Source organism: Moschus berezovskii, chromosome 9, assembly GCF_049115385.1.
Source record: "Moschus berezovskii isolate FMDL1 chromosome 9, NW_MosBer_1.0, whole genome shotgun sequence".
Classification (NCBI taxonomy): domain Eukaryota; kingdom Metazoa; phylum Chordata; class Mammalia; order Artiodactyla; family Moschidae; genus Moschus; species Moschus berezovskii.
Genome location: NC_142468.1, coordinates 22,701,426 through 22,844,405, shown reverse-complemented (window position 1 = coordinate 22,844,405; position 142,980 = coordinate 22,701,426). Strand labels below are relative to the sequence as shown.

Sequence of the window (142,980 nt, the reverse complement as noted above, 5' to 3'; positions counted from 1 at the left end):
GACAGCTCTTGGAGGGTCGCCACAGAGGCAGCCGGCAGAGGAGAGCATGGACCTTTGCCACAGCCTGTGACTTCTTTACAGTTGAGTTTCTCCCGCCAACTGCACCCTCCACCCCGGAGGGGGCCCGCAAGGCCCCCAAACCAGGGCCTGCCCTTGTCTGACCAAAGGCAACCAGATCTGCTGCAGCTGTTCAGTAAGAGAACAAGCTCTCCCAGAGACCGGGGAAGCAGCTGGAGAAAGATTCCTGCCAGCCCGGGGGTGTAAATATTTATACAACGTGGTGCGTGGGAAGGGGGAAAGCAGAGGGCGGTGGCAGGAGCGGGGCGGCACTGAGGCCGCAGATTGAAGGCGAGCGTGTGCTTTGGGCTCAGGTGGGAAGGGCAAGAGGTTGCCGGATCCTAATCCCCACCCAAATTCCTACATCAGAGAGGCCGGGTCCTCCCCCAGAGTGGAAGGGAGAACTTGGAAGAAAATTCATCATCTGTCCCCTCATCAACCCTCCTGTCTAGGCTGACCCTCTATGCCGGGGAGGAGGAAGGCTCTGCCTTGAACCAGAGATGAACCAAGTCCATGGGGCCCAGGAGTCAGGGCCTTGGGGTAGGGGGAGTTGGTGGGCAGCTCCTGGGACTCATGGTTCCAGGGTCTTGAGGGATGCGAGCTAGACCCAAGAGTTGGACTCTAGGACTGGAGGCTTAGAAAACATAAGCAAAGGATAAGCAAAACATAAAACAAGTGAACATTTCTCTCAAGCTTCCATGTGATCAACAGTCTTTCCTAAAGTGCACTGGTAAGGGAGGAGGATAGGTGGGACCTGGCAGGCGAGCAGAGGGAGGAGGCGAGGGCCCCTTGACGGCACTTCCAGGGAAGCAAGTGGCCGCCATCCCCACAGGGGCTCGGAGCAGGGAGCGCACCAGAGCACCTGGTGCTCTTGGGCCCCTTCACCCCAGGGTGCAACCCAGCTGCTGCGGTGCCCCAGGCAGAACACTGATGCGTCTGCCCCTCCACGGAGGATTCAGCCGGCACCCAGCGGCACTGATGGCCCAGGGTGGGACGCCAGCCTGGGCCAGGGAGGACAGCCAGATGGACTCCAGTTGATTCGCTTCAGACAGCTGGGGAGCAGGGGCCAGCCGCTCCTCACCCCCACTCCCCACCCCCAACTCCAGACAAGGAGGGGTGCGGCTGCAACTTCTAGGATTTCTCTGCCACCTCACCCATCGAGAAGTGCCACCTGCTTCTCTCGGTACCAGACCTGACCCTCAGGGCCTCCCACAGATGGGCTCTGTGTGGCTCCCAGTGGCCAAGAGCCTTTAAAGACACCTCACAGTTATCAGCCTCTTCGTGCATTCTTCTTGGGCCCTCAAAACGCCCACTGGCCGGGGTGGGGGGTGGGAAGGAAGGACTTTCCACTGGAGAACTGCCTCAGTCTCCCCGCAGGCAGCTCCAGATGCTCAGGCCAGCTTTGGCCAGGGACCCAGGGTCACAGGATACCTAGACTCCTCCTGAGAGGCAGCCCCCACGCAGCAGGTCCTCCCACCCACAGCACAGAGCTTTGCAAGTGATACATTCCCCTCCGGGGCACCTCCCCCGAGCCTCAGCCTTTCTGGGTGGAACCTGATGAGTCTTCCACCTGTCCACCGAGAAGGGCTGATTCCATTGCTGCCCTGTGAGATGGGGCCCTGGCCCACACACCGTGGAGGAAACACCATCTGCCCCCAACCTTCAGCCGGGGCCTGGCAGGCGACGTCCAGCCTCACAGGGGGAGAGCAGCAGAGGCCCAGCCCCCTCTCCAGAAGGAAGCCCTTCTTCCAAGGACACCGGAGCTGGGGGAGAATCTTCAGACTCCCAGGTCCTCTTCTGCCACCATGGCCCTGCCTGCCGGCTGTGGCCTCATCCTTGCCAGCACGGCTTAAACAGATGAACAAGAATAAAAGCCTGTGTGGCCCAAGGAAAGCTTTAGGGGAAAGAACTGAAGCTGAAGGAAGAGAAATAAGAACACCAACAACAACAAAACTGTAAAAAATGGGAGAGGAGGGAAATTCAGGAAACAGACAAAATAAACCATCCGGGAATCCAGATGTAGAACAAGGAAGGCCAAAAGAAAAGAAAAATTACGTGAAGAAGGCAGAGTGGGGTGGGAAGGGGAATTGAGAATGAAAAAGAAGGGGGTGGGGTGGGGGAGATGTGAATATTCTGAAGAGAGAAGAATGTGAAAGCAAACAACACCAGAAAAACAAGAAACACAGACCCAGGAGAGAAAAAGAGGCAGCAGTGGATTTAAAACAACTGTTTTGACCCTCAACCAACCACACTCAGGAATGTTCTGAGCCTTAATGTTTTTTATGGATTACAGACTCTTCCAAACACTGAACAAGGACAGTCCTAGAAAAGCAAGCTTTCCTTCTTGCCCTTGTTTTTCCTGCAGTTCTCCCAACTCACTCCCACTGTTGGTCTCTCGCAGAGTGAGGGCTGATCTTCCTGGAGCAAGGCTGAAAGCCAGTCTCGTTCACTGCAAATTCTGGTGGCTTCCACTGTGGTGCCTCCATGGAGGACTCAGCAGAGAATCTGAGCAGGAGAAGCATATGATGGAGCTGGGTTATAGCTTCGCATCTTCCAGGCACCTCTCTGCACACCGGGACAAACCAACCCCCCAGCACACCGTTCCTAGAAGAGCAGGAGTTCATGGAAGATTGGCATACCCAACTGAGGCAAAAGCTGGAGGAGCCCCCGCAAACGCAACTTTTGGAAACAATGTAGATGATCAGATTCCTCTCTAGACATTCCCAAGGAGACCTAATGATAACCGCAGCTTTCTCATTGCCATGGTGGGCAGACAGCTTCCGGAAGTTCAGCCGCACTGCCTAGCGTCCATAAACCCCGTGAACACGTCCAGCAAACACTGCCTCCTCTCCTTTTGTCTGTTTGGCCTCGTGATTCAGCTTGCGGTTGCTTCTCTTCCTTCTGTGAGTCCACCAGTGCACCTCTCCTCTGGGTCTGCTTTCATTGTTCCATTTCCCTTAATTAATCAAACCCACCTCTGCCCGCTCTTCCATTTCTCTAGAGCAGCAGGAGTTGCGAAAAAGCTTAAGCAAGCTAAGGCAAAATCAAGGATGTGAGTGAATTTAGTTTAGTGCCCAGCTTTCATGCCCACCGCGGGGTGGGTGAGACAGGCTCGCAATGGATTGGAACTGAGCCTCATCAGGCCACCTAAAACTGCTCCTGCAAAGTTCAGCCAAGGGGAAGCCACACAGGCTGAACTCTGATTGCCTGGGGTAAAGGACACTGTGCCGGCCCCAGCCCTTCTCCCTCCAATAATTCTTAAGTATTCAACCCTGATTCTGTACGTTCCCAACGTTGCATTTTTCAGACTATCAAACACTGAGAGATGTGACAAAATGTACAGAAAGGATAATGTCTAGGTTGTAGCCTTACTCAACTCAGCTTCTTCCCATCCCTCCTAACCTTCACACCTGTCACAGTCCTGTAATCTATGACTCAAACTATTATTTAACCATGAAAAAGACAAACCAGGAAATTAGAAGCTGAATGACCTAAAATGTATTCCATTCAACTGAGCTAATCTCCTAATAAGGGCGTGTATAATAATACATTATGCTATATCTGTTCTGGAAGATGTGAACATTGCAAGGAAAAGTGCATGGTGACTGCAGATCCCAACTTGTCGAGATTTGTCCTCAGACGGGTAAGAGTCTCATCCTAGGCCAAGTTGCCTAGAAGTCTGCTAAACGAGGCTTAACGTTTGAGAACCAGTGTTGCGATGGTGAGCGCTCAACGTTCAGAGGGACCATGTTCAAATCCCGGCACAGCCACTTCCTCGGCCAGCAAGGCACTTACCTGCCCTCCCCTAGTCTTATCTGCTGTGAAATGGCAGTGACAGCAATACCCATCTTCTGGCGCTGCCATGAGGACAGATGAGCAAAGCACTTGGCATGAAACCACCCTGTCAACTGTTGCTGTATGTTAAGCAGCAAATTGGCAAAACCAAGACGGCTGGAGGCCCCACAAAGTGGGGTTCCACGGAGTCACTGGAAAATAGTCAAGTATCTGGAGCGAGAGAGAGAAGAGCGTCCCCTAGGAGGCCCCGGCAGCTGGCGGGTGGAGCACTGCATGGAAAGCCAAGGACAGCCACTCAGAGTGTGGGTGGGAGGACACAGGGGGCTGCTCTCCAGTCCCCCTGCATTAGCTCAACGCACCACATCCCCACCCTCCCTGTGTTCATCTTTAACTGAAGCTCACACTGACCCGGCCCCCACTTACGTGCACAGCCCTGGCCAGGCAGAGGGCAGTAGTGGGAACAAGCTTTAGAAATGATCGCTGGCCTCAGAGAATTAATAACTGGGCGTTTCTGCCCAGATTCAGAAATCTATGCTTTTAGGAGACATCGACAGGATATGACCCAATGCTGAGAAATTCATGTTTCATTTTTTTTTCTTTAAGTAGAAAGGCAAAAGCTTCAAAAAATGTTCTAGAAAGGTGAAGAGCAGATGAATCTTGCTAAGATTTAGGCAGTTATTATTAATTTTTAAATGAAGTAAAAACAACGTAAGTGTAATGATTTTTTTTTAAGAGATACATACTGAAATACTAAAAGATGAAGTGATACGACCTGATACATTGGACTTATTTTTAAATTATATGGGATGTGGGGAGACAGATGGTGACATAAATGGACAGACTTGGCCAGGAGTTGGTGATGCTGGTGATGGGTATGTGGGTGTTCAGCATACCACTCTGCTCCTTATATGTTTGAAATTTTGCGTAATGTTTTAAGTTCATAAAAGCTGGAAAAAATGTGCAATGAGGGATTCTCATCTTACTGGTTCTTGCAACACGATATTTACTTCCTAAGGACATGTGCTCTTGGACAAGAGATAAGGCTGTCGGGAGGCCTGCCAGGAGCTGGGAAGGGCTGGAGAACAGACAGGGAGACCACCGCCCGGGGATGAGGAAAGTGCCCCAAACATGCTGAAGACAGAGTGCTGTCCTGCCCCTCAAGGGCCTCCGAGCCTGGAGAAAAAAACATTCCTTATTGTCCCTTTGCACTGCTTTTGAACTCAGTGAAAATTATTTTTTAGCAGACAGCCATGATAGCAGAGTGGACAAGTATTCCGACCTCACTTTCTTCAACTGGAAAGTGGGAAGAATCACACGTTCCCCATTTCCCAGGGTGTGGGGTAAATTAGATGAATGGTCCCAAAGTGCCCTAGCACTGATAAAGACTGGGTCTGATTGAGGGGGTTTTGGCAAAATTGACCTTCAGCCTGTCAGGACCAAGGGGGCGCCATCCCGTCTTGGGCGTGCTGATACGTAGGTGCCCCTCTTAAACATGTAAGTTAAATGTGAGTCAAGGCACACATTCTCTGAGACCACTTGGGGCCGGGGATCCTGCCGAATGTTGGCCCCTTTAGTTGTCACACAGGAGCCACTGCTGGCCTCCTACCTCCCCAGAGGAGCCACTCCTGCTCTGCACCCCTGGGAAGAATAGGAACGGAGCCCCCAAAGTTTTCTCTCTAGATGAAGAATGAGTTAGAAAATGAAAAATAGGGCATTACCCACTCTGGGCTGTGGCTTTGAATGGAGAAACGCATCCTAAGAAAACAGATCTTTGGCAGATCAGATCACTCTCAAAGAGGGGGACCAGAGGTGCGGGTGCATAGACCGACACCTGCTCTGTGCTCAGTGGCACCCCCACAGGGAGCTTCTGGAGCTCTAAGCAGGCATGACGGCCTCCAGACACCAGGGGGCAGCCTAACACACCCTCCAGGGGTCGGAGGGACCCACCAAAGGAGACCTGGCAACAGACACACTTCCAGGACAAATCTAAGTAGCCTGGGCATGCAGAGGAGGAAATCCCAGGGAGGCAAGATGGCCCACACCGCCAGGTCATGAGTCTTTGCCACTTGCCCCCAGGCACCTGGTGAGTAGCTTCCTGCAAGACAAGCTTCAGCCAGAAGAGGGTGTTGGTGAGGGACCTAAGGCTACAGAACTGGCAGGGACATGGGAGGCAGTAAAAGCAGAAGGCAGACTGGGGGCTGAGAGATCAGCCGCACCAAGTCTTTGGATTCTTGCTCTAGAACCTCCTGCCGAGCAGATGAAAGGCCTGTCCCTCCCTAACCTGCTCCACATCCTCTCCTCCTGCTGCCCACAGGACCCCACCGCGTGTTCACTGTGCCTTCATCCCAATAAGGAAACAAAAAGGAGACCCAAGGAAAGTTTGAATGTTTTCCAAAGCTCCTTGGAGTTTGAGATCTTTGAAACGCATTCATGGGATTACTGTCTCAGAAAGCCCCCTGGCTCCAGAGAAGAAAGCAGCCTCTGTTGTGAGCCCTTCAGAGCTACAGTGCCTGGGTTCAAACCCTGCCTCTGCTGTTTACCAGCTCTGTAACGATGGGCAAGGTACTTAGCCTCTGCGCCTTTGTCTCCCGCTCTGTGAAAAGAGTAACAGTGACTCTCTTGGGTCATTGCCTACAACAATGTCTGGCCACAACAAGGGAAGTCATTTGAAGAAAGCCCGAAGTTTTCATAGAAAATAACTCAGAGACACGCACAGCACTGCACTCTGCACAAGCCAGAAGCCCCAAAGGTCTGTGCTTCTTCCTAGCAGGATGCAGTTCACAGAGACCTCCAAGCAGTGGAGGCACAGGCCCTAAGTCCGGAGCAGGAGTGGGTTTAGTGTCTTCTTAAGAGAGGGAAGCTCCTCTCACAGGGAGCTTCTGGAGCTCTGAGCACCTGAGCTCAGTGCAGCCAGCTGACCCAGTGCAGCCCGCCTGTGCCCACTTTGGGTTTTGTGCAGGACAAGCAGAACACATCACTCACATTGAATCTGGGCTTGTTAAACTCATCAGCCAGAGGCTAAAAGGCAGGCTGCAGCCCTCTGGAGGACGGGCCCACGTGGGCAAGCCTGGGGAGAGCCAGCCTTGTGGAAGCCAGGCCTGCACAGAGGGTGTGAGGAACCTACCAGCCTCAGAGCAGGGTCGGCTTCCCTGGGATGGAGACTAAAGAGTTAAGTCGACTCTGGGCTCCAGAGGGCGGCTCTGCGGCTATAAACAGTGAGCCAAGGGAGGGAGGGAGCTGACACAGGATGTGGCCAGGGCTCGAGCTGTCTGATTATTAACTTCACTTTTATTTGGAGGGGGATTCGATTCTCTGTTTTACTTCCCATCAAGGAAGTGAAAGCCCAGGTCTCGGAGGGGCCTGGTTTCAAATTGTTTTGTCACAGCTCATTTATTTTTCCTCTTAAATAAATAAACAAAACCACCTCTTTGTTTTCCCCTGAATGAATGTTCAGCAAATTATCTGTGGGTGAGGCATGAAAGGGGTTTTCTAGAGTCTTTCGTGGGGGCACTTGGGCTTTTTCTTTCAAAAGGAAAAAGAAAAGATTCTTCCTTTAGCTTCGATCTTCTCCAAGACTGTCAAGGCACTTTCTTTTCTGTCCTATCCTGAGATGGCAGCCTGAAATCACAGCCTCAAGCCCAGTCAGACACACAGACATTCCTTCTCTGGTCCTTGGAGCCAGCCTTCACATGTCACAGGTTCCAACCCCAAGGTCACACAGAGGAAGCAACAAGAACACTTGGAGCTCAGTGGTTAGTTAGTCCTCTTGATCAGCTAGGACCCATGGTTTTTGTTCCTATGGCACTTTGACGTTTCCACTAAAAATAATAAAGCAATTAAACACAAAAGGATTCCATCACAGGGCTTAATAAAACCCCATTACATGTTCCTTCGCTCAAGGTTCAAAATATTTGGAAAATTTGTTTACAACACCAAAACCATTCCATAATTTTTTGACTCTTGCAATAACCCTTTCCTGTATGGGAGGGACCAAGGGGGATGCAAAGACCACCGTCACACAGTCCCTACCCTCCCGGTGCCCACAGTTCAGAGAGGAGAAACCACAGGTGGGCAGGGAGGGAAAAGACAGGCTCTGCTGGAAATGAAGCGGGGAAGTGGAGGATGGTTTCCTGATGGAGCTTACATTTAAGCTGGATCTGGAAGAACTGATGCTAAGAAGAAGAAAGTGAGATGTGCAAAGAGCTGAAAAGTACTCAAATGACAGACAGTATCAATGTGTGAACCAGGTCAGATACAAGACCATGGGACTGGCGGAGCCTGGAGGGCCTATGGTTCCTCAAATGGCATTCAGAGAGGGGGCTAAAGTCCTCCCGGTGGCGAGGAGCTGAAAGGAGCAGGCCACTTCAATTCCGCTTCAGCTGCCAGTCCCTGGCTTGGCTTGGAGACGGGCCTAAGCGTGAAGAAGCTGCTGTTTATGCTGTGAGATACACTTGTCTGGCGGGGAGCAGACGCTGGGCTAGTCCCAGACACCTGAAGACGACCACCGGGAGCAACGTTTGCTGCCTGTTCGCTGCCTCTAGCTTTCTGATCCAAGAATAAGGGGCAAAGAAGGAAGGAGTGCCTGGAACAAATCCAATTCACTTACAAAGGCTCGGGCTCCTAATGCTATATGGGATACGGGATGGGGTTTCCAAACACCACCACCACCACCACCCCGGGGGCAGTTGCCAGGATGCCAGGTTTTCTTCCAGGTCTTGGAAACTCTGCTCCGGCCCCCGTGGCATCGCAGTTTCCAACCCTCACGGTGCCCTCGCCGCCGGGCCGGGCCGGGCCGGGCGCCGCGGCCACGAGGGGGTTAAGGCGCTGCCGAGATGGCCGCCCTGTTTTGCTCTCCGACGGGGTCACGCGGGAGGCTGCCCTTTGCCTCTGGGGAGGCAGTCCAGGTCCCGCCGCCCTCCCCGGGAGGCGCTCTGCCCTCAGCGCCGGACGGCGCCTCCTCCCCTGCGCGTCCCGCGCTTTCGGGGCCGCTGAACTTTCCAGGCGCCAAGCGAGCCAAGCTCCAGCCTTGCAGGCAGCAGGCCTGGCCTTGGAGGGGGCGAGGCAGGGAGGTGCCCGCACCCACCCTCGGCGACGCCCGGGCCGGGGTGCGCTCCAGCCGGGCCCCTTCGGCCTCCGAGTACGTCCAGGGGACCTGTGAGCCGAGGCCGCAGCCTGGGCCGCGATCCCGACTTCTTGTCTCTTGCCTGAAGCCGCCCTGCGTCTCCCGGAAGGCCTCCGAGGGCTGCTCCCGCCTGCAGCCGGGCAGGGGCGCGATGCACGTGGTCGCACTGCCCTCCAGTGGCCGGTGTGCCGAACAGCACGGCGGCCCGGGGCAGGGGTCCCGTGATGACCCAGCATCCCGTACCCTCGCCGGCCGGCCCTCCTTAGAAAAGGGCTGCCCTTTGCTGCTTTTGAAGACGTGGCCTTGCTCATCCGCAGTGCCTTTTATAGGCGGCCCTTTGCCGCGGTGGCCACTGATCCAACAGCAGGGCATTTGCTTCCACCAATGGTCTTTGAACGCCTGTGGGCCCCCTGAATCTGGGTGCCCAGTTGTTTCAAACCCAGATTGCTAGGTCCTACACCCAAAGTCAGGGAATCTGCATTTCCTTGCTAACAAGTTCCCAGGAGCGGCTCCTGGGGAGACCTTTATAGAACCACTGGCCCAGGGGCTCCTCCTGTCCTGAGGATCCTGTTATTCACTCATTGGGTGTGTAATCTGCCCTGCTGGGCACTGAAGACCAGAAGTGGCCGTCACCATGTTCCCATCTCACGAGGCCCCTTCTAACAGAAGAGGCAGATTCGTTTAGACAGATAATCTCATAAATAAATACGGTTCCATTTGAAAAAGTGTTCAAATTCCTCTGAAGGAAAAGAATAAGCTGCTCAAAGAACTTGTATGCATGGAAAACTATTTCCGAGTTGGGATGAGGAGGCTGTTGTTCCCTTTCTGAGGAAGCTCTAAGTTGAGACGGACAAGAGGAGGGAAGAGATATCAGGGAGGTGGGAGAGGGTCTGAGGCAGCAGGTAAAGCAGGTGAGACGCTGTAGACAGCGAGAAGCGATGCAGAGACTGGAAGGATGGAACTGGATGGTGGAGGGGGAGGGGATGTAGAGGGTCAGAGGCCCCAGGTCTACGCATCTGGTACCCAAAGACCCCACTTCAAAAGGGGCAACATGCAGAGAAAGCTGGACAATTAGCCACCCTCCTCAGCACCCAGGAATTGTGCCCCACCAGCAGAAACCTCAGCCAAGTGCCCTTGGCTCATGAACTTGCAGCTCCCTGAACCAGATTTGTGCGGGCTTCTCCCCAAAACCTGAAGTAGAGCCACATTTGCTGGATCTAGGTGAGCAATGGTAAGAAAACGTGCTGTGCTATCTATCCACCTGCACATTGGGCATTTCAGCTCCTCCCTACTGTGGGTACAGGATACAGCCATTTCTCCAGTGAGCCTTTTTAATTATCTATGTGCCTGCTCTGGAGTCACTACAGTGTCACGTCAGGTGTGCCACAAGGGGCATGGCCTGCCCCCTGGACTGTCCTGCAGAGCAGGGAGATGGAGGGCCCCGTCCCTGATCCCAGCCCCAGTTCCTGGCCAGCTGCCTGAACCCACATCCCACCCACATATCCTTGGAGCAGCTCCTGGAGGGGAAGAGGGGCAGGAACAAGATGCAAAGGGAGGCTGGGAACTCTGCTGTGAGGACGTTGTGTGTGTATAGCTCAGTCACTCACTCATGTCCAACTCTTTGTGGCCCCTTGGACAGTAACCCTCCAGGCTGCTTTATCCATGGGATTCTCCAGGCAAGAATACTGGAGTGGGTTGCCATTTCCTTCTCCAGGGGATCTTCCCAACCCAGGGATCAAACCCACATCTCTTGTGTCTCCTGCATTTGCCGGTGGATTCTTTACCACTGCACCATTTACTTGGTATCAATGCCAGTTTGATGGCAGGGGTGAGGTGACCGCCAGCCACTCCACTGCCTCTATTCCTCAAGCTTAATCTCTAGGTATCTTCTCATTAGGACTGTCACCTTGCACAGTCACTTTCCTCTCCAGTTTTCTCATCAGAAAAATGGGGGTGGAGATAAGTTGTATTAGTTGATCTCCAGGGTGTTTTGATCCAGGCCTAGCCCATCAGCCCACAGCTGGAAGGATGGATGAAGAGAAGTTTTCTGCTCAGTGACACTACAACTGTGCCAAGTCAGGCCTTGGGGCTAATCACCTCCAGGTTGTGGGGAGGGAGAGAGGAGCATCTGGAAATCTGTTGCAGCTTCAGAGTCAAACCAGCCCAGTTTGAATATTGGCTCTGCTCCTGATTCGCTGTGTGATCTCCAGCAAGTGGCTCAGCCTCTCTGAGCCTCAGCTTCCTTACTTGAGAAATGAGGATAACATAGGACCTTACCTCATCAGGTTGTTCTGCAGATGAACAGTGATAACTAACCACTTATCAAGCACTTATTCCATGTGAGATGGTACACTAAGGGCTTCTCAGGAATGCCATGAGGTCACGCACGGAGTCCTGGATCGCTGCCGGGAGGAGTGAGGTTTGATAATGAGAGCCCCAGTTGTTATCATTTCACAATCGCCCCCTGGTGCTTTGCACAGGCGGGTGCGTTCAGTAGACAGGAGGGGCTTAGCAAGCCCTCGGCACACAGGAAGCACTCAATAAAAGATGGCCTTTATTATTAAGACAGAAGGGACCCTTGTGAAGAGTTCCTGCAGCAAGGAGAAGTGGGGGAGGGTGTGCTGAAGCACGGCGCACCCACTTCTCCCCAGGCGGACCAGGCCCCGTGCTGCCTAGTTAGCCATTGCCCGGGCTGCGACGTCAGCTCTTACTCACCCTTCCCAGAGAGCCGCTAATTAGCCTCCTAACAGCCAGGAGCTCCCCAGATGAAAGGTGCCTAACACACATGCAAGGCGTGACCCCCATATTTATAACCAAGGTTCCCTTGGGTGAGGAAGGCCCGGGGGCGGGGAGACAGGCCAGATCAGGGCCTCACCTTCTTTATGACAGAGGTTCTCAGGGAAGGGAGCTGCGCTGGGGTGGCTGCGAGCCTGAGAAAAAGGCTTTGGGGCAGTGGGTGTGGGACACTCAGGTCCTGGGAGTGGGAGGAGCTGGGTGGCTGAGGGGGAGGAAGGCTCCAGGCCTCAGGCTGCATCTCGGACCAGGAGCTCAAGGTGGGGATGGTGGTAGCCCTGACCTCACAGCACTTAGGATAGTAGGCCTGCCCCGCTCTACCCTTTGTTCCTTCCGTAGACATTTATTAAGCACCTACTGTGTGCCAGGCCCTGGGTGTGCTGGGAATAAACACATGGACACACCAGATCGAGCAGACCTCCCCACCGTGGACTCACCGTGGACTCTGGTCTGTGTGGAAGACAGACAAGAAACGCAAGAACCGCGCGATCCCTGGTACTCTCCCTGGGAGTGGCCTGCACGGTGAAGACAGAACTGAGGGACAGGGATTTATGACAGGGGTGATGCGTCAGATGCAGCGGCCACATGCACTTGCCAAGGCAGGTCTGGGCAGATTAAAAAACGGACCGAGGTTGAAGGACCAGCCCAAAGCTGCCCAGCAAACCCAAGGCTGGAGCCTGGGTCCGCAGCACGGGAACCTTGGTCACAGCTGTTGAAGCAGCCGCAGAAGTCCCCTTTACCTCTGGCTAAAGGATGCGCTCACCGCCTGGCCTCATCTGTGAGGCCTCATCTGTGGCCTTTGCACTGGCCACAGTCTGGAGTCGCCGGGGCGGAGCAGGGGTGCAGGGGGGTAGCAAGGGTTGCGGCTGCTAGGCCTCACATTGGCCTCACATCTCTCCGTCATCCCAACCTCCCAGTGAGGTCAGTAGCAACCCCATAATGTTCACTCAGGTGAGGTTCACATACCAGAAAATGAACCCTCTTAGAGTGAACAGCTCAGTGTGCAATCCCCATCTCTACGGAGCTGCAGCTCATTTTCTCCAGCCCAGAAGACAACTCGTGTCCATTAAGCAGTTGCTCTCCATGACCTCTCCCCTCAGCCCTTGGAAACCACCAGTCTACTTTCCACCTCTATGGATTTGCCTGTTCAGGATGCATCCTCTACCCAGATTTTTAGGCCTGGCTTTGGTCACAGGACCTGTGTGCAAGGTTCACCCACACTATGCTAAGTCACTTCAGTCGTGTCCGACTCTGTGTGACCCCATAGGTGGAAGCCCACCAGGCTCCCCCATCCCTGGGATTCTCCAAGCAAGAACACTGGAGTGGGTTGCCATTTCCTTCTCCAATGTGTGAAAGTGAAGTCTCTCAGTCGTGTCCGACCCTTAGCGACCCCACGGACTGCAGCCTACCAGGCTGCTCCATCCATGGGATTTTCTAGGCAAGAGTACTGGAGTGGCTTGCCATTGCCTTCTCTCACCCACACTATAGTATTCTGCTTTTCGGCTGTGTACTGGTCCATTGTATGTAAGCATCTCTGTAAGCAGTTTACAGACAAGGAAGCACTCCAACCAGCAACGCCCAAAGGTCACAGCCAGTCCACACAGGATTGGATCCCAGCCTGAGTCCACACAGTGGAAACATGGCCATTTCCACAAGTGGGCCTGCTCCCCAGAGCCTGGGTCTGAGTCCCAGGGTGGGAGACGGCTGCCTCTGGGAGTGGACTCCGGCTCTTCTCAGCACAGGCTCTCAGGTGTGGGCGAGGTGGCCTCCCAGTCACCCTGCTCCAGGCTGCCCCAGAGCGTGGTGGAAGAGGCTGCCTCTTTGAGTGGAATTCCAGGTCCCTGCCAACCTCAGGGCACTCCTGGGCCCCAAACCCTCCCTCTCAGCTGGGTCACGAGGCTGGCGGGCACCTCAGTCCAGGGGCAGCCTGGTGGGCCGGCCAGTTCAGCAGCGTTGTCCCCAGCTGGCTGGTGGCCCTGGTCAGAGTTGCTGGCCCACCCAGCAAGTAGATACCTCGACCCACAAGCATTTATTAAGCACCCATTCTTTGCTAGGTGGCATGTGGCTCCTGCCTTTACAGTAGCTCCCTCGCTGAGGAAGGCACCAACCCCTGCACCGAAAGGGGGTTCTGGGACCCAGTAATGGAATGGGGTGGGGGCGTCCCTGACCTTGATCAAGAAGGCCGCACATGTGCCAGCCCTCCCAGCCTCCCTCTACAGGGCAGGTGGAGGGCACAAGGCAGGCTAGACACAGACCACTGGATGCCCACCCAGGATGCCCACCTGGCTCCTCGATGCCCAGGCAGGATGCAATATTCACTGTCCACGTACCCTGACCTGACCGCTCGCCCACCTAGCATCCATCCATCCATTCATTCATCCCATTGTGTCGGCCAGTGCCCATCTAGGGTGTGTGTGTGCGTTAAGTCACTTCAGTTGTGTCTGACTCTGCAGCTGTATGGACTATAGCCCCCCAGGCTCCTCTGTTCATGGGATTCTCCAGGCAAGAATACTGGAGTGGGTTGCCATGCCCTCCTCCAGGGGATCTTCCCGACCCAGGGATCGAACCTGGGTCTCTTACATCTCCTGCACTGACCTGGGAAGAGGATACAATTTCACCACCTGGGAAGAGGATACAATGTTTTTTTTAAATGTCAGATAGTCCTTGTCTTTTGGGAGTTTGAAACCGGGCTGACTGCAAACTAACAGTGACCATGTGGCCTGGTACACGGAGCCCAGAGCCGGGGCCCCCGCTCCACAGGCAGCCACCGCTCGAGCATGAGTGTGAGCTGCTCCCACGCGTCTCACAGCTGAGCCCGTTTCTAGACGATAAGCTCCTCGCCCCAGACACGTACACTCCCCCCATCCACACACACGATAGGTTCACTCGGCAAATCGGGCTGAAAACATGGGCCTGGGGGCTTTGGGTCCCTTAGCTACTACCCCTACCTGCACTCCCATCTAGGATCCAGAAGAATTTCTCCAGCCAGGAAGTGTCCCCTGACAGTTCCCCTGAGGACTCGCAGAGGGGAGGGAAGGACCCCCCAGAACCCCCAAAGGGCACCATCGCATGGCTCCTGAAGGCTGCCCTGGGGGGTACTGGGCTGAGCTGAATGACTCAGCAACTCCCCTGGGCTGGTACACGGCCACTGCCCACAGTGGCCTCCCCTTGGTGCCAGGCACATGCTCAGCATGGCACATGCATTTCTTAAACCACTAAGATTTTTATCAGTGACCAGCCCCAGGTGCCAGGACAGCGGAGAGTTTGCACTGTGGTGTGATCCACCCTGAAGTCCACACCCACAGTTCTACACATTATCCCCGAGACAAGGCTGATTTCCAACACTCCTCCACGTACCGGGCAGCCTCCTGACTGTCTGTGGGAGAGGGAAGTGACCCCCTTTAGCATCAGGTCCCACCCCAGCCTGCTCCTGCCCGCTCCCCTCGCCCACCCCGACTGACTCTTCCTGCAGTCAGGAAGCACCTTCCGCTCCCAAGGAGCCCCCAGAGGGCCTATGGAAGGAAGAGAATGAGGTTGGGATGGACAGGTCCATGTATAGGCCTCAGAGGGGAGGGGAAATGACCCTTTGAAGGGTCAGATGCTCTAGGCCTCCCCACTCTCCACAGCTGTCATGCAGACCTTGCAGCAAAAGGGGAGGGAGCAAGCTGGTTCTTCCAGGTGTCTTGGCTGACCTGATGCAACCCCAGAGTGCCCTGCGGGCCAGAAGGCAGAAGAAGGGGTGCGTGGGAAGGTGGTGATTATCGACCTCCATTTCAGGGCTGGGTGTGAGGGCCACCTGCCCAGGGAGCACAGCCTGGCCAAGAGGCAGGGATGAGCCCCTGCCTGTCCCGGATGTAGCCTGAGGCACAGGGCAGCCATGGGAAACAGGCCAAGTGGAGTCCCCACAGCCAGGACATGGCCACTGAGAGGTCCAGTGACCACAACCACATTCCCTGGACTCTGGTTACAGCACCTTAATTAATCCTGAAGCCAATCTTTATGCCCACCGTGGGAGGAAGAGGGTCCCCATTTTACAGATGAGGAGACTGAGGCTTGGAGATTTGAGAAATGTTCCCATTGCCACGCGGCCTGGAAAAAGTACAGTCAGGATTCACATCTGGTCTCTCTGACCCCAAAAGCTTTGCCGTCGGTCACTTAGAGCTTCCGTAATGGCTGGGTTCAGTGCCAAGACCGGCAACTGAGCTGTTCGGACACTCTCTGGATGAGAGGGTGAGCAGACAAGGGAGTGGACAAATGGACAGTGGTCAGCATGAGTGAGGGCAGAAGTATCTCCACTTCCACGGCCACCGAGCCATTGAGCAAGTAGGCAGGTAGGCTAGGACACAAACGGTAGGACAGCTGAAGGGCTCAGAAGGGAAAAGTCACCACTGCTCCATCAAATGGCCTCTGGAGGACAGGAAGGGACCAGGTTTCTGGGAAGCTGGGTGGCCCACCTAGTGCTGGCTGACCATGAAGAATACCCTCTAGATCTCCCTCCTGAGACAGCAAGTCTCCAGAACAAGGGGCCCGGCCTGCCAGGTACACACGCTCCATGACCAAGTACCGGGCCGGCCTGGTCAGTCGTCGACCGGCCACTGCTTGATTGCGTAAGAGGACCCCAGGCCAGGTGTTGACCTGCCAACCCCTGCTGGGAGGAAAAGAGGAACAAGAGATCCATTGGCCCTTCCCGAGGTGGAGGTGGGGGTGGTGGCCGAGAGGGCCTTGCTGCTGCCTCCTGCAGGGAGGTAGGCCTGGCCAGGACAGCAGCTCTGCCCTGCAGCCACCGGGCCCTGGGGTCAGTGTCCAGGCCTGTTTGCCTAAGGGATTGGGTGCAAGCTGGCATGGAAGTAGCTCACCAAGGGGTCACTGCCAAGGGCTGGGGGAGTAGGGGATGGGGGGAGACCTGAGGTCCAAGGAGGTAACAGGTCTGTGAAGGGTGGGGGTAGGCTGCACCGTTTGACAGCGTGGTTCCCTCCCCTGTGCCCACCGGCCTGTGTGAACCCCCTGTGCCAAGGAAATCTTTAAGGGGACAAAACCAGCACTGCCCTCCTTGGCCTTCCCATGCAGGGTTCCTCAGGCTTTTTAGCCCCTTATCCCCAAATGAGGACCTTCTGGAAACTATACTCCATTGGAAAATGCCACAGAGGTCAGTTTGGACCCTGAGCTGGGCAGCAGTGGGAGGCAGGGTTGGGGGCAGGGAATGGGCCAGCCTCAACACAAGCCCTGAAGAGGAGGCGTGCGCCACCTGGTGGCTCTGTGTGGAACAGACGTATGGAACCACACTCCCCAGACAGGACTCCTAGGAGAGCAGCCTCCACGCAGCCTCCTACAGGCTCTGCTGCTGCTGCTGCTAAGTCGCTTCAGTCGTGTCCGACTCTGTGCGACCCCATAGATGGCAGCCTACCAGGCTCCCCCCGTCCCTTGGATTCTCCAGGCAAGAATACTGGAGTGGATTGCCATTTCCCTCTCCAATGCTCCAGGAGCATCTAAATAACTCATAATTTCCTAAGAGGGGCAGGAGAGTGATACAACTTACACAAAAGGTCATTGTGAGGACTGCACAATATGCGCAGTCCTCTCAGCGTGACATTCTGCACATAATAATAATGACACAGTGACTCGGGAGGTAGGTGTTTATTGTTTCCAGTTTTCATGAAATGGGGGCTTGCTCAGAAGCACTCAAATAGTAACTGGCAGAACCCAGATTTGAACCTAGGTGGGATGCCACGCTTGTACCGTGGTTTAGGCACTTTAACCACTCAGATCTTAATGGGGGACCGTTTCCAGCCAGTGGGTAGCTTTTTCTCTCCTGTCTCCTGCTTCCAAGAGACTACATTAATGGGGAGAAGACAGAGAAATGAACCTTCCTCTTCGCATATTCAAAGGGGCAGTGTTAAACCTTTGCGTGTCCTGCACTTTACAAAGGACTTTCCCCTGTGTTACTTCACTTGCACTTCACACCAGCCCTGTGAAGGAGGGGGCTGTGGCCCTCTACAACATGCAACCCTAAAGTCGGTGGCTCACAGAACTTCCAGCCCTGCACCCACATAAGCCCCACCTGGGGCCAAATCCAATACCCAATAATCCTGTGAAAATCCACTCACAGAAAATATTTACAAAACATATGTGATGAGGGACCAGTATTCAGGATATAGAAAGAATTCATATAACTCAGTAGTAAAAAGACAACCCCACCTAAAGATAGACAGAAGATTTGAACAAACACTTCTCAAAAGAAGACATGTGAATGGCCGATGAGCACATAAAAGAAGATAGTCAACATCATTAGTCATCATTAGGAAGTATAAAACAACACATTATACACCCACCACCATGGCGGAAATTGAAAAGCCTGACAAAGCCACATGCTAATGAGATTGTTAACGGGAACACTCATGCATTGTTGGTAAATGTATAAAATTGTACAACCACCCTGGAAAAAAGTCTAGTGATTTCTTATAAAAATGAAACCTATACCTCCTCCATGACCCAGCAATTACACTTCTTGGGTATTTACCAAGAGAAATGAGGATATATGTTCACAAAAAAAGACTCATAGGGGAATGTTCCTAGTAGCCTTATTCATAATAACCAAAAACCCAGAAACAGGCCAGCAGATGTACAGACTGTGGCATACCTACATGAGAGCACACTCCTCAGCAATAAACAGGGAGGAATTTCTGATACACACGACACAAAATCAAAATCATTATGTGAGTGACAAAAGTATTACATAAGATAACCTATTGTCTGATCCTATTTATATGGAGTTCTAAAACTGGCAGAATAATCTATGGTGGGAAAATAATCACAATGGCAGTTGCCTCTAGGGTCTAGGGTAGGGATTGACTGGGGAGAGAACTTTCTAGTGGCCAGTAATGTTTTATATCTTGATTGGAGTCTAGTTTCATTATTAGATGCATTCGTTGAAAATTCGAAGAGACAGTTGTTATGAACATTTCATGGTATATAAACCCTTTTTTTTTTTTTTTTCTTTCCTGGTGGCTCAGCAGTATGGAATCTGACTGCCAATGCAGGAGACACAGGTTCGATCCCTGGATCGGGAAGATCCCTGGAGAAGGAAATGGCAACCCTCTCCAGTATTCTTGCCTAGGAAATCTCATGGACAGAGAAGCCTGGCAGGCTACAGTCCATGGGATCGCAAAGAGTAGGACATAACTTATTGACTAAACAACAATGACAACAACAAACCTTCTTTTACCCCAAAGGAAAAAAAATTATAAACAAACAGTGAGTTCTAGTCAACAACTTGCACATGGAAACATTGAGGAGGAAGTGTGCCCCAACCCATCTCTCCAGTCCTTCTACTTGCCCCACCAAACTGGTTACTGCTGAGAGCTGGGCTTCTCCAGCACCAACAAGCAAACAGATCACCAGGAGAGCCTCATAAGAAGCTCCTTCTAAGTGAGCGCACCTCGGCTGGGGCCCGAGAGTCTGCATCTCTAACAAGCTCCAGGTGATGCTGCTGCTGGTTCTCGGACCACACCTTGAGTAGCAAAGACTTTGAATGTTACCTTCTGACAAAGATAATTCCTATATCGGGATCCATCATATGAAGGTCACCCCAGTGGCCTGGCCCACGTCCCAAATCTAAACAAACCTCAGTCAGGCCTTAGTTATTGACACACCTCACTGAGGAAACCTAACATGCACCAGTGGCAATCCTCCAAGAAGCTGGAGTTGGCTTACCTGGCCCTAGAAAAGAGGATCCTCTGGCATTATAAGGAAACCACCTCATAGCCAGTCATGCTCGGTATCCTTATTACTGCTTCTAATGCTCAATGAAACCCTTGCCCCAGAATCCTCAGGAAGGGTGCTCCACCCCTTGTGAGGCCATATACACCCCCAACCCAAGGATTGTCTTCCCTTGAATAAAGGACACTAAAGTTCATTAGGAAATTGTTTTATTTTCATCACCTGACACTTCCTGCCTCTTCTCTTTTGCTCCCACTGTTCCCCTTCCTGTTTGCCTTGCCTTGACCACCCTGTGATTGGTCCTCTGAGTGCCCATCCATTTCCCACCTCTCCCCACCTTCCTCTCCCAGTAGGTGACAAGTACTATTAATGATGATGATGAATGATAGCAACAACAACCATGTGTGACACTTACTAGGTGCTTGGAGTGTGCTGCACACTTTACAAGCATCGCTTTGTGATTAATCCTTTTAACAGCCCTATGAAGTTGATACTAATATTGTTCCCATTTTAGAGATGAGGAAACTGAGGTACAGAGAGGTTACACATTTGCCCAAGGTCCCAAAGTCTTGGTCATCTGTGTTTCCTCTGGCTCCAAGTACTACCAGCCTCATGGTAACAACTGTTGTGTCTGCATGCGCATACTCACACACCTGTTTTCTCTCTCCACTGACATCATGTTGTCTGTGAAAATAGGGACAATAATGCTCTCTCTCTCCCTCCTCCCCAGCCCCTCACCCTCATCAGCACGCAGGCATGCTAAGCCGTTTCAGTCGTGCCTGACTCTTTGCGACCCTATGGACTGTAGCCCACAAGGCTCCTCTGTCCATGAGATTCTCCAGGCAGCAATACTGGAGTGGGTTGCCAAGCCCTCCTCCAAGGGATCTTCCCAATCCAGGGATCGAAGCCACATCTCTTACGTCACCTGCGTTGGCAGGTGGGTTCTTTACCACTAGAGCCTTTGCCACATCAGGGTCTCTTGTTCAAAATGGGACATGACACAAGTCTCAGCCCCACCTGTCATGGGGGCCACAGATGCCACACTAGTCCTCTCACAGGGTGCTGGCATGGGCGCCCTCCAGCTTGGAGCGACCCCTGCTGATTGGGCCTCCCAGGCCACCCCTTCTGGTTCAGCGCGTCTCCACTCCTAGCTCCTTTCAGTCTTCCCTCCCATCCCAGGGTGTCCAGAGCCCAAAGCAGACAGCCTGGGCCCCCCTCCACCTGCCCTCTGAAAGAGACCCCACCAAAGTCTCCTCTGCTGCCACCCCACACACTACCCCTGCACCACAGGCCCTGTGAGAGCAGGGAGGGACCGGGCCCCTCCGTCACAGCTGTGTCCCCAGTGGCATTGAGTCACAGTAGGTAGAAGGGTCTCCCGGGCTGGCCTGAGGTCGGAGCAGAGCTCAGGTTGGAGGTTCCCCCCCACCCCTCGAGTAACCTTGCCGGCTGCTCGGTGTCTCCATCACCTTCCAGCCTAGGCTGGCGGCATCTCCCACATGGAGCCCTAACCATGTCCCGCAGTTCCGAGTCCTCCCCAGCACCCCCTCCATCCTCCCGCAAGGCCCTGCCTATGCCTGGTTTCTCTCCTTCCCTCTAAGAGGAGGGAGGAGATTTTACTTCCCCAGACAAGCTCTGCGATGCAGTGTCTCCTCCTAAGAGGTTAAGGCTAATTGCTCTTCCCAGAAGAAAATCCTCCGAGGTTTTCCTTGTGGTGAAGTAGGAGGTTTGAAAATTACATGTTCGAGGCAACACCGGGTGACTATATTAAGTCCACTTCACAGACGGACGGCTACTGGGCAGCGCAAGCGCCACCTGCTGACCCAAAGCAGAACACCGGCGCGGTCCTGGGCGGGGAGGCCAGCACCGCTGCTCCGCGGGGGTGGAGGCCTGACTAAGGCTCGACGCACACCCGGCTCGGCCTTCCCTGACTGTTCTCATTTTAAAAGCCCCATCGCAACAGTGACGTCTAATTTACTGTGTCCCACATACACTAATTTTGTGATTTCCAGGAATGGAAAGACTTAAAAACTGCCAGTTACGAGCATATCAAGTTGTATACATTAAATATCTACAGGTTTTTCTTTATCAATCAGACCTCAATGAAGCAGTTTCTTTTTTTAAAGGTACCAGACACACTATACACATTAGGCAATGAAAAGACTGTATTTCTGTCCCCCAAGATTGTGATCCAGTGGATCTAAGAGGAGCAAAGACAACTGGGAATCTATCCCTGGCACATTATGGGTAGAATCCAATAAGTAGTCCAAGCAGGGTGACGGGCCACACTTTGGAACGCATTAGATTAAGACCACATCATTAATAGGAGGAAGAGTTTGTTAGGATATGAGAAAGAACTTTGTAATAGTCCTATACTCTGATTCGGCTAATGTTTACACGTCAAGCATGTAGGTGCACACAATCTCCTTTCCCCTCCTTGGTGACCCTTGGAGGTCGATGGTCCCAGTTTACAGATGAGGATGCCAGGGTGTGACCCTCCAAGAGATAAGAAATTCCTCCTCTCCTTTCTTCTATCTTGAGGCTCCTGTCATTGGCAGTCCATCACGGTGGGTAGCCCCTGATGACACTCCAAAATATACCACTTCAGCACAAGGATTATTTTGAACTGAAGGCTGTTGAGAAGCAGATACAAAAAACCTCTCTTCCTTTCTCCTATTTGCCTAAAAGCAGGACATAAATTTATAAACTGATGTATCATTTGTAAATTCTGCTCTCTACCAAGAAGTCCAGAAATTAATTTCTAGCGACAGCTCTAAACCCTCTCCAGCCCAGAGACAACATCAGAAGAATCTAAACACAAGTCTTGCTAAAACTAGCCCTTAGCTACCACTGGCTTCCCCATATATTTGCCTTCCCATAACTTTCTACCCTATACCCTCCAAGTTCCTTTTCCTGTGTCTTATCATTTCTCTAAAAGTTTATTGTTCTTTTGTTAAGATACTATACAAGCCCAAGTTCTCACCACTCTTGTGAGTTACTTAATGCTGAGAGCTCCTATGTACATGCAGGATACACATGTTAATAGACTTCTGTTTGTTTTCCTCTTGTTATTTTTTTCTTTAAGGTTTATTTACTTTTATTGCCTCTGTTGGGGCTTCACTGTTGCATGTAGGCTTTCTCTGATTGTGGTGAGTGGGGGCAATTCTTCACTGAGGTGCACAGGCTTCTCTAGTTGCCTGGACTCTAGGCACACAGGCTTTCATAGTTGCAGCTCAAGGGCTCTAGAGCATGGGCCCAGTAGTTATGATACAAGGGCTTAGTCACTCCGCGTCATGAGATTTTCCTGGAGAAGGTATCCCCTGAACCCCTGTCTCCTGCATTGGTAGGCAGTTTCTTTTCATCAGACGTGACTGAAGCGACTTAGAACGCACAGCATCCTTATTGAACTCAAGTTTGTGTGCCCAGCATTCAGTGAGGCTGATCTCGGCCTGTAAGGGCTTGAAGCTTGGCTTTGGTTCCCGTGTGCCCAGCATTCAGTGAGGCTGATCTCGGCCTGTAAGGGCTTGAAGCTTGGCTTTGGTTCCCGGCCAGAGATTGAGGCTGGGTTGTGGCGGTGAGAACACCGAATTCTATAGCCACTAGACCAGCGGTCAGTGACGAGACCCTGGTTCTTCGGCTTTGCATGGAAAAGAATTCCCACAAAGGTGGAAAGTAGGTAAACAAGTAAACATTCGTTCGGAGGAAAAAGAGTGCCAGCAGTGTGGATAGACACACAGCGGCTGGGTTGCCCCCTTGTGGCGGCTTGAAGCACTTTTACAGGGCATTTCTTTGGGGTTTCCTCTGACAAGTCATTCTGATTTGCCTCTTCTGAGTCGGTGTTTGGCAGAGCTCACACACATAAGCTCCTGTGTGCGTGCTTATGTCTTAATCATCTCTTAGCTTAGGGAAGAGGCTGATGCGTAGTTGACGCCACTTACTGTGAGGTGACGCCCCCTCCCTTTTGGACCTCCAAGGAGCCTTTCTGCACATGTGTAGTTGGTGAGGTCTCCTTGACTTCGAGAATGAAGAATGTGTGGTCTTTTGTCTCATATCTACCTGGGCAGAAGCCAGCCTCCTCCACCATCCTGCTTTTATGGACTTTCTGTCCACAGGGGGAGAACTCTTCAGCCTGGGGTCTACCTATCTCCTGCCTCAAGGCCAAACTGAAATGTCAGAATTTAGAGCAGAGAAAATTTGAGTGCAAGGGCTAAGTAAGGAGATCGGGCAGCTAGTGTTCAAAAGATCCAAAGTCCCTGAGGATTTTCAGGGTAAAGTTTTTAAAGGCAACATTTGGGGTGAGGGCTTCAGTGTGTGAATATCTTCTGATTGAGTGGTGGTAAGGTAATAGGGTGGTGTTCCAGGAATCTCAATCATCAGCCTTCTGGTTCTAGCCAGTCCAGGGTCTGAGCATGTAGTGCCATCCCCTCTCTTGGGTGGGGCCTTAGTTCCTGCAGAGCAACTCAGAAATCTGTTCAGTTCAGTCGCTCGGTCGTGTCTGACTCTTTGCGATCCCATGGACTGCAGCACGCCAGGCTTCCCTGTCCATCACCAACTCCTGGAGCTTGAGCAAACTCATGTCCATTGAGTCAGTGATGCCATCCAACTGTCTCATCCTCTGTTGTCCCCTTCTCCTCCTGCCTCCAATCTTTCCCAGCATCAGGGTATTTTCCAGTAAGTCAGTTCTTCATAGCAGGTGGCCAAAACATTGGAGTTTCAGCTTCAGCATCAGTCCTTCCAATGAATATCCAGGACTGATTTCCTTTAGGATGGACTGGTTTGATCTCCTTGCAGTCCGAGGGACTCTCAAGAGTCTTCTCCAACACCACAGTTCAAAAGCATCAATTCTTTGGCACTCAGGTTGCTTTCTTAGCTTAGATGTCATAGAGTGGCCTCAACCCTGGGGTTGGAGCAGCCCTCTGGGGTACTCAGGCCACGAGCCTGATGGCTCCCCGGGCTCAAGGCCTCCAGGGCCTTGGGGTCTCTGCCTAGACCTTCAGTTATTTGGGCAGAAAACAGGCCCCGTGAGTCCTCCGACTCTGCTCTGTGGACAGGGCTGTGTGGGGACGGGGTCGGCTCTGTGGCTGGGCCCTGAGGGGCTGAAAGGGCAGAGTGCTGCAGACCCCTCCCCGGCACCCTAGGGGCTCAGGCCCTCCAGCCAGAGAGGGCCCAGGAGTTTCTGCAAGTTTGTGTGCAGGGTGGGGAGGCCTATGGAAGGACAGAGCCAAGAGCAGGAACATGACTTCTCAGCTTCTGCTTTACCTCCTGTATGGCCTCCGGCAGTTGCCAGAATGCGTATGTGATTTACATGTGACCTGAGCTTGGTTTGGTAACAGTGGGAGCCAAGGGTGAATTCTGGGGCCACCTGGCCTTGGGGGACAAGGGACTGTGCAGGTGGCCAAACTAGCTACTCCTGCCCAGGCTCTGGGGCTCTAAGTAGGGGTCTGCCTGCAAGAGGGTTCCCTCCCCACACCCCCTGGCTCTATTTCCATAAACCAGTAGGATTTCCGTCCCACCCTCACCCACCCCAGGACCACCAGGGCTCCCCCTCACTCCCCACCCCCACCCACCCCCGCCCTAGTGCTGCTTTCTTTAGTGTTTGCCTCCTCACAACTTCCTCCTTATACCATATGTATTATCTGATTTTTTTTTAACCTGAAGCAAGTACTACTCTTACAATTATTATATATAAAAAAAAAACTTTTCATTTGGGGAAAACTACAGATTGGACAGTTTTCAGGAAAACAGGCTAACTCACCGAGAGCAATAATTTCATTTAAAAGGAACATGTTTTCACAGATTTTAAAGAAAACCTCCCAGGACTCAGTTTGAGAAATTCCGACTCAAAAATTTAAAGTCTAATTTGATGTTGTCTTTCAGTTGTGAAATACCAATATAAAAACCTCACCTTTAAAACTTGTATCTTTCAAAACAAAAAAGTGAGAAGATCAGTACTTTTTTCTACATTTTTACAAATCACTTTAATGTTTGGCTTAAAAAAACAGCTTGGACTCTTGTATTTGCTTCTGCATGCAAACTACTGTAATATTACATGCCATGTAGCCTCTGGAAAACTGAACTGCAGACTCGTGAGAGAATGAGAGGGCAAAATACTAATGTCTTAGTGTTGTTGTAGAAATATGAAAGTGTTAGTCGCTCATTTGTGTCCGACTCTTTGTAACCCCAAGGACTGTTGCCCGCCAGGCTCCTCTGTCCATGAGATTTCCCAGGCAAGAATACTGGAGTTGGTTGCCATTTCTTTCTCCAGGGGATCTTTGTGACTTGGATCCCCTGGAGAAAGAAATGGGATCGAACCTAGGTCTCCTGCATTGTCAGGCAGATTCTTTACCATCAGGGAAGCCAGTTATAGAAATAGTTTTGATCTAATGGCTTTCCTGAATGGGTCTCAAGGACCTCAGTAGACAGAATAGCAGAGTCTCAATCCCAGGGGATTTATAGTCTCAGGGAGACAGGAGCATGTGGGGTCCAAGAATCTAGGGAGTGAAGGCCTCTAAAGACTCACAGGGGTGGATAAATGCCCCGGCTTCCTCGACCCTCAGTGGCTGACTAAGGTTCTGCTCCTCACTGTCTGCCATCCCCAGATTGAGCGCTGGTTGACCATGTTTGAAAATGTAATACCTCCTTAAACAAGTTCCTTCCCTTCCTTGCCTCGCCACTGTTGTCCCCTGAGATTACCTTCCAAGGAAACCACTCGTTGCGAAGTCCTTGTCTCAGGGTCTGTTTTTAGGGGAAACCCAAACCAGTGGCTCTCCCCAGACCCACAGACCTCATCATGCTCCTCCCACAGTGGCCTGCCTGTCCATCTTAAAAAAAAAAAAAAAAAACTATTTATTTTTGGCTGTGCTGGGTCTTCATTGCTGCATGGATTTTTCTCTAGTTATGGAGAATGGTGGTGGTGGGGCTACTCTCTGGCAGTGAATGGGCTTCTCATTGTAGTGGCTTCTCTTGTTGCAGAGCACAGGGCTCTAGGGCACCCCAGCTTCAGTAGTTGTGGCATGTGGCCCCAGAGTTGTGGCACAGGGGCTTGTTGTTCTGTGGCACGTGGGATCTTCCCAGATCAGAGATTTAACCTGGATCTCCTGCCTTGGCAGGTGGATTCTTTAGCACTGAGCCACCAGGGAAGCCCACTAGTTCATCTTTAATAAATTACTATTTAGGAAAAGACAAGTCCTGGTTTTCAGATTTCTGTGGTATAAATCTTCCCAGCAGGACCAATTTCCAATGCCAAGTTGATGTCCCTGAGACCACAGAATAGAAAGGAGATGCCCACTGCCCTCTCCCAGGAGCCAGCTCTCATGAGGGGCTGCTGCTGTAACACTTGCTGCCCTCCACTGTGTTTGATTCTACTCCATGTCCCCTCTGCGGTGTCTTGTCACTCTAGCACTAAGGACGGTGTCCATCTATTGTAGGTACAACTATTTGTTAGCTGAAAAAATGCACAAACTAAAAGTTGGGAATTATGTGTGTTTTTTTTTGTTTGTTTTGTTTTTAGAATTATGTTTTACTCAGGGACCTTCCTGAGAACTATAGCCTGGGAGACAGACTCTCAGATAGTTGGCCCTGAGGGGCTATTCTGACGAGGTAAGGGAGGAGCCAGGATGTATAGTTTTTGCTGGAAAACAAACATATAGTTGAATATCACAAAATTATTGCTCATCACAAAAACAGGCATTTCAACTTTATGATTTTAATGATTTTTTGTGTATGGGAAGATGCAAGAGTCTGCGCTTATTGAAATCATTCCTTTGATAAGCACCTTAACTCTCTAGGACCAGTATCTTGTTTCCATCCTGAATTCCCCTCTGCGTACATTGTTGGGGGCGGCTGCAGGGACTGAGGGCGTGGTGGTGGGCAGTATGTTTACTGAAATGGCAGGCAGCATTTTTGGTCCGCAAGCCAAGGAGAGTAACCAAGCCACACGGTGGTATAATTGAGAACTCCTCAGGGAGGGGTGTCCTGGCAGAGGGGAGCAGGACCAGTGGGGCTGGGAGGGCTGAAGACTGCCTGGAGGCAGCTGAGTCTTGAGACAAAGCACCAACTTCGAGTCCACATAAACTTCAAGGCCTGGCAGGGGGGAATTGAACCCACAGGCAAAGTCAGAGCCCAGAGATGGGGGAGCTAGGGGAAAAAGGGTGTTGAGAGGTTATGTCAGGTCCTTGGTGAGTGAATGGCTGCAGCATAGAGGAGAAAAGGGAGGGATCCCTCAGACTCTTTGGGGCTCGTCCCCTGGCTTCTCCCTGGTTTGAGTTCCAATTCCACTGGCTCCCCCCAGGCCGGAACCCAGGCAGGCCTTCCCAGTGGCCCCTTCTGTCATGGGCTGTTTTGAAAGTGGGAGCCCTGGTCTGGTCATCCTGTCAGTTCCAGGCTGATGAGACAACTTGTAATTTGCGTCTTTCCCAGAACTCGTGGAGTTCTTCTACCCTTTCCCCCTAGAATCTGGGGTGGGCGGAGGAGCGGGGATAGGTTTGGCCAGTAAAGCACCCAGTGAGCCTGGGAAGGCAACAGGAAACCCAAAATTAGAGTTGGGGAGGACAGGAGGTGGAGACAGGCCGGGGAGTTCCGTGAAGCTGCTCCAGAACCAGCTCACCATGTGAGCCATGAACCAGGGCTTCCTAAGCATCTAGGCTTGGAGCGGAATAGTGAGGATCCAAGTAAAACTGGCCGGAATAACTCACCCAGGAGAATCATCTAGGACCTACAGACCTGAGGCTTTGACTTTGTCCCCCTCACTTCATCTAGAAGGAAGGAGGTTAGGACGATGTGGTGGGAAGTACAGGGGCGCTGGAGATCAGCAAGCCTGAGTTTGAATCCTGCTTCGGCTACTTGCTAGCTGTGTGACCTTGGGAAAGTTAACTTAACTTCTCTGAGGTGCTTTTCTCATCTGTAATGAGTTGTATGATAATGAATGCTAATTGACCAACATGGTGCCTGCAACATATTCAGGGCTCAATAGATAATGTATTTCATTGAGTCTAATATGCCATCAGTTTTAAGAAGCATCTTTCAAGGGGAATCCTTTCATAATGTATATGTATATTTAGTATACTTTAAATACCTTATAGTTTTGTCAATTATATCTCAATAAAATTTTTTTAAAAAGAGGCTTCAAAGAAAGAAAAAAAGAAAGATGGGGAATTCCCTGGGGGTCCAGTGGTTAGGACTCTATGCTTCCACTTCAGAAGGCAGGGGTTCCATCTCTGGTTGGAAGATCCCCACACGCTGTGTGGTGCAGCCAAAAAAAAAAAAAACCAAACCAAAAAGAAGGAAGAAAAAACTGCCAGATAAATTGACTTGCCAGTGAATGTGAAACATACTCAGATTTCAGAGGAAATGAAATATGAAAAAAAAGTACTTTTTTTTTTTTTTGTTACTACATTTTATCTTAGCATCCATGAAATGTAGTGATTCTTTTTTGCTTCTCATTTGTGGTCTTATGCTTTTGGACTTTTCTGTCTCTGGAGTATTGGAGGGTGCTGTAACCACTCCCTGCCTGAGCACCTCCACTGGCAAGGTCACTTCTGACCCTCTACCCTCTCTGCTCCCCACGTACAGGTGCTCCCCGTCCAGGGCTCATGCTTGGGGGTCTGGGGCATGTGGCTGTGTCCACTGAGTTCACTACCAGTAGTGGGACTCCTGCATCCTATGTGCTTGTATCATTTGATAGACTGAAAATCATTTCTAATTTATGTTCCCACCATAATGTTTGAGAGAGCCATTTGTTTAAAGATGAACATGAGACAATCTAACAGGATAAAAGGGATTCCCAGGTGGCTCAGTGGTAAAGAATCTGCTTGCCAATGCAGGAGACTCAAGAGACGCGGGTTCGATCCCTGGGTCAGGAAGATCCCCTAGATCCTGTCTGCAAGGTCTTAGCTCAGGACCTACCACTGACTGGACTGACTTGGTCACACCTTTTCATCTCTGGTGGCTCAGACAGTAAAGACTCTGCCTGTAATGCAAGATACCCAGGTTCGATCCCTGGATTGGGAAGATCCCCTGGAGAACCCTAGACCCTGCATCTTTGACAAACTCCCTAAACAATTCTTGGACAAAGCAGTTTGCCTCCCACTGGTAAAGTGAATAAACCACTGCTTCTGGCGATTAGAGAGACCTGGGTTCAAATCTCAGTTTGGTCACTAATTTAAGGTTTCTATGCCTTGGTTTCCTGGTTTTTAAAATGGGGATCATAATACTATATGTGACAGTTAAATGCAAGGAAATTGCTTAAGAATGGGGCCAGCACAAAGTAAGTGTCAAGAGGTGTTGGCCTTTGTTTTTCTCCTGTTAAATGTTGCTTCTGCTGCCCCTCTGTGGCACAGACCATGGCCCCAACCATCCTGGGAACAGCCCAGCTGCAACCTGTTGTGAGTGAGTGAAAGTTGCTCAGTCGTGTCCAACTCTGCGACCCTATGGACTATACAGTCCATGGAATTCTCCAGGCCAGAAAACGAGTGGATAGCCTTTCCCTCCTCCAGGGGATCTTCCCAACCCAGGGATCAAACCCAGGTCTCTGGCATTGTGGGCGGATTCTTTACCAGCTGAACCACAAGGGAAGCCCGGAACCTGTTGGGAGCAGTGGAAACCAGAGTAAGGAGGATGGGGGCTTTTGGGTTTTGCTCCTTCTCCCTTCAAACTGGGAAACACTGTAAGGATACATCTGGCCACTGGAGGGCAGCATCCATCTAGCTAATTTAAACAACCGCTTTCTCAAAAAGCCCCTTTCTGGTGGTAGTGTGGGGAAGATGGTGGACCCTGGGTTAGATGCCTCAGCCGAAGCTTTCATTTAAATCATCCTCCTTTAGTCAGCCCTTAGATGTGTCCTAAAATAACCTATGAAGAGAGGTTTTGCGTAAAGAACCCTGCTTTCCCATTGCCTTGGATTATAAACCGAGAATTTTGATTCTAAACCTGGGGTCTCACAGAGACAGTCTTCTGAGTGTCCATGCGCCTGACCGCCAGGACTCTGCACTCCACCCCCAGGCACACAAATAGCTCCCTATTTTCCAAGCCTCAGCTGCTGCACATGGAGAAGCGCAGAGACTCTTGGTATTCCCTTCTCAAGGTGGCAGCGGGGTACCTTCTGCAACCAGTGAGTCGGAGTGTTCTAGCGTGGTATGAGGACCAGGCATGGGGCCCCTGGCCACCCATCTCAAGGGTCTCAGAAGTCACTCTCCAAAGCATGTCCTCGAGAATGGTCTGGGTCTCACTTTGGGTTACCCCCAAACCTAGCACTAGATGATGGTGTGCTATTGACTTGCCAGACTGAAGTGGGAGAGCCTGTTTGAGAATGAAGTCCATCCAGAGAAAGCAGGTCCTGATGGCAGCTTGCGAGCCCCTGCCTCAGGCATCGCTTCTGGACACTTCAGTTATCCAGGCCAGTTAATCACCCACTGGCCTTACAAGCTTGGACTGGGTTTTGTGGTTCTTGCCCTCGAAGGCTCCCAACCAAATATACAACCTACTGAGCAGGTGGCGCTAGTGGTAAAGAACCCACCTGCCAGTGCAGGATGCTGGTTTGATCCCTGGGTCGGGAAGATCCCCTGAAGGAGGGCATGGCAACTCACTGCAGGATTCTTGCCTGGAGAATCCCCATGGACAGAGAAGCCTGGGTGGGCTATAGTCCATGGGGTCTCCACGAGTCAGACACGACTGAAGCGACTTAGCACGCATGCATGAGCAACCCCCTCACATGGCAGGGGGTTGAGAACATGAATGAGATATCGCATCTAATCTTCTCAAGCTGACTGTGTGAAACCAAAATATCCTTTCCTCTCTTTCTTTCCCACCCCCACCTCCTCCCACCCACCTGGGCCAAGCTTGGCTGCAGGGTAGACAGAGGACTGGCTGAGTCAGGAGACCTGAGTTCTCACTTGAGCTCCAGCTCAACTAGCCCTGTGGCCTGAGCAGCGCAACCAGTGCTCCCAGGCCTTGATTCCCTCCTCTGTCAAATGAACAGTTTTCCAACGCTAACTTTCTATGGATATTTTCCTCCATCCCATATTTAGCCAGTCACTGAGGCCCATTCAAATTCCCTCGGACATCTCGCCCACCCCTTCCACATTCCATTACCTTTGTAAGGAGAATGAATGCCTTCTCCCTTTCTTCCTCAAACCACTGCTTTCACCACAGGGTCTAAATTTAGAACTAAAAAGAAATTTTGCAGTGAGGAGAGCCTGAGAGATACCCCTCCCCCTGAAAATTCTGGAGAGACAAGGGGGACATCTCCACTAATTCTGGTCCTCAGAATAAGTCGCAAATGATCCTCTGCCTGGGGGTTTCCTCAGACAACCTAGCGTCCTTGGTTGTGTCTTGCCCATCCCACTACCTCCGTATAAAGTGCACGCCCTTTTGTATTGGTTAGGACTTTTGCTGCAAGTGTCCAAAGCCCATCTGAGCTAACTTGAATTAGAAAAGGAAACTGTGTCACGGACAAGGACACAGTTCATTTAACTCCCAGGCTTGCGGTTGGGTCTCTCCTCTGCAGAGGCAAGGCTTTATTTTGTCTTGTTAAAGACCAGCTTTTCATGCTTCTCCTGCAATTGGCAGATGTGAGCACAAGCAACTTCTGAGTTTCCAAGTTATTAGTCCAACCCAAGGTCATATCAGCCCTTTGAAGCTGCTTCACTGCTCTGTTCACTCATACCAAGCTGAGGACCTTCTTGGTCTATTTTCAGGGTCTCTCCCACACCTTGTGTTTTTTTAGACCCACTTTCAGGGTTTCACATGCATTCTCACAAAACAGAATCTTAGAAGACTACTCTCATTGCCTGTTGAGATCTTTTATGATCCTAATTCTTTTATCTTATAGGCTTCATAATACCTGCGGGTTTGATGAGTCCAAGTCAGTAGGACCTGAACAAGACAGGACCAAGAACCAGTCCTTACAGCCTACAGCGACCTCCCAGAAGTCGTCAGATTCATAAGCCAGCACACTCTGGACACACTTTTTGTTTACACAGCCACTGAGCCCTGCAGTGAAACTCTCCCACCAGGATCAGAGGAGATGCTGCTTGTCTGAATTTCAGCAAGGACTGAGACATCTCTATATTGCTCTTTCCAGAGAGCCTGGTACCAACCCCAAGAGAAGATGTTAGTCAAGCAGCATCTGCTATTCATGGAACTGGGCTGTGCCCAGGGATGACTGTATTTTTTTACAAGTGTTCACAAACCATCTTTCAAATATCTTGCTTTCAGAAGCCAGCTTCCCAGGTATTAACTGTTTGCAAAATCTCTCCTGCACTTTCTGTTGGAAAAGTAGGACTCATGAAGATGGCTAAGAAAAATATAATTAGAAATGGAAGATGCTAGAGAAGGGTGATAAGAAAGCAAATGGCAATCAGTGATAAGAATGGATGTTTTACATTTGCCTGTGATCTCTTAGCTTGCCAAATTACAGAGAATAGGTTTAGGATGAATGTTTGTGAGACATCTTTATATTGCTCTTTCTGGAGAGCCTGGTACCAACCCCAGTGAATCTTTGAACCCCTGGTACCAATCTCCAATGAATCTTTCTTTTGTTGTCTCATCAAAAATAGAATCCAGAAGGTCTGGGGGAGTTGACAGGTAATCTGTTTTGTGGGCCATATTTCATTAGATCTAAAATACAATCAGATTAATAAGATGCTCCAATATTTTATAAACATCAAGAAAGGAAACATGTAGCCAATTAAACTGTAACACAATGCTTTATCATTCTTACTTTTATTATAAACTTATTTATGTTTAATATATGTAGTTACTGGTGGCCTTCCCTGGTGGCTCAGTGGTACAGAATCTGCCTGCCGACTCAGTCAGATAGATATCTGAACGTAATATTACAATGGCTGCCCAAAGAGAACCCCAAGTTCAGTTCAAACTTGTTTTGGTTGGTGATGGTGACACTAGGAAAACTACATTTGTGAAATGTCATCTGACTGGTGAATCTGAGTAGTATGTAGCTACCTCGAGTGTCGAGTCCCATCCCCTGTGTTCCATACCAACAGAGGATCTACCTATTACATTCAGTGTATGGGATACAGCTGGTCAGGAGAAATTTGGTGTACTAAGAGATGGCTATGATAACCAAGATCAGTGTCTCGTTAGAACGTCTGACGTAACATCAGGAGGTACTTACAGGAACATGCCTAAAAGGCACAGAGATCCTGCACGAGTGTGTGAGAACAATCTCCATCATATTGTGTAGCAACAAAGTAGATATTAAGGACAGAAAGATTAAGGCAAAGTCCACTGTCTTCCACCAAAAGAAGAATCTTCAGTCCTATGACATTTCTGTCAAAAGTAGGCAGAAAAGCTTTGAATAGCCCTCCCTCTGGCTTGCTAGAAAGCTGATTGGAGGCCCTGACTTGGCGTTTGTCATCATGCCTGCTCTAACCCGCCAGAGGTGGTCATGGACCCAGCCTTGGCAGTGCACAATCTAGAGGCTGCTCTGACAACTCCTTTCCTGGATGAAAATGATGACCCGTGAGGAACCGAAGCTGCTAAAATGTCCTCAGATGCAGAGTCTGCTGCTGCTGCTGCTGCTGCTAAGTCACTTCAGTCATGTCCGACTCTGTGTGACCCCATAGACGGAAGCCCACCAGGCTCCCCCTTCCCTGGGATTCTCCAGGCAAGAACACTGGACTGGGTTGCCATTTCCTTCTCCAGTGTATGAAAGTGAAAAGTGAAAGTAAAGTCGCTCAGTCATGTCTGACCCTTAGCGACCCCACAGACTGCAGCCTACCAGGCTCCTCCATCCATGGGATTTTCTAGGCAAGAGTACTGGAGTGGCTTGCCATTGCCTTCTCCGGATGCAGAGTCTAGCTCCTCTGAATTCCTTGCCAGAGTCTTCAAGTGCATTTTCCACACACCATTTTAATCCATAGCATTTAATAGCACAGCTTTTGATGAGAGAGCTCCACTAGGACCTCCAGATTGTCTTTCTGTGTACCCCTTCTGCAGGCTTTGATCCTGGTGCTTGATCTTACTAGGCGTTAATGGAAGTCTGAGACAAAACCAGGACTCACGTTCCTACTTCTAAAGAGAAGGCCATGACTGGAGGTCATGACTGCCCCCTGGCCAACAGTAGCGAGGACATCATTAATTCCAAAGTGAGATCGGTTGTAAGATGAATCCCAATCTCAGATATAAAATTGACAATGAACTGAGATAGCCCTCATAAGGCCACTTTTGGGTTATCTGTCCCACCTAGCCTGATCAATGCCGCAAGCCTCATCCATGGACTGGTAGGCATCAGTGCGTCAGACCAGGCCAGGCTGGGCCAAGCAGGTCCTGCAAACGTGGAACAGGGACTGGCCTCTTGTTAGAGGAAAACACTAGGGCCTCTTGTTAGAGGAAAACACTAGGGCATGTGGGGTTGGCCTTTCCCACCATGGGGTTCATGACCAGAGAAAGCTAGGGCCCAAGAGAGGAATGAAGCCCCCACACAGAGGGGCTGAGAAAGACAGAGGGCAGGCTCACTGCTTATCCAGGGCTTCCTAGGGCTGCCACCTAGGTCCTGGGTTTGGGAGACACCCTGAAGTCTCATTTCCCTTTCATCTCTAAGCTGGCAAGGTGTCCAATAACTAGAGTTCCCACAGCTGCACCTGAGCTGTGCTTGCTCAGATGGGGACTCCCCCACCTCTCCTAGAGCTTCGAAAGCCTCAATGGTCACCAAGTGGCCACTAGAGCTTTCGTTTAGCTGAAGGACTCCATCCCACCACGTCTGAGTGTCCCATAAGCCCTGGGCCCTCTCAGCCTCGATGTAAGCTTCTAGCTCCAATATCCAGGTTTCCCAGTGTCGGGTGTGAAAAGGGACCCTCTCCAGTGCCATCCTGCAGGGCACCGCATGTGGACGAGGTCCTTCAGTGGTTTTGGTGGCAGTGCCACTGCTCAGTTACCTCTCTTCTGTCCCCCTAAGTTTGGCCTGGTCCGGGGGTGAGGGAACAGCCTGTGACCTTGGGGTACTCTTGTCCATGTAAGGTCACCTACCCCATTAGGGGATCAGCCCATAGCCTTCAGCCCCTCAGCCAGTGCCACTAACCACAACCACTCCCCCAACCGCCCCCACTGGGCATAGTCATTCTGGCCCTTTGGGGGTTTCAGAGCTTTGAAACCTCCATCTCCCTCCTCTGCAGACTGGCAATTTTAGGGTGAAGGGTTCTGGTCAGCACCTGTAGCAGCCTCCCCTGAGCTGACGTTTTGCACATTTAGGCCTCTGAAGCTGGGGTGGTTGAGCCAAAGCCTCAAGCCTACAACACAAGTCATTGACATCGGGGTGGGGGGAGTCGGGGTTGGGGGAGTCGGGGTGGGGGCAGCCAACCTGTCCAGAGGCCTGGATGATGAAGCAAATATTAGTTTCCTATTGCTGCAGTAATGAACTACCGCACATGTAGTGCCTTAAAATACGAATTTATTATCTTCTCAGTTCAGAAACCTAAAATGGGTCAGCAGGGCAGCATTCATTCCCACTGAGGCTCTAAGCGGGGCTTCCATCTCCTTGCCTGTTCCAGCTTCTAGAAGACAGTGCATTCCTTGGCTTGTGGCCTCGCGTCATTCCAACCTCTACCTCTGTCATCACATCTCTGACACTGCTGCCTCCCTCTCCATCAAAGCCCATCCAGATAATCCAGAATAATGTCTGCATTATGGACTTTAACTCAGTTATACCTGCAAAGTCCCGTTTGCCATGTAAAGTAACATAGTCACAGGATCCAAGGGATTAGGACAAGGACATCTTGTGAGGACCATTATTCAGCCCATCACAGAGCTCAAAGACTCCAAGAGGACTCCTCGGTATTTTCCTAAATATATATATATATGTATCACTTGAACCTCTGACCCCAAAAGCCAGTAATGAGTAGCAAAAGGACTTGAAATTGCCTCTTTAGAAATAACTCAACAGGTGAAGTATTCATAAATCAAACTCTTGGTACTAATACGTTGGTGGTGCTCAGCAGTTTTGTATGCATCATGACAACGAGTGGGTTAAGGTGACTGAACACATAAAAGAACCCAGCATATAATAGCTTTGTGATTTTTCATCTGAGACGTGTCACTGAAATGAGACGTGTAATTTCAATTTTGGAGGTCTAAGAGAACTGTTAGTAAACAGCTTTGAACTGCTCCAGGGAACCTGATTTACTGCATTTATAATATTTCAATTGCTTTGTGCTGAGTGAAACTCTGCAGCTTGGATTTGACTCTGCCTGGGTTGGGAGTCTGATGTCTTGAAAAGAGTGATTAAAACTTGCTAATATGTTTAAAATATTTAAAGGGATTTAACAAAGTTTGCAAACGGGGTTGTTCGAGAGGATTCCGTTCCGTTCCGTTCCATCGCTCAGTCGTGTCCGACTCTTTGCGACCCCGTGGACTGTAGCCTACCAGGCTTCTCCGTCCATGGGATTCTCCAGGCAAGAATACTGGAGTGGATTACCGTTTCCTTCTCCAGGGGATCTTCCCGACCCAGGGATCGAACCCGGGTCTTCCGCATTGGAGGCAGACGCTGTAACCTCTGAGCCACCAGGGAAGCCCAATCTGTTTAAATGTATGAATGATTAAGACACAGAAGAGTTTTTTACAGAAAAATTACATTATCAATAAAACAAGATGTCCACGATGCACTTAAAAGCTTGAAAAATGAAATTTTAAGATTTTACCTCTTTAATAGATTGAAAATTATAGTCGTTTGCACACATATAAGCACCCTTGACCGTTGAGAAACTCAAACTGTTGAAGACTGTGGAATAACTCTGTAAACACACCTTGTTCAAATGACTCTTACACATTCTTTTAAAGATTGATCATACCTCTGGAAATTGAGGGGGATTTTGTGGGGTTTTATTTAACATTTTGGCCATGATGCACAGCACATGGGATCTTAATTCCCTGACCAAGGGTCGAACCTACATCCCCTGCAGTGGAAGCTTGGAGTCTTAACTACTAACCACCATCAGTCCCTGAAAATTGAGGCTTGTTAATGCACTTACAACTTGAGTTTAGGAAATTTTCTGGTTGGAACAATTTCCTTCTCCTCAACTCTTAAACCACAGTCTTCCCCACCAAGCTGCTATCACAGCAGACCCACCTTGAGCAGGTATGGCTTTTGGCCAGCCAGTGGGAAAACCTGCAATTATGGTTCCCAAAGCAAAAGCCAACCTCTCCCCACGTCCATTCTCCGAATAGCCTTGCCTCTTTCCCAGGGCAGTGGGTGTTCCAGAAACTCATAGAACTAATTCCTAACAAATTGGGCTCACACTGAAAACCTGTCATCTCTGGCCCCAGTTCAATAAGTTCCGATTTAGCCTTAGTCTTCTTTATGAGGGGACTTACATCATGTTAAGGGTCCTCTTCTAAAGAGATCCTTCAAGCGAATCCCTTAAAACTTAAAGTAGGATTGACCACAACAGACATTTATATGCACTAATACTTTAGGAGTTCTATATATTACAGCATCAACTTTCCAGCAGCACTATTATTCCCTGTTAGTAGATGAGAGAACTGCGGTGCCCAGTTAATCCATTTTGGAAACGGCAGTTGTAGGTTTGAACTCTGGCCGTCAGACTCCACAGACTCAGCTCCCTGTTATTGCTGCACCAAACTGCTTTACTCAACACGGTTGGAACTGGAACACAGACCTGCAGCTTCCATTGCTAAATTATGTCTATAAATCACTGCACTGTTACTGATACCGTTACTGGCAGTCCTCGCTGCCTGTACTGTGAGTAAAAGCCTCGAGGAGGAAAGACAGGCAAGGAGGAAAAAACAAAAGAAACATAGGCTCCCCACGGACCTTGTTTAAAGGCAGATTAAGGTCCTACTGTATAGCACAAAGAAGTATATTCAATATTGTATGATAAACCATAATGGAAAAGAATATAAAAACAAAGAATGTAGATATATGTATAACTGAGTCACTTTGTTGTATAGCAGAAATTAACACAACATTGTAAATCAATTGCATTTCAATTAACAAATAAATTATTTTAAAAATTTAAAAAAAAAAAAATAAAGGCAGATTCTAATGAGAGGGTCTGGGGTAGACCTGAGAGTCTGCATTTCCAACAGCCTCCCAGGTGAGGCTGGACAGCTGCTGTCTATGGGACAGTCTGAAGAGTAGGGATGAGATGACTTCCTGAGTGTCTCCTGCAGCAAAAATACAAGGAACCGGAGCATGTAGATGTCACAGAGCTGTTTGATGATGTGGGAAACAAAGGTGGGGTTTATTTTCAATGCATAGGAGCCTTGTGAGGAAACCACGTTCTCCTCTTGAAAATGAAACAGAAGTATACGGTTGAACGTGCCAAGGTCAAAAGCATATTAGGGGTGGTACAGGTGCCCCACACCATCCTTGATCGCATGCACTCTTTTGGAAGACAGTAAGCAAGGAGCAAAGAACTGACACGGGAGTGTTGCTGCTGTAACACGGTGGGTGCCAAATAGGACCAAAGTTGTCCACACTTGTCAGTTTTGTCCTGACCATTTTTAATCGGCAGTATTTTGGGAGCAAAAAGTGTGTGCTGATGAAGAGGGTAATTACATACACCTCTGGACTTCAAAAATGAGAAGACAAGCCACATAAATTCTCTTCCTTAAGAAAACAGCCATTTCAAAAGATTTTCTTTAATATCATAAAATATTTTCATGGACAAGTGAGCTAGCAAACACACATGCACCAATGTGCCTTTTGACAAGATTTTCCCCTACCCTCACCTCCCACTCCCACGTCAAGGTGGACAAGAGATTGGAGAAATGAATACAGCAGATGGTACAGATAGAAAGGAAAAAAAAATCGATAAAAAGGATGGATATAACATTGTGCTTGGTTATTTTCCTATGTCTCAACAAAACAAAACATTTCGGTGCAAATAGTTAATTTTTCCTCTTTTCCATTTAAGTCTGGTGGAGAAAAAAATACTTTTTGTATAATAAAATATGTGGTTTTTTTGGTTTTTTTACTTTTTTTTAACGTAATTTTTTTTTTTTCTTTTTTGCAGAAAATAATTTTGTAAACTGTCACTTCACGGGCAGGGAGGCTGGATGCCACATGGGTCCCAGCTCGCCCACTGGAGGCAGAGCGTGAAACCAAACCCGGGCGGGAGGGGGGAACAGCGGAGGCGCGGGGTGGGGCTCGCACAGCGGACGGGGCGGGGGGCGAGGGTGTGGACCGGGCAGGGCGGGTTAGAGGTCGCTCTCGCCGTACAGCGCCGTGGAGAAGGACATGTAGTCCAGAGCACCGGGCACGGCGTCAGGGCCGGTGTAGGGGGCCATTCGCGCGATGCAGTACTCAGCCTGGTCAGGCGGCAGCTCTCTGCGCAGCTCGTCCACCGTGATGTAGTTCTGCGGAAACAATGTGTTCAGGGAGGCTGCAAAGCCCGGAGGTGAGGTACCCCGTCCCGCCCCCATTCCAACATGTACGTTACACATACCTGTATCAGGCATATATGTAAATAAATAAATTATATGATAAATTACATGATATAGACACATGTATAAATGTTATCTATATATGTACATATCTATATATGTGTCAGTTCAGTTCAGTCGCTCAATCTATATTTAAATAACATATATTTCAATCCCCTTATGTTTTTCACTTTAGTAACTGCTTTAGCCTGTTCCCAAGTAATTCCAAGAGCTAACTGCACCTATAATCTTTTCGTGTGTCTCTCTAGCCTGCACCAACCACAGGCTGCAACAATATTCAGTTCAGTTCAGTTCAGTCGCTCAGTCGTGTCCGACTCTTAGCGACTCCATGAACCACAACATGAAAGGCCTCCCTGTCCATCACCAACTCCCGGAGTTCACTCAAACTCATGTCCATAGAGTCGGTGATGCCATCCAGCCATCTCATTCTCTGTCGTCCCCGTCTCCTCCTACCCTCAATCGCTCCCAGCATCAGAGTCTTTTCCAGTGAGTCAACTCGTCGCATGAGGTGGCCAAAGTATTGGAGTTTCAGCTTTAGCCTCAGTCCTTCCAATGAACACCCAGGATTGACCTCCTCTAGAATGGACTGGTTGGATCTCCTTGCAGTCCAAGGGACTCTCAAGAGTCTTCTCCAGCACCACAGTTCAAAAGCATCCATTCTTCAGCGATCAGCTTTCTTCACAGTCCGACTCTCACATCCATACATGACCACGGGAAAAACCATAGCCTTGACTAGACGGACCTTGGTTGGCAAAGTAACGTCTCTGCTTTTTAATATGCTATCTAGGCTGGTCATAACTTTCCTTCCAAGGAGTAAGCATCTTTTAATTTCATGGCTGCAATCAGTATCTGCAGTGATTTTGGAGCCCAAAAAAATAAAGTCTAACACGGTTTCCACTGTTTCCCCATCTATTTCCCATGAAGTGATGGGACCAGATGCCATGATCTTCGTTTTCTGAATGTTGAGCTTCAAGCCAACCATTTCACTCTCCTCTTTCACTTTCATCAAGAGGCCTTTGAGTTCCTCTTCACTTTCTGCCATAAGGGTGGTGTCATCTGCATATCTGAGGTTATTGATATTTCTCCCGGCAATCTTGATTCCAGCTTGTGCTTCTTCCAGCCCAGCGTTCCTTCATATAAGTTAAATAAGCAGGGTGGCAATATACAGCCTTGACGTACTCCTTTTCCTATCTGGAACCAGTCTGTTGTTCCATGTCCAGTTCTAACTGTTGCTTCCTGACCTGCATACAGGTTTCTCAAGAGGCAGGTCAGGTGGTCTGGTATTCCCATCTCTTTCAGAATGTTCCACAGTTTATTGTGATCCACACAGTCAAAGGCCTTGGCATAGTCAATGAAGCAGAAATAGATGTTTTTCTGGAACTCTCTTGCTTTCTCCATGATCCAGCGGATGTTGGCAATTTGATCTCTGGTGCCTCTGCCTTTTCTAAAACCTGCTTGAACATCTGGGAGTTCACGGTTCACATATTGCTGAAGCCTGGCTTGGAGAATTTTGAGCATGACTTTACTAGCGTGTGAGATGAGTGCAACTGTGCGGTAGTTTGAGCATTCTTTGGCATTCCCTTTCTTTGGGATTGGAATGAAGACTGACCTTTTCCAGTCCTGTGACCATTGCCAAGTTTTCCAAATTTGCTGGCATATTGAGTGCAGCACTTTCACAGCATCATCTTTCAGGATTTGAAATAGCTCAATTGGAATTCCATCACCTCCACTAGCTTTGTTCGTCGTGATGCTCTCTAAGGCCCACTTGACTTAACATTCCAAGATGTCTGGTTCCAGGTGAGTGATCACGCCATCGTGATTATCTTCGTCGTGAAGATCTTTTTTGTACAGTTCTTCTGTGTATTCTTGCCACCTCTTCTTAATATCTTCTGCTTCTGTTAGGTCCATACCATTTTAGCAACACCCTATTTGGTGAAAGAGTAGGACTCCCACGCCCAACTCAGGGCTCTGAGGAGGTCACACAATTCTCGTAAACTACAGGAGCCTCCAGTTGGGGGCATCACTGCCACTGGTACCTATCTTAACCTTCCCCCAACCAGCCCACCTGGCTCCCCGTCTGGGATGTCTGCTTTGTCCCTGTCTTGGTTTTGCCCATCAGTCTACTTGGAACCTGCATCTTTGTGGAGCCTTCAGCTTCTCAAGTGTTCAGGGACTTGCCCTACTTCTGCCAGAGTCTCCTAAGGAGCCAGTCTGAAGGAGACAGCTTGGCCCTCAAGTCACTTCAAGAGTCAAGCGATCAGGTCCCTTTCTGGGCCCCGGAGACTTCCTTGACCAAATAAGTCACTTCAAGGAGGTGGTTTCTGAGGGTCCTTCCAGCTCCAAAGTGCTATGACTCTAACAAGGTGTCCTTGGATGTAAATAAGAGCTTTAGGAACCTCTTTGTTGGTTCAGTCTTTACTTCAATGTAGACTGAGACATTTCAGAAACTATTCTCCCTACTGGCTAAGGAAGAATGGCGTAAGGATTATCCTATGAATTTTACAGAAAGGGAATCTGACCTCTAGACCCCTCTGCCCCCAAGGCCCCCTGGATGCTCCTACTTTCCCACTGTCAGGCCTGGCAGTGCAGGGAACTTGGGAGATTTGGAGAACTGAAGCTGGCTGCTGCTTAGGGTAGACAGATGAGAAACACGCTTCTTTCCTGCTTCCCGTCTACATGCCATGGCTTGTGCCCAGAATGCTGCAGGGCTGAAGTCTTAAGTTCCCAGACGGACCTTTTATCACCCACTCACATACTCCATCTGACTGGACTGCCCTCCACCACCAGTCATTTCATCACCAGTATCTCATCGTAAGTATGACATGCAATGTCCATGGCAGGGGACTCCCTTAAGCTAATGCAGTGTCCTAACCTCTTAGCTGATGCCCAAATGTTACAGAAATGGGTAGAGGTGGACAGCAATGAGGCTCAGGTGGGAAAGAAGGAACAGCGGAGCTGCTCATGACCTCCCCTCCAATTCAGTCCACCTCTACATGGCGCCCACATCACAGTATACCCACCTTATCCCCGGCCAGGATCTTGAAGGAAGCCATGACTTGGTCTGCTGTATCTGTATCAGCTGTCTCACGAGACATAAAGTCGATGAAGGCCTGGAACGTCACCACCCCCAGGCGGTTGGGGTCCACGATGCTCATGATGCGGGCAAACTCTGCCTCTCCCTGGAGGGAAAAGCCAATCCCAGGCCTGTCAGTCACAGTCTCCTCTCGCTATGGACCTGAGGCCTCTAGGGGCTCAGAGTGCTTAAGGCTGTCAGAGAAGGCCCCTGACCTAACCTGAGTTGTCCGGTTTCCCACCCTCTACGGATGCCTGTGCTCCTCTTGGAACAAAAATGATAATGCTGACGATAACTAATGACGGCAATGGCTAACACTCAGACAGCATATACTATACACCAGGCACTGTTTTAAGTGCTGTGTAAAATTCATTTAACACTCCTCACAACCATGAAGTAGGTATTTATTATTTTCATCAGGTCTCCAGAGGAGAAACCTAAGGCCCAGACAGGCTTAGTGACTTGCAAGGTCACACAGCCAGTGGGTAGTAGAGCTGAGACATGAACTTGGGTCTCCACCACACTGTACATTCTGTGTATCAGACAAGGCACAGCACTCATGTTGAGTTGCTTCATTTAACTGTTAAAATTGTCCGGCAGCATTCCCTTCACATTATCTGGGCCCCCAAGCAGGGGATGACAGAGCTGGGATTTATTCCCAGGTTCCTTACTTCTAAAGCCCACACCCTTGCTCTTGCACTGGGCAGCCCAAGGGCTCTGGACTTTGCAAGGTAGGCCAGGAGTTGCCTCTCTGCCCAGCTGAGGCCCCTGCCCTGCTCAGAAGGCCTGCATGAGGGCAAGGCAGCTGAGAAGGTTGGGAAGGAGCTTGGGGCAACAAGCAAAGGGGCGGCACGACTGGCTGAAGCCATCAGCAGGACAGAGGTGAAACTCTCCAGGCCCCACATGATATGGAGCTGAACCAACCCCCACCCAGAGTGCCCACCACAGTCCTGCCCGGCAGCCTCAGGATCAGCCCCACCATCCATGATGGGAGCAAAAAAACAAAAAGCCCACTTCGATTGTAAATATCAAAAGAGAAACCGGCAGAGACAGGCGAGAAGGCCAGGTCTCCCGGACACACACAGGCTCCGCAGCTGGGGCCCAGCCTTTCAGGACACCATCTTCCCCAAGGACCAGAATCTTGAGGCCCCTCCAGGGAGGGGGGTCCCTGAGCCTGAGGGCCTCCAGCCCACCATGGCCAGGACTTGGCCTCTCGGGTCAGCTGGCTGGCTGCCCCTTGCCAGGGCAGAGGGTGGGGTTTACATTACCATGTTGTAACCCATGGAGATAAGGCAGGCGCGGAAATCATCCGTGTCCATCATGCCTGTCTTCTTCTGTGGGGCCAGGGGCACCAAGACACAAGGAGAAAGGGCCGGCCAAGGGCCAGGAAGACAGGGCACAGATGGCCAGAGGGGAGGTCAAGGTGTATGGTTTTGGGGGGCGGGGGGTGGGCAGTCAGGAAGGGAAGAGGAACACAGGAGGAAGAGATGCAAATACACATCCGGGGAAAATATCCACAGGAAGGAGGAAGACAGAGCAGGGAGATGCAAAAATCCGTCCACGGGATGGAGAGCGATGAGGAGAGAAGAAGGTGGGCACCGCACAGGTTCCCACGAAAGATAACCGAGGGCAGAGGTCAGAGGTCGGAGTAGTGAGAGGAGGAGCCCGCCGGGGGCCAGGCGGGGACAGCAGAAGACGAGCCCCACGGCCCACAGGAAAGGGGAGGCAAGGAGATCCAGAGAGAGAGAGAGAGAGAAGAGAAAAAAGGAGAAACGCGTTATTTCTCGCCCCGGACGCCACCCCTGAGCGTGCTCCATGCAGGAGGCGAGTACCTGGGGGTCGTTGCCAATATCATAACCCAAGCTGATGAGGCAGGCTTTGAACTCCTCGGGACCCAGCGTGCCGGAGTGATCCTGGGGCCGCCGTGCGCCAGCCAGCGAGCCATGCGGTGCCAGGGAGGTGGAGGCCGTGAGGGGGAAGGGGTGGGCCATGCCCCAGTGGAGGGTAGCGTGTGTGGGGAGAGACAGGGACGAAGGCATGCGGATGGGGAAGGTGGAGGGTGGAGGGGCGGGAGGGAGGAGGGAAATAAAAGTGCACAAGGTTAGACACACGGACGTGGTCCAGAGGGGGACCCTCTCCCCGGTACACGCAGCCGTCCTGCCCCGGGGAAGCAGGCCGGAGGGAAGCATGGTGAGCCATGGGGGTAAGAAGCTCCCCTAGAAGAGTGCCCAGCCCACCTCTGGCCCCGATGCCCTGAGCGGGGTTTCCAGGAAGATGCCCACCCACCCATGTGCCTGGAGGGCAGTGAAGCAGGCAGGGGTGGTGGGCAGCACCCAAGCCCATGCTCCCACCCCCTGTGGCCACCACAAAGCCCCAAGGCACTGGGAGGGGCAGCCCACGCAAAACTGGATGAGAATCCAGGAGGACTGCTAACTCTGGCACCTCTACAGGATCCGAAAGGCTACCCCCAGGGCTGGGGGAGGAGAAAAGCTCCGCTCTGTCCCCAGGCACAGGCAGGGGATGGTCCCCATAGCCAGGGACAGCGGCCCTCCCTCGAGGCTACGGCAGCCTTGCCCCCAGGGGGTGACTCCTCATGATAGGAGAGCAAGAGTCAGGGGTCTGAGGGCTTCTCTTCACCCACAACACGAGCACTCTCTCCAGGAAAGCAGGGATGCTCATGGGACACCGGGACAGCTTCTAAGGCCAGCCTGGGGTGGTGGAGAGTCAGAGCAGGCTAACTGCAGTTCCTCCCTCCTCCCTCTCCTCCTCCTCACTAGCCCAGGAAGTGGGCCCATGCCCTGGGCAGTGCCCTCCAGGGCCCTGGGGCCAGGGCTGCCCTCAGCGAGTTCAGGGGTGGAGCTCACCCGGTCAAAGTGGTTGAAGGAGGCCCGGAACTCATTCATCTGCTCCTGGCTGATGCCCTTGGCGTCCCTGGTCAGGATCTGGTTCTCCACCTCATTGATGGTCCTGGCGATGGTGGTGAGGAGCTGCTCCCAGCCCACACGGATGTGCTGCAGGCAGGCAAGGCCCGTCAGCAAGGCCTGGGCCAGGTCACCCCTCCCTACTCCCTCCCCTGACCATCAAAATGGCCAATGCAATCAAACCAGGCCTTCTGCCCGGATTAACAGAGTCACCAGGTGCAGGGGAACCAGGATAAGGACAGCAAACCAGGACAGAGGACCCAGATGATGAAGGGGGAAGCACAGAAGGGTAATGGTTTCTGCCCGGAACAGCAGAGACCAGAATGACCCGCGCGGTCAGGTCAGAAAAAAAGGCAAAGTTGACAGTGGGGAAGATCAAAGGACAAAAAAGTGGGTAATTCCCTGAAAATCCAGCTCTATAACCTCACACCCATGCCTTCATGGTCAAAACAAGTAGGTCATTTAAAAAGCAGAGGCCAAACCAGTGTCTGGTGACCACCAGTCTCAGAATCACCAGGTACTTGTTAAAAAATTTAGATACCCGAGTCCCATCCCAGACCTAGTGAATCAAATTCTGGGACGGTGCCTGGAAATCTGCATTCTCAGCAAGCTCCTTGGGAAATTCAAAAGGCACTGAGGACTGAAGACTCAGAGCTCCAGGAGGGAGGAGAAGTGAGTATCCTCTCACTTAAAAGCTAGGGTTTATCCTACTATACGACCAGTCTTCTTGGAATGATGGGGGGGAGCAAGGCTGGTGGCGCCCACCTCCATGGTGTAGTTGGTATGCTTGTTGTCGAAGATGAGCGCCTCCTGGATGAGCTGGTGGTCGCCCTCCAGCTGGTCGATCTTGGGCTTGTAGTTGACGATGCTCTTCTCATATTGCCGCAGGTGGTTGAGCTGGTCCTCCAGGGTCCCGTGCATCTCAATGGAGATCCTTCCGATCTCCTGCTCACCCGGAAAGGAGGCCCTTGTGAGACCTACGCACTCTGGGCCCCCAGGGTGGAGACTGGGGCCCCCAGGTCACTGACCAACCCCTCTGATGATTCTTGGCATGGAAATAGCATCATAAAGGACTCTGACCAGCACTGACTGTAATCACCAGATGAATACCTCCCATTTCCCGGGTACCCCTCAGCCACAGGAAGGGGATGCAAAGTCAGTTGCGAACTTAAAAGTTCACTCCTCTACCTGCCATTCAAACTCCCATCCCAAGCCCGTTCCCGACTACCATCCATCTCAGGGAAGTTTGCCCACTGAGCTGGGTTCCTCATAGCCTCAGGGAACCTGGCCCTCCTTCTCAATGAACATGCTCCTGCTGTTCTGTTCCTTGGAGGCCTGCCTTGCCCACCTCAATCCCACCTATCTCCATGGTCCAGGCCTAATCCCCATCTCTGTCTTTCATCCATATAAACACACCTTGCTTGTGAAAGCACTTTCTGGGAACTCAGTTCAACTTAGTAAGTATTTCTGGAGCGCCTACTACTATGCAAAATGTGCTAAGCAGGTGGAGATGGGGTCCAGAAAAGCACACAGGAACTTGACACGGTCTCTGCCCTCAAGGAATTCAGAGGGACACCACGCTCTAACCCAAGCAGTGTTCCTTCCTTATCTACATCACCCTGATACCTGGTCCAACAATACAGCAAAGAATTTCACGCTCGCCCAAAGCACAGTTCTCTCTCCGGGGAGATCACCTCCTTCTGGCCAAGATCATAACTCAGGAGGAAGGGAGACCAGCTCAACCACATATGCCACAGGGCAAGCAGAATCAGTCATCTAGGCACTGATCCTTCCATGGGACTGTCTCATGTGGTGTCCCGGTATGGGCACGGGTCCCACACCCTCCATGGGGCAGTAGACCAGCTGTGGGTTCAGGGCCCACAGGTCCCGTCTAGGAGGAGACAGGGCAAGCCTGACTGTCTGGAATGGTGCAGTGAAGGGTGGAAGCCCCTGCCCTGCCTTCCATGCTGGGACCCACCTCCATCTTGGTCTGGATCCAGGGCCCGATGACGTTGGCCTGGGCCCCAAACTGCTTGCGTAGCCTTTCGTTGTGCTGCTGGCGGGCGTGCTCCTCCGTCAGGGCCTGGTCCCTCCGTGGCACCAGCTGCCGCACCTGGGGCAGGAACAGTCAGGGGACATTGGGATGGGCCGGCCATCTGCCTCCATGTCAGAAGAAATGGAGGAGCCATGAAGGGAAGAGGCAAGGCAGTAATAGAAGTGAACACATTGACCTGTTCTAGAAATTCATTCATTTACTTGACAGACAATGAGTACTTACTCTGCAACACTGAAATTAATGAAAATCAACACTGCAGACAGACAAAAATCCCTGCCCTTCTGAAACTTACAATGGCTCCGCCAGCGCCCCACCCAGCCCTCGGACTCACATGGTCCCATTTGCCATTGATCTCCTGAGGCGTGATGGTTGTGTAGGGGTTGGTGCCTGCCATGTTGACGTGGTAGGTCTGGACAATCTTGGACACCTCGTTGTGGATGCCCAGGATAGCCAGGCGCTCCTTGTCGGCATCGGGGAGGGTGGCCTTGAACTGCTCGTGGGCTGTGGTCAGTCCCTGGAGAGAGACGGGCGTGCAGAAGCAGCACGGTGACTGGGAGGGATGGTGCCTCCCACGGGCGAGATAAGCCAAGGGAGACCTGCAGGTCCCGGGGCAGAGTGGGTGAAGGGGCCTCCGGAGGCCGGCCCCACACCAGCTGGGCAGCCTGGAGGCATGAACCCAGGACTCTTTCGGCTGAGAACCAGGATGGCTGGGCTGGCCACAGGAAGGTACCACAGCTTCATGCTCAGGCCTGGTGAATTCAGCAGCAATCTCCCTGGGGTGCTCACCACACCATAGTTAGGCTGGGGACAAGGGGTGCCCTGGGTCTGCTCAAGGGACCTCTCCCAACACATGTTTCTCATTGTTCCGCAAAACCTTTTTCATCTAACACTCTGCAGCTGTACAAAAGAATGGCTTATTGCAGTGAAATGAGCTCCAAGATAATTATGAGGTTAGAAATAAAGGTTCAGGATATAATACATAATAGAAGCTACTTTTTACGTAAAAAGGGGAGGAAGAACATATTAATAAACAAATGTGCTTGCCTATGCAGAGACCGTGTACTGCTCTCCTCTGGAGAGGGGCACTGGGGGCTGGGGGACAAAGGCTAGGAGGGAAACTCATTGCACAGTCTCTTTAGCTTGTAGATTTGATACCATATGCATATATTACAGAGTCAAAATAAATAAAACACAAAGCTTTCAAATCTAGAACATCCTTGGGGAGGCTACCCACAGCCTTCTCCCTACAAGGGCAGTCCTGTAGGAAGGTGACTGGCAGTGTGTGGGCTGTGCAAAGCCAGCCTCCATGGACAAGGGGGTCGGCAGCACACCTGGATCTCCTCGATGGTGTGCACGATGAAGGTGTCCTGCAGGTCCTCCATGGCCCCCTCCATCCAGTTGTTGAAGGGCGCGGCCCGCTTAGCGTACTCCAAGTACAGTTGGTCAATGGTCTCCAGCAGTTTCTCCGTGCGCTGGGAGTGCCAAATGGCATGGGGGTGGGAAGGTGCTTAGTAAAGTCATGTCCAGAATCACCAACCCCCCACCCAACCCAGTAGACTTCAAGATCCTTCTGGCGAGCCCAGAGAGTTTCAGGTCTGGAAGGACCAGACTAACTCAGAACAGATCCAGAGTGCTGGTTCTGGAGTCATCCGCCTAGCCCCCAAAGAGTCTGGTTTGGAGAACCAAAGGTTCTCAAACAGCTGGGGCTTAGTCCAAGTACACTAAATCAGGAGGAGGAGAAGATATGATCAGGGCATCTCCACCAGGGCAAAGGTCAAGTCCAGTGCCAATGTGAGCTTTCCATGGTCAGACCAGGCCTGGGGAAGGTCTAAGGAACCCAGTGGAGCCTCTTAGCCCAAAGCAAAGGGAGTCATGAAGCAGAAAGGCCACAGGGCTGCTGGAGGCAGGTCTGTCTCCTCAGGGGCTCTCACCTCCAGAGCTTCCCTTCGCTTCTGGGTTAGGGCCCCTAGATTGTCCCACTGGTCACAGATCTTTTGGCACCGGGCGTTGACACTGGGTGAGTCGTAATAGTCCAGCTCACTGCAGGGGGAGGAGAGAGGAAGAGTCAGGTGAGCCAGGTTACCTCTGTGGCCTGCTCGCCTTTCCCTGGAGCTGGGGGCACTCGTGACTCAGGAAGGCCAGGTGTGCGCGCTTCTTCAAGACCTTCCAGGACTCCTACTCCCACCCTCAACCTCTGGGCTTTCAGGAGACTGCTGGGAGGAGAACAGTTCTCCTCCACAAGGGACCCCGCCCCAACCTTGCCTGGAAGCCACACCAGCCTTGACCGCCATGCCCAGTGACAGGAAGCCACCAAGACCAGGCAAGATCTCAGAGCCATACTCGGTCACCCTCTGGTCCCACACTGGCTGTAGGTAAGGACCGAAGGCCTGTGACAGAACAGTCGCAGGCTATTCCCCACCTGCAAGGACATTCTTAGTCTTCTGCATTGATGACCTCCCTGCCCCAGGACCCAGCTCACTGTTCAGGCCACAGCCCACCTCCCACAGCGCCGCAGTGCCCGCCGGGCTTACTTAAGCTCCTGGGCAATGGCGGCAATCTGCTCCACGCGGTCCTGGTGGGCGGCCAGGTCACTCTCAAAGGCCTCGTGCTTCTTGAGCAGGGCCTTGATCTCCGAGAGGGTAGCTGTCTCATAATCCTTCTGCCGCAGCATGGCCTCTTTGCCTGGGGGTCAGAGGTCAGGCACAAGGCTGTGCAGGAGCCGGGAGACCCACCTTCTTGATCTCAACCACCCCTACCTCAGGGCCCGGGAGCTCCACTTCTGCTATATCCCAAGGAGACAGATGTGCCCCATACGATGATCAATTATCTGCAGTTTGAGAAAACAGATATGCAGCCGGAACATGCACGATGGGGCAGAGGGCGGGAAAATCACTCCTTTTCATGGAGCGTGCCAGGGCCACCAGGAGTGGTGATGCAGGCTAAGTGGACAGTCAGGGTATAACACGAACTTTATAAACAGCAGGGAACGATCTATGCCTGTGGTATAAGCTGGGGAAAACAAGTTCCTCAGGGGTACCCCATCTTTAGAGTTTTCTCCACTTACAGTTGCTGGCCCCCAGCAGCCCTGCAGGGACCCTGCCCCTCAATTAGGCCCAGTGTGGGCAGCCTGTCCAGTGCACTCTGCACATAAGCCATCAGTAGCCAGCACCTTCTCCAAGTATCAGGTACACTGCCCTCTCTTTCAAGGGGTGAGGCAAGGCTTGCATTTCTTGGATTTTTGTTTCCGAAGGGAAGAGGATGAGAATCGAGCTCTCAGATGGCTGTGAGATGACGGTCCCCAGCTGCCCTGCGAAGCGGCTGCTGTAGGACAGAAACGTGCCTTGCCTGCACGCCCACCTCCAGCGTTTGCCCCATCAGGGAGGCTCAGCAACTCTCAGGAAATGAGGGTGGGCCAAAGAGGTGATGGCTTCTTTCCTTCTCTCTACTCCTTTTTGTCAGAATATTAATATGATGAGTTTAGAGGAGATAAAAAAAATCTCAGATGAGCCTACTTAGCTTCTGCCTTTCAGTCTCGCCTTCTATGGATGTTGCGTTAAAACCACTGGGTGTCTATAAATTACACATCCTGCTTTTAAAACACTCAGCAGCACATCACCGGTTTCTACACTGGCACCACGGCCATCACGAGTCACTCCGATGGCCCCGCAACGTTCTGTCAAGTGGCTGAAGCCCCAGGGGCGTAACCACACGCTGCACAAGCGTGGAGCATGTGGGCCCCTCAGCTGGCAGGACTGTAGATGGACTCATCGGAAACATCCCAGACACGTGATGTCAGCCATGCTCAGGGGTTTTAGGCAGCCTCAAGAAATGCAGTTCTTACATAAGTGGGCAACAGCATTGTCAGCTGTGAGTACTATGCCAGATGGCTAGGTCGGCGTCTACTGCAGGCATACCAGCACTTCTGCCTTTGCTGGTGGCTGGCGGGGCCAATCTTTGCTCTGTACCTTTCTCTGAGCTGTTCCTTGGCCCCAGAGAGAACACAATAGAAGCGTGTGGGTGAATCGGTGCAAACTTCACCATCCCCCTTCTCCTCCATCCATCTGTGCCTGGATAGATAGTTCATACAGGCACAGTGCAAGGCACGGCAGTGACCTCATATCATTCTATGTGAAGCCCAGCAAACCCCTCCGCTGAGTCAAGCACACACCTATCCCCTCCTGCTCCAAGCCAATCCCTAATGGTCCCAGGGTGTGGTCGTCCCTATTCATCTCTAGCCTAATGTCTGAAGAGCACCACAGAGCTGAATGGGAGCATCTCAGGGTACTGAGCTCTACTGGCCAATGGGTCTGCTCCAGGGGCTCCAGCTGAAATGACCGCAGGGCCCTAGCAGATGGGTAGCATGGCTCACTCTCTAGCCCCAGCCCAGGTTCTGAGGAAAAGACCATTTTAGGTGTGATCTTCTCTCTTTGGAGAAGATTATCTGCCAACAAGCAGACACCAGACACGGCCAAGTGCCTCCAGGTCAGAGTGATGGAGACACACAGGTGCTAAGGCCAGAGTTACAGGATACTACAACGGGAGAGAAGGCAGAGGAGGGAAGATATCAAGGGCTCCCATTTACTGAGTGTGTTACATATGCCAGGCACTCAACTACGCATAAAATGTACAACAACTGCATGAGGACGTATGCCGAGTTAATAGTGTCCCTCTAAAACTCATGTCTGGAGAAGGCAATGGCAAGCCACTTCAGTACTCTTACCTAGAAAATCCCATGGACAGAGGAGCCTGGTGGGCTGCAGTCCATGGGGTCGCTATTCGTCAGACACAACTGAGCGACTTCACTTTCACTTTTCACTTTCATGCATTGGAGAAGGAAATGGCAACCCACTCCAGTGTTCTTGCCTGGAGAATCCCAGGGATGGGGGAGCCTGGCGGTCTACCGTCTATGGGGTTGCACAGAGTCAGACACGACTGAAGTGACTTAGCAAAACTCATGTCAACCCAGAACCTCAGAGTCTGATCTTATTTGGAAATAGGGTCTTTGCAATATAATTAGCTATGATGAAGTCATACTGGATTAGTTGTTGTTTCCGTTCCGTTCCGTTCCGTCGCTCAGTCGTGTCCGACTCTTTGCGACCCCGTGGACTGTAGCCTACCAGGCTTCTCCGTCCATGGGATTCTCCAGGCAAGAATACTGGAGTGGGTTACCATTTCCTTCTCCAGGGGAACTTAGTTGTTGTTTAGTCACTAAAATGTGTCTGACTCTTTGCAACCCCATGGACTAGTCCACCAGGCTCCTCTGTCCATGGCATTTCCCAGGCAAGAACACTGGAGCAGGTTGTCATTTCCTACTCCAGGGGATCGTCCAGACTCAGGGATTGAACCTGTATCTCTTACATCTCCTGCATTGGCAGGCAGATTCTTTACCACTGTCCCACCTGGGAAATCCTACTGGATTAGAGTGGGCCCTAAATCCAATGACTGGTATCTTGAGTAAAAAACTGAGAGGCAGATTCGGTCACTGAGACCCAGAGAGAAGCAGCTGGTGATGATGGAGGCAGAGATTAGAGTGATGCTGCTACAAGCCCAGGAACACCAAGAAGTGCCAGTAAAACCACCTGACACTAGGAAGCAGCAGGGACGCCTCCCCCTCAGAGGCTCTAGAAGGAGCCAGTGGTGACAGCACCTTAATTTAGGACTTCTAGTCTCCTGAACTGTGAGAGAATGTACTTGTGTCATGTAAAACCACCCAGTTTATGGCAATTTGCAGCCCTAAGAAAGCAATACAGGGGGGCACATCATCACGTGACTGCATGTAACAGACAAGTATACAAGACCGCTGGTCCCACTTACACTGCTTCTAGGTGGTAGAATCAGCATGTGAACCCCAACCCGACTCAGGGAAGAGAAATCACTAAAGTGACAAGAATAATTAACACATATATAGCACGTAGTATGCCAGGAACTCTTCTCATTGCTTCTGATGTATTATACCATTTAATCCTCACAACATATTAAGTTGATACTATTATTGTCCCCACTTAGCAGAGGAGAAAACTGAAGCAACCAAAATACTAATGAGGGACTTCCTTGATGGTCCAGTGGTTAAGACTCTGCACTTCCAATGCAAAGGGGAGGCAGGTTCGATCCCTGTTCAGGAACCAAGATCCCATGTGCCATGGGGTGTGGCCAATAAAAATGGGAGTGGGGTGGGTCATGAACTCACCTAATGTTAAGGAACAAGTAAGAGACAAAACAAATAAAATATAAGAGAGAAAGGAGTTATGGCTGCTGGTTTAGCATGAAAGCTAGACCCAAGCTTGGGGTGGGGGGCAGGGCCTAGGCTGGTCTTACCGTCCGTCCAGGCCTCGTGGATAGAGGCCTTCTGCCGGAACTTCTCTGCCAGGTGGTCGAGCCGCTCCAGCCTCCGGATCTCATTCAGCAGCCACTCTTCATAGCCCTTCTCCGCCTGTTCCAGGCAGCCCCAGGCGCTGTTGATGTCCTGCAGGGATGGGAGGCACAGGGTCAGCCCACCTGGCCCCCGAGACCCCACGGCTCCTCCATACATTCCTCCTCCCCACCCAGTCCCCCTGGTATGACCTAGGGTTCCTAGGCACCAGGCCTCCTGGGAGGGAAGTGGGTCCATGCTGCTACGGGGCATTAGCAGTGCATCCCGGTGGGGAGAGAGCCCAAGGCTCTCTGGGCTCCAAGACCAGCTTCTGCCAGGATTCTGAGCAACCACAGACATCACAGGGCCAGCCAGGGAGACAGAGCAACAGCTGAACAAGGCAGGCAGGGGTGGGAGCCTCCCAGTCTCCTCATGTTTCTGGGTTTACTCGTGGGCTCTGGGCAGTAGCCATCCCAGAGTCACCCAGAGATGGTGACAGGTAATGAGCACAAACCCACAGGCGTTCAGACAGGGAGCTGCCCTCTACAGTTAGCACAAGGACACCCCCCGGGCAGTGACAGGATGACCAGACTCGTGTGCCACCCAGGTCCTTGCCATGTGCCAGGGGCCACACTGCATCTGCCACAGGAGGGGCACATTAAAGCACAGAGTACCGCCGCCCACCCCTGTCAAGCAGCAGCTCCAGCCATATAAAAGCTGCTGACTTGGACTGGAATCCGTAAAAGGACCACAGTTTTCCAAACCGCAGGCACAGGCCTTTCTCTACTCCCCCAGGGCCCTCCCTCCTTCCATTGCCGTTTACAAGTCTCTCCCAGCCCCTTCCACGCCTCCCTTATGTGCCTGTGTCTCTTTGTCAACTCTCCTCTGCAAAGTACAAAAGCTCTATCCTGGTCAATTTTTTATTTTAAAATTTTTGTTTGCATGTTTCTCTGGCTCATATGTCAAGTCCTGGGGAAAGGGTAAACAGGGAAGAATAACAAAAAGTGACAAAAAGGAAAAAAAGTTATGACATGGAAAGCTGGTCACGATATAATTAGTTCGTTCGTTCTTTTTTTTGGTCATGCCATGTAGCATGGGGGATTTTAGTTCCCCCACCAGGGATTGCGGCTGTGCCCCCTGCAGTGGAAGCATGGACTCCTAACCACCAGGGAACTCCCTGTAAGTTCTTTTTTCTAAGCAGCTTATTAAATAAAAGATGTTTCGGATTCCCTTTAAAATCACATTTACAGAGTCTAAAACAATCTCTTCTCCCCAAAATCTTTTAAGTTGATCCTGGGTAGGAAGATTATGAAGAATTTCTATTTTCCATATTTACATATTTGAAAATGTCATACCCCCAAAAAAATCTATTAAGGTATTAAAAGAAAAAGTTTTTAAGTGCTAAAAAAGATTCCATGGAAGTGAAAATTATCCTTTTAGCTCCTGAATTATGCCCTATTTGGATCAACATGTCAAGTGGGATTTTGTTGGCAGAGATGACTCTTTGAGGGGTGGGGAGGAAAGTGCTGGGGCAGATCCAAGCAGATGTGCAGGCGTCTGGAAAGGGCAAGTATGACCCGGGGTGGTGAGGAGAAAAGGGGCTCTCTCTCTGGGGCGAGGGGGCGCCCCACCCGGCCGAGTGTGGGCTGGAGTGCGGGTGGTCACCTGGGAGAGAGAACCGATCCCTGGAGCAGTGTGGGCAGGTGAGGAGCACACACCTCGCCCACAGCACCTCATTTGCCGGCGCCCAGGAGCGGCTCGGGGTCAGGGCAGTCCAGGTGCTCACCGAGACCATCCTGCCCTCGGAGGGCATGAAGGCGGGCCGGTTGCTGAGGCGCAGCTTGGTCTGCAGCGTGTTGAAGTTGATCTCCAGCTGGCACTTCTCCTGCACCTTGGGCGGCTTGTGCAGGCGCCGGTAGTCACGGAAGTCCTCCAGCTTCTGCTGCATGGCGTGCATGGTGTTCTCGGGTGCCCGGTTCTCCAGCCATGGGATGGTGCGGCGGATCCACTCCAGCAGCTGTGGAGGGAGCAGGGGAGGACGCTGGGAGTGGGGCCCAGGGAGGGGGAAGCATCTCTCCTGAGGGCACACTCTTCCCCAACCACCACCCCAGGCCATTCCCAGGCCACAGGGCAAGGCTCCCTCTGAGAATCAAAGACTCCATGACGCCTGGCCACTAGGATTTATCAACTCACAGCCAGTATCACTCAACCTCCCTGCTCCGCAAGGGGAAACCTGGGGGCAAGATGGCTCAACTCAGCAGGAGACCCGAGCTCTAGTTCTTCATCTACTACCTGGCTGGGCCTCAATTTCCCTATCTTACCATGGAGGGGTGAACATTTGCTGGCCAGAGCCCTGCCATCTGACCTTCTAGGATTCTAGAATGTGGGTCCCTGACTCAAAAGAGAAAAGGTTGCAGAGGACAGCCTGAATTTTGTTTCTTCAATGAGGTGATGGGGGTGGAGGAGTAGAAACGATGAGAGGAAACTCGTGATCCCCTGCAACTGGATCACGTGGCCCAGACTAACTCACCTGAATAATGATGACAAGCTAAGTCAACACAGGATTAAGTGCTGTGACCCTCCCCGCCAGTGGCGGAGGACATAACCAAAGCACTGTGAGCTTCTGTGACTTGCCAAGGTGACCAATGTAGGGCAGGGATTAAATCCAGGCACTGGGACCCCAGAACCTGGGCTCTTACTATGCTGGGGGACAGCAAGTCCACCAAGAGGCCGGGCTAGGCTGTTCAGGGGCTGAATTAAAGAAGGAGCAAGTGGTGCTCTAACCCAAATGAAGTCAGTGGCAGAACAGCAAACCTATCCTGTCCCCTCCAGCCCCTGGGTGGGCCCAGCCACTAAGCTAGCCTGATCCAGCCTGATTTATCCCTGGTCCACATCCTCTCAGAACTGCACACTCCTTTTAAGTTCAAACAAAACTCTCAGAGTAACAGTACACGGGGCCCAAAAGGCTTCTGAGGTCTCTTGGCACAGCTTTCATTTGTCAAGTGAAAAAAAATCAAGAGCAGAGAGGTGATAGAAAAAGCGTGGAACTCAGCTCTTCAAAGTCCCGACTGGCCCCTGACCCACCCCCAGCCCCGATCTCTGGGGGAGCCCAAGCCGCCCTCGGTCAGCTGCTGTGATGAGGGGCAATGCCCAGCCTGGGACTGTGTCCGGAGATGGGTTTGGAGGAATGGATGGGTTCTGGGGGCTCCCTGGTCTCTCAGGACAGGGTGGCAAGGCCTTGCCAGGGCCAGACCAGGAGAACCCAGGGGTACCCACATCGCTGGCCAGCTTCTCGTAGTCCTCCATGAGCTGCTCGTTCTCCTGGTTGACGGCCAGCACCTTGCAGATGCGATTGGCTGCTGTCTCGGCCTGACAAGACAGAGAGGGTGGTGGTCAGCCTCGCAATAGCGGGAGCGCCTGGTACACGCCTGCGACAATAAGGTCTCCTCTCACCCCTGCAACATCACATGGCTGGGAGGCAGCTCCCAAGACTTTGAATTCACAGGTTCCTCATCATCCTCTTTACCAGCCCAGGCTGAGTCCCACAGAGCAAGTGAGCACAAAGACCTAAGTGGCTGAACTGGGGGCCCCTGGAATAGAGACTAAAAGTTTGAGATCCAACATGTATGTTGGGAAGAAACTAAGTCAATGATTGATATAATTGAGATGCTGAGCTCAGGTGAAGGTGAGAAAATCTATGCCCATCCTGGAATTCCAATAGAGACCCTGGGATTCCCAAGGTTCGGACTCTCAGACTGGTTCTGCCAGGATTTTGGAGATGCAGGAATTTAAATCTGGGAGTTCTAGAATAAGGTGGTGAGACGGAGTGGGGCCTCTTAGGATCCTTGCAGAATCTCTCAAGGCTCCTGGCCCAAAGAACTTTAGAGAAGACGCAGGAACTAAGGATCAACCCAGCATAGACAGGATGTCCAAAAAGCCACCCTGGGCACCTCAGGGAAAGGTAAACACATCCCACTCCGAGCGCTGGGCCAGCAGACACCTGAGGCGGGCCAGGTGGCAAGAATAAGGGAAGACTGAATGGCAATCAGATGCAAAGGCCCAGAAACCCAGGGGACACGGCTTCTCTGGCTTAGCGGGCACTCTGCACCTGACACCAGAAGGGACTTTGCTCAGGTGATCTCGAAATACAATTCCCGTTCACAATCCTAACCCAGCTCCAAGGGGAGGGGAACTCGAAGCCATTTGGGGTCCTGGGATAGGAAGGAAGATGGCCTGAGAGTGGCAGCAGGCAATCACGATGAGTACACAGATACACATCCTAGGGTCCAGGAGAAGGGTGACCCAGCAGATGGCAAAGGTTGAAGAGGGAGAAAGATGGGACCTTGAACCTAGTTGATGAACAATGGGTTTCAAAATGCGGCAAGATAAACTGAGTTTAGGCATCAGGAAGAAGTTCCTGAGAATGAGGGTGCTTTCGTTTGCGAAGGAATGATTGAGAAGATGTAAATGTTTTTTCCCTTGTGGAATCCTTCAAATAGGACACACACCACCAGATCACGTGATACGTGGAGGTATGTGAGCGAGGGCAGGATGAGATCACCAGAAAGGACCTTTCAAGCTCAAAGTGAAGACACTGACCCTCCACCACGGGGTGTCAGGGAGGGTGGGCCTCCAGCAGGGGAGCTTTGGCTTGACCGGGGAGCAAGGAGCTGGGAGTCCCAGGTCTCGAGAAATGGAGACAAGCCATCACATCCTTAGACCATCACCCCCGGCACTGCAACCTAACTCTGTGCTGGAGATGCTAAAGCCACTTCTCAACAGGACAATCAAGAACCCCCAACTGATCATCCTTCCTCTTGAGAACCAACAGGCAACCGTGGGGAAACCCGAGAGGTGACGAGGAGGGAAATGCCTCCCTGGACCTGTCTCAGAAGATGCGAGGCCACAGAACAAGTAGTAGGGTCCTGGGCACTGGCTGACGTACCCCATGAATCTGCCCAAAGTCACCAGAGATGTTTCCCAAAGGCTGGGGAGGGGGACCACGGGAGAGGCCAGTGCTCTCCTGTGTGCTGACACGTATGTAAGAACGTGGGGCGACTGCAAAGTCCCCGATCCAAAGTGCTGACCGAGAGGGTATGAATCGCAGGCAAGAGTCAACATCGCTGGGAGCTTAATGGATCAAGCCCACCTTCACCTTGTTATCCTCCGATTCATCTTGAGATCCTGAGCTTGGAAGACATAAACTTTGATTTGTGGGTCAGTTTGCGGAGTTGATGGGCTGAATGAGGCCTGCATGCTCATGGGATTCTGGAAGACGTGCCTTCTGAGGCTCTCAAGAGCCTCACCCGCCCCTCAGAGCTGGCTGACTGATCCAGGGTCAAAGGGGGCTCCTCTTGGATAAAGTCTGGGGAGTTTCCGGGTGGGCTTTCTAGGGACTTTTTACAAAGATCATCAATGGACTGAGAAAATATTTTATGGAAACGGGCAAAAGGGTGACTTCCAAGTACCAAAGGAAAAAATTTCTGACCCTTCCACAGACAGTATTTTTACGTTTTTTTATGACCCACTATTTGTATTACTAAACAGTGTAATACAAAACAACGTGCTTAGTTTTACATTAGTTGTTTCCAAGTTAGGACTTCCCTGGTGGCTCAGGTAAAGAATCTGCCTGCAATGCGGGAGGCCTGGGTTCGATCCCTGGGTCAGGAAGATCCCCTGGAGAAGGGACTGGCTACCCACCCCAGGATTCTTGGGGCTTCCCTGGTGGCTCAGACAGTAAAGAATTCTGCCTGCAGTACTGGAGACCTGGGTTTTTAAGTTATGGATTATTATTCCCAGAGCACTTAGCTACCCCCAAATGAAACCCTTGCCATCCCAGGGCAAACTGAAAGGAAGCAGCCTCAATGCTGGTGACATCAAACAGCCAAATGTGGCCAAATGACACCCCATGACTCTGCCACCCGCCACCCACAGAGTCATGTGAATGCCACGAAGATCTCATCTGTGACACTTTTAGTCAAAAAATTCCCAAACCTAGCTAGAATTGCCCATTTCCTTCCTCCCACAGCTTCCTTCGGCTCATCCTTCCTTCACGTCCCAAGTGAGCTCCCTGCCCATGGTGTTCCTGCCAGCAGCACCCCCAGAAGCCAGTCCCCAACGCTGGCTTCACCCCTACTCCCTGTTCCAGGTTGCAGGATGAGACCCAAACCAGTGCTAACTTGCTCTCCCTTTGAGGCTGCACAGTCACACCACAAAGCTACCCACAAACCGTGACCGCCTTCCTCAACCTCCCCAAGCCTTTCATTTGCAAACCCCCATCACTCAACCCTTAAGACCCTCAGGCTCAAGTGTCTCCTACTCAAGAAAGCCTCCATGGGGCTTTCCCTAGTGGCTCAGTGGTAAAGAATCTGCCTGCCAATGCAGAAGACATGGGTTCCATCCCTGGTCTGGTCAGATCCCACATGATGCGGGGCAAATAAGCCTGTGTGCCATAACTACTAAGCCCACGTTCTAGAGCCTGGGAGCCACAGCTATTGATCCTTGAGCTGCAGCTACTGAAGCCCTACAACCTAGAGCCCGTGCTCTGCAACAAGAGAAGCCACCGCAATGAGAAGCCCTCGCTGCAACTAGCATGTAGCCCCTGCTTGCTGCAACTGGAAAAGAGCCTAAGTAGCAATGAAGAGCCAGCACAGCCAAAACTAAAAAAGCAGGCAAGCAAGTCTCTGTGTCCCACAGCCCTGCAGCACCCCCTCCCCTGCTCAAGTCTGAAGCACAGCAGAGATTAGACCGCAGCATCGTGAGCTTCTTTTATTAAAAGTTTTCCCAGATGGACCATGAATCCCCTGAGGGCAGTTACAGGATTTCTTTCCCTTAGAAGATTCACAACCGACAGATGACAAATGGAAGGACGCAAACAGCATCATCCACTTCTGAGAGCATCCAGAACCCCACAGCAGATCCGGTTCACACCCTAAAGGGCTGTTTCTCAGAAACAGTTCACAGGCCATGAACATTAAAGCAACAAACAAAACAAAATCTGGTTGCTCACAACACCTTCTAAAATCCCTACAGAGAAGAGGAAGAGAGAGGAGAGGCTGAGAAAGAATTAGAACGAAATCCAACGCATCAGACAGAAGCTGGTCCTCATCCGACTAGAAACAGCAATCACACACACACACTCGTATCCACACAGGCACACAAACACATATACACAGGCGTCCACACTGCTTCAGACTCGGCTGCCTTTCTAGTTCCACTGCCCAAGGCTTGACAAGGGAAAGACGGCGGAGAGGACGCGGGGCACCGGGCACGGGTTTCAGGAGACTCTCACAGTGGCTTCAGACACGAGACAGTCAAGACAGGAAGAGGGTAGGAAAGACTCCTCCTTCTTCCACGGGAGAGGGGGAAGAGTCCCCGCCCACCGGCCTGCTCAGCTCTAAGCAGCTGCCTGAATCCTTCGAAGTGGGTTGCGAGGGGCAACTCTGGGTGAGGCCCCCAACCCAGGACATGAAAGGAACACCACCCACACCCCCAGCCCCATACCCCCCCCCCGCAAGCTGATGACCCTGTCCTCAGATATGGACCAAAGCAGCATGAAATGATTGCAACAAGGATGAGTGAGAGGGAAGGGGGCATGGGGAGGAGGTGGTATGAGATTTGGGAGGGAGAACAGCAGGCTGCTACACACGTGCACACACACACACACACAGGCACACGCTCCCTCCCGAGCATCATCAGCCAGGACACAGGGAAGGCTCCAGAGACAGGGAAGGCCAGTGTTAATAGGCATGAAGCCCAGGACAGAATCCTGCAAGAGCAGGAGAGAAGGAGGAGCTGGCGGAAGGAGAGTTGGATAGACCATGGCAGGGAGCTCAGCCGAGCTCTGGGTGCGGGCAGGACTCCATGCGGTTTTGGGGGCTGGAGGTCCCCTGAGGCAAGTAGATAGATGGTGCTCACATCCTGCCTAAAAGGTGAGGTGTAAGAGGGGCCAGAAGAGGTTGACAAGAAAGAGCAGCAGAGATGGGACAAAGAGAAAGAAGCAGCAAGATGCAGACCAGAGAAGAGGCTGGAAGGGCCTGGGCCTCCTGGGGGGGAGCAGGGACACCCAGGATAGGGAGCCTCCAGGCAGGGCTGTTTCCTGCCAAGTAGCACCCATGAGACCTGGAAGGAAAGTGAAGAAGGTCATGGGTGCCCATCCAGGCAGGGGATGGGGCTGCTGCTAGCTCACCTCATGATTTTGTGTATATTTTTTTTTAAAGGCACCTTTTCCCCCAAGGCACTTCTATTAGAAAACTGTCATACTCATTCTGTTAGAAGACATTTTTAGTGCCATTTCCAGGATTATTTTAGTAAAAAATATTCAAATCTTCAGGGTCTATGACGTACACATGGCACCCTTGCATAGTGTGCAACCTGCACCAGTGTCCCTGGCAGACATGGGTGGGAAGGATCAGGCAGAACTCTAGGCCCAGGGCCTGGACACCAGGAGGAAGGTAAAAGAATTCTCCCTGCCCTGGCTGTTGGGTACTTTGAGAGGGTGGTCTTGATCAAGTAGAAGGAGGGAGAGAAGTGACAGGGTCCTCAATATTTACAACAGAGCCCCAAACTGCACTGCTTGGGATAAGGGCTTTCAACTCAGTCCAGGGAAAGAACTGAGACTTCTTTCCTGTTTGTGGCACCCATTATGCCCAGTGTGTGGAAACAGAGATGCCCAAGGCCATCCAGAAGCAGGCGTTCTCTGGCATCTTTAAGTGTCCTGGCCAAAGTTCAGAGAGCATCCTGCCCTCCTGCAAGAGGTTGGCATTGTGTGTGGGGGGGGTCTTTTCTAATCCCTCCTTTCATTCCAGGGCTGCAGTTCCAAGGGGCTGCTGCTGGAGTATTCGGAGAGGATGGAAGAGGTGGGCAGAAGGGCGCTGGGAGAGAGGGCGAGGCCGAGGGAGAGCTCACCTTCTGCGCACCGAGAAGGCGTGGCAGTGACATGAAACATTAGGTCACATGGCCTTCCCATCCGGCCTTAGCGTGCCTATACATCTGCACAGAGAAGGAGAAGAGGTTGAGAGGAGAAAGGCGGCGGCACAGCACAGAATCAACCCAACAGCCATGGTGGACAGAGAGCACATAGGACAGACGGACACTGAGGGAACGGACAGAGAGAGAAAATGAGACGCTGGCAGGAGAGACGGGACGGGGTGAGAGACAGTCCAGGCTGAAAGAGCAAAGGGCGGGAGGGGGCTGGGGAAGAGGGGTCACCCCATCATGCATTTCAAAACAGGTCACTCAAACTCCATGCAGAGGGCGGGAAATTTGCCTGAGTGTGAGGCAGGTCCAAGGCCCCAGAGCTGAGAAGGCCAAGCCCGCTGCTTGTGGTCATAGCAACCTGGATGCTGTGCTTCTGGGGTCCTGCCTGTGAGGGAGGTCTAGGGGAGGGGCGTCAGCTGCCTGCTAACAGAAATATTCAAATCTTCAGGGTCAATGATCTGAGTGCGGAACCTGCCCCACTGGACTTGAGCCTCAGACCCCCCTGAGCGAAACTGGGTCAGGACACTGGCAGGGTTCACAGCTGCCCACCCTTTCCCTCCCTCCCTCCAGTTGCGTACTGACCCCGCACGGGGGCCCCGGGCAAGATATAGAAGGGAACAAGGACCAAGGGGGCTGTGGACAGATTGGCTAAACCACAGCGGTGAGCGGGAGAAAGGGAGGGGCTTCGTGACACTGCTGCAGGACAGGTCAGTGAAGACAGGAGGTGCCCCTGTCAGATTTCCTCCCTAAGGGCCACCCTGCTTTTCTGCTAAAGCCATAGCCTCAGCAGAGGCGGGCCAGGAGGGCTACTGCCCACGGTGCCTTCCAGGCGCCTCCTGGTTAATTTCACCCATGCCGCCCCTTCCCGCTGAAGTCTGCTGTCTGGGTCCCAGAAGGTGAGCTCTTTCTCAGTATTCTCTGAGACAGCAGATGGAGGAAGATGAAGAGAGAGCAGAGAGGCTGGGGTGGGGTGGGGGTGGGTAGGAGAGGAACTGTGCAGGAATGACACGCCACGTTGGCACCAGGGACTGACGCTACTGAAGAGACAGACCATCCGGACTCTGTCGCCGGGGAGGGAGGGGTGGGAGGGCATGGATCGGGGTCAGGCATGAGGTGCGCTTGTCAGAGAAGGAGCAAGGGGCCCCAGGTACCTTCTGGGCTCCAGAGAAGGCGTGGTAGAAGCTAGACACGTAAGTCATGATGGCTTTCTCGTCCGGGCGGGCGGTTCCGACGATGTCTGTCAAGAAAAATCTGGAGTTAAAGCCAGCTGGTGAACACATGATCCACTCCCTAATGTGATGGGAAAAGCAGCTCTCAGAACCGTAAGTCTTCTTGCCAAGATGCTGAGCCTGGATCTAACCAGCATCTGGCATCAACTTCCACTTACAGGAACACAAGAGGTAGAGGAAGGAGTGAAATGGTACCTGAGGAAGGAAACAAGACAAACCAGAGTAACGGGTGCTCGGGACAGCTGGTCGTCAGGCTACAAGTTCAATGCCAGGAACCAAAGGCGTCGGAGGGAAGAGGAAAATGCTACAGATTAGAAAAGATATAAGAACTAGAACAATGAAATGCCACATGCACACTCTGATCAAAACAAACCAACTAAAGAGAAATAATGGGGAGATTTGATTTTTAACCAAGTGGCAGATATATCCAAGAATTACTGTCAATTTGCTTGGTGTGAAATTATTTTATGATTGAAAAATAGAACGAAAATATTTCTATTTTTAAGGTATGTATTCTGAAGTATGTAGTAGTGAGATGTTATGATGTTTCTGGGATTTGTTTTAAAATACTTCAACAAAGAAGACAAAAAGAAAAAAAAAAATGTGACAAACTCCCAATAATTGTTCCATCTGGACGGTGGGTATATGAAAGTTCCTTATATTATTCTCCCTTCTTTTGCACATTGGAAAATGTCCCCGCAACTTGACAGACATTGTCACAAACTGTATCTTCCATCTCTTCTCCTAAAGGTCCATTCATCTTTCCAAAAAGTCATTAGCATTCCCATAAGTGTTCTTTTCTTTCTCTCCCTCCCTTTCCCCTGTGAAGTTAGATATATACATAGACCTCAAACTCAAATCTTTGAATTACCCATGTCTGCAAACTCCCATGTGTGTACATGAAGCACATGTAAATAAACCTGTTTCTCTCCCCTAAACAACAAAGGACCACTGTGCTCCACCCGACACCCACCACCCCAACTCCAAGATCAAGACAAGCATCACCCTCGGGCAGCCCTTTTCAGCACCAGCCACCACCTCTCCCTCCAAATCTCAAGGTATCTATCTGTGGAATCCCTGAGAGACTAGTGATCCCCAGGTTCCCCAGAAGAGATCCCAGGAACCAGGCCTTCTCCCGTCTGGCCTCAGAGTGCCAAGGCCCAGCCCCTTGCCCGCTTGACGCAGCTCGGAGAAAAGCCAAAGGCTCAGAGGAAAGGGCCTCTCACCTTCTGCATCCAACATCTTGGGAATGTCCAGGTACTTCTCCGCCACATCGAAAGCTGTGTTCAGGTTTGTCAGTGGGTCATCCTAGGGGAGAAGAAGAAGAGGCAGGTGAGAAGCTCAAGAAGTCTCTGGATACCCCCACCTGCATGATCATCAAGACTGGGGGGCAAGGGGATCCTGCTGTGGCCCCTCCCTGGTTCAGTCCTCAGAGGCCAGCTCTGGGTATAGAAGTCTGGCCTCATGGCTAGGATTTGCTAGCTGGGGGCACTTAAAATGCCATCTTTCTTCTTTAAGTTGCAGTTTCTTTGTTAAAGAAATAGAGTGAAGAATACTAGCCTGCAGCCCAAAAAAGAATTGCTAAGAAATGCAAGCTGAGACAGGGGCACTGGCCTGGGAGCCGTCAGTCTTGACATCTGGTTTCAGCTCTGCCACCAGCCAGCTGGACTGGCAAATAACCTAACCTCAGTTCCCCCTATCTGTTACTCAAAAGTTGGACTAGGAACTTTCAAGCCCCTTTGGTGCTCACATTCCATGAAATTTGGGGACTCCTTCAAATAGCCACAGTCTTCTGACTACATTCTGGCTTCTGCTACCTTCTCAAGAAAACTTACTGGGGACTGGTGAGGAGGTGGAGAAATCTGAACCCTTCTGCACTGTTTGGTGGGATTGTAAAATGGTACCGCTGCTATGGAAAAACAGTATGGGAGTTCCTCAAAAAGTTAAACATGGAACTATATGAATAGCAATTCCACTTCTGCGTCTATATCCCAAAGAATTGAAAACAGGGACTCAAATAATTGTATATCCATGTTCATAACAGCATTATACACGATAGCCAAAGGGTGGAAATAACACAAACGTTCATGGACAGATTATAGACATGAGATACTGTTCTGCGGTAAAGAGAGAAGAGATCCTGCTATGTGCTACAGCATAGATGAACCTTGAAAACATCAAGCAAAGTGAAATAAGCCAGACTCAAAGAACAGATATTACACGATGCCACTTGTATAGGTACCTACTCCTAAATTCCTAGGTACAGAAAGCAGAATGGTGGTTTGCCAGGGACTGGCAGAAGCAGGAGTGGAGTGATGGGGTGATGGCTTCAGAATTTCAATTTTGCAAGATGAAGAGTTCTGGAGATGGATGGTGGTGGTGTGAATATACTTAATATCACTGAACTGTACACTTAAAAATGCTTCAAGTGGCACTTTAAAAATTGTGGAGTACAATTGCTTCACAATGTCGTATGAGTTTCTGCTGTACAACAAAGTGAACCAATATGTGTAAACAAATTTCCCCTCCCTCCCACACCTCTAAAGGCGGTACTTTTGATACTATGTATATTTGACCAAATTGAAAAACAAAAAAAAGTAATGTGGAAAAAGAGCCACAGCTTAGTAGACAGAGTTCCCGGCTGGACCTCCCACTCTCTTCTTGGTTCCTGAGACTAACCTAAAGCTGGCTTTGTCAGCTGGCAACTCAGCTTCTGCATCTGCTAAGGTGAGAATCAAAGGGGACCAAAGGATACATCCATTCATTTGGGACCCTTTCAGGAAGAAACTGCTCAAAATAGAGAAGGTGGAGTCCTTCTGGGAAAGTTTCTGACAGTTTCCAGAATGATAAAAACTGCTGCCAAGAGGCAGCGGTCACATCCGTCCAAGGCCTGAGGCCATCCTTGGGCCCCAGGTGCAAACCCCCTGCCCTGCCAGATTCCCAGGGACCACCAGGCCCCCCCCCACGCCCACCGAAGGAAGTGCTCCCTGGTCAGAGCCCTCAGCTCCCTGCTGTTCCCAAGCTCCAGAGGCTCTGGCAACCTCTGTGCCGTCTGGAAAGAGTCCACGGTTCAGTGGGAACAGGTCTGTGCTAGGATTCTACTGTTACTGTTGCTACTGCATTGAAGAGAAGGGACAGACACAGAGAAATGCAGAGAAACGAGCCGGGAGAAATGAAGACGCCGAGAGGGCAGAGGGTGGGGAGAGAGCTGGCCGGGGTTCTCAAATTGCTTTTTTTCTTCGCAAAGTGGCTGAACTAGCAGGCTGGGGTTCCCCACCCCCAAGAGGTAAGCCGGCCCCCTCCCACATATACCTGGACACAGCTCCCACAGGGGCAGTCAGCGGGCTCCCTCCTTTGGCAGGTGGTGGGCCCCTCCAGGCAGGCAGGGGCCCAACCTCAAGCTTCAGGCCCAACTTTGGATTTCTGGAGAGTGTGGGAAACTCCACCCGACTCCTTTCTCCCCTCACAAATCCTTTTCGGCAGCCCCCTCCCACACACACATCCCCCCAAACAGATGCCACAGAGCAACTCCTCTACCTGCAACATCAAGCCTGGTGTGGCCACGGGGGGCACAGGCAAGGTGGGGGACGTGGCTGAACACCAAGATCTCCAAGAATTGAGGTCAAGGAGACAAAAACCAGAACAGTCATTCCTAGAAGCCTTTTTTGTCAAGAGATCCAAGCACCGACAGGGGACATTCTAACCCGAGCTTCAGACGGTCTCCTGGGGTGGGGTGGGGCGGGGCGGGGAGAGCACCAACGGTGGTCTCTCCCAGGATGCCTGCTCCATGAGGTCTCTCCTGCCAGGATGGGCTGAGAGGGAGGGTGATGAGTCCAGTCAGAGTGTCCCGGACGGCCCTCTCCAAGGTCAGGCCAGTGTCCTTTAACCAGCCCGGATGCTAAGAACCACCATGAAGCTAGACACACAGCTCCCAGCTCCCAGTCTGCTCCTCAATACAGACGCTCAAGAAAATCCCCCAGCAGCTTCACGCCAAAAGCACAAATGAAATCAAGCAGCAACAAAATCCCCTCCAACTTTTGGCCAGGAGGGAAAGCAGATCCCTGGCGGGGACCTGCCCAGGACTGTGCACCACGTCTCCGACAAGGCTGGGATACACATCTCTAAGGATATGCGGTATCGAAAATTATGAAAGTAATGCATGCACCTTGGGAAACCCAGAAAACCAGAACAGGGAAATGCCACTTAGGATCTCAGCATCCTAACAGAATTTCTGTGGTGCTTTTGATACCTTTCCTGGCACGTTGGGCATGTTGGTAAGCATATACAAACTCAAGTAGCCCTGATGGAAGGTGTTTTCCTCTTACTTCCAGAGGGGCTATCTCCTCGGCTAGTCTAAGAAGACTGACACGCTCTCATGCTGGGCTATGGGCTCTCAGAGCAGGGGACCCAGTCCCGCCCTTCCCCCGCCCACCCCAGGGGGACCAGCTGGGTGGGAGCTGGCAGGGGACAGGTGGGAGGGTCAGGCAAGCACACGAACCTTCCGCAGCTTCCCGTAGTCGATCAGCTCGGGCCGATGTCGGTGGATCAAGGCACAGAAGCCAAGGCCGTCCTTCCAGCTGCCCGGGGGAGAGGTGGTGGGGGGTGGCCAGAGGGTGAGTGGGGCCAAGCACTCAGGGCAAAGTGCCAAGCTGGGGTCTCCTTTTTTCCAGAGATGAACCCACAACCCCTTGGAGCAGGAGTTGGGAGAACACAGAGTGGGAAGGAACCTGCTTGCTGCCACAGTCCCAGGCACCGGGGTTCGGCAAGTTGTCATGTCCCACCCAAGTCCCCCACCAAGGTCTGGTGCCCTTGTCTGCTCTGTTTCAGAGCCCCAGGCTGGAACTCCCCGGACACTCTCCTGAGGGGGCTCCAAGAGCATCAACCCAAGATGTATCTATCAGGCAGCAGCCAGGATGAAGCGGGCCTTGAAGGATGACATTCCCTTGCCAGAAAAGCAACTCCTTCCCCAAGGCTCTGTGTTTTGTTCCAGAGCAGAAACTGACCCAGCCCAGGGGACCCAGGGGGCCTTGGGGGAAGCAGCCTAGCTTCTGCAAGAGCCCCTCAGCCTCCAGCCACGCACCTTATGTGGAAGTTCTGGATGTTGACGTTCTTGTAAGGGGCTGTCTTTCTCTGACACCACAAGAGAAGCCCTTCCTTCGCCGAAGTCTCTGTGGGGAAAGGGATGACAGGCAGAGAGGTCAGAGGCTGGCTTGATGGAAGGAGGGTGTGGGCTCCTGAAGGCCGCCCTGTGACCACAGGGTCCATGCTCTTTCACATGGAGTCCACACAGAGACTCCTAGGTTTCAACCCTGCTGCTACTAGGCCATCAAATCTATTTCCTGGACAAAGTTTGAGGCGTTATTTGAGACACAGAGAAGTAAGCCAGGAATCATTTCAGAACTAGCCACCTGATACATTAAAATAATGAGAAAATGGCCTTTCAAACAATCAGACTCTCTCCCCCTCACTCCCTTTTATGCAAAGAAATGGCAACAACACAAAATTAAATCGGCAACCTCTGTCGGGCAGCCACTTTGGGGAAGAAGGGTTGACTGGACTGTGAAATCTGAAATCCAGGACTCTTCAGACAGGGAGGGCCCGTGTGCCCTGTGGACTGCACAGTCATGTAAGAAGAAAGCATTAGGACTCCGAGTCACATTTACTGTTCATCTAAAAAGAAAAAACAAGGTCTCCTCTTATTTAATGCATGGGTCGATACTGCTGCTGTGTGACAGGTGTCAGTGAGTAAGGCAGGTATCTGAGAGGGCCCCAGCAGCTTCCGGCCCAGGAGGGCCACAAACCACACTGCCCCCATGTGTTCACATCTGTGAATAGCAGCTCATGGTAGTGAAGTGGGTTTCAGTTCACAAAATGGACTGTAAAATGACGCTAAACAGTTCCTGCAAAGATAATACAGTAATTCAAGCACAAGAAAAGATTAAAACAAAGAAATCTTCAAAGCTAATGCTTCCATTTTAGTTCAAGCTCTTTTCAGTTACAAGATGAAAACAACAATTTACTCAGAGCTGACAAGAAGTCTACCCAAAAGAACAAACTCATCAAGAAAGCTATTTGAAAACCAGATTTGTATCTATTATCACTAACAAGAACCCTAAGCAACTACTGTGGGTACCTTTTTAGCCACTTCAGCCCTAAATACCAGGTATCTATAAACCAAACTTAAGACCTTCACATTGCTGTATCACTAAGTGTCAAACCAAGATTCCCATAACAAAGCAACTTAATCCACACTGTTCTCATTAAAAACCAATTTCTAGGCCATTAAAATGAATTTTAAAAATACTTAAAAAATACCTCCACCTCATCTTTAAAAAATTTGGTTTGATGTGTTTGATATAGCGATGGTGGTGGTGGTGGTTTAGTCGCGAAGTCACGTTTGACTCTTGGGACTCCATGGACTATACCCTGCCAGGCTCCGTTGTACTCGGGAATTTACCCAGGCAAGAATACCGGATTGGGTTGCTATTTCCTTCTCCAGGATACAGAAATACAGGAATATAATTTACTGAAAAACAAACACACCTATCAGACATAAAGGTCAAAAACTGCGGGAGTGTGAAACCAAAAGTTTAGAGAGACCACGGCCCCAGACCATGGCTGCCCCTTGCAGACATGCTAGGTGGCCACCAGAGGGTGCTGTGGGAGCAGAGTGGAGGCCCTGACTGCTGACTCTCCTGACTGCTGTCCCCCTACCCTGAGATTTAACAACCCCAGAGCAGTGGTTCCAATACACTTCCCACAGCCATCTTGGGCTTTCTCAAAGTGAGGGGGCCAACGCAACCACAGGGGCCAGCATTCCAGTTTTCACTTGTCTGTAGACCAGGAGAGAGCAAGGATGCCCCTGAGGGATAAGCGGCCCAGGATGCAGCTTGTGATGAAGGACCTCCTGCCCCATGGATCAGGGAGGAAGATGTGATGGTGAAGGCATGGGAGAGGGGGAAGCCTGGGGACAGCACGGAGCAGAGCAGAGGACCTACCTTCCACGGAGATGTCCTGGATGGCAAAGCGGAGGATGATGGTCCAGATCATGCCCAGGGTCATTTTCACATTCCCATCCACGATTTCTACAGAAACAGCAGCAGGACATGTTAGGATGGGTCTCAGCAGGGACAAAGGTCCCATTTCCTGAGTGCTCACGTCACTCTGTGCACCACTTAGGAAGTCAAAGGCCACACACTCCACTTCTAGAGGGAAGTCGAAACATCAGCACAATTACATGTCACAGGTGTCAGGAGGGAAGTCTATTTGGGGGTGTCTTGGGGGACCAGGCGGAGAAGGCAATGGCACCCCACTGCAGTGCTCTTGCCTGGAAAATCCCATGGACGGAGGAGCCTGGTGGGCTGCAGTCCATGAGGTCGCTACGAGTCAGACACGACTGAGCAACTTCATTTTCACTGTTCACTTTCATGCACTGGAGAGGGAAATGGCAACCCACTCCAGTGTTCTTGCCTGGAGAATCCCAGGGACGAGGGAGGCTGCCTATGGGGTCGCACGGAGTCGGACACCACTGAAGTGAGTTAGCAGGCTTAGCAGTGGGGGACCAGGAGAGTGTGGTCAGTTCAACTGGATACAACAGGAAAGGCAACAGAGAAGGGGGCATCTTAAACCTGGGCAGTGTCTACAAGCCTAACAGAGAAGAGGGAAAGGACTTCTAAGCCATCGCAAATGTCCTGGCACCTCCAGAGTGGAGGACCTCTGGGCAAGCACAGCTCTCAGAATGGCCATCCACCCACCTGGGAAGTCAGTGCAGGCAACAGAAATTAACCAACCTGATAAAGGTTTATAAACTGCTACTAGGAGGATCCACTAACTCACAAATCAAGTTCATGATGCCATAACTTGGGTATTTTTTCATAAAAAAACAAACAGCAGCTTCAAGATCAAAATTAAGAGATATCCACTAAATTCAGTCTAAGCAGCACCTTCTAGGTTTTTTAAAAAATGCTATAAATTCTATGAATTTTTTTTTTTTATCCCACGCTTAAAGGCAGGACATACAGAGACAAATAAGCCCTGTCTTTAAGGATCCTAAAAGATGTAGTCATTTACAGGCTTGGAGACTGAGCAGATAACACAGACTCCTTACCTTTTCTGCTCCCAGGCCAGGAGACGGTAACCTGGCCCTGTGGTGAGCTACTCTCAATTAAGACTCACGCATCGAAAGAATATCTCATTTTTCCCTCCTGACAACAGTAGATTTGGGGGACACCCAACAAGACCATGAGAAGAGACAACGTCCAAGGATCCCTGATCCCCTGAGCCAATGTCCACTTGGGTTTGCTTCCCACAAACCTTTTAAGGAAAGAGTGGATTCCTGTAAGGAAATTAACACCTCATCCCCTTCCACAAAAGAGAGGGCAAAACTGCATTCTGCTCTATGACCGACAAGGTACAGGCACTGAGCAGTGATGCCTGGCCCACAGCCGCTTCAGCGGGGGGAAAGCATGGGGTAAACGTGCTGAGCCTGCACCAGGGTTCTCAGCAAAGGAAGAACAACGTCCACTTTGGGCATGGGACAGGATGTGATTCTTCCTGCTAAGAGGGGGGCTGAAATGTCCCTCCCAGAACTCTAGGCATCAGCAGAGCAATGACCCAATTTTGAGAAACTCGGTTAGAGAGACAGGGAGCTGCAGCAGCATACAACCATCCTCCTCAACAGCTAAGACAGCTGGCACACACTGCAGAGCACGCTGAGGGGGAAGGGGAGTCAATCAGTCAAGAATCAGTTCCTAAAAGTTTAATATTTTTTATTTTTTGGCCACATCTCATGGAATGCAGGATCTTAGTTCCCTGATCAGGGCTCCCTGCAGTGGAAGCGTGGGGTCTTAACCACAGAACCGCCAGGGAAGCCCCTCCTAAAGGTTTGCTATGTTTAAAATGCTCTTTCACTTGTGACTCCCAACAGTTTTGTATCTGTAACACTCAAAGTGCTTATATAAATTGATAAGATAAAAAAGTCTAAATTCATAATACAGGAGTCAGCAAAAACCATGAATAGACACTTCACAAAACACGAAATACAAACAACCAACTTATAAGAATGTCAGACTCACTTGTAATTAGAGATATACCATTTTCCCAACTATTAAATGAACAAAGTTAAAAACAAGCAAATACACATAATGATGGTAACGATGGTATCGATCTAACGAATGATGGAGTATAAATTCGTTTTAAAGAAACACCTTTTGGGGAAATAATTTGCCAACAGGGAGCAAGGCATCTTGAAGTTGCTCAACTTTTTGAGAGTAAAATTTTCTCTCTAGCCCCAGTCCAGTGGTGTGAAATGTAGCATAAGGTTGGTGTATAAAGGTACCTGCTGCCAGGTTACTTATCATGACCCCACCCTGGAAACCCTGTGAAGGTACAAAATACAAGGCGTGACCAAGTAAACCCCAGACCCTGTCACTCCCTCTGCTCAGAACGTGCAAGGCTTCCCACCCCACTCAGAGTCAAACGCAGCAGCTGGTGGGGCCTCTGGGACCCCCGTCCTCCTACCCCTGAGGTCACACGGCCTCCCGGGATATCCCTCACCTCCCTCCTGCCTCCACTCACCCTTCGTCTTCTCACTCAGCCCTTCCTGGATCTCCCTCTTTACTTTCCTCCAACTGATACATGTATTTTCTTTCTCCCTCTTCTAGAACATAAGCTCCCTGAGGACAAAGATGTTTTCTGTTTTACAGCACTGCTTAGAGCCCAGCACTGTGCCTGGCACAGAAAAAGTCCTCCATCAACATCTGTTAAACGAACAAATGCATGCAGGACACTAACCACAGGTGCGTGAATGGGCAGAGAACACAACAGCATTCAGGCTCCTCTAGGACTGGATGCAGATCTGGAACAGAGCACAGTTGTGCTCAACAAACAGGTAATCAGCACAGCCTTTAAAAATCATAATTACAATTTTTTTGATGATTTGGAAAAAATCTTCGTAATTACAGAAGACAAAAATCAGGTATTAAATTTTATGGACACAATCTCAAATCAAGGAGACATTTTTTTTTAACATCAAGGAAAAACTCCAGGTGGTAATGCCTTTCTAGGAGTAGAGGCTGCAGTGCCAGTCCCTCTTGACCTGGGGGATGGTGGGGTGTGTGTGTGTACCCACCCACCCCGATTTGTTGTTCAGTCGCTCAGTCATGTCCGACTCTTTGTGACCCCATGGACTGCAGCTCGCCAGGCTTCCCTGTCCTTCACCATCTCCCGGAGCTTGCTCAAACTCATGTCTATTGAGTCAGTGATGCCATCCAACCATCTCATCCTCTATCATCCCCCTTCTCCTCATGCCTTTCGTCTTTGCCAGCGTAAAGGCTAAATACCCCAGCCTCCTGCTGGCCTTGAGCTCAGGGTCCTCCCAATGCCAAGGAAGACAAGACAGCTTCCTCTTTGGGTCTTGCCAACTTTCTTCTCTTCTCTTCCAGAAATACCCAACCCCTGGGGAGTTTGCTTACTGAATTCTCAACTCCTACCAAGGAAGCAGTTTCATGCCAGGAAACAAAGGAACCAAGCACAGGCAAAGACAGCGATTTGTGCTCATCCCCCGTGTCCACCTGAGCCTCCCCAGAATGGACCCTTTCACTAGGCCTCTCTATGTTTGGAGTGAGTTTGTCCATCTCACAGCTATGTTTATGGCCTGATACCCTGAGTCCAAAAGGAGGGTGCCATGGCTGTAACCGGGCCCCTGGGGGAAAGGCCATGATGACAGATTAACAAAAGTCTGCTGTGCATGTGGGAAGATGCCATTCCTAGACCACAGCTACCTATGAAGCTGTTCATATCCTGCTTTTACTCGGAACCTGCCTCTCTCTTGGCCCCCTCCAGGCAGGCAGTATTCAGATAGTGGAATCGATAATGCTGAAGAAACTCCACGTGGTAGAAAACTAGACCCTCCACCCTGGGGTCACCCTGCCCAGATCAATGGCCACCATCCGACCTAAGGACAGAAGCTAAATCATCAAGCCCACTCCCAGGCTCTGGCACCCACAGCTGTCAGGCTTTCCCTGCCTCTAGATTTTAAAATGAAAATTCCTTCTCGGGTGCTCTCATCTGGTTAAATCCCAACCACTCACCCAGGTCAAGTCTCAATCCCATGAAGTCTAGACATTCTAGAATCAATCACACAAGAAATGAATCTATTCTAACCTCTCCTGTGGCATGGATGCTCCTTGCCCCCGACCTCCACCTGAACATCTTTGGGGTCTTTCTCAGAGGACCCACTCTGTCGCCTAAGGTTCTACATGTTATCCACAGTCGGCCTGCCCACAGGATCTCCCTTCCAGGCCTGGTGCTTACCCCCAGGGTCAGCCGGAGTCAAGACCTTGTCCCACGTGCTCATCCTTCAAAGGTCTGGGGTCTTTCACTGGGGCCCAAATCTGGTCCCCAAGGCTCCCCTGCCAGGATAACTGGCAACGTCTCCCCCCACCGCAACCCCAGGAGAGTTCCTTCTGTCTTTGATAGTCTACAGCAGCAAACTTCATTTCATTAAAATAAAACCTTTTCTAGGCCTTGTCCGGTTTCCTGGCTCAGCAGCATGGCCGTCCAGGCATGATCTTGGTGCTCGGCCTCTTTTTTTTTTTTAACTGCAGTATAGTTGATTTACAATGTGTTAATGTCAGGTGTGCAGCAAAGCGATTCAGTTATACATATAGACATTCATTCTTTTCCAGATTCTTTTCCCATATAGGTTATTATTAATGCATTGGCTTAAAATGGAAGAGACGATTTCAAAGAGGGAAGCCTTGACCTAAAGGTAGCAGGAAGGCTTGGAATGTCTCATTTTAAAGGCAGCTTTAGAAATCTTTCAAGAAGCAAGGTCTGTGTCAAGGGAACTAGAAAACTCCAGCCAGGTAGGTTAAGTGACCTCCTGGGAGAACAGAGGTGGTGGCTAGACTTTATGCCCCTGTCTGGCTGTGCGCCTTACCCCTCTGCTGAGACCACACAGCCAGTGTGACCCGCCACTTCACAGCTGAGGAAAATCAGACATGAAGGTTCTGTCCTGGACCCCTGCAGAGAGGCAGCAGTGCCCTGGTGATTGGAGAGGTTTAGACCTCAGCTCTGGAGTCCAAACCCCCAGGGTTTAATCTGCATTCTGCCAAATGGAAGCCATCTGGCCCAGAGCCTGCGGTCAACTTACTACGCACTTCCATTCTAGCAACTCCTCTGAGCCTTTGTTTCCTTGACTGCATAATATGGCTGGTGATACTACAAGCCTGTTAAAGCATTCTGTCCTGTCTGGCCAGCCACAGATCTGGGCCTCAGCAAGTGCTCTTCTTACCCATCTCCTCCTTTCTTCCTCCCCTTTGGTATTCAGACACTCAGACACACACACACAGACACACAAACAGACACAGACACAGACAAAGACACAGACACAGACACAGACACACGCAGAAACACAGACACACACACACACAGACACACACACACAGACACACACACACACACACACACACACACAGACACATGCAGAAACACAGATACAGACACAGACACACACACACAGACACACACACACACAGACACACACAGACACACACACAAACACACACCCGGGCTTCCCTGGTGGTTCAGATGGTAAAGAATCTGCCTGCAATGCAGCGACTAACGCTACTACTATATATGTGTGTGTGTGTGCGCGCACACGCTAAGTCGCTTCAGTTGTGTCTGACACTTTGCAACCCCGTGGACTGTAGCCCACCGGGCTCCTCTGTCCATGGGATTCTCCAGGCAAGAATACTGGAGTGGGAAGCCATTTCCTTCTCCAGAGGATCTTCCCGACCCAAGGATCAGACGCAGTCTCTCATGTCTCCTGCACTGGCAGGCGGGTTCTTTACCACTAGCACCACCTGGGACTCTCTCTCCCTATATATATATACACACACATATATTATGGTAGTTGTTACATTCTCCTTTCTAAAAATCTGGATTTCTGGCTTCTTTTGAAAATATCAGAACATCTGGCAACACTGGGTATGTATTCCCACTCAGCAACAATTGGTTAGATCTACACAGCAGCTGCCCTGCTTAGAAGAACGTGTTTTTCCCACTTCTCCCCAGTCCCCACCCATCCCTACTGTCACCCACCTCACACATCTGGCCCACCTCACACATCCTCCACTTCCCTGCCCCAGGGAGCATCTGAGCTTGGAGCAGACCACCAGAGTGGTAATTTCTTTGGCTTCCCATCCCTGCTAGGCTGAAACTTTTTCTGCCAAGTCTTGATTCCTCCCTAAGAGAACAAACAATTCTTTTCTTCTTGTGTACCCTGCTGCGCACAAGCCCTCCAAACATTTACATAGCACTGACTGTGTGCATCATGCCACCGGGAGCTGGGACCACAAGGATGGAGGAGACATGATCTCTGCCTCACAGCTCAGGGGATGGGACACATAAGGCACCACCCACAGAGACCTCAAGTACTAGCCCGAGTCCCTGATAAGGCAAGGGTCAACAAGCTTTTCCCGTAAAGGGCCTGATAGGAAATATTTTCAGCTTTGCAGGGACATGGTCTCTGACACAACTATTCAATTCTGCCTGTAGCAGGAAAGCAGCCAATAATATGTAAACAAAAGGGTGTGGCTGTGTTCCAATATTTACAAAAGCCCGGGTCAGCCAGGTTTGACCCCACCGACTGCAGTTTGCCAGCCCCTGTGCTCAAGTTTCTCAGTTAGATTTTGCTACATCAAACCCCTCAATTTTCAGAAGAAAGGAGGAGGACTTTCAGATTATCAACCAGGGAAAAGATCAGCTGCTATGAATTTACTGGAACAACACCCCGCACCCTCTGTAAGGAAAGGCCACCCTCTCGGGCATTTCTCTAGTGTCACTCTGACCTGGATTTGAGTTCCGGCTTGCTGAAGACGGGACTTTGGACAAGTTAATCTTCATTAGGCACATTTTTCTTTTTGTAAAATGGGGATAACAATTAGAGCCATCTCATAGGGCGAGGATGAAATGAGATCACTAGTACACAGTGCCTGCTGCAGAACAAGTGATCAGTAATCACAGTCAAGGTTGTATCTACAATGAATGAATGAGTGGAGACTGTGTACTACTCACCTTTTAATCTCTGGCACCACAGACATGCCCAATCGATTGATGAATCCATGGGACACAGTCCTCATGGGGCCTGGTTATGATACTTTATTCTAATCACCTTGACCTTCCCCAAGTCCTTCAGAACCGCACACCAGAAACTGTGCCACCTTCTTCTAACCATTAAGAACATGCTAATAATAGTTTAAACTGAACTTTAAACAATTTTTAAAGATTGAAGTATAGCTGATTTACAATCTGGTGTTAGTTTCAGGTGTATAAACAAATTTTTTTTCTTAAGTTAAAGGGAAAAAATTCAAGAAGCTGCTCTGCAGGAAAATGTTATTAAGAATATTCCTGGGACTTCCCTGGCAGTCCAGCAGTTAAGACTCTATGCTTCCAATGCAGGGGATACGGGTTCAATCCCTGGTCCGGGAACTAAGATCCCTCACGTCTCGCAGTGTGGCCAAAAAAGAAAAAGTTCCTAAAGCCTTCTGGACAGCCATCCTGCAGGGGCTCCCTCTACGCACCAGTGTCCACCCACTCTCCCCAGATCGCAGAACTCTGTGCGTGGGACAGAGGAGCACAGCCAGGCCTGCAGAAGGCGGAGGTGGCATTCCACACACACAGATCCCACGGATCCCACAGCGCTAGGATTCAGCGGCGGGTGGGGGGTGAAGGGGGTGGGGGTTTGGGGTTGCGGTCACTAAGGTACAGAGACTAGATGGAAAGTGATGTTTTTACATGAAGGATCCACTGACTAGCCAGGTGCTGGGAGCCCTACTTCCAAATGCACCCACGGATGTGTGGGTCTAGGAGTCAGGCTAGAAAAGGCTGAGAGAACCAAGAGGAGGGGGTAGAATCCGGCTGGACGCAGAGGGGTGGGATGGGGTGGGGGCAGCCGGGGGCAGGCCTTACTCACCTTCAGCCCCTATGGACACCAGCTTGACCCCCTTGCTGGCTATGAAGTCCATACTCACCTTCAGCCCCTATGGACACCAGCTTGACCCCCTTGCTGGCTATGAAGTCCAGGGCCTTGTTGACGTTGGAGATCTTGTGCACTCTCATTTTGCCTCTCTCCGGCTTGGCCAAACGTTCACCTGAACAGACGGAGAGGGAGGGATGGGAAGTGAACCGCTGTTCTCCTACTTCTCAGCTCTAAACTGCTTGCAGCCACTCAACGAGCCTGTATTAAGCCCTGAGAATATGTCAAAGGACTTGGCTGTGTGCTAAGAATGCAGGGGTGAACAAAACAGCTTGCTGCCTTCATGAACTTACGGTCCGGGAGGAGAGACAGACCTTCAACGCACATCAACATACACAAATGAACAAAAAGCCAAAAGGGAATGCCTAAAACAAATGCTTTAAGAGACTGCAGAGGGGGAGGGCAGGTAGCAGGGTGAAAGAGCTGTGAGGCGGTCAGGGGAGGCCTCTTAGCGGGAGGCCAGCAGACCCAGACTGCAGGGAATGGTGACCAAGGCAGAAGGAACAGCATCTGCAAAGGCCCTGAACTCCTAGCCTAGACTGTTTTGATCCGGGGGAGTGTGTGGATCACGCTAGGGTATTTTGGGAAAGTTCCCTGTGCGTTGTCCACAGAGCCCCTCTCTCATTTGAGAACCACAGCTCTTGTCCGCCCAGGACAAGTCTCGGGCTCTTGTCTTGTCTGCCCAGGGGCACTCTCAGCTCAGCTCCAAGTCAACCCTCCACCCTCACTCAGCGGCCATTTCCTGGACCCCTGCTTCCCACACAGGAGCTTCTGCGGTTCAGTGCTTATGCTTAGAAGCTTCAGGAAAGCAGGGGTTGATGAGCTGGTTCTCCAAATACCCTGCTCAGAGAACAGGAAGGAGGTGTCCAGGGGTCCCCTGAAGTCATTTGAAAAATGTATACATGTAATGTGTGCCCAGACCTGGGGAAGGGGTACACAGCTTTCTGTCTCCGCGAGGTCTGAGAACCACCATCCTTGAACTCAGGACCTTACACCCACCACAGTCTCCAGCCCAGCCCAGCGGCACCCTCTCCACCCCACTTCCGAGCACATCAACAGCCTGGCTGAGAGATCCGAAGGGGCATGGTGGCCCTGATGCTGGGCCATGCTCATCCTCTCAGAGCAGCACTTCTCCAAGGAGCCCCCTACCAAACTTCCACAGAACAGACTTCCTGCTACAGATGTCACCTGGCCTGGCAGCATCCAGGGAAGCCCAGCTGGGTTTTTACTATTAAATCAAGACTTCCCACGTGTGGCTTTCCCAAGGCTGTGGCCACAGCCCACCCTCTCAGGGAAGGTACTCTGCTGCCCCCCTGGGCAGATGAGATGCCCCAGGGCTCCCTTCCAACGGGAGGGATGCAGGCAGTACCTTGTGACCCTCCCACCCCACGAGGGCTGCTCCCACTAGAGCCCCAGCCTTTAGGTCCTGCTAAGCCTGAGCTCACCAGCTTGACTGCCAGCTGTATTCAATGGCTGGAACAGGGCTCCTCCAAGAGGAGGGAGGCAGCAAAGTCCTGGGACTTCGGTCCACACAAAATCACCTGGAGAAACTGCTGACTGTAGGCATCTGGCCTCCTTCCCCTTCCTCCTGAGTGTCTGACTTTGGAGGTCTGGGGTGAGGTCTGGGAACCCACATGTGGCTAAGTAGTCCTGCTGATTTTGCTGGGTGGTCCAGGACCACACTCGGAGGACGTCTGCAGGCGACAGAGGTCCCCCTGCAGGGGGGGGACCCCCCTTCCTTTTCCTGTCATTCTAACCATCTCCAGAGACACTCAGGGAGGAGAAGGCATCGTCTCAATGACTCAGTCTCTCCCCACCCCAAGAAACAGAAGAGCCGCCTCACAGACGTGCACAGGCCCGTTCAGTGCAAGCACCTGGGAGGTATTCGGAAAAGCCCAGCTGGTCATTCGGTCATTCTAGTATTTGCTGAGCATCACCTACCGGCCAAGTATATAGATCTGAGCGCCTGGGACACAAGACGAGTGTGTCCCCGCCCTCCGGGGCCAGGAGTGCAGTGGGAAGAAAACACACGAGCCAGAAATGATCCTGCTGTGTGGCAAATGACGCGCCAGGGGAATCAACGATGTGTCCCAGGAGCCCAGAGGAGGGCAGGCACTCAAAGCAGGAACAGAAGGGGGGGTGGTCAGGGAAGCCTTCCTGGAGGAGATGCCTAAACTGAGTTTTAAAAAATGAAAAAGAACAATGCCAGATTGGCTTAAACTCAGAAATGTTGGAGGAAGAGGTAAGAAGGACACTCTAAAAGGCATTTAGAGTTCTGTAACAACCTGGTGGGCTGCAGTCCATGGGGTCGCTACTAGTCGGACACGACTGAGTGACTTCACTTTCACACATTGGAGAAGGAAATGGCAACCCACTCCAGTGTTCTTGCCTGGAGAATCCCAGGGACGGCGGAGCCTGGTCGGCTGCCATCTATAGGGTCGCAGAGAGTCGGACACGACTGAAGCGACTTAGCAGCAGCAGCAACAACCTAGAGGGGTGGGATGGGGAGGGAGACGGGAGGAAGGTTCAACAGGGAGGGGACATATGTACACCTATGGCTGATACATGTTGATGCTTGGCAGAAACCAACATAATTCTGTAAAGCAATTATCCTTCAATTAAAAAAATAAATTTAAAATTAAAAAAATAAATAAAAGGCAGTTAGAGGAAAATATATGGCAGTTCCTGAAAAAAATTCAACACAGAATTACCCTAGGATCCAACAATTCAACTTCTGGGTACATACCCAAGAGAAGTGAAAGCACAGACGTGCACAGTGTCTGTATACCCATGTTCGTCGCGGTATCACTCACAATACCCACAACGTGCAAACGACTCAAGTGTGAAAGACAGATGCTGAATAAACAAAATGTGGAACATGTGTACACGATGGAATATTGTCTGGTCTTAAAAAGGAAGGAGACTCTGATAACATGCTACTTCATGGAGGAACCATGAGCACCTTATGCTAAAGGCAATAAGTCAGCCACAAAAGGACAAACACTACAGGGCTGCACTAATATGAGAGACCTAGAATAGCCAAGTTCAGAGACAGAATGTAGAATGCTGGTGGGCAGGGGCTGGGAGGAGGAGGAGATGGCAGCTGGCAGTTAATGCTGGCATGGCATCTCGGTGTGCAATGATGAAAAGTCTGGAGATGAGTATTGGTGATGACGGTTGCACAACAATGTGAATGTACTCAACGCCTCTGTGCACATTTAAAAATGGCCCGAACGGTAAATTTTAAGTTATGTATATTTCAACACACACACACTCCCTACCCCCACCCGCAGTGGAAATATTTTAAAGCACTGAGGGGCAAAGAAGCCAGCCAGAGTTTGTGCAAAAGCACCGAAAACAGAGAGCAGGGAGACACACACACGGGGAGGGCTGCATGTCTTCCTGTGGCAGAGTCTGAAGTCTGACACCTTTTTGGGAATAGCTAGTCGAAAACAAAGCAAATGCCAGCTCATGAAGGATTCTGCTAGCTATATTAAGGAATGTGTGCTGCAGGTACAAAGCTCCAGGGAGGCACTGAAAAGTTTCAAGCAGGGAACAGTGCAACCATATGTGGGCTATTAGGTGGACCCTCTGGCTACGTGTGGGTGATGGAGGGCAGTGAGAAGTGGGGAGCTGAGAGGAGGGGTCAAAGGCCTCTGGCTATCAGCTAGGTGAGAGCTAATGCAGGCACAATATCTGCGTAGCAGAAGTCAAAGAAGGAGAACAGAACAGAATGAATGAAACTTGAACGCCAAAGGAAGAGCTGTCTAAGATTGCTGAACGAGGCTTACAAGAACAAGATGAAGACTGCAGGAGGAAAAAGAGGTTTGCGAGGGTCAGGCATGGAGCACAGTATTGAAGCCTGGGGCACAAATGTGTGGAGATGCCCAGTGCAATTCAGTATTTAAGAGGAGGCTCCAAGGAGAAGGCTGGACCGACCCGAGTCTAGGACTCACTGGCATCAAGATGGAAGATACAGTGAAGAAAGCAGCTAAGATTGCCCAGTGTGGAAGCCAAGGCTAGAATCTCAAGGACCTCCAACCCTTAAGGGATGGTGGAGAAAAGTATTTATAAGAAAGTGGAGCAAGGCATTGGAGAGAGGAGCTGTCCCTCCAGACATCTGGACATCCAAATGCCAAACTGGGGGCTAGGATCACCTTGATATAGGTGGAGAAGTAGCAGAGGAGCCAGCATTTGGAGATGGTCAGATGTAGTTGCTTTCCTGACCAAAGAATTCTAGCCTTGGAGAAGAGATGACAGAAACCAAACTTCAGACAGCTCTTTATGCAAAAAAGGATGCTGAGGCAGAAAGGCAGTGACTTGTCCAAGGACACACAGATAGTCAACAGCAGAGCCAAGCCAAAACTCAGTCTCAGGGTAAGAAATCACATGCCATCTCCCACTTTGTCAAAAGTTCCAAAGCTAGCCTCAGCCAAAGATGGAGCAAAAGCAGAGGTGTCGGGGCAGCATTCCCAAAGAGGCAGAACCCAGTGGGCAGTGTCTGAACCTGGGCCATGGTGACCCTACCCGTCTGGCATCACCTTTGCCTTGGCACTCCCAAGACCAGCTCACCTGAGATGACCTCCAGCAGTAGCATCAGCTTCAGGCCGTCCCGGAAGTCCTCCTCGATGTTCTCGATCTGTGTTCCTGCCTTTCGGAGGTGGGAGTTGCACCATGCTGTAAACGTCTACAGGAAGGAAAGAAGAGCAAGTGGTCAGGCTCTCCCACAAGTCACAAGGTCTCTGAGGCTCTCACAAGGGCCTCACTGTGTCCCCAGAACCCGGCTGCCTCATGTCATTTTTCCGGTTGTTTTGTGCAAGGTGCCAACTGGGCTGGTGTTGTCATCCTCGTTGGTTAAGACATCTGATGGGGTCAAAGAGGGCAAGAAATCCATTCGGTAGAGCCCATAAAACCTCTCAGCATCATTTTCCCACACAATCTCCTCCACCTCATCGCAGGGCAATAGCTGAGGGGTCTCCCTGCAGGGCCAGCAGCACGGGTAGGCACAGTGGGATGGATAAAGCAGCACCCTCCTTTTAAAGTCCACCCTCCCGACCTTATTCCAAAACCATTATCCCCACCCACATTCAGAAGTGGTATGAGTCTATTCTTGGCAGTTTACCTCTTAGATTTTAAAGCTTAGTATCGATCTTCACAGTTAAAAGGTGGAGTATCCCAGAGGTAAAATATTAAGCCTCATTAGCACCTTAGGGTAAATAAATTTATTAAATCCTTGCCCACTTGGCAGCTAGCTAATGGAGAGCATTAATCAGGTTTACTGGGGACAGAGTTCAGAGGAACAGTGTCCGGATAAGGAGAGAAAGGTAAGTACCCCATGGTGTATGTGTGTATACTGGGGGTGGGAGGTGGAGGCACCTTAAACCGTAAAAGTTTGAGCAAGACTTTTTAAAAGGGACTATCAGGAGACTAAATGAAAGATCACCATTTTGTAATTTTCTAATCTGTGGGGAGAGAACAGCAACCTTGAAGCTTCTGTATTCTGTCTTAAGCAGATGATCAGGCAGGTCACCAACCAAGCTGTCCCAGGCCAAAAGCACCTCCTGCTGGCTCACTCAAGGAACAGCGTGACTCAACAAACACGAGAAATAAAAAGCGTGCGCTTCAATTTCACTGGCCCATCCAAACAAAACCTGGGCAAGTGCCTCTCCCCAGCTCACAGAGAGAAGAGATCTCCTGCTTTAGATCCAAACTATTCCTTGCCGACTCCAGACTTCTCTGCACCAAATGGTACTCTCAGTGATAAAGGGGCTCAAGAGCCAACATTCCATCACCCCCAGCAGGGCCAGCCAGGTCTCTCCCCACCCACGCTGCCAAGTGGCAATGGTGAGAGTGAGCTATTCATCAAAACAGCAGCAGCCATGCGAGAAATACTCCTCCTCTTCGGAAAAGTCACCAGACTCGTGACCCCCACCACCACTTCCTCTTCCCCTGGGGAACTCCAAAGTGAAGTGGCAAAAATGGGCAGGAGGAGGGCAGGATGACCGGGGAGAAGAAATGGCTGAGCAGGTTTGTAAGCAGGAGTTGAAGAGCCTGGAGCAAGAAGAGGAGACAGCAGTCACACAGGAGGCGGGAGGAGGCTGCATTATGACATTCGCCCAACACTGGGCCTCATTCCTTTTCTGTTATTTGTGTATGTATTTATGGCTCTGCTAGGTCTTTGCTGCTGTGCCTGGGCTTTCTCTAGTTGTGATGAGTGGGGGTTGAGGGGTGTGGGCTTTTCACTGCCAGCTTGAGGGCACACCGGCTTTGGTAGTTGCAGCACACAGGCTCAGTAGCTGTGGCACATGGGCTTTGTTTTCTCGAGGCATGTGAGATCTTCCGATTCTGAGAACAGGGATCGAACCCAGGTCTCCTGCACTGGCAGGCAGATTCTTATCCACTGGACCACCAGGAAAAGTCAGGCCTCATTCTTAAATCATATTTCACTAGGCACTCAGCAACACAGGGTACTCTTTTCTCTCCCTGCAAACACATCTCTACTCCACAGGCAAGCCCACTCCCATGATAGGCAAGAGGGATGTGTGGGCTGTCCCAAAGTTTGATGAACCTGACATACAGACTGAAGGTGGGCAGGAGACGCACAGTGACTCCTCAGCCTGGAGTGTCCTCTATATCACACTTTTCTTCTAAGACTGGGCTAAGAGATCACCTCCTCCAGAAAGCCTTCCGGATAGCCACCCACCACATCGGATGATGCGTCAGCCCTTGACACTCTGCATCTCCTCCATCACTGCTCTAATCCCACTGCAAGGTGGCCACTGGTCAGCTTCACACCTGGACTCAGTGCTCACCCTAGAGTCTCAGCGCACAGAGTCACAGATGCAGCACCGAGCAAAGTAACAAAAGTCCCTGCCCTGTGCACCAGACACTCTGGTGAATGTAAAAACGAGACAGCTGAGTGAGGGAACAAGTGAGGAAGCAATGCAAAGTGTGAGGATCCAGGAAGATCCAACCACACCTGAAAGGTAACAGGGCAAGGGGCTGACAGCTCTCAGGGACCCCCAGGAACCCTCTGGCTCAGAGGAAGGACGATACAGCAGGACAGGAAACAGTATCTATAGGATGTCCCTGGTGGTCCAGCGGCTACGATTCCACACTCCCAATGCGGGGGGCCCCAGGTTCAATCCCTGGTTGGGGAACTAGATCCCACATGCCGCAATGAAGATCAAAGATCCTGCAACCAAGCCTTAGCACAGCCAAATAAATAATTTCAATAAAGGAAAAAAAAAAAAGAGTATTCACTGGGTCCCCTTCCTCTCGTGCTAGCATTTCAAACCTAGCAGGGAATGAGAGGCTACTTAGTTTTTCATTTTGCTGTAAATTTTTTGATGCAAAAAAAATTAAAGAACTTTTAAATCTTTACAGTAAGTATAATTTTGTTTGTGGTTCCTTGTTCTCTCCCAGGTGTCATGTGTCCATACATGCACTGGGTGTCACCCCACTCTACGGTACCGAGGGCGCGTCATTTACCACCATCTTGCACTTCCACAGTACCTTCCCCTCATCTCCCTCCCAGGCCCAACTTTAGCTTCTGCCTGGGGTTTCTGCTGACCTGGCAGGAAGTGGATCACCCCGGCAGCTCAGACAGCGTTTCAGGTCCAGTGGTGCCGGGGTCCTGGTGGGAATCGCCAACATCCTCAGTTAGGGGGACCGTGAAATCTCACTGTTGACCACCCAGTTGTGGAGAGGGGATGGGGTGAGAGGATGGAGGAAGAGATAAAAAGATACCGCTTTGGCAAGAGGAAAAGTGCTGTTGAGAGCAGCCAGCCCCATTTCCTGGCGCTCTGGAGGCTGACACGCACCTGTGCTTGCCCAGTCTCCCCCCCACAAAGGCCTGCCTCTGAGGCCGCGGGGGCCGCACTTGGCCTAAGACCCCAAGGCCCCGTCCTGACCCTAATAGGTGACTGCCAGGAAGGGGCCTCTGAGCGCCTCCCCAACAAGCAGCACCCCGCTCGAAGCTCGGGTCATGGAGGAAACAGTAACTCAGTGATTAAGAACATGCACTTGGGGGGAACCAGATCCGGTTTAGCACTCAGATCCACTCTTCACCAGCTGTGTGACTGCAGACTCGCCTCCCTAAACCTCAGGTCCCTGAGCCACAAAATAGGGGTAATGTCGGCACTTTATAAATATCAGGCGGATTAACTGGAAAACATCTACACAGTGCTTGCCACTTAGAACATGCTCAATAAATGATTAGAGGAAGGAGAAAACTAAATCTTCCAGAACCTCCCTGGGGATGGACCTCAGAGGACTCAGCCCTGTGTGCTCCCAGCCCACACCCTCCTCCCTCCAGCCACCCAGCTCGGTCCTGGGTTCCATCCGTGCAACCAATGCACAGTGTCCCCAAGATGACACCTTGTGTCTGAGAACTCTTTTATTGAACTGGCCCGATGTGTTATGGGAAGAGAGCTAAAAGCGCACTTAGGGGGCAGAAAGCCTATGACTTTGACCATGGCCTTGTGGATCCCCAGCAGAGGAGGCTGACAGGGCCCCGGGAGAGGAGACAACAAAGTCAGGAGCGAGGTCCTCCCTGCATACCGCAGACACTCTCCTATGCCAAGAGCAGGCCCTGGTCCTGAAGCCCCAGCTCTCAAATTATGACTGATGGAGGTACCCGCCCCTGGGCAGGAGGAAAAGCCACCAGCCACAGGGGACGCCCATGCTAGAGACCCTGGACCCACGGCCTCCAGCCCAGATGCCCCAGCGTGGCAGGCAGGGCTGCCCCAGGAGGGTTACAATCCAGCCTGACTTCAAATAAAGGCAGATGGCATCTTGCTGCCTCACTCCCAACCAGGCCCTGCCCCATCCGAGCTTCCCCTTGCTCCAAGAGCTCTGTCAGGGGTCCATGTTTTGTCTCAGACAAAGGAGATACGAGCTGACAGACTACCAGGACCCACTTTGCTAGAGAATGAGCTCGGGTGTGCAGACAGCTCGGGTCTTAGGGAAAGGGCCTGGGCTCCATGCTGGAAGGGTGGCTGGAGCTAAAGTAGGGCTCACTCCCTTCTCATCCTTCACCCATCTCCAGCCCCACTGCACAGCCTTGAAGGATGCTGGACAGAGAGGAAGGGGCTGGCAGAGGACCCTAACTGCTGCCCAGCTTCTCACTGACCTGGAAGAATCCACCCACGTGTTGTCTGGCATGAAGGTGATTTTAAGAGACAAAGAGGGTAACTATCCAGCACTGTAGCTCAAGGCTGCAAACGGTCCTAGCTCGGCTCCAACGGTGGGTGGGGGAGTATGGGACACAGGAGCTGAGTCAAAGTCCATGGAGATGATGGACAGAGAAGCAACTCTGTCTACATTCTCTGTGGGTCTCACAATCCTGCTTTCACACGAGATCCTCTAAGGGCTTTCCATTACATCTTTAACAAGTATCCTGTCCATATATCTCCTTTTTTTGCGGGGGGTGTGGGTGGGGGGGTGGGGAAGAGTCATGTGACTGGTGGGATTTTTAGTTCCTCGATTAGGGATCAAACCCAGGCCCCTGGCAATGAAAGCACCGAGTCCTAACCACTGGATTGTCAGGACATTCCCTATATTTCCTTAAAATGTACTGAAAAGGCAAATGGCTTTCGAGAACATGCTTTCCCTAATTCCCAGCTCAGATGCACTAGCATGTGACTTTAGCCCCACAGGCCTTTTTGAGCCTCAGTTTTCACATCTGTAAATGGGGGACAATAGCATCTACCAGACAGGACTGCAGTAAAGATTAAACAATACAGTGTATCTTACCACACAAAAAAAAAAATCAGGAAAAGCTAATATTAACATACTAAGTTGTTAATTTTTATTAATTATGATAACATAATACTAATGTGGTTTGAAATATATTAAGTATGCACGCAGCAGTCACTACCATCATTACTGACTATATTTTAGATTCTAAAAGGTGTCTGAATAATCACACCCAGCTGGGATCTGGGGTACAGAGGGTTACCCCATAAGCATGAGTCAGGGGCTGAGCTTTTGAAGTCAAGCGGTATTTAGGGTCGTGACCTTGGTGGGAGGAGGGAAACACAAGGAGTAAAGCACAAGATGCTGAGCACAGGAAGGTCACAGGACTTGCTTAAGACCGCTTCCCAGAGGGACTCCCTGGAGGGACTCCACTCTTCCACTGCTGAGGGCATGGGTTCAATCTCTGGTTGGGAAGCTAAGATCCCATTAGCCACACAGTGCAGCCAATTTTTTTTTTTTTAACTGAAAATGAAAATCACTCCACAGAGCAGGAATCCAAGAGACTGGAAGGATTCAATCACTCTGAAGAAGACAAGGTAAATCCCAGCTCATCCATTTCTAGCCAGGTGATAACCTCAGGCAAGCGACTCAATGTGGCTCTGCCTCAAGGCACTTGTCTGTAAAACGGAGTAATAACAGCACAGGGTTGGTGGACAATTTCCTGAGACAATCCTCTTAAAACACTGAAAAGAAGGTCTGGAACACAGGGGCTGCTCCATAATTACCTCTCATTACTGTTACCACAATAATGAGAGATAATTATTACAAGTTCATGTTATTCAACACATGTCATCAAAGAACGTTATTAGAGCTGGAAGAAACGCTTGGCGCATCAGAGCCAAACCGTCCCTTTACAACTGGGACACGCGGACCAGAGAGGGTGAGTGATTTTTCCTAAGCCACACAGCTGGGGTACGTTCACACCTGGCCCCCTGACTCCCAGCCCCACATACTTCCTGCTCCACCACGACAATGGGGGTTTCAGGGGCAGATGGGGGCGGGGTGCTGGAAGGAACAGCGGAACCAAGGGCAGACAGGTGAACTGAATCTTGGGGCATGCCATGGGAAACTGATCACTGGGAAGCGGAAACACCACCCACAGAGACTCCGGTCAGCACTGGCCAACAGCGTCTTGAGTTGATGGACCATCAGGAGAGCTCGCGAGGGGTGGGCTGCCTCTCTGGGGGAGGGAGAGAGGAAAAGGGAGTCCCGAGGCAGGCAGCTGCTTGTCCAGAGATGAAAGAATATTCTGGATGAGCAGATCAGAAACATGTCTTTGAGGAGAACTCTGGGAACTGGGGCTCCCTGACCAGGAAGAGAGGAGTGGACTCAGGGGCTCATCCAAATATTTGAAAGACCCTCCTATGGACAAGCAAATAAACACGTTGGGTGCAGCCCTGGGCAGAACAAGGCAGGCAGCAATGGTGAGGAACGTGTATTCTACAGCAAGATTGATCTAGTTCTAATCCTACCTCTGACCCTGAGTAACCTTGAGCAAATGACTTTAATTCTCCATCCCTCAACCTCCACATCAGTAAAATGGGTATAATATTAGAATATGCCTGGAAGGGTGCTGTGGATCAGTGCGGCAACACGCAGCAAGTGCTAAGCACAATCACCCACACATAAGGCTCGATAAATGGGAGCTACTGTTACGAGGATGAAGGACAGGAAGACTAGAGTTCAATGTAATAAAGGACAGACCAAGCGCTGGATGTGTTACCCAACAAAGGCAAGTGCTTGGTGAAGGTGTTGAGACAGGACTCAACGAAGCACCCCCTCATGGCTGAGCTAAGTAGGTCCCTTATAATATTGATTCTTCGAAAACACAAAGCAGCCCTTGAAAAGCTGATTCAGAGATGTGTTTGAAGAGTTCAACTGGACCAAGGATCACACGCTTCAATGTCTGAGCGGAGTTTCTCAAGCTCAAGACCATTGATATTTTGGATTGGCTACTACTTTGTTCAGGGTTTGGGGCCTGTCCCATCATGGGATGTTTAGCAGCATTTCTGGACCTTCCCACTACGTGCAGGTAACATCAAGTTGCGATAACCGAAAAACACCCCTTGGTTGAGAATCTAGTCTAGAGGAAACAGACACATATGCCATTAATAATAATAATAACAGCAGCTTCTAACATCTGTTGAGCACTCGCTCTGTGCTGGATTCCCTTCTGCGTGCTTTAGCCCTTTTAACTCAATCTTCATGACAACATTATGAAGCAGGTGCTATTACTCTCCCCATTTTACAGATGAGGAGACCAAGGCACAAAGAGGTTTAATAAAAGCACAATGGGCAAGCGTAAGAAAAGTGGGACTGGTGAGCCTTTGCCTCCTCCATGTGTACTCAAGGATTTTTCTTGAAACAAAGGCCCTCTTGGACTCTCCATTGGGTTTCTACTCAGGAGAGCAACATGGGCACAAAGAACTGGTTGCAGGCTGGTAAGTGGCAATCAGAACACAGCTTCAGTACCAGGGCAGGTGTGGTGAGGAGACAGGAGGCTTCTCTCCTTGGCTCCACAAGGGAACATGGGTCCTCAGGTGGCAGACCTCAAATGAAGAGGAGCCAGAAATCTGGACTTCTAGATTTTTTTAACGCTATGACAATATAAAAGTAAGACATTCCACAGCCCCCTCAAAGACACAGGCAGGCTAAATCTGAATGAAGACTGACAAGGTCCCTGGTTCCACTGTGGGAAAACGTGAAACCTTTCTAAGTCTCCTAACAACAGAGTCACCACACAGGAACGTGTGCATTAACACACGCACTCAGCAGACAGCTGCGCCCAGCAGGGTCAACACTCCTCCCAGACCACTGCTGGCATCAGCCATCTGGGAATCTGGAATCAAAAACTCAAGGTCCATCCTGGGAGAGGCCACAGGGGCTCTTCTCATTTGGGCTTGATCAGGGACCCACACCTGTCACCAGGGACAACAATAGATGTGCCCCCACACATTCATGTACATACACTCCCATGCTGTGTGAACTCAAACCAAGGTACCAATCTTCATTATAACATCTGCAAATGGAACTTTCTGCTAATTGCCATTAAAGGGTAGGTACGGTGGCAAAGCCACAACACGTCACAGTGGGCAGGCTGATGCGGGGCACATCTCTGGTGGCGGGCACCTCGCCAAGGGGAGCTAAAATGGGCATGACTCTGAGCCCAAAGCTGGGACGCTCTCCTGGGTAAATATCACTCAAGAAAGAGGAGGGCTGTGGGGACAAAAACATCCTTGCCAGCATTACTTAAGAGGAAAAAAATTAGAAATAGCTCCAAATTCTATTAATAAAATATTAGTTAAGTAAATTATGGTTCATCTACTTAATGGAACATTAGATGGCCAAAATGATGGGTTCTGAAACTATATATTACGGGAAAAGGCTGACATGCAATTAACAAAAAAGCAGGATACAAAACCGTATGCACCACAGGCTTAAAACTATGTGCGATCACACAAATGAGAAAAAATGATGGAAACAAAATCCCAGTGCCAGCAGAGCTCACGCTCCTGTAGCTGAATTGCCAACACCTTTTCTTTTTCCTTGCCCATCCATCTGCAAATGTGGTTGGTGGTCCCCATCTCCTCCCTGGCCTTCTGCCTGCCAGCACTCACTCCCCTCAGTACAGGCCATCTACTCCTGGCTGACCTGTCCACTGGTCCTGCGGCAGGGTAAACAAGATACCCCACCTGCAGCCAATCGAGACTGGCTCAGCGAGTGGGAGACAACAGTACCACCTCACCGGCCGCCAGGCCCCAGACTCACGTGCTGACCACACCTCTCCCAGGCATATCCTCCCGCTCCCCTGGGATCCCGACACTCGACACCAGCCCCCAATTCACTCAGGGGGAGTTACTGTTCCAGGCACAGGGGTTAGGAAACCTGCGTTCATGCCCGGCTCAGCCAGGCATGAGTGTGACCTGGTATAAGTCACCCCAACCCTTTCCACCTATGTAACCTCAAAAGCATCCCTCAGACCCTGCAGGTTGAAGCCCGGCAACTTGTCCCATCGTAACACACAAGCGTAAAAACCACAACCCAGAAGAGCATGCCAGAGGTCTTCTGTTCCCGTGTAAGGCTGATCACAATGGATGGGCTCTGCTCCGTGCCAGAGAGGCCAATACAGTCAAATCCACGGGAGCAGTTTCATCTCAGTGACTCAATACATGATCAGCGTTTCGGTCTCAAGATTGCCCACCCCTCATAACAAGACACCTGTTATTATTTCACTGGATAGTCCCTAAAAGCTTTATGCCAGAATATCCCTGGAAGGATACACAAGAACCTGGCACAGCAGCTGCCTCCAGGGAGGGGAGGTAGGAGGCTCCTGACAGGGGAGGGCGTGGCGTTTGCTTTTCACAGAATACTCTTTTGTTTCTTTTGAATTTTATACCATGTGCAGTCATCGGTCTGTTTTTTTTACAACTATGCAAATATAAGAAAAGCCTGTCTGGAAGTGTGTACATTTATCTGGTAAGTCGGACCTCTGGGATGGGACAAAGGGAACTTCCGGTTTCTCTAGGAGGACTTGGAGTGGCAGTGGGGTGGGGTCAGTGTTCCTGAACGATCAGAGAGAAAACACACACTTCCAAATAAAAAAAGAATTGATAAATGAAAAATTATTCCACCTATTTAAAAGAATGAGTAAGAATAAAATATAGAGAAAGGGTTGTGAAAAACTCTAATGTGCCTTATCAGTGTAAAATATTATAAGGAACATCATAATTAGGGAGCAGGACATGAAGGTAAAGCAGCAATCATGCCCACGTGTCCACCTCAATAGTCAGACAGCAAACTGTCAGGAAAGAGGAGAAATCTCTGGCCCAGCAGCCTAGAAAAGCCCAAACAAGCTTCTAAGCCTCTTGAAGGCAGTGCAGGGCTTCCCATACAAGCTGGCTTCTCATCGGATGGTTTTCCCCTCCCTGAAGGAGGGCATCAGGACCCTGGTCTAGGCTCTAGGGCTCATCACCTGAGATACCAGTTCAGCAGCCTCCCAACCCACCACACCCCTCTGGGCGGGGGCCCTGCCATGGCTGCCAGGCAGAGCCCACCCCCTCTGCCACTCTGGCCACCATGTTCAAGCATCAACTCAGGTTGGAGGTCTCTGCAGCATCTGCTGGCCCCGGGGGAGGTCACTGGGGACCAGCCAGGGAGAGTTCTCTCTCCCTCTGTCCCCCACACATGGCCAGTCTGGCCAGGGCATGGGCACTAGGTGGGCTGTCCAAGCAAAAGCCTGCCAGCAGTGATCTCAATGCCCAGGGTTCTGGTAACGTAAACAGGAGTATCTGGTTAACTTATCAAGGGCTGGCCGCCAGCCTTTCAAAGCAAGCTGTCAGCTGCTTCACTCACAGATGAAAAGCAGAGTCCCCAAGAACATCTCCACCCAGATCTGTTTACTTCCCACCCACCTGGGAGTGGTGCTGAACCACTAGGCGGTTTTCCTCTGCTCTGAGAGGGCACCTCCCTACCCGCTTTCCCCCCAAGTTGGGTGAATGCAGGGGTACCGGAAATTCAGAGGCAGGTGGCTGGAGGCTCCCAACGGAGCTGGACTCTGTAATTGAACTGAGCCGGGTCTCCACCTACACCTTTCATTAGCTGTGTGTGTGTCTCTGGACAAAATTCTCAATCCCAGCCTCAGGATGCCCATCTGTAAGATGGGGATAACAAGACCTATGACAGCCTAGCAGGCATGAAAAAGGACCACATTAGATCTTCTGTACTTAAAGACAGTCTGGTGCTCTGTTCACAACAGACGCTTTAAAAAATGTTAAACCAGCCGGCCTTTGTCCCTCAGCGGCTGTGTGGCTTTAATGAACCGGTTGTGGCCTCAGTTGCTTTGTCTGACAAATGGGGATACAGAACATCATGATGTGCAGGGCTGTTGTCAGGTGAGAGCCACGGATGCAGAACAGCCAGGCGTGAGGACAGGACAGGAGCCCCATCAGTGTCCGCTCCCTGCGGCTCTCGCTTCCTGTTCCCTTTCTATTTGACCAAAGTTAATCATTCACAGAGCTCTACAAGTTAGGAAGAAAGAGGTCTGTAATATCTCTCCTGCTAATGAGGAAACCCTGAGAACAGCCTCTGGCCAGGGAGAGGAGAACAGGAGGAGGAGGAGCAGGGGCCCGTGTTTCTGGTTTACGTCCACCTGCAGCCCATTCGGGGAGACACACCACCAGATGACCGGAGGGTGGCCACGGCACAGGGGGCCAAATGGCTCATTCCAGGAGGAGATGTGACCTAATAACCGTGTCCTGGTTAGAGAGAGAGGAGCTCCCAGCCCCTCCAAGTGTTCCAGGCCCCTCTTCCCACTGAGGCCCCCCGAAGACAGCCCACGGCCTTCCTGCAGGTGCCAGCTGAACCTGGGGCTGCTGAGAGATTTCAGGGCCATTTTCAGTCAGGTGGCGTGTGATCCCAGTGAAGCAACAAGAGCTTCCCTTCCAGCTCCAGGCCAACGAGTGTCAGATGCCCCCACCAGTCCACCGCCATTCACAGCCTGGCCTCTCCCAGGAGGAAGGAGCCTCAGCAAAGGTCCAGCCATCAGCAGGCTCTGTCACTACAGGCTCTGAGATCCTGGACTTGCAGAGCCTCAGTCTCCACATCAGTAAGACTAAAACCAAAAAAAAAAAAAAAAGCTTATTCCATGCAGCTGTTCTAAAAGAGGGTTGTGTAAGCTAACACAGAAGGCTTAGCCCAGTGTCCGACATAGACTAAGTGCTCTCTGGATGTTAAAAAACCAAAAATGTATCTACAAGAGGCAGACATAGAATAGTGGTAGCTTAGGGCTGGGGGTCGGTGATAGCTAAGGGGGGGGGGGTGGTCTTTCTTTTGGAGGTGATGAAAATGATCTAAAATTGACTACAGTAATGGTTGCACATATCTGAATATGCTAAAAAAAATTACACTGTACATTTTAAATGGGTGAATTGTATGGTATTTGAATTATATGTATCAATAAAACTTTTTTTGTTTTTTTTTTTTAGTGAAAATATTCCAAGACCCCACTAAGTCTTTTAAAAATCTTTGGCTCACTGGCAAGGAACCAGTCTCAAAGGCAGGCCCCAGACCCCCGCCCTCTCTAGGCGCTTAAGTAACTGAGACCAAGATTTCAAGGGGAGGCCTCAGCTCGTCTTGGGTCCACATGCAGCACTTGGGCCAGGCCTGGGCTGTGGGCTTGAGGCACCACTGGTCTTGTTGCTGCTTCCCCAGAGAGTGGTGACTCCAAAGAGCAGGTCACGCTCCAGGACACCCGCTTAGCCATGAAAGGCCTGTTGGCTCTTCCTGGGCACACTTCACACCAGTTGGGGAGCCCAAGTCGAGAACAGCCTGCTCCCCGCTGCCAAGCCAAGGGTGGGCCTGCCTGTGACACCTCCCCCATGTCTGGAGTCCGAGTCTGGCCCTTGCAGCTCTGACAGCACACAGGCCACGTGGGCTGCAACTCACAGGAATGCCCTGCACATACCTTCCCCAAAGAAGGAAAAGCCATTCACATGTGAGGTCATTTGGTTTTCCTGGCACGAGGCTGAGAGCCACGGGCCACTCAATTCCGTAAAGAACTTCCCCAAATGACAAGGATCAGGCCCTGCCTGGTATTCATAAAATATGGGAATCTGTGGTCTGGCCGCCTCAAGCATCTAACCTGACTCCCCTGTGTGGTTGAGCTGTGACTCTCAGCTTTACAGTCTGAAGCCTCAATTGTTGCATCTGTGAAATGGGAATAAACAATCCACCCCCTCCTAGGGTTGTGATAAGAATTAAAGAGCACAGTACCAGACGGATGGTGGGGGCTCAAAAAGTAAAATACAGTACAGTTAGCGACCCCCTCTCTCACCAGGGTCATTTCAACTGAGTGTGCTAGCTTTGCTGACTGGGAACAAGGATTCTGCCCAGGCTCCAAGCTCCCCATGGGAGAGACTCTCCAGAGGTCAAACCACTTATTACAAATTTGCAGAAAAGAGACAATGCTTGGATCAAGAAGTTTCCCAAGTCCCTTCTCTGCGTCCCTGAATAACCCGCTGGACTGAAGCTTCTGTTCTGGCCTGTCCCACAGTCCAACCCTGGGACCCCTGCCCTCTCGAGGCATCTCCTTTGGCACAGGGTCAGGAACTCTGACCTCCAGAGGCTTGGGGCTGGAGGCAGTGGGGGCATCAGCTCTGCACAATGCTTTCAGGGACATGGGAGGGGTTCCTAGAGGCCCCAGACCCAATAGAGATAGCCGCTGCACCTCTTCTAGTGAGCAAGAAACCCCCAAAGAGAGGCCAAGGCCCAAAGTCTGAGCTTACACTGATCGGCCCAATGACACAAGAGTAGGGCAGCAAACACATAAAAGGGAAAACGTGGAGCAGAGTAGCTCCACGCAGTGGTTCTCAAACTTGAACACGCATTAGAATCACCTGGAGGGCTCGCTAGAACAGATTTACCGATCCCTCCAGACTTCTGCTTCCATAGTTAACGGACAGGGGGAGAAACTGCATTTCCCACAACAATCCACCTGGTGCTGATGCTTCTGGCCTAGAGACCACACTAGGGACCATGGGCGTCATGCTTAAGAGGATGCGTTTGGGGGCAGAAGACTTGGATTTGATCTGGGTCTGCCACTTACTAACACTGAGACCTGAGCAAATTCTTGCCCTTTTTGAGCCTCAGCCTTTCTCCCTGGGCTGTTAAGGGGTTTCCATGAGCTAACATTTGCAAAAAGCTTGTGTGAGTGCACTCATTCACTCAGCCGTGTCCGTCTCTGTGTGACCCTATAGACTGTAGCCCACCAGGCTCCTCTGTCCACGGGATTCTCCAGGCAAGAATACGGGAGTGAGTTGCCATGCCCTCCCTCCAGAGGATCTTCCCAACCCAGGGACTGAACCCGTATCTCTCGTGCCTTCTACACTGGCAGGCAGGTTCTTTACCACTGCGCACTTGGGAAGCCCTTGCAAAAAGCCTAGCACATGATAAGTTGTTAATAATATCTAGAGTTCCCTATTTAAATACAAGAAATAAATGACAGATGCTCACAGAAAGGACTGAGATAGTAGGAAATGCTCTGGGTCCATGGAATTGCCTGTGTGTTCTAGATGGTCACCTGGACCATCCATGGGTTACAGAGGTTGCCCGGGTGCCCGGTGAGTGCCTGAGTCTGGGCCAGCATGCACCAGCCTGCCCTGTGCCCCAGTAATTCCTGGCGCTGGGCTCCTTGATCCAATCACAGACATATGATCAGTAAGCCAACCTCAGCCCAGAACCCACACCTATGCTACGATGCCGCCCATACCTCCCTCCCGAGGGACCGCCACATGCCCTCACACCGAATGCAGGTAGAAACACAGCCTCCCAAGAGAAAGTTCAAAGCTCCAGGGAACCCAGAGCCTTCAGGGTGCCAGAGATGCCCTAAGCAGAAAGCAGGCGGCAGGGGGCACAAGCTGAGAACCCAGCAGCTGCACAAGCATGGCAAGCCACAAGGACCCACACCGGTGATGTGCACGCTGGGTCGGGGGGAGGACGAAGCATGAACAGACTGTCTATAAACTGCCACTCCCTGGGGAGTCGGGGCTTTCTGCAATCACTCCATACCGAAGAGGAAGTGTCTGGTTTCAGGAACACAGAATGGAGGAAGGGAACAGAAGGCTTGGCACTTTAAGAATTCCTCCTCAGTTGCACATAAAACAATAATTCGCCCTTTACCCCCAAGAGACTGGCAAACAATTACAGAAGTGACTACCCCAAATACCACTGTGGTTGAGGAATCCGGGAGAACCTGGTGCCTGGCTGGAAGGGTGGGCTGTGCAGCCATGCTGGAGAGCAAGCCACTGCTACACTATGCGGTGCAACACGTACCTGCCCAACAATCCACCCAGGAAATCTCTCAAAGAAATTCTCACACAGTGACCACTGGGGTCCTTGGGAGAACATGCATCACTCTGTCATCTGTGTTGGCAGGGGAGGGGTGGGGGACTAACGGCATGACCATCGCAGGGAGATTTTAGGGTAAAACATGATATGTTTTATGCAGTGGCCTTGCATGGATGGACCCGCAAGTGGGCCATGAGTCGAGGGGCCTAACAACATCAATCTCCTCACCCAATGTCCAGGAAAATAAAGTTTCTTCTCCCAAAATACAGACATAGCACATTTAAAGCGGCACGCGCGTGCATGCGTGCAAAGGGTCTTCAGTCGTGTCCGACTCCTTGAGACCCCATGGACTATAGCCCACCAGGCTCCTCTGTCCACGGGATTCTCCAGGCAAGAATTACTGGAGTGGGTTGCCATGCCCTCCTCCAGGGGATGTTCCTGACCCAGGGATCAAACTTGCATCTCTTATGCCTCTTGCATTGGCAAGAGGGCGCTTTACCACTAGTGCCACCTGGGAAGACCCTCCATAAAGCAGCACAGAAACCCCCAAACCCCTTTATTAAGAAATCATGGGCAACTTGTGGGCTGTGAAAAATGCCACCCAGGCTCAGGTGGACGTAGCCCAAAGTCATCTTCACCGTCCCAGTCTCCACTAAGACCCAGCCAAGACCAGGTGCGCCGGCAACCCAGCACAGCAGGCTTGCTGGCCAGGCGGCCAGCCAACACCTGAGCGTGGCCAGCCCGGCTCAAGGGACAGGGCGGCAGGGGGATCAGGACCCGAAATGTCTGTGGAAACTTCCACATCTCTGGAAGGGTGGGAAGAAGAGCAGCCGTAGGCAGATCTGGCCAGGCCCACCTGACCAAGTGCTGGGAGGAGGCGGGACACGGGGCTACTGTCTGTGGGTGAGTGTGCGCACAGCCTCCAGGGAGCTGGGAGATCCACACCCGCTATGTCTCCCAGCTCCGGACTTCAGCTCAGAAAGTGTGCAGGGCATGAGAGAGGCAGCCTCCCCCAAACCTTGTTCCAGAGGAAAGGACAGCGTTAAGCCCTCAAACTCAAGGAGAGGACAATGGAGGCAAAGTGGACCTCTGGGAGCCCCGAGAGGAGGGGAGGAGAGAGGAAATAAGGTCTCGGAGTTGCTCAAAGATGTGGACTATTATTACCACTCAGGGAGGCACGCGCTATCTCAGCAAATCTACTCAATGACCCTGCGCTAGCGGAGCAAAGCGAGGGTCAACAGCATTCAACAACCTTCCCTGTCACGCAACTAGTGACAGGCAGAGCTGAGATCTGAACCGGGCTCCGTAGGATGCCAGTGCCTGAGCCTTTTCCATTCTGCGGGGGACTGAGGCCCTTCCAGGTTCTCCGCTCAGGCTGGAGAACCATGGGGACTCGGCCAGCACCAGTCTCAGGTCTGCCGAGAACCACACGGGCATGTATACGGTTGTCCCCAGGCAGTTCCTGGGCCCGTCCCGGGGAGGGCAGCCCAGGACACTGGATGAGAATCACGCCAGTGCTCACATCCAGTCACGGGAGAAGGTCCTGGATCTCGTGGCTCCCTAGAGATGCAGAATGGGCCGGGCAGCTCTTTCTCCTAGGTCTCAGTTTTGGGGAGGTAGGAAGAGGGTTTGAACTCTTGTCTCTTTTGGCTTCCTGAACACAAAGCCCATTGAGAAAGGCCATGAATAATTATAGGCGCAGCCAAGTCAGGGGATGTGTATGCCAGGGTGTGGGCAACCGGCTTGTTTAGGCTTGGATTGGCTCAATGTCAGCAGCCTCCCTCAAGGCAGGCCCTTGCAGATGCTCCTGAACCATCCAGGCCCCAGGCTCCCTCTGCCAGTCAGCTGGAGCCAGGTTCATTCATTTATCCATCCATTCAGTCACTCATTCAATAAATTACTGAGCATGATCAGGAACTGGGGGTCCTACTATGGACCAATAAAGACACAGTCCCTAAATCAAGGAGACTCTGGTCTAAGAAGGATGACAAATGTTAATCAAAGACTCATATAAATGAATATATATTTGCAAACCGAGCTTCAATGCATAGAGAAAAAGTTATGGAAGATATGAGGCTAAAATGAGCCCCTAAGTCCAGGGGCTCCCAAGTGGCTCAGCAGTAAAGAATCCACCTGCCATGCAGGAGACGTGGGTTCGATCCCTCAGTTGGGAAGATCTCCTGGAGGAGGAAATGGCAACCCACTCCAGTATTCTGGCCTGGGAAATGCCATGGACAGGGGAGACTGGTAGGCGACAGTCCATGGTGTCGCAAGAGTCAGACATGACTGAGCAACTAAACAACAACAGCCTGGTCCAGGGTATGTGTGTGTGTGTCTGTCTGTCTGTCTGTGTGTCTCTGACCACTGCTCTGAGGAAGTAAGTGAATTTTTAGAGCAGAGGAATTTTAATTAGATGAAAAGACTGTAAATGTGGAGGGGGACCATAAAATTCATCAGCAAAACCAGAGCACTTGAAAACAAAGGGAGGGGCTGTTAATAATTACATCCGGACAACAGGTGCAAACCAAGATGCATGGCACCCAGTGCACGTGTGGGGTCAAGGGTGGCCAGGGAGGTGGCGTTGCCCAAGCAGGGGAAAGAAAATATCAGAGGCCCCAGGGGGAAAGGGATGAAGGCTGCTGAAGCCACTGGGAAATGGACACTCGGGCTGATGCAGGAAGACAGGAGCAGGGAGCCAGGAGCCAGCAGACGGCAGGAGCATGGAGCTCCCCAGGACGCTGGATGGTGTCTCCTGAAAACAAGGGAGAGGTTTTATTTGATTTCAGCTGAGGGTTGAAGGGTAGGGTAAGGTGGGTGTGCAGGAATCAGGTGCTAGTTTACACACACTTAACTTACATTTCAGAAAGAGACACCTAATCACAGTGAGAACAGATGAGATGAGGGCCAGAATGGCAGGAGAGACCAGTCAGGGGACCACGGCAAGAGAGGTCCAGGCAAGAGGCAAAGGTGGCTTAGACCAGGGAGGTGGCGGCAGGGACAGAGGAGTGGGTGGGTGTGAGAGATACTCGGGGAGAGAGCGAGTGAGGGAAGGAGGGCTCAGAGGTCACGCCAAGGCTTTGGATCCAAGCCAACAGAGGAAGGCGGAATGGGAGAAGGTGCCAGACATCCACAGCACTCACCACGGTTACAGAAGAAGGCCCACCGTCCGCAGCCCGACAATCTAACCTGAAGTCAGCACAGAAGGACTTCAGAGAGCAGGCTGCCTTCCGCACCCCCTGCCCCAAGTGCTCTGTCACTATTGAGACAGTCAACCCACAACACTGCCACCCTATGAGGCTGGTGCTGTCATCCAATCCGTTCTACAGAGGAGAAAACTAAGCTAGAGATGCTCACAAGCTCACATCAAACAGCCAGGCGGAGGAGTGCAGAGCCCATGCTTCTAACCTAGGCTTGCTCAGCGTGGCCCGCCTCCCTCCCGCAGGCCCAGAAGCAGGTCAGGGCTCCTCCTCTCTTACTGCCCACAGCCCCCCTCACTGCAGCCCAATCGGATCGCCCTTGGGGGTGGGTCCAGGCAGAGGCAGCTCCTGAAGCCGCCCAGGTAGAGGTAACCCTCCTGTGCAGTCAGGGTGGCCCATCTCACTCTGAAACACCTTAAAAGTGCAGTTCCAGTGCCTCCCGCCATGCCGCCTCCCCAAACCTCTCTACCAACACCGGGAGAAAAATCATCATTAGGAGCCTCTCAGGGGGAAACTGGATGGGGGCATGGTACACAGAGGACCTAAATCAGTTTCCCTTTAATGGATACCCGGCCAACCTCGGGCATGAGGAAGAAGGGAAGCCATGGGCCCCTGCACCTGGCATGGCCAGCTGACCATGGCCAAGTCCATTCCTCTCTCCCGCACACTCTGACTTCTCAATCTGAGCAGGGGAGCCAGCCCTGCCTGTGCTTCTAGAAGGCTTTCCAGACCTAATCATGAAAAGGGGGAAGGAAGAGAGAAGTAGACCTACCTGCCCAGGACTCTGCCAATGGCCCTGGGAAGGTCCCACTTTGGGCCAAGTAAAGACACAGCCCCTAGATCAAGGAGACTTTGGTCTAAGAAGGATGACAAATGTTAATCAAAGACTCATATAAATGAATATATATTTACAAACTGAACTTCAGTGCACACAGAAGAATTTATGGAAGATACGAGACTAAAATGGGCCCCTAAGTCCAGGGACCTCCCTGGCGGCTCAGCAGTAAAGAATCCACCTGCAATGCAGGAGACACAGGTTTGATCCCTGGGCCCAGAAGAACTCCTGGAGAAGGAAATGGCAACCCACTCCAGTATTCTGGCCTGGGAAATGCCACGGACAGGGGAGCCTGGCGGGCTGCAGTCCATGAGGTCACAAGAGTCAGATACAACTGAGCAACTAAAGAACAACAGCTTGATCCCGGGGGTGTGTGTGTGTCTTATTTGGGTCCCGCCCACCTGGCGCCGGCCACCCCTAAACTCCTCACACCTGCTGACTCTCGGCGTCCCCGGGACAAAGCCCTTGGTCGTCAAGCTCATCTGGGCCCAGGTGTTCAGAAGGCACACCTGGGGCAGTGTCCTAGTGTGCCAACCACCTGTTCCCTGTGCTGGCCTCTGCAGGCTCCCACTGCGGCCCTGTTACTCACCTCCTTCCAGTTGCCCCATCTTTCTCCATCCCCCACCTTTTCCATGCTTTACTAGAATGTTTGCAGGCACAATGGACACACAGCACCGGGAGATCTGAGTTCTAATTCTGGTTCCACCACCAGGGAACCAGCGGTCTGTTCAGACCACCATCACCTCTGACCCTTCCACTCCACCGTCTCACCTGTAAAGCCCCCCTCACCTTATGTGGCGCCAGACCTGCCTCAGACCTGCCCCAGAGGGCTCTTGTGAAGAACAAGTGATGCAGCCACTGGGAAAGCAATCTGAGGGAGGTGAGGTTTCCCAAGTTGGCCAAATCATTTCAATATGATGAAAATACAGACCCCACCCCAACAACTGCCATTCTGGTTCAAGAATTCTAGGGTAAGAATCGGTATTTTAACAAGTAACAAGTACTCCAGGTACATCCTAGAATCAGACTTGTTGGGGCAACTCTGGGCTCTGAAAATATACCGGAAGTCTTTATCACCTTGCCTTCTGGACAGAGAAGGGAAAGAAGAGTTTGTGTAAGTGTTCCTTGGTTCCGGGCACACTTACAAAATAACAACCCCTGCTTAGGGAGCGGGAGCCCACTAGGTGCAGGACGCCATCATCTCATTTTGTCCTGGCAGTGATCCTGCAAGAGAGATCGCCTTCTCTCTACAGATGAGGAAACCGAGGCTCAGGAGGAGGGCCTGTTGGAGGACATGGCTAGTAAGACAGTAGAGTTCCCCTCCAGCCCAGAACTGGCAGCTCCAAAGGCTGTTCTCAGTACCCGGAAACCTCTGCAGGATGGACTCTCCTGCAGGGAGGGGCAGAAAGGAACCAGCAACCCCAAGCTGGACTCGCTCTCCTGTTCCCTCCCTAGAGCCTGGACATGACCTGCGCACAGGTGGTCCCAGGCATCCTATCTTGCAGGAGAAAGGCGCACTCTTCTGCATGGAGGCAGAGGCTCTTGCCTCCTACGCCCACCTGTGAGGGAGACAGGATCCTGGAGCCTGCAATCTACAAAGGTAGGTCGCTTCAGTCATGTCCGACTCTTTGTGGCCCCATGGAACAGAGCCTGCCAGGCTCGTGTGTCCATGGGATTCTCCAGGTAAGAATACTGGAGTGGATTGTCATGCCCTCCTCCAGCGGATCTTCCTGACCCAGGGATCAAACCTGCATCTTGTACATCGCCTGCATTGGCAGGCAGGTTCTTTGCCACTAGCGCCACCTTGGAAGTCCACAAAGGTAGATAGGACCCACAGAAGAAACAGTCGGGACAGGGGGCAGTCAGCCCAGGGCAGGGGCACTTCTGAGCCAGACCTCCTGGTGCTAGAGAGAAGGGCTCCCAGAAGGTCTAACAGGATAGAGTGCCAAGATCAGAAGACATATCACATCTGGAATGAAGCCCAAGGTACCCTGGACTCCTCCTTCCCCCCAACACACAATCACTGCTCAGCAAGCAGCAACTGGCTGCATGGAGAGGTTCACACAACTCCGGACTCCCTGGAGAGGAAGTAATTTCCTCCTGCAGAGGAAACTGCTGCCACCCAGCCAGACGGCATCACACAGCTTCGTGCTCCTCTCCCAGCCTCTCCAGGGACCAGACAACTGAGAAGCAGAGCAAAGCATCATGGCCCTCCTAAAACCTCGCCTTCCCCCAGACTTCTCACCCAGACCTGGCAGCGGGTGACTTTTCTCCCACTTAGAGGGCACAATAATGACACGGCTGACATTAGTGACACTCACTAAGCACTTTGTCCTGATCAACACATTCACTCTTCACAACAAGTTTTAAGAGGGAGAGTTTGATCCCTGTTTTAGAGATAGAAAAACTGAGACTCTGGAAGATTAATTAACCCAACTGGCCAAAAGCAGGCCCCAAACCCCAAACCAGGCATTTCCCAACCAGATCCCAAACTCTTTTTAATTTCTCTTTTCTCTCACTGGGCATCTCTAAGTACAGGGTCCTAGACCAGTGACTGCCACCACAAGAGAGAGAGCCCAGCTCTCAGGGAGCCACGGCCAAGCCGATAGGTAACTACACACCCCACCGGTGACACATGGACTAAGCATCGGGAAATGATAACACAGATCCTGGGCAGAGGCCAGGACGCGGCACATGGTGGAGGTCCACTCCAGACAGCAAGCAGAAACCAGTTCGCTCTGCAGGGTGAGCATGTTTGGGGGCCCGACGAGAGACAGAGGTGGACTGCGAGCAGAGCAGGAAGCCGGAGCAGAGCGCTCACTCTGTTAGCAAGAAATAGACCTTTTCTCCACAGGAATTTAGGAAGTGTGCCATTAGTCTCTGGAACTCCCTGGAAGACAAGGGATCACACAGTAATCTTCTGGGAGAGAAACAGCCTGGGGCAGGAAGAACTGGGGGGGAAAAAAAGCCAGTGGGGGACAATGGGGCCAGTTGGCTCTGGGGCCCCTGTTCCACTCCAGGATGCCCAGCAGACTGCACCCCACTTCACCAGATTTACAGAGAAGAGGGATGGGGATCTGGCCACCAAAGGCCCTCCTCCATCAGGAGATCTGGAACTTTGCACTAGCTCTGCAGCTCCAGGTCTCCCCAGAGCTGTGCTGCGGCTGGCCTTGGACACGGAAAACCAAGGAGACCCAGCTGGCCAGCCCACCCACCTCGGCTGACAGCTACCACAGGCCTAGCCAGCCAGGGACCCAGCCCTGGGGGAAGGGCAAGGGGACATGGGGGAGGGCCCAGGGCGCTGTGCTGACCTAACACCCCTGCCATGGAGGCTCAAAGTGTCTGAGAGTTGCAAACAGTAAATAGTCAATACCTAAAATATTGCAATTCCATTTCTGGGTATAGACAGAAAAGAACTGAAAGCAAGGACTTGAATAGGTATTTGCACACCCACGTTCCTAGCAGCATTATTCACAATAGTCAAAAGGTGGAATGACCCAAATATCCATCAACAAACGCACAGGTAAACAAAATGCAGCATGCACAGGCAAGGGAGTATCCGTTCCGTTCCGTTCCGTCGCTCAGTCGTGTCCGACTCTCTGCGACCCCGTGGACTGTAGCCTACCAGGCTTCTCCGTCCATGGGATTCTCCAGGCAAGAATACTGGAGTGGGTTACCGTTTCCTTCTCCAGGGGATCTTCCCGACCCAGGGATCAAACCCAGGTCTCCTGCATTGGAGGCAGACGCTTTAACCTCAGTCAGCCTTAAAGAGGAAGGAAATGCTGATGTACCACAGCGGGGATAAACATTAAGGACCCCATGAGGAGTGAAATAAGCCAGACATGAAAGGACAAATGCTGCTGGATTCCACTTTAATGAGGTTCCTAAAGCAGTCAAGTTCACAGAGAAGAACGAATGGTGGTGGCCAGGGGCTGGGGGAGGACTAAAGGGGAGCTGCTGTTCCATGGGTGCAGAGTTTCAGGTTTATGAGATGGTGGTGATGGCAGCACGATAATGTGAATGTGCCTGTTGCCATTGAAATGCCCACTTTAAAAATGGTCAAAATGGTACATTTAAGTTATGCATATTTACATTAAGTAAATATATATATATACATATATATAAATTAAATATGAAATGTTGTGTGTGGCATACAAAAACAGCCATGTTATCTGTGGGGAATTGTTTATTGTTTTGTTTTTACCATGAGCATGTCATACTTTCATAAGAAAACCAACACCAACATTTAGACTTATAAGGCAAACAGATTTCAAATTGCAACCCACGATGGGATTTAAGAACTCCCGGTTCTTAGAATGGCACAAAGATGTCACCTGACTCCTCCTCTGCCTACCACCACCAGCCAGGCCTGCAGTGGACCATGAGAAATACCCCTCCAAAAGCAGTAAGTCAGGCTTTGGGTGCTGGCCAGGTGTACCGCATGTGTCCCCTGGCCCTCCTCTGCCCCCATGAAATCAGCAGGAGGGAAGGACCCCCCCCAAACCAGAGGTGATGGAGGGGTTGGAGGGCCCCTCCCAGGGCTCTGACTCCAGTTATGGTTTCCCCGGGAGGAAATGAGCCCGAGCACCCTTTTTCCCCTTCTAGGATGGCACAGGGAATGACTTGGCCCATCCCTGCATGCCTTAGCCTCTCCCAAGATGGCACTGGTGAAACCACCCCACGATCCTCCTCCACAGTGGGGAGGAAGCTAGACTGAAGAGGAAGGCAGAGGAAATGGCTCATCTGCCCAACTGAGGAAGACACGGGATGAGGGTGGTACTGAGAACCCTCAGCTCGCTCCATAAGACGCCAGGCTCTGCCTTCAGTCCTGTGTTCCCACTGACTAGTCCCTGCTGATCCATCCGGGACCTGCAGACCCCAGACAACTGGCCTTGCCTCAGTTTCCTTATCTGTAACTCGAAAGGGGATGGACCATTTGCTATCAAAGGCTTCTTTTAGCTCTGAAACCCTAGACTTCCCTGGAAGCTGGGTGATGGGCCAGAACCAAGAAAGGGCTGGGAAGACAAGACCCAGCCTTGGAACAGGGCAGCTTCAGAGCAGACGCTCAGAAGGAAACACAATGGAACACCAGCACCTCCACCCTCAGGCCAAGCCACCCACTCATCCATTCATTTCATTTTTTCTGAGCTCTTACCCTGTGCCAGGGACCGAGGCAGTGCTGGAAAACGGCAGTGAGTCAGCCAGTCTTGGAGGTGCTCACAGCCTCGTGAAAGTTGCCACCAAGTTTCAAGACCTGCCATCACAACCCCTATCCCCAAGGCCAGCCCTTTGAGGAAGCAGAACCTGGAAGAGTGACACAAACGGCAGGCAGAAGGGGAAGCCCGATGGTGCCCCAAAGAGAGTACCAAACCAAACTTGAGAGTCAGAAAAGCCTGGTTCAAATCCTGAGTCCGCTGCCAATTCACTGTGTGACCTTGGACAAGTTTCTTTGGCCCTCTGGGCCTCAGTTTCCTCATCTGTCAAGAATGAGACCAGATCCAATCTTGGATCTGGTCTGTGCAGGACCTTCCAGATCTGACAGCCTGGGCCTCCTGGACACAAGCCCTTAAACCCGGGATCACAGCTGGGATGCCTACGGAAACCAGCAACACAGCTGACCCCTGCGGGACCCTCAGATCCAGACAAGCCAAGCTGACAGTGGGCCAAATCTGGGAGCACCGTGGCTCGGCGTGCAAAGCCCAGCTGCTGGAGGCAAAAATGCCTGCTTCAACCTCAGGGATAAAATGGATGTTCAACTGTCTTGGAGTTGGAACCTTTTATCCTGGGATGGGGTCAGAGGACCAGAAGGAAGCTCTGTGCATTCCCTGTGCCCCACTGTCTAGCACGGCAAAATGGAGCCCCACTCGCCCCATCTCTGCCGGATTTGAACCATAAACACAGCCCTTTTCTGAAGGGAAGGACTTAACACAAACCAGATGCAGCAGGGACTTTCCCCCACCCCCTTCTGGCCCTAAAATTAAACGTTCAGTGTCCCCTCTGCCAAAATTCACTTGAAGGCCAAGCCTTAAAGAGCCAGCACCTCCGGTTCTCACCCTCACACACTCTCAATCACATCCCCTCTTAAACAAAATGTCAAGGTCCCCAAATGGAAAGTGTGGATGGGCGGCCTCCCAGGAGTGCCCAGCAGCCCTGTAGGCCAGGGACAGATTTAAAAGGAGAGATCACTGGGGAAGGAACGCTGACACCCCCGCCCCCCTCCACCAGCCCAACAGGGACAAAAGTGCAGCCTCACAGGCATGGATCGTGAACAGGGGATTTGCCCCCGGGGAGGGCACGGGCGGGGCTGGCAGACGAGCACAGCCATCCCATGGGGAGCAGGCTTGAGCAGCAGCCTGGTCCCAGGGGGCACGCTGGAGATTCCTGGAAGAGTTCATTTCCTGGACTTCAGTTTCCAGTCTCGAGAAAATGGAGTGAATCACAGGCATTTATTTAACTCTGATCTCATTCAAAGCAGCAATGACTCGGATAAAACCCATCTGAGGAGAACTGGACTCTTGCTGGGCTTTGTGGGCTTTCCAGCTGCCAGGCAGGTGACTCCCCGGGCATGAAAGTTCTCCTGGTCCTTTTTGTTGTTGAGTTGCTCAGTCGCGTCCGACTCTGCGGCCCCACGGACTGCAGCACGCCAGGCTTCCCTGTCCTTCACCATCTCCCGGCATTTGCAAGTTCACGTCCATTGAATCAGTGATGCCATCTAACCATCTCATCCTCTGGTCCTATATATATTTCCAATTCTGGCTGAAGGCCCTGACCATCCATCTACCTGCCTCCTCTCCTCCCCATGGCCCCTGGCCATGCTAGGACCACACCCCAGCAACCAGCACTCATCAGTTTGCTCAGCACATCTAGTCTCCCCAGCAAGCGGACACATAACCCTGTTCTCAAGCTCAGGGGGCCGTGTCTTACCACTCTGTGTGCTTCATGGGACCCAACAGTGTACAGCACACAGCAAAGTGCTCAGAACAGACAGCTAAATCTCATTGAGCTGCTGTTCCTCAAGAAAAAGGGCAGGTGAAGGCAGAAAAACATTTGGAGAGGGATGTTGCTGCAGATAGCAATTCTGACTTGCAAAAAAAAAAAAAAATGAGTACTATCTTTTTAAAGTATTTAATCCTACAACTTCAACACAGTCATTTTCACTTTTGTACGCTATCTTCCTGTTTACACAGATTTTTACAGTTGCAACCGATCACAATGTACATACTAGATAAAGTTCTCCTGCTTTCAACATTCTGTTGAGCATTTTATTCCTGTGTGATCATCCTAAATGTCACTTAAAGACTGAAAAAATGTTCCACCACGATCATGTGTCAGGACGGTTTGTTAAATTCCTCCCCTGACGTGAGTGAGACACAGGAGCCTTCCCTTCTGCTCCAATGGACAGCACTCAGAATCCTCTGAAGGCTTTCTTTGTTTTAGTTGGACACTTCCCTCAGGACACAATCCTGGGGGTGGAATTACCCGGCCCAAGGGTAAGAACATTTCCATAGTTCTGCTACATAAACAAGCCCCAGATACTAACCCACAGGCTGCACCAATCCTCAAGGCCTTCAGAAAAGACCACAAGCATGTATTCGACTAGAAGCTTGCCCTGATCGGATGCACTTCTTGCCTTTTTACAGTTAAGTTGTTCTGACTGGAAGCATTCATCTTCTCTGGGCCTCCAGCTTTAGCGCTCTGGACATGCTTTTGCTTAAAAGTTCCACCTCCTCTATACCCGTCCTTCTTGTAACCCCAGGCCACTGACATCAGCAGACCTTGTAGCTCCCCTAAAGCTTTCCCTACCAGACTCAGGCCCCCCATTTCTGAGGCCCCTGATCCCCTTACACACAGTGACCCCCCCCCCCGCCAGTGCCACATCTCCCCTGCAAAACTCTTAGCCCCTCTGCTAGGCAGAAGGCTGCCAGAGGGTTTCTTGACCTACAGCCTCCAAGATGACCCCTAAGGGTGTGGAGTCATTAGGGAACTGCCTGTTAAGCTGAGTCCTACAGGGCTTCGAGCTTCTTGCTGCCTGGGCCCCTATCTCCAGGGGACAGTTTGAGTCTGGGCCAGCACACACACTGCTGCTGGCAGCCCCCCAGGCTGAAATGATCCAGGGCCATAACAATGAGGAGGCGTTCACACAGTCTAAGGCCAACCCAAACCCCTCCTGTCACGCTGTCTGGAGGAAAGCTAGAACCCAGACAACAGCCCACAGTCAGAATTTGGCTCAACTGAGAGCAGAGGACCAAAGGTCACTAAGGTGGACAGGGAGGGGAGGCGGGCAAAGCGGATACACATCACTGAAAAGCCCTCCCTCCACAGGAAACCAAACAACAGGGCTGGCAGGTCACTGCAGGACACAGATGTTTGTGCTTAGTGGCCAGGACAGGGTGGGCCGCCTGTCTGGTACAGACACCCCCTCTGCAAGTCCAGGATGAGAAAAGCGGCTTCCATCCACCACGATCACCGCAACAGTGCTTTCACGCAGCCTTGCAGATAGCCCACTGGCCCACCTGCTCCAAAGCCAAAAACCATCACAAGAGGAAACGAGGAGATTTTCTTTCCAGTCCCCTATGAATACTTCCCCTCTGGGCTTGGGGTCCAGAAGAGATGCCTGACTCACATTTGGCGGTGGGGGGAGGGGGGAGTAGCAAGTGAATTTGCAGTCTATGAGGAGACAAAGCATCACCAAACTGTCCCAGGGGAAGTGAAAGAGTTGAGCTTGTTTAGCTGAACACCTACCGTTCAGCCTGAAGCAACAACATTCCCAGGTCATCCTTCACAGAGGTCTCTAGCATTGTCTAAAACTTAAGGCAGGAGCTTGCTAGAAATGCAGATTCCACAGCTCTGAGCCTAGAGTATTTGGTTCAGCAGATCTAGGCAAGGCCCAGGAAGCTACAATTTTTACATGAATGCTAAGTGGGCCATAGACCACCCTTTAGGGAAGACAGCCTTGGCGTGAAACTCTCCACTTGGATGGCAGAGGGTAGACATGCCTGCAGGAACCAGAATTCTACAGGGAAGTCATGGCCACATGGAGTAGTAGATGATCATTTAATAAGGTGTAAGTAGAAGGCCCTTAATTGCTACCTGCCTCCACTCCTCACAGCATAGATCCTATCTCTTCACAGAGCAAAGCACAAGCCATGGTCTCCTCAGGAGTCCTTCTCCCCCTCCCAATTACCATGAATTGTAACTGGACCAGCCTTGACGGTTCACTGTGGTTTTCTGGGTGGGGAGAAGCAGAGGGTAGAGTGTTTAACCAACCAGACAGAATAAATCAATCCCAGCCTCTCCACGTGGCCACAAGCTAGAGCTTTACAAGGCCCCCACAGGGAGCTCTTTACCCAAACAACTAGAACAGCAGCTGAGACATTCTGGCGGCATCCCCCTTCAGGGCCCCCCCGACCCAAGGATATGTCCCAACACCAAGATTCTCTGTGGTGGATCCCAAGGTTCCAAAGTTCTGATCATCCAGAGCCCCCAGACATCGGAAAACTCTTCCCAACTGTGTCAGATGAGCTGACCATTGGAAAAACAGCACGAGGAACATCAAGCCTCCTCTCAGCGCACCTCCTCAAGGGCCTGACAGTTCCACAGGTGGGCAGCTCTAAGAAGCCATCATTTCAGCATCACCTCTTCTTCCCAAAAGAGGGGCAGCTATGGTCCTGCCCAAATCCCACCCAACTCAAAGAGAAGGCCAATGTTGCAGGAAAAAGGAAGCTTCTGTGCACTACCTCCTCCGTACCGAAAATAACACAACCATCCAGGTGAGTCCTACTGTGGGCACAGTACAAAGCGCTCCCAGTATATTCACCCATTTTGGCATCTGAAGCCACCTAAGACACTGAACAGAGTCAGGCACGATTGAAGCGACTTCGCATAAGAAAGTGTTAGTTCTTGGAGTTCCTGGGGACTGAGGCCTCCATCCCTATTTGAGGTTAAGTCATTCGATGGACAGACCTTCTTCCTCCCACCCCAGTATTCAGAGCGGATGCATAACTGCTCGAGTCACAGACGTCTCACTGTGGGTTGCAGGTGTCAGCCACCCTCAGCCCAGCCCCGGCACCCCGGCCAAGAGGTCAACAAGGGCCAGTCCAGATCAGGAAGCGGTCTCTCCTGCCGCCGGGAGGCCCCCTCCTAAAGACGAGCTGTAGAGGACAGGGTCACCTGGACCACAGGATACTTGGTTCAGAGAAGCGAACAGGGAAGTGAGAGCCCGCACGGAGACGGCAGGCTAGGTTCTCATTCACGACTCGTCCTACTTCCCTTCAATTTCACCGAACACCCTGTCTCTTCTGACGAGCCTCACAGGAACTTGGGGAATGCGGTCAGGAGCCAGGACTGGGCAGAATCTTCGCAGACACAGATTCCACTTCGTGATTGCTTGTCCCACCGGCACTCAGCAGCCATACCCCTGGCCCTTAGGTCTCGCCTGGCAAGGGGCAGCTACTGCTAAGTTGCCAATAGGTGATTAACATTTCACATGTTCCTCTCAAATGTTTAAATCCTGAGGGTTTCCCAGTCACCTTCTTATGTATCTAGCACTAGATAAAAATGTTAGCAAGGCCTTGAGAACCTTAGAAATGTTAAGTCTACAGCCAGATGGGCCAATGCCTGAGAAGATACCTTGGGTCCAAGGAAAACCAGGAACACCCAACTCCGCCAGGTAGGGGTCCCCTAAGGATGGCCATTAAAGGGGGACTGTCGCAGATCAAACCCTTACCTGATAAGAGGCAACAGATTCACCACAGCAGCCCATCAAACCACACACCTCCCTGCTCTTGGGTGAGGGAATTCTAGGCGATTCTGACTTTCTTCTTTGTATTTTGCTGTATTTTTTTAAATTTGCTGCAGTAAATACTACTTTTCATCTCAATTAGTTTAAAAAAATAGGTTTGAGTATAACCTATAAAAGTACGAAACCACTTTGTTGTACACCTGAAACTGTACTTCAGCAAAAAAATAGCTTGTATATTATGGATGGCACATTAAGCTAGCCTGCCTTTTCTATTTCTCTTATTTTTTAAATTTTATTTATTTTTAACTGAAGGATAATTGCTTTTCAATATCGTGTTGGTTTCTGCCAAACATCAACATGAATCAGCCATAGGTATACATATATCTCCTCCTTCTTGAAACTCCCTCCCACCCCCCGCCCCATCCCACCTCTCTAGTTTGTCAGAGCACAGAAATACAGACTACGTCACAAAATCTGCCCGTCACCCTTGCACAGGGGCCACGCTAATCTTCTATATATCGTTCTAATTTTAGTATATGTGCTGCCAAAGCGAGCACCATTTTATTTTTTATTAGTCTGCCTTTTAAAGGCAACTGATTAGTATGTAAAAGCACCTATAGAAATGATCATCTCTTTTGACCAATTTACTCAGCTCCTAGATATTATCCTAAAATGCAGGAAAAGGTCCACAGTGAAAGGAGTATTTATAGAGGAATTATCTATGAGAGCTCAGAGCTGGACACTATGAAAATGCCCAGGGATGGGAGAATTAAGAGGAGCAGTTTGTCACCTGGTGGAACAGTCGGGCAGCCAGTCGAAGTCCAGGCCCAGGCCTGACTGGACAGCCTCATCCCCACTCTGCAGCCAAGAGCCAGGGGCCAGGAGCACCTTTTTGAGCAGACCACCAAGTGCTTCCAGAAGACAGCTTTGGCCTCAGTGCCTCTCCTTCTAAAGAGGTGGAGTGAGCCAAACTATTTTCCTAATGAAATAGCAGTTTTGGCCTCAGACGCCCAGCACTTGCAAGCACAAGTTCTCATCTCAGAAAAGCCTCTGAAAACCTCTGAACACAACCCAGGAGTCCACCCTGACCGCCCTTTAGCCCCTGTCAGACAAGTGCTAGTGAGTTTCCAGGAAATGCTGACGAGCGTCTCCAAGAACCGGGGCCTCGCTCAGGCTGCAGCTCTAGAAACAGTGGAACCAGCTTTCATTCCTCAGCTCCCCACAGAAGTGCCTTCACACCAGTGTGATTTAACATCGTGCCTTTGACTCTACCGCAGGTTGATTTAAGAACCAATATACAAAAAGGTCTCTGTGTGCTCCATGAAACTAACACTGATGGCACCATCCAGCACACTGCTCTCCTAAAATGGAAAAGCCCCTGGTGTTCGGTGCTCACGCTAAGAGACAAGGTGTCTCTTTCCCACGAACGAGCGCACTTCCCTTTATTAGGAAGTAGATGATAATTCCGATTTCTTTTTTTTTAGCTACTGGGAAGCTCAAAAGTAGGGTCAGTGCTGACTTACAAAAACTAAGTTCTTTTAACATTATTTTCTCAGTTACCTCACCTGCCTACCACCACCGTAACAAAGCTCTGGATCTTTTAATTTTTTTTTTTTAAACTGGAGTATGGTTGATTTAAAATGTTGTGTTAATTTCAGGTAGACAGCAAAGTGAATCAGTTACACATGTACATATATCTACTTTTCTTAGATTCTTTTCACATATAGGTCATTACAGAGTACAGAGTAGAGTTCCCTGCGTTACACTTGCATTAAGTTGTTTGTTTTTTCTAATTGGAGGATAATTACAATATTGTGCTGGTTTCAGGCATACATCTTCATGAATCAGCCACAGGCATACATATATCCCCTCCCTCTTGAACCTCCCTCCCATCTCCCACTCCATCCCTACCCCTCTAGGATGTCACAGGGCACTGGGTTCATGCTTTCCTCAAATGCTTTCTGGAAAGAAGCAGGAAAGTACAAATAAATATGTATTCAAGAAACAATCTCTATACTTGGATCTTACTTGCTCCAGGGAAGGAAGATAAAGGCTGTGTGGCTATATAAGAAAAAGTATCTTTGATAAAAATGCCAAGTGGGGAAATATAAAAGTAAACTAAATCGTAGATCCACTGTGACTACCATTATCAAAATAACACAAGCATGAGGATAAAAACAAAAATGGTTCCTCAAAATTTAAGTAGCTGTGGCGAAAGGGTTAAAGTGATCATTCACTGCTCCCCCAAAATCATTTATCTTCTCAGATGGAAACAGAGGTCCCTGGAGGTGAAGCAAGCAGGCAAGTGAGAAACTAGAAAAGCCAAGCTCCCCTGGCCTTTTCAATGTTATCCCCAGGCTGCCCCAAGGAGGGAGGGAACTGGCTCCAGCCCCCATCTGGATTCTGAGGGGCTGGAACCCAGTAGATGATGGTCTGCATTTAGTTGGGGCTTGAAGAAGATGCCTCGTGCTCTGAAATCACAGTTGTTTGAGATGCTAGTCCTCACCTGACAGTCTGCACACTCCCCATAAGAACAATGAGCTGCACTCATGGGCGGTAGGGAGGCAAGGGCCATGAGCCACAAGCCCAGACCTCCAAAAATATGTCTAGGACTCGATCGGCAAACTAGTGACCCCTCATCCTTCCAGTGTGCAATCAAATCCCGGAAGGCTTCCTCATCCACCCTCGAAACCACCCCTACACCTGACCATCAGACATCCACGAACAGCCTGAACTTCTTCAAAGCCCTCAGCACACAGCATCTGTCTAGCCTACATGCTGGGACTACAAGGTCCCAGGTGTAGCTGGTGCCCTGTCAGTGTGAGGGGAGCGGCCTGCAGATAGGACAGTTCAGCCTTGCTGAGCACCATGATTTGGCCAAGCGGAACAGAGGCTTTCTCCTGCCTCTGCTGAAGTCAGGATCCCGAGGGCAACCAGAATGGCATGTGGCTGCCTCTTCTGCCTCCATCTCCTGTCGAATGACAACGGCCTACATCAGGCAGAGAAGTATCAGTGGTCCATGAGGGACAGAAGCACGGTCTTGCTCAGCCCTGGATGGCAAACAGGACTTCGGAGCAGGCTGACTCATCACCTTGCAGGTGGAGTGAGCTCATTCCTTCCAGGGCATCCTTGGAACTGGAAACCCACAGCAGAGATGGTTCCCATGGCAACAGGCCAGCACCTCCTCCATAGCCGCCTTCCTTGGAGCACCACTCGTCTGTGCCCACGGTCACTTAACCAACTCTCTCCCAGCTTATATCCTTAGAACACAGAGTAAGAAAAGACCTTGAAGGGCCAGTGCCCTCCTGCCTCCATGTCCTTCCCATCTCATTTCTTTTAGGGTTAGTTGAATACTTCGACTAGAAGGTTTTCGTTTTGTATTGTTTTTTTGGCCATGCCACATGGCTTGTGGGATTCGTTCCCCAACTAGGGACTGAACCCTGGCCCTCAACTGTGCAAGCGCGAAGTCCTAATTGCTGGACCACCAGGGAATTCCCCCCATTTCCATTACAGTAGACCTGATGCTGAGAGTGACTGGGGGCGGGAGGAGACGGGACGACAGAGAATGAGATGGCTGGATGGCATCACCGACTCGATGGACAGGAGTTTGAGTGAACTCCGGGAGTTGGTGACGGACAGGGAGGCCTGGCATGCTGTGATTCATGGGGTCGCAAAGAGTCGGACACAACTGAGCGACTGAACTGAACTGAAACACATTTAAGACAGGTAACTCCCAACCTAACAGTTCATTCCTTCTTTGGAAAGGACGACTACTAGAAATTCTGAGCTTGACTCCACTTCCACTCAACTTCCCCAAAGTCCTGCTCCTCCAAGCCCTGGGGCCCACTCGACACGCCAAGTCCAGCACAGCCTCTTCCAGCCTGATGACTTCTCTAAACAGCCAGCTTCCTTCAAACTCTCCTCTGACGCGGTTCCCCCACCTCCCCTGCCACGTTCCTAAACCTCTACTGGAGATTACACTGGTCTCTAACCCTCTCAGCATACACTGTCCAGTTCGGACAGGCCCAGAGCGCGCTACTGCCCCCACAGACCCTCGGGGCTCACTGTCACCCACCCCCAGGCCTCTTCCCCTCCAGCTGCCCCCCACCCCACCTCTCACTCATTCCCTGCCCTTCCCTCCCAGAACTTGACACTCACTGTCTCATGTCTGTGGTCACTCTCTGCCACCACCCGCCTGGCCTGACTCACTTATGTATTAGCTAGCTCACAGTGTCACCTCCTGCAGGAGGTCTTACTGGTTTCCTCAAAGGCAGCCTGGGGCCTTTCTTGCACTCCCTTTACTGTAGACGCTGTGACATCCTTGAACATGACAGGGAAATGCTAGGTGGTGGGTCTCTCACTCAACTGGCCTCTTCAGAGACACACATCCTGCATCATCTGGCCATGACCTGAAAAGAGCGAGTGCTAAATATCTCTTAAATCCAGGTGGCAAGCACCTGGGTATCTGTTTTACTATTCTGTACTTTAAAAGTATTTGAACGCCATTTAAAAAAAGAGAGACCTCTTAATAAATATGAATTGAGTGGATGAACTATTGTTGGCTGCACTGCCTTTAGCCACAGCGTATGTGTCTGAACATCTCATGGATCTGCTGAAAGTTTCTCATCCTCAGAAACTTTCTTCCCACTCTGGGGCTAGAGCCCAATGCTACATGGTCCCGTGTAGTTAGGTCAAACCTTCAAATAAGCACCTGCAGCATGCCTGGCACAGCAATGACATGAGAACAAGTTCTTATTAGTCCTATAGCAGCGTCTCATCTCTATGCATCCTTTTCCTTTCGAGAAGTTCTCAGTTCATCCTAGCGCGCTAATCTCACTGTAAAGCGTCCCAGGTGGCTACATACGACCAGCAGGTTCTGCTGCTAAATGCTGAAGCTGGGTAATGGGTACACAGGGATTCATTATACCCTTCCCTATTCCTATGCTTGAATTTTCCATATGAAGATTCTATTTTAATTCATTCATTCACTCAACTAACATTCCTTAAGTGCCCACCACATGCCAGGAAACGTGGATAAAGAGAGAAATAAGAAACAACCCCTGCCCCAATGAATTGATAACTTTATTAAATTCTAAATTATTTGCTATCTTATCCCTCCCTGGCAGTTAAAAGCCTAATGGCACTTATAACACGAAGACAGGGGAGACCTCCCCACAGGAACAAGTAGCTAATGAGGGGCTTTCTGCGCCCTGTGTCTCCTGGGCTTATCTTCCCAGCCCTGCCAACTCCATCTGCACTTAAAGTCTTCCCCATACAAGGGGCTCCCCTCATTAAGTAAGTGGCTTCAGGAGACCAAGGGTAGGCCTCAGGGTCTCACTCCTCAACAGAAAGTCATGCCAGCCATGCCGGGATTCCTGCAACTTAAAGGCAACTTCCCCTCAAAGGGCAGGATGCCAACACCCTTCATTCTATCATTATGACTCTTCCTAGAGTCCACTGGTATCAGGTGCTAGGCCAAGGGACAGAAATATAAGCCAGAGGGAAGTCCCTGACTTCAAGGGAATCATGTATGGTCTTACTGACTGGAAATCCTTGGATTCAAGTTCCAGCTCTGCCACTTGCTAGCTGTAGGACCTTGGATGAACAACTAAAACTCTCTGGGCCTCAGTTTTCCCATCTATAAACTGGGGGTATTAGTGCCCACTTCACAAAGTTGTTGTGAGGAATATAGAGGTTAGTACATGGAAGTCCTTGTTCCAGTGCTTACAAGTAAAAAGCTAAGGACAGTGTGAGGCACAGCATTAGAAGAGTTAGTGCATACAGCTCTCACAGTATTATCACATTATTATTATTAGTCACCGCGCTCCCACAGCCCCTATTAACGAGTGCCAATGACAATGGGCACTGAAACTCTCTGAAAAGAAGGAATCACAGAACCAGGCCAGATGTGAGGGACAGGCTCCGACTGGCTTCTGGCTGCCTGTGCATCACGTGTTCTCCTGCCTGAATTTTTCTGAGCAATGCCCCAGCCACAGCCTCATGAGTAAGAGGTGCCCATGAGCCTGTAAATGCTTTCCATCTGGCCTCTTCTCTCAGAGGAGACCAGCAAGCCGCCTTCATGAGGGAGACACCCAGGCCACCCGGACCCAGGATACTCTAGCCTGGCTGGGGAGTGTTTTGTTGCTGTCTGACAGGGGTTCTGTTCGGCTGCCACTCTCTGCTCATGCTGGGCTTCACTGGACGTGGGCACTTGGATCCACAGACCTGGGCATTAACCCCTATCTGCCGTAAACTAGCCTCAGTGCAGTCTCTGACTGTGCAGGGTTTTCATCCCCTCTCCTGTGAACAGGGCTGATACCTCCTACCTTGTTGTTAGGATGAAATAAGATTCGGGAAGTGTAACAGCCAGCACAGTAGCTGCAACAAAGACAGGGAAACAGGACCGTGGCTGTTTCAGAGGGTGGGAGCCTGGAGCCCCCTACAGACACAGGAGCAGCCCAGCCCTGACTCAGCCCTGCTCCAGGGCAGCCCGCAAAGGCAACCAGCATCTTGCACCCCGAGAAAGGCAAAGAAAGCCATCCCTCTGGCGAAGCCTACCTCCCAAGGCCATCCTCAGGCGTGGCCAGTGCCTGGGGTGCCACTGCGGGGCAGGAGGAAGAGACAACAGACGAGGAGAAGAAAAGAGGGAGGCAAAGAGAAGTGTGGAGGGGTTCATAAAAAGCCCCCACCTGGGCTGAGCGCCCCACCTCCACTGCTGCCTCAGCGCTGGGACCTGCAGGGACCAGAGAGACAGTCACTTCCTGGCTCCTCAGGAATGCACAGGAATGTGTGTGTCAGGAGTAAGGTGTCTGGGTGGAGACCCAGCTCCTTCTCTAGCGAGGGGTTTCCCTTCTCCAATCAGGCCGACTTGCCATCAAGCAGCGTGCCCTGGCAGAGAGGAGAGGAGACGGTCAAAGTGGTGGTTAGAAGCGCAGGCTGTGGCTGGGCAACTCTGGCTTCACAGGCCAGAATGCCACTCAAGAACTTGGATGTGCATGCTGTGTGCTCAGTCACATCTGCTTCTTTGCAACCCCATGAACTGTAGCCCACCAGGGCCCTCTGTGGCTTGGGCAAATTATTTAATCTCGATACTTGGGTGTGCATGCTATGTGCTCAGTCATGTCTGCTTCTTTGCGACCCCATGAACTCTAGCCCACCAAGCCCCTCTCTGTCTATGACTTGGGCAAATTATTTAATCTCAATAATGCTCAAGTGCTTCTGTAAAGTGGAGATGAAAATGTATTAGCACCTAGATTTTACAGGGTGGTTATGATGATTCAGTGATACAACGCATGCAATGGGTTCAGCACGAGGCTGGGCATGTGGTGCTAAGTGCTAATATCAGGACCACTAGCATCACCAGCACGGGTCCCTCTGATTCATTTCTGGCTCCCTCCTCAACTGCAAAATCAGAAGCCAGTGCCAGGAACATCTGAGCGTAAGGGCAGCCATGCAAAGGGCCCACCTGTCTGTCCATCACCACCTCCACCCAGTAGAGCACAGCTGTCAGCATCTGTGAAATTCACCTGAACGTGACCACCCACAGATCCTCAGCAGCCCCACCTGCCTTCAGACCACAGAGGCTCACCACGCCTATCTGTCGGCAGGTGTTCTGGAGCCCACCGGCAAGGATGACGTCAGGAGATGATTTGTATGTCCCCAGAATAAATTCTTTACTTAAACCAGCCCCACAAGGAATGAACTCAAAGCAGTGTGTCCTTGGACAAGACAGATCACCACCATGGACCTCAGTCTCTTTCTCTGATGTGCAGAAGGTCAGGTGACAGTATGGGTTCCGTTCTGGTCGGGCCTTCTGTGACTTGATTTCTTCAGACTGCTACAAGGGAAAGGATAGAGCTGGGTTCTGGGAGTAAACAAAGTAAAAAACAAGGCTGCCCATTGACACCAGTCCCTTGGGCAGATTCCAGGCTGAAACCCTTGTTCCCTGGCTCCGGCAGGAGTTTCTTCTACCCACAGAACCCACGGGCAGGCCGCAGGTCAGCCAAGCCTACACAAAGGGCCAATTATGAGTGGTCCACCTTGCAGAGGGCAGAGATGCCTTTCCACCAGAGCCACCGTTAGCATTCCCACCCCCGGACCACACCTGGAGCATCCTTAGGCAAAGTTAAAGAACCCATCACCACCCCAAACAAGGCTCTCCACTCTCCCCTCCCCAGGTACCTGGGCTTCCCACCCAGCCACACCCCAAGCAGGCATTTCCAGAGCAAGAGTCCATGCAGGGCCCAAGACACAGAGCACTGCAGGTCCCTAAGGGAAGTTCATTCACCTGGCCCCACCCATATCCTCCCTAGAGGGTGGGAACAAATTCCTGAAGGGTGAGGACACAGAAGACTCCTACAGATATGAGACAGTGCGTTAGTAGGTTATTTCAGGGCCAGACTGGAAGCCCAGGGATCAACCTCAAGGTCACCTCAAGAAGTGTTAGACTGCAGAGTAACCTGTCCCCACAAAAAGGACAAGAACACAGAATACTGGCATTGACCCAGACCCTAAAGATCATCTCCATGAAATAATCCAAGCAGGACATTTACAACAGAGCCCCACTGTCATCCTGTAACCCAGTCCACTCATTTATGATCCCTGGGTCAGGACGATCCCCTGGAGAAGGAAATGGCAACCCATTCCAGTATTCTTGCCTGGAAAATCCCATGGATGGAGGAGTCTCGCGGGCTACAGTTCATGGGGCTGCAAAGAGTCGGACACAACTGAGCGACTAACACAACTCATTTTATATGTAACAATCGGCTGTGACTTGTCCAGCATCACACAGCGGCCACAGGAAGCTCTAAGAGGAGACCTCGGGTCTCCCACAGCCTCGGAACCTAACGCACAACTGTTCTCTCTGCTCTGAGGAAAGAGGATAAGATCTCCCAAAGCAGCTCTCTGGCCTAACAATGCAAAAGAAGGAGCCGGGTCTCCATATCGATTCTTCTCCTAAATGACACCCCCACCCCAACCAAGGTCCCAGCTGAAAGGGAGCAGAAGGCAGGCGGACCAAGGTCCTACTGGACCCCACATCCTGACGAGATGCAGAGCCCCAGGTTCTGTCTGGTTCCACACGCCCAGGAGGCTAAGCCTAAAGACAGCAGAGCAGGCCACCCATGTCCAACACTTGAGAGAACCCTCGGCCCCGGGACTGGAAAGAGAAGGAAAACAGAAGGCCAAGTTTACTTCCTTTGAGGCCCCAAACCCTCACAAGAGGACCAGAAACTCCCTAAGAATTTCTGAAGTAGAGGCCTCCGCCAAATGCAATAGGGCAGGGAGTGGAGAGACGTGTCAGCTGGGCCGGCACCTTGCGAGAGGAATGTGAAGTGGGCCACTGGCCAAAAGAGGAAGAAATACAGCTGGACTACCTAACAGGGAGCTGGAGGCCTGTGCTGGCTCCCACCAGCCCACAACAGGACACGCAGGGGAGGGTGCCAGGCCGCGTGGCAGGCTCAGAGCCCATCCCGAACTACAGGCTGGCTTCCCCAGCCTCCGGCCCCCTGCTGACCCCAGGGCACCCTTCTGAGTCCCAGGAGCCTCCCCAGCCCTGCTCTGTGCCCCGGATTCAGCCCCATCACTGGAGTGACCCTTGGTGACTCGAGGGGTCATCACCCCCAGTACCTTCTCATCTGCAGACATCTCCTGCTGGACTGTGGCTACCACACCCCCTCGAAAGGCATTCACTGTCACTCTCCGTCCAACATTTGGTGACCACCTACTACCACATGCCCACCAGAGCTCCCTGAGGAGTCACCTTTTCTTGGGGTGCAAGAGCACACCTCCCTCCCCAAGCTTGGGCCTCCGAAAGAGAGAAAGAATGTGGCTTTATTCTGGGGGAGAGACAGGAGGTACTAGGCAGAAATTACCAGCAAAGTCACAGTCTGTTTCAAGATCTCCATCAGTACAGTTCAGTCGCTCAGTCATGTCCGACTCTCCGCAACCCCATGAATCACAGCACGCCAGGCCTCCCTGTCCATCACCAACTCCTGGAGTTCACTCAAACTCATGTCCATCGAGTCTGTGATGCCATCCAGCCATCTCATTCTCTGTCATCCCCATCTCCTCCCTCCCCCAATCCTTCCTAGCATCAGACTCTTTTCCAGTGAGTCAACTTGTCGCATGAGGTGGCCAAAGTATTGGAGTTTCAGCTTTAGCATCAGTCCTTCCAATGATCTCCATAGCAGACTGCAAAAGTAGCCCCAGTTCCTCACCCCTGCCTACATACATCTACCCCCCTCTGCAAGTCACTACAAAGTGTCATCTCACTTGTTAAAAATGCAATTTCTCAGGCCCCACCCCAGACCCAGTGAATGACCAACTCTGAGGATGAGGCTCTGCAACCAGTGTTGTAACAAATCCTCCAGGTGACTCTGATGCACGTCCAAGTGAGAACCACTGGTAAACCACCCCTATCCTTGAAGTCCAGAGACTTCAAGGCTCTGGGATGAGGTGGCATGAGTGTCCAGATGCCAGTGCTGCAGCCTTCAGGGGCCCCAGGCAAAGGACCCCTTACTAGGAAGCCCCAGGAGACCCTACAGACTCACCTTCACTCATCCAAGGAGTCCCCAGTCAGTCATAGATGAGTGACATGCCCTGAGAATGGGGGATTCTCCAAATGTCCTCAGAGCTAAGAGGCTCACAACAGCACCCTAAGCAAGTGCGGTGAAGGCTGCCAAGAGGCTGCCAACATGTCTGTCCTCTCCAGCTCTCTCCAACCCATCTTCTACCCAGGCGCTAAGTGAGCAAGGCAAGGGGCTGGGAGGCCCAGAGCCAGGGCAGAAGGAAGAAAGGGCCAGAGCCAGGAAACCAAGCGTGCACAGACAGACATAACTGGAATCCCACTGGCTGCCCCTGGGACCCAGCCAAGATGGACTCAGCCAGCCACGGCTTCCCACCTCCCACCTCTTCCAAAACTATGTGCAAAGAACAACCAACTTCCAAATGTTGCAAGAAGCCACTGTGAGACACACAATACAAATTCATTTAGAAGCATGCCTTAATTAACAGTAGCTTTTCTGTCACTGCATATTTACTTCATCAAGGAACAATAAAAGCAGAAGGGTTCCCTCCTGGGAAGAGAAAAAAATGGCAAAGTAGTGTGAGTCCCTAAAAACCTGACTCAAAGTGGGCAGGGGCAAAGGAGCACATGCCCCAGGGGATGAGAGCCAGGTGTCAAAAACACACGTGGGAGGGAAGAAAATAAAAAACAGGCTCTCTGCCCCTGCCCTCCCTCACCAAATACCAGTGAGTCTTTGAACTCCGATGTGGAGGAGCAGCAGGTGAATACAAAGAGCCACCCGCAGAGGCAGGAAGCCCGGCTTCTGGCCCCACCTGCCACCAGTAAACATCTCCCAAGTCCTCCAGCCCCTCCAGGCCTCAGCCGTCTCATCCACGCAATGGGGGTCAGAGCTCCTGCCAAGTGGGGTGTGGAACAGGGAAGCACAGAAAGAGCAGTGTGCACGGTGATACGCTGGGTGTGACACCCTCCGTCATGCACACAACCAGACAGGTAGGAACTATAAAAATGGAGGCTTAGGAATGAAAACCACCAAACTGGATAGTGATCAGTTCCACTGGGGTACAGCAACGGGACTGGGGAGAAGCACGCCAGGGTCTCCAATCTGCAATGTTCATCTTTGCAAACTGGCCTCAGAGCAGAAAATATAGAAATAACAGCTGTAACTGCCTGAGCCTTTGCAGGTCTAAATTTCCTTACTCCCCCAGCCAAATCATTTCACATGGGTGTTCTGAGGATTAAATGAATTAATATCTGTGAAACACTCAGAGACGTGCCTGATACATAGCATAGCCCAGGCTTGGTTCCTGCTCAGGGGAGGGGGTGGATGCTCAGCTCTGTAACTCCAAACACTCTCCCTGAGCCATAAGGTGGACCTAAGCTGGCCTTGTCCTGAGCCAGCAGCTTCCACGGAAAGGGACTGGGAGCAGGTGCCCTAACTGGACACCCCTGGGCCCCAATATAGCCTTGCTGCCTGCACCAAGCAGACCATTAAGGGGGGAAGGCAGGGGGGTTGGGGGTTGGGGGCGGTTATCCAGACAGGCCCAGGGAATTAAAACCCCAATGTGGAATTCTTTAATTTTTAAAAAGCTGAAAGATGATTATATACAATGAATCTCTAAGTTTACCACTGCTTAACTTACCAAAAAAGAAAAGATAGGTGGCTTTCTTTGAGGCTAGAGTTTGGAAAATTATCCAGATTTCTAAAGCGAGTCCTCAGGACTTCATGCATGAAAGTCACCTCCAAAGAGCCACAGCTAGCACAGCATCCAGGATGAAGGGCAGGAAACCAGGGGTCTGGGCCCCCACCCCCACCCCATCCCACCCCCCCACCCCCCCCACCCCCGCTTCCCCTGCTCCGCCTCCTCCAGCTCCCAGCTCCCAGGGCCAAGTCTGGAAAAGCACTCTGGGTTCCTGGGAAAGAAAGGCCTTTCCGAATATCGGGACGTCTACTGGAAAGTGCCATTAGACATTATCTGGAGGATGTTTGCGGTGTTTGAAAGGGAGCCACTCCCCTGCTGAAGTCAAGGCAGTGGCCAAAAACAACAGAGGGGCTCCTCAGAGCCAAACACACACACACATGTATACACATACACACACACATACACAGACATACAAACACATACACATGCATACACACATACACATATATATACACTCACATACACTCATTATATACAACATACACAGACATACAAATACACATACCCACTCACACATATACACACATACACAGACATACACACACTCACACACACACAGACACATATATACACATACACACGCACACCTCCATTCACACCGACACACACATCCTCGCTCACAGACCTGGAGGTCAAAACAGACCTGGGACCTCAAAGCTACTGGCCCTGCCCCCAGTACAGCCCCACACTGGGGAAACAGGGATCCCATTCTCTGGTTTGGGGACTTAGAAGAATTAAAAGTCCCGCTTCTCTCTCCAACTTCAAACCACAGGCTGTGACATGTGCACGTTTCCACATGGGACAGAAGGAGAAAGAGCCTGACAGGAGCAAGCCCCCTCCCACCCACAGGCAGGCTTGCTGCCTCTCTTCCAAGATGGAAAGCCAAGTCCCATTAGGAGACCTGCCTGAAGGGGGCCACCCACGTTGCCGCACCCTCCCCTCCGGTCATTTCACCTACAGACGATTTGAAAATGGAGCCCGTACAACTCTGTTCTATTCCCCTTGGTTATAATCAGCTTTGCAGATGATTTTTAAAAAATAAATCTTCAAGCCCATAAAAATGCTCCCCTGTAAGCCCTGGCCTCAAATCACAGGCCAGCAACCACACTCCGCAGCCCCCGAGTACCAACCACCACGGAACAGGAAAAACAAGGTAGAGACCAGACTCCTTTCCCTCCCCACCCCCATCACTTTTCCACCATCATGGCTTTGATTTAGGCCCTCATGGCCTTTGATTTAGACCCTCAGCTGCAAGGTGATGGGATGGGACAGGAAGGGCATGGTCTTCCCCCACCAATGCTGTCCCCTGGCCGGGCCTGCAGCACTGAAAACCAAAACAGCTCACCCAACCTAAGCCCTCAGACTCACCCTCACCCCTTTTCTTAATAGCCTCAAGGCTCAAATCAGAACCTGCAACTTTGTATTTACAGGCACAGGCTTCTAAAGTCAAAATAAACACTGAGCATCAGCTACCTGGTTCAAAGGGTTCTAGATGTCAGGGCCAGCAGGAACAGGTGAAGCTGAAGGGTCCCAAGAAGGAGAGGAGGGGGCATGGATGACTCTCATAGCAGGGAAACCAGCCCCTCACAGCTAGGGTCAGCTCCAGGAGAGGCCACCAGGCTCTGGAGTCTGTTCCCCACAGTTACTGCTTCTACTGAAAAGCGGGGAGAAATACAACTAGAATCCTCCGCTACCTTTTCAACCCAGAAAAGGAACTTCAGAAAGGCCTGCACCCACCCCTTTAGTGTCACCGACCCTCTAGTCAAAGACCTGGATTCAAAACCAACTCTACCCCATTCGGACTTCAAGAGACCCTGGTAAAACCACTCCCCCTTTCTGAGCCTTACTTTGTCTATAAAATGGGAATAAGACCTCACAAGTCTTTTTATCACAGTGAAAGGAGAGGGCACATGTGAAAGCATAAGTGTTAAAAGTCATGAACCATCTCATGAGTATTCAGTTATATTCCATCTTAAAGTGAAGTCGCTCAGTCGTGTCTGACTCTTTGCGACCCTGTGGACTGCAGCCCACCAGGCTCCTCCATCCATGGGATTTTCCAGGCAAGAATACTGGAGTGAGTTTCCCTTTCCTTTTCCAGGGGATCTTCCCAACTCAGAGACCTGGGTTTCCCGCATTGCAGGCAGACTCTTTATCGTCTGAGCCACCAAGGAATCACTATATTCCATCTTAAGCTATTCCTTATTATTTTATATATGTAAGCCTTGTCTCAATTAAAACATAAACTCCAAGATAGCAATGGGTGCGTCTGTACTTCTGGTGAAGGGTGGCATTTCAAGGTCAGTCTGCCTGGGTTCATTCATAAACTTGTCTATTAGCTGGTCAATCTCTGGAAACCTACTTAAACCCTCTGAGCCTCAATCTCCCCATCTACAGTAACAAGGGAAGTTAACAGTATCTTTCTCAAAGGGTTTTCTTAAAGATTGAGATCATCTAAACCATGCAAACTTCAATCAGTGTAAACTACAGTCTTTTTACTTATTTGGAGAACCAAGACATCTTAATAAATATTATTGGTTGATCGTTGGATATAAAACAGGCAACTCTTCTTTCTAGCCTTCTCTTCTCTCATCTTCTTCTCTTCCCTTCCCTGAAGGTGGATAGTGTTTACATTGCTTCCCAGATCTTGGGCACGTGAAATGCTTTAAGCCAAAATGAAATGTTTGTTTTAAGGACCAAGGGTACCAGCCCCTTCTACTGTGAGCCTTTGGGTGTGAGCCTGTTATTCTATATTTCTAAGCTCAGCGTCTTCATCTAGCAAGTGTGATCATCCGACATGCCTTACAAGGCTGCTGTGAATGTTAAACGAGTCTGCAGAGAACATATCCCCCACAGAGGCCATGTGCAAGATGTTTCTCTACATCCCCTTCCCCCGCCCCAACCCTGTGGGTGACAGGCCTGGAGAGGACCCCGCAATCTCTCAATGAAGAATGGACCCCAGCCCAGAAGTAGCCCACTGCAGCCAAGGACCAAGCAGGCAGTTTCCAGGGTAACAGCATCCTCTGCATCTACTCCCGATTTCTATCCCAGCTGCCTTTTATTCTCCTCCCACCTCTGTAGTGGGCTGTCACCTGTTCCCACTATTGCTAGGCAACCTCTGAGAATGGGCAGCTGTCTCCTGGGGAGGACCCTGGCCCTGCCCTCCCCTCTTTATGCCTCAGGACTTAAGGAAATTTGCCCCACCTAGACCCTCCCTGTTAACCCTGGGATGGCAGAGGTGGGAAGTAATCCCAGGCCAAGCAGGCAGGTCCCACGGGACTGGCTCAGCCTTTGATCAATGAGGAAGGACACACCTCCACCCCCAGCCCAGGCTTCCATTTGCCTGTGCTTATCTGGGATCTAGTCTTAAGCAGTTTCCAAGAAAAGGGCCACATCAGGCTTTTTATGAAAGCTATCCTTCTTGATTACTTTTCTCTTCTGTTCTCCCACTCATTTGCAATGAACCAGGACCCCTGACCTTTTCAAAAACGGTGAGTGAGAGAGAAACGGTGGACTCACAAGTGAGAGAGAGGGGCGAGGATGGAGAGAGCTCACCTCTGGGAGGCGGGATGACAGGCAACTGTCATTCTCTTCCTAAATTAGCATTAGCTGAGAGTTTTGAAAGTTGAGATATAATTCTTAAACCGTCAAAGTCACCCAGTCTAAAGCCTACAGTTTAGCGGGTTTTAGCATAGTCACAAGGTTGTGCAACCGCCACCGTTATCTAATTCCAGAACGCTTTCATCACCAGGTTTTGTTTTGTATATGTTTTGGCTTTGGTTAAATGTTGCTAGAAATGCAAGCATTTGCTTTATAAGCAGCAGAGCAAAATCTGAGGAGGCAACGCCGCCCGGCTTCAGACCCCAGCTCCAACTCTCGCCGGCTGTGGGTTTTTGGATAAGTTATGTGACCGCTCCTCTGTAAAACCGGGTCAGAGTATCCCCCTCGCAGGATTAGATGTGTTAATGCATGTGGAGTCCTTAGCACAGGGCGGAATGCTTAGCACATGCTCAGAAAGGGGGAGCCACTGTGATTATCCTAAGAAAAAGAATTTCTTCAACTTAAAAAAAAAAATCCAGTCCTGTTCCTGCTAGCAGGCAGCTGGGACAGCCAGTTTCTGTCTGGGAGGGGTTGGAGGCCTTGCTACACCCACCCAACCCCCTTGCAAGCAACGGCACCACCTGGGATGTCTGAACGAGGCACGAGGAGCGAGGTTCTAACTGTCGCCTACGTATCTTTGTGACCAAGTATGACTACTCCAGACTCACAAGGTGCCCTACACGGCAAGATCCTGCCAGTAACCCCCAGCCAGGATGTGGGTGATGGCAGTGAAGGAAGACCAGGAGGGACAAGCAGGAGAGCGAAGGTCTAGCCCTCTCCCCAAGGTTACCCTCTACCCACTGAGGAGGGAGCGTTCCCCAACCGGATGCTCAGCCCAAGAACCAGCAGGGATCCTGGCCCTGTGTTAGGGGTTCCCAGGATGGCTGAGCCCTGCCTTGCTGGACCCCCTGCCCCGGCCACTCCCCAGGTGTATTGCCTCAGGTTGGACAATTAGGACTTCGGATACTGTACCATCGCCAAAGGAGACAGCACACCCTGGGCTGAATCCCCAGTCCCAGAAGGGTGACCCAGTGTGACCAGGACAATGGAACCCAGGTTACAGGGTCCCTCTGCCTGCCGCCCCTTGGCTGTGACCCCTCTGGGGAGCTGCAGACTGGACTGTCCAAACCATATCCAGCTGCTGGTGAGCTCTGGGACCCTTTCAGTATCCCAGGTGAGTAACTCAGCCCAGCTCCCCAGACCCTTCCTGCAGCAACAGGGGCCCTTTGACCACACTCAGGGTATAAAAGCAGGGTCCCAGGAACATGCCCTGACACTTCAACCCTGGGCCGCATACCAGGCCCCAGGAAAAGTGGGGGTGGGTCACACATGGGGGCAGCTCAGGTGCCGGACAGTCCCAACAACACCTGTGCAGAGATGTGGGGCTCCAGAGCCCAACCTATGAGCTGTACAAACAGCCTGGTCTCTTAGCAAGGTGACAGGTCAGCTCTGGTAGGGGCAGAAAAAATGGGGAAGGATGACAAGGAGGGAAAACAGTGGCAGGTGGACTCACTGGCGCCCCTGTTCCTCCCAGTCTTTCCCCTCCAGTAGAGGAAGCCCTACTCCCCTGTTCACACAAACACACACCACACCACCACCGCCCCTGATTATTTGCCAGGGAAAGGAAAGGCTTCCCAGCAGAACCTTCCCTGTCACCTCTCCTGCCCCACGGTGGTCAGTGCCATGCCCCTAGCTGTGACTGGTATGGCCTGGTGGGATTTTCTTTTTCTGCATCTAACCTGTCATTGTCACAGCCCCACCTGGATAGAGCATCTGCTACCTAACAGGGGGTTCAATCAGAGCTCAGACTGACTCCACAAGGAGAAATCACCGCTGTTCTTACACTATGCAGGGACTAGAAGGTGAGAAGCAAGCACACACAGTAGCAGGCCTGTGGCTGGGCCATGTCTCAGGCTGCCCCACCCTGGCAGGGCAGGAGGTGCCAGGTCTCATGTGACAAGTCCTCGAGCCAAGTTTATGGTTTGTGGCCACTGGCCAGGCGCCCAGCCCCAGGCCTTCCTCAAGAAGCTGGAAAGAGAAGCCCCAAATCCCAACCACAAATCCCAAGTGACAGGACGCCCATTTGGTGTGACCTCCTTGCACAGAACCGCCCACCGTCCCCCAGGGAAGGTCCCAGGGGTGAGGGCCTCTCCCAGGCCCCATCCCACTGAGCAAGGAGGCCTTGGCAGCCCTCCTCAAGAAGTCAGACTTTAGGAAGTGAGTTTCCTCCTTTTGAAGAGGCCGAATCCTACAAGCCCATCTCAGCAGCCCCTCAAGGTCTCATCATTGCTCAGAACTGGAAAGTCTGGCCTGCCCTGTGCCCCAGGCCCTCTCATATCTATCTCTCCAGGGCAGCCCTGAGACTCCCAGCCCCTCTCTCTTCCAGGTTCTGTCCACCACTTCAACTAGTGAAGCATCTGCACTCAGAGCACCCACGTGGGCCAAGTTTCAGGGAGGAAGCAGCTGCAATCTGGAGCCAAGCGGGGCTGGGCGAGCTGCTGGGGGTGTGAGCAGGGCCTGCGGAATGCGCTCAGTTAATTTTCAGAGGGGCCTGAAGACACTCTGAGGTATTTTACCTGTATTACCACCAGCAGACAATGTTTTTAAGCACTTTGGCATTCATCGGTTAATTATCAGAGGGGCCTGAAGACACTCTGAGGTCATTTTACCTGTATTACAACCAGCTGACAATGTTTTTAAGCACTTCGGCATTCATCTCTTCATCCTGGGTACCCAGGAAGTAGGCAAAGGGTAGGCAAGGGATTCTATACCATTCCACAGGTCAAGGAATTGAGCAAACGAAAAGGTCGGGTGACACTCACTGAGCCAGCACTGAATGTGGGGTCAAAGGTCAAGGACAACACAACTCCCACACCTGGCCTCCTTCGGAAGTGGATTTATATACTACATCTTATCTCAAAGCATCACGGTTAAAAGGCCATGGCAGCTCTGGTTCCTCAAAATAGTTAACATTTACTAAGCACTCGCTATACCCCATGTGCTATGCTAAATTCCCTACATACCTTACTTGGTTTGTAAGCTCCTACTCAGCTATTTCAGGCAGGAACAATTATTATCCCCATTTCCCTCTTGGCATCATCAGGCACAGAGCAGGTAAGTGACTCACCCTGGATCACACTGCCTGTCAGTGGAGGGGTGAAGACTTGAACCAGGGTTCCCAGAGCATGTCCACCTGCAGAGGCAGGAGCCAGAATCCAGTCCCAGAAAGGGATGGTTTATCTGGAATGTAAAGCATTTCATCCCAGTCTCTACCACCCTGGCCTGGAATTAGGGGCCATGCATGATGTTTATCCAATTATTTCATCATCATTTCTGGACTATGTGCAATGGGTCTGACTCTGTGCTAGGCACTAGGGATTCTGCAGAGCACAGGACAGGCTGGGTCCCGCCCCCACGGACACGGACGAGGAGTGAATCGGGAAGGAGTGAACACTAGGGGTATGGAGATGGACATGAGGGCCAATTCTCTCCTCTCTCAGGCTTTAATGATACCAGGCATCACTCACTCCTAACCTCCTGCCTTCAGGATAGGCAGATGTCCTGATCCTCCCCAGATAAACCCACCCAGAGCAGACTCTCCCCTCTTTGCAATACTCCACGTTGGTGGGTAACCTTGGTAGCTCCTCTGTTGATGGTCTCGAAGTCCAGGACATGGATGCGTGCATGTTCAGTCCAACTCTGTGTGACCCCACGGACTACAGCCCGCCAGGCTCCTCTGTCCTTGGGGATTCTTCAGGCAAGAATACTGGAGTGGGTTGCTATGCCCTCCTCCAGGGGATCTCCCATGTCTCCGGTGGCTCCTGCGTTGCAGGCAGACACTTTACCGCTGAGCCACCAGGAAGCCCCTCAAAGTCCAGAAGCAAATGTAAATAAAGCAGCCTCTCTTCCTGCCACATAGCTCGACAAGCTGGCTTGACGTAGATACAGAATCAGGATCTGGGCCTATTTACAACTACCTTCTTTCACCTGCCAGGGCCGTCTCTCTGTTTGAACATCCATCAGCTCAACAAATATTAATTAAGGTCCTGCACGTGAAAAACAGAACAGAAACCTAGGGCTGGCACCTGTGGGAACACACAGTACACCAGAGCCTCCAGGATTTAAGAGTGAAGAGAGAGAACAAAATTGAACAGCAGAAGAGGCCCTTTTACATATCCTCTGCTGTCGACCTAGCGGTAAAGGGGGTGGGGGGGGGAGGTATTAGCTTCTTTTTATAAATAAGAAATTAGAGGTTGAGAAAGGATAAGTAACTTGCCCAGGGCCACAAGCACAGAAGTGTGGAGCCAGGATTGTACTCAAAATCTAGCCAACCTGACTCCAGGCACACATGAGCACACACACAAGGACACGGGTGAGAGCCACGCGAGGGAATCAACTGAGGACTCTGGCCATTCCCAAAAGATGGGCGTTCAGAGCTGGGGCCCCTAGAAAAGATGGCTTCAGTTCTCAGCCTCCAACATCAGAAAGACTCTGAAATCCAGTGAACTCCAAGCCACGGCATTTTTTGTCTTGAGTCAAGGAGCCCAGCATGATGAACTCTGCACTGAAGCACTCTTTGAAGGGACAAGCCGTGGCCAACCCAAGGCAGGTTCTTGAGTCATGCCTGCTACCTGCACAGACTTCTACCAGCATCTGCATCAGCCTTGGCGCCAACCAAGAAGTCATTTAATCCGATGCGTGTAAGGAGCCCTGAGGGGTGGGCAGGGCAGGCCAGAGGAGGAAACAGAATGGAAGGGCCACGGGGACAGAGACCCGTCGAGTTCATGGCTCCACCCTCTGCACCGGGATCCCAGCCTGGCCCAGAGTAGGGGCTCCAAAAGTACTTGCTGAACAAACTAATAAAAGCTCAGAGAAGCGAAAAGACTGGCCCAAAGTCTCACCCACAGTCCAGGTTGTCTAGTCCAGGACAAAACATGGGGGTCTTCAGCCTCCTACCCAGTGGCCTTTGATTCTCACAGCACTGTGATCCTCCTCACCCCCACCCTCACTCTCCCGCCTGCATCTGGAACGGTCGGCCTCTGTCCCACTCAACCCTAACCTCCCAGGGTCAGCAGGGAGACAGTCAAAAGCACCAAGTTACTTTAAGTCTGATACTCCCGTTGTAATACCAATTTAGATCCCCAGCAGCCTGCTGAGAACTACGGGAAATGTGCCGAAACTGAGGTTACAGAGACTTAATGGCCTGGGAAAAAAAAAAAAAGCTGTGGACCAGATTCAATCAAGGCCCAGAGCTTGTGGGCCTTCTCCATCAACCCCACCAAAGCAGGTGTTGGCTCCCCTTGGTCCGACATCTTTGCAGGCTCTGGGTGCCAGACCCAGCTTTCCGGCCTCCTTCACCAACTAAGGATAAGTGAGGGGAAGCTGCCTGCTGGAGCACGGCTGCAACCCAGCCCCCGCCATGCAGCTGTCTGGACGCTAGGCTGGTTACTTCCACCTCTGCCCCTCATTTCCTCATCCTCCTGTTGCCCAGCTCCCAGAGCTGCTGGGAGTAACACCTGAAACAATATATACGATTAGAACAGTGCCCAGCATACATCAGCCAATGCCAGCTCTTGGAACTGTGGAGTTTGTCCCTGGCTGCCCAAAAGCCTGGTGCACACCCACTACCACCCAGGTTAGAGTTCTGAGTGTGTGTGTCTGTGTGTAGGGACAGAAAGAGAGACACTAATTTTTCTCCCCCACTGCTTTTAATATATTCATTCATTCAATAATAACGAAGACCATGTGCAAGTCCAATGCTTAGTCCCACAGTCCTTAAAAGGACCTAATTCCTAATTCTTGGGCAGTCCTGTCACTCCAACCCAGCAGGCACACAGTAGGTGCTGCTGCTAAGTCGCTTCAGTGCTAGGCAAACAGAAATTTCTACTCTTCTACCCCCTCCCCCGCACAGAAGACCCCCAAATATCCACCACACTAATCCCACTCCTCCTGTCCAATTTAAACTCTATTCTCAAGGAAGGTGCACCTTGAAACTCCCCAACTTTTACCCCCATGAGAACCTCCAGATTATTCCATTCTCAACTCCCCAACAGTCCAACTGAACCAGGAGATAAACCAGGTGAGGGAGGAACTCACCTCTCCCCTAGCCTTCCCCGAGGGGGCCCGACAGGTAGAGGGGAAGGGGTGTTTAAGTAACTGCCGCAAGGCAAAGAAGTCGGCTAGAAGCAGGGCAACCTTCTGGGGCGGCTGCAGAGGGCTGGGCCCAGCAGAAGCCAAGACCCTGGGGCTCAGGTCGCCCTGCTTTGGGAAGCCCTTTGTGCGCTGTTTTAAATTACCTCTGCTCGTCTGATGAAGTGAGTAAAAGGGCGCCAGTTTCAGGGCTTAGGATTCCTGAGTGAGCTAATACAGGATGCCTTTGGCTGAAAAAAACTTCAGTCGGCTCCCTAAACTCCCCCCCCTTTTAAGTTTAAAAAAGGGAATGAATGTTACCATTTTTGGACATAAGCGTTCTCCCTCAAGCCCAGCCCTAACCGCACTATCCAGGGGGACGCGCCATCCTGTGTGTCCCCCCCCACCCCCATTCCCAGATCAGCCGAGGGGTGGAGGTGGGGGTGGGGGTGGGGGTTAAGAAGGGACCGGATGGGAGCGGGCCGCGGGGGAGGAGGGAAAAGGGTGTTCAGGGTACGTGGCCGCCTGGGGCAAGAGCTCACCGCGCAGGCAGGAAGCAAAGGCACGGTTGGGGCGCCCTCCCAACAAGAGTGGTTTCTGACCTCTTCCTGCCACCGGCCACTGTGCCCGGGTCCCCTCGCCAGCTTTGAGCCCAGCGCCCGTGGGAGAGCGCGCACCCGGCACGCAGCCTGGGACGCGCCTCGGTGGCTAAGCATGGAACCCCAAGGACTGACCCCAAATATCCCCTGAGACTATGCCTTGCCCTACCGAGCCCCTGAACTCAGATCAAGTTGCCCAAATTCGCCATCTGCCAGGAATGAGCGGGGATAGGAGAGGCAGGACGCAGACGCAAGCTCATCTCGGTTCGCAGCTACCAAGCACTGAGTTAAGCAATAAAACGGTTTGCCGCCCTGACCCCGCCTCCACAGGGCCCGCTGGGGAGCCCGCTTTGGCCCCGGGTTCTCTCGGCCCTAACCCCACTCCGGCAGGTCCACCTCCACACAGACCCGGAGGGGGGTGCCAATCCCGCCACGCCCGCTGCCCCCTCGGCCGGCGGATTGAGGCTGGGAGGACCCATGCAGCTTGTCCCCTTCAGGTACCAAGGCGACCCAGGAAGCGCGCTGCCACCAAACGCCATATGGAAAGGCGGTCAAGGGGCGGGGAAGGAAAGGGAAAATCGATCCGGAGCTAACTGCCACCGAGCCCGGGGCTCAGCCCCAGCCGCCGGAGCACCGCCCCCGCGCCTTGCCCTCTCGGGGCCGCTGCGACTGCAGCCGGGCGGCCTGGGTAGCCCGCCCCAAGGCGACCTGCCCGCGGGCGGCCCCACCTCCCAGCGCTCAGCCTCGGCGTTCGCGGGCTCTGGGGCCGGGGCGCTCCCCCTTCCGCCCCGCGCCTGTAACCCAACACCCCACCTCGCTGCGGCCGCGCATCTCCCGCCCCCGCCCGTGCGCGCCTGGAGCCGGTTCGCAGCCCAGAACCCCGGAGCCCCGCGAGCCGACTGCCCCGGGCGGGGGTCTGCGACGGGCCGGGGAGGTTGCTGACCTTTCTCTGCTGCTTCTCCCACGCTGGGTCCAGGAGCAGGTCTCGATCCCAGTCCTCTTCGGGCTGCATATAGTCATTGGTTTGCTGGGAATCATAATGGTCCATGATGGATGGTGCGCGCGTGCTAGGGGCTGGATTTCTTCCTCCACCTTCTCTCCGGGCGGCGGCTGCGGCTTGCTGCCCCGGCGTGGGGAAAGAGTCGGGACGATCTGGGCTGGGGCTGGGCTGGGCTGGGCTGGCGGGGCCGGGCTAGCTCCCCTGCGCCCGGTTCCGCCGCGGCGCTGCTGGCGAAGGCGGCTGCTGGGGGCGGCGGCGGCTGGAGCTCGCGGACTGCCTACCTCGCGCCGGCGCTCAGACCTAATCTCCACGCACACTGAGCCAGGCGGACACGCTCGCGCTGCGGGCGCAGAGGCGGGCGGGGGCGAGGGGCAGGGGCAGAGCCCTCCGGAGGCTCTCCATTGGCCAGGCCGAGTTGCCCAAACTTCCCCCATTCGCCTCTCATTGGGAATTCCTGGCATCCGTCAGCCGGGCCGCGGCGCATATAGGTGGACTGGGCGGCCCCCTCCCGGCGCGCACGCCCCCGCCCACTCCCTGGGTTCCCACTCCCCCGCGCGGCTCATGTGACACCAGCTTAAGCTGAACGGGACCGAAGCCGGGGGACGCCTCCCCGAGCTCGGGGACCGAGCGGCCGCGCGCTCGGGAGCCCCAGGAGGAACCGCCGGGGCATTGGACACGCTCCAGCCCGCAGGAAGGCCCGGTACTCTGTTGCCGTGGCGTCCTGCGCTCCCACGCGCGCTCCAAAGCCCACAACTGCCAGGGGCTGGAGGACCGAGGCGAGGAAAAGCATTTCATTTTCTGTTTCCCAGGGTCCGGAGAGATCGGCACCCGGGGAAGGGGAGCGGGGAGTGCCGGAATGGAAAGGAATTTCCTGGGAATTTCCTGATTCCGCCCCCGGCCCCGCCCCGCGCGGCGCGACCCGGCGGACCCCTGCCCTGCCGGAGCCAGGTTTCTGGCCAGCCATCGGCGCTCCGAAGCCACACAGCTTTCCCGCCTCGCCGCGGGCTCCTTTGCCGCCCTCCCTTGAGCTCAGGTTCCCGAGTTCCGCTGCGGGTTCCCGCGGTCTGGCAGGGCCGAGCTACCTTTCTACACACCTGGGCAGCACCCTAATAGCTCTGAGCGATCTACCTACTCCACGCCCCCTCAACACACACCCCTGACCCGACGGAGAAACTGAACTTCCAAGAGATGAGCTTAAAAAGGGGACTTACCGGGTTCTCAGAGCTCCACAAGCCAACCCTGTAACCTTATGCCTGACAAACAAAGCCTTATTGTTACTGGAGGAAGGAAGGCAAGACCGAAGAAACACCTTTAAGTTCGTGGAGCCTGCCTGCTCTATGCCTGTCCTAGTAAGAGGCGGATCTCCCCGGTGGGCTCACACCCTGGTGGGCTCCTCTGAGAGCTCCGGGACTGAAGAACAGGAGCCAGAGGCCTCCAGTAGCGTCTGCACAGAGCAGTGCTTAATCCACGTGTGCCCCTGAAGGATGGCTGGGTTTACTGTGAAAACTCAACTGTCAGTTCAGAGGTGACTGAAGGAGTTAGAAAGGGCCATGAATTAGGTTACCTAAAAGGCCAACAGATGGGAAAGTTGAAAAAAGTGCCTGTGACTCCCAAGAGAGCCAGCTGATGCTGTCATAAGCAGATATGGGTGATGTATCACTCCCTGCCCATTAGTCAATCTCACACATTTATACAAGTGTCACCGCTCAGCACTGTGCCCTCCACAAGTCCCTGGCTGAGGAAGCACTGCTTCTGAGCCACGGAGACAGCAGATTTATAGACTATTTTATATCCACTTCTAAACCTGATATCGAGGGTAATGATGGTGCTGTAGCCATTCATTCTCTCAATAAATATTTGTGGAGCCCCATCCATGTGTCAGGGGATGTGCTAGATGTTAATGTATCTAGAGATGAAAAAGACACACTCCTTGCCCATGGCAGTCCAGCAGAGACACACAGAAACAAAATTACACTGCAAGGAGATAGATAGTTACCCAGCCAGGGGACTGTAGGGGGTAGAGAGGATGAACTTTGAGCCCGGCATGGGAAAGGAAGCTCCAGGTATCACTTTTTGGAGGAGGGGAAATTCAAGTGAGCCTTAGAGAACAAGAGTCAGCCAGACAAAGAGGAGCTGCAGCTGCAGCTGCTCCTGTGTGGTTTCAGTCGTGTCCGACTCTGTGCGACCCCATAGACGGCAGCCCACGAGGCTCCCCTGTCCCTGGGATTCTCCAGGCAAGAACACTGGAGTGGGTTGCCATTGCCTTCTCCAGACAAAGAGGAGAGTGGGAGCTTATTCCAGGCAGAAGGAACAGTGTGAGCTAATACATGGGGGCAGGAAGCTGCATGGTATAAAAGGAATGCTAGCATTTCAACATGGCTAGACTAGAAAGTCAAGGCCAGGAGGCGCAAGAGACAGAGCTGGAGAGGTAGACAGCAGCCAGACAGTGAAGGCCTTCTCTGCCACATGATGTGTGGGTCTGAGGGGAACAAGGCTGGCTGGAAGCTGTGACAACCAGTTGCAAAGAAGTTGGAATAATCCAGGTAGTTCCGGAACCAGAAGTGTTCTGAGAATGTCCAGAGTCAGCTTGAAGGGGAACAGAATCTGAGAGCCATCTGACTGTGGATAGCATGAACACCATGAGGGACTCCAGGGAGAATGCCTCGGTGGAGCTAAGAGTGCCCAGCTGAACGCAGAGGATCAGGGCTTAGAAAGGAACTGTAAAGAACAAGGACCCCTGGGGGAGACAGAGAGGAAACGGTCCACAGAAGTGCAAGGAGCCTGGACAACATGGTGTCATGAAAATCCAGAATGAAACATCAAAGTGAGGGCATCAGCAACATCAGATATAGCAGAAAAGCCTGGAAAGTAAGGCCTAAAAAGTTGTCTCTGAAATCATGCAGGATGCATACTGTGGTTTCTGGATTTTTCACCAAGTTTAATGTCTGTGGGATTTGTTTGGCTTGTATGTTATGGCTTGTATCAGCAGTTGATTTTTGTTTGTTTGTTTTTCTTCCTGTGTAGTATTCCATTGTATATGCTAAGTAATTTACCTACTCTCCTGTCATTTATATTGTTTACAGCTTGAAACTATGAATAAAACTGCTATAAACAGTTTTATATTTTTATGTGTGCTTTTGGGGAATATAGTTCTCTTGGAAAAATAATTTCTCTTGCAGATATCACATATATATCACATCCAAGGGAAATTATGTATATATACCTAGGAAGAGAATTATGTCATACTATTGCATAGGTGTTTGTTTCATTTTAGTGGATATTGCTAATTTTTCAAACCAACTAAGAATTTACTCTCCAAGCAGCAGAATGTGAGAATTTCAGTTGCTCCATGTTCTCCCGCCACTCAGTGTTATTTTTTTTAATTTTAGTCATGAACATTGGTGAGTAGTGGTCTGTTTTTATGGGTTTAATCTGTCATATACTTATTGACCATTTGAATCAATAACTCTCATTCCCACCATTGATAATAGCAATTTATTTTTTTAGCTGCTTGAGATTACAGATGATGACATGCATATTTTATTAATTTCCCCAAATTTAATTAATTAGTTCATTCAACAAATATTTATCAAGCAATTGTTCCATAAAGATACAAAAGCAAAGAAGAAAGATGTGGTCCTGTCTTAGAGGAGGGAGAAGATGCTTAGCAAATATTCCAGAAATGCTTGTTTGGGGAGGCTGTTTGGCCCCTTGTGGGAGCTGTTTTGTTTTGCATTGGAGCAGGCCCATTATGACTTTTCAATAAAAATGTTTAAGAAAAGCAGCTCCTTTAAAAAGAAATAGGGACTTCCCATTCGTCCAGCAGATAAGACTCCATGTTACCAATGCAGGGAACCCAGATTTGATCCCTGGTCAAGGAAATAGATTCCACAAGCTGCAATTAAGAATTCACATGCCACAACTAAAAAAAAAAAAAAAAATCACATGCTGCAACAAAGATCAAAGAAGACCTGGCACAGCCAAATAAATAAATATATATTTTTAATAATGAAAAAGAAATAATCCCTGGGGTCACATGGGCAGCCCAGAGTAAGGAAAGATCATGAAGGAAAATGGGAGGGTTCATCTGGAACAGCACTGATTCCTTTCCCCCAGAGGCTCAGCCTTTCCAGCCCCTTTTCTGTCCTTTTGGATTTCTCTGGATGCGATAACAAAGGAACTGTGATTGTGGGCAGAGGTCTTGCCATTCCATAGGCCAATGGGTATGAATTGAGACTGAAGGAGTCTCAAGTCAGTGGCTGGAAAAAAACTCAGGTCCTTTCCACCAGTTGGGGCTTTCTCTCCCCAGCTCCTCGAGGAATGGAACTCCCAGCTCAGCAGCAGCTCTGAGAGGCTAGTTTAGTCTATTACCAGCACTGCAGGCAGCCCTACTCCAGCCAGCGATGAGTCACCCGGAAAGCCACAAGTGCTTTATAGCTGAAAGAACCTAGCTCTGGTGTCGATGACCCAACTTCCCTTGGAAAGAGGGAGAAATGGTATGTCTATGAGTTCTGGGAGTACTTACCAAGCCCTCACTTTGTGTCAGGCAGAATGCTAAAAGACTCAAGAAGAGTCCTGGTGTTCCCAAGCCTCCTGGTCTAGCTGGGACCAAACCACAGGCTTTCTCCCTTAAAATGCATCCGTCCAACAGATAGTTACCAATGACACAGTCTACGGATAAAAATGAACTGGATTGACATATGCCATGAATGTAAAGAATGCAGAGTTCCAGCTGGGAGCCTGTCCTGCCACAGCCAGTCCAGTGCTCCTTAGGCCCATCTTCTTCTGAGTCTGAAATTGACCACACAAGGCCCTGTGGGGAAACACGAAAGTAGGATCTGTTAGATTCTGGAAACCAAAAGCACCACGGACCTCGCAAGCCCAGAGATCTGGGGGTTTCCTTCACTGTGTCCTGAACCTCTGACCTTACAGCCTAAGGTTCCTTACGGGCTTCTCATAAGGAATGACTGTGTTTGTAGAAGCCTGGTAGGCTGCAGTCCGTGGGGTCGCTAAGGGTCGGACACGACTGAGCGACTTCACTTTCACTTTTCACTTTCACACATTGGAGAAGGAAATGGCAACCCACTCCAGTGTTCTTGCCTGGAGAATCCCAGGGAAGGCGGAGCCTGGTGGGCTTCCGTCTGTGGGGTCACACAGAGTCGGACACGACCGAAGTGACTCAGCAGCAGCAGCAGCAGAGGACAGGGGAAACCACTCACCAGCAATTGAATGCATTAAGTCACTCTCCCCTGAGCTTCTACAGCACATCATTTGTAACTGAAAAGAACTTTTTTTCTTTTTTGTTTTGCTTTGCTTTATTGTAGTCCTTTCCCCACATTTTATCTCCTACAGCCCTTATGCAGTCTTACCCTTCTACTCCCCCGCCGCCCCGCCCACAGCCTACCACAGGGCCTAGAACACAAAAGGTCCAACGCAGTCTTTGTTGAATGAAAAATGATCTGAGTCGAATTTCATCTCTGGCCCTCCCTTTCCCTCTTCAACCTGTGGAA

General features: G+C 51.4%; 1 protein-coding gene, 1 non-coding gene and 1 pseudogene across 5 annotated transcripts; all 3 read right to left on the bottom strand.

The window, feature by feature from the left end:
• Positions 1-8,105: 8,105 nt before the first annotated feature.
• Positions 8,106-9,482, bottom strand: LOC148776409 (uncharacterized; annotated as a pseudogene).
• Positions 9,483-39,076: 29,594 nt separating this feature from the next.
• ACTN1 (actinin alpha 1) lies at positions 39,077-137,903 on the bottom strand. 4 transcript variants are annotated; one of them, XM_055437374.2, is made up of 22 exons: positions 137,414-137,903; positions 84,118-84,232; positions 79,541-79,660; positions 71,504-71,590; positions 69,586-69,673; positions 69,004-69,082; positions 65,732-65,813; positions 64,428-64,513; positions 57,574-57,666; positions 56,084-56,314; positions 54,264-54,411; positions 50,480-50,630; positions 49,880-49,988; positions 49,280-49,420; positions 48,280-48,462; positions 47,871-48,005; positions 46,658-46,837; positions 45,836-45,982; positions 44,804-44,884; positions 44,240-44,305; positions 42,919-43,077; positions 39,077-39,811 (listed from the first exon to the last, which is right to left on the bottom strand). In XM_055437374.2, exons 1-22 carry the CDS (start codon positions 137,516-137,518, stop codon positions 39,653-39,655), a joined length of 2,745 nt encoding a protein of 914 aa, XP_055293349.1. In that variant the 5' UTR covers positions 137,519-137,903; the 3' UTR covers positions 39,077-39,652. The 4 variants fall into 4 exon arrangements, with proteins under 4 accessions (XP_055293349.1, XP_055293351.1, XP_055293350.1 ...); XM_055437376.2 differs by lacking the exon at positions 44,804-44,884; XM_055437375.2 differs by lacking the exon at positions 44,240-44,305 and having other exon boundaries at positions 137,414-137,902.
• LOC129563679 (U6 spliceosomal RNA) lies at positions 114,370-114,477 on the bottom strand. The gene has a single exon (XR_008687417.1). It is a non-coding gene; the product is annotated as a U6 spliceosomal RNA (small nuclear RNA).
• Positions 137,904-142,980: the final 5,077 nt, after the last annotated feature.

What these genes read in the sequence shown, in the direction of transcription:
- ACTN1 (XM_055437374.2), bottom strand. Translation starts at nt 137,518, where the DNA reads ATGGACCATTATGATTCCCAGCAAACCAATGACTATATGCAGCCCGAA. An exon ending in GGTGTCCATAGGGGCTGAAG is followed by an intron (nt 71,591 to 79,540) that starts GTGAGTATGGAC and finishes CTGTTTCTGTAG; the next exon opens with AAATCGTGGATGGGAATGTG. An exon ending in TCAATGGCAAATGGGACCAT is followed by an intron (nt 48,006 to 48,279) that starts GTGAGTCCGAGG and finishes TTCCTGCCCCAG; the next exon opens with GTGCGGCAGCTGGTGCCACG.